Below are 101,076 nucleotides of genomic sequence, written 5' to 3'. Positions count from 1 at the left end.
GTGGAATGTAATACAATATTCAGGATACCCACTTTTACATAAATTGTCCTGGTTTAAGGATTAGAAACAATTCCTATATGTATATATTGCTGTGTATTTGTATGAAACCCTGCGCTCCCAGTGCCGGTTAGCATAGGCCAGAGGTGCCCACACTTTTTCGGCTTGTGAGCTACTTTTAAAAATTAGCAAGTCAAAGTGATCTACCTATGTACAATTTTAGGAGCACATTTGTATATACATAATAGAAAATGTAGTGGGGTCGGGATCTACCATGAAGGCCTTCGCGATCTACCGGTAGATCGCGATCTACCTAATGGTCACCCCTGGCATAGGCGATTCCATTATGCAGCCTTCTACACCAGAGAATCCTGGGAGATCAGATGTTATTTCTGCTCACCTCAGGGCACACAACAAACATTCCACACTGATGAAAGGGCGTCGGGAAAAAAGGGCGCAGGGTGTAAACGATAAGCAGTAATACCGTTTATAAAAATATTGTGTTGTATTTCGTTTACAAATAATGTTTTACAAATGTATAAATCATTAAATAATGTGTATGAAATTAGCAATTGTGAAAACGTTAATCTTCCTTGTTTCAAAAGTGAAACTTATAATTATGTTTGTTAAAAAAAGATAATATATGTTTAATCGTTATAATTGTATATTATTGTGAAGAAACTTCATTTATCGATTCTTCTTATAATAAAATTTGAAAATATTGTTTATAACGATGATATAATATAACTACGTTCGTAATAAGTGTTGTAAAACATTAGTAAGTATTACTAAAATTTTACTAAAACTATACTTAAACCTACTCTCACACAGAACCCCCCCTGTACTTATTCCTAACCCCTAGACCCCCTTGGTGGTGCCTAACCCTAAGACCCCCCCTGCTGGTGCCTAATAACCCTAACCACCCCCCTGGTGGTGCCTACCCTAACCACCCCCCTGGTGGTGTATATTGTACTGTAACTATACCTAACCCTACTCTCACACAGAACCCTCCCTGTACCTATTCCTAACCCCTAGACCCCCTGGTGGTGCCTAACCCTAAGACCTCCTTGGTGGAGCCTAACTCTAAGACCCACCTGGTGGTGCCTAACCCTAACCACCCTCCTGATGGTGCCTAACCCTAACCACCCCCCGGGTAGTGCCTAACCCTAACCACCCCCTTGGTGGTGTATATTGTACTGTAACTATACCTAACCCTACTCTCACACAGAACCATCCCTGTATCTATCCCTAACCCCTAGACCCCCTTGGTGGTGCCTAACCCTAACCACCCCCCTGGTGGTGTCTAACCCTAACCACCCCCCTGGTGGTGTATATTGTACTGTAACTATACCTAACCCTACTCTCACATAGAACCTTCCCTGTATCTATCCCTAACCCCTAGACCCCCTAATGGTGCCTAACCCTAAGCACCCCCCTGGTGGTGCCTAACCCTAACCACCCCCCTTACTGATCGCTTTATTATGTGGATGATAATGTTTTACAAATAGTGACTGTAAAAAATATATTGCAATTTACATTACGTACTAATCACTTTATTTTGTGAATAATAATGTTTTACAAACATTAAGGAATACAAATTTTAATTAATTTTATTGTGTGGATAATAATGTTTTACAAATAGTGACTGTAAAAAATATATTGCAATTTATGTAACGTACTGATCGCTTTATTTTGTGAATAATAATGTTTTACAAACATTAAGGAATAAAAATTTTAATTATTTTATTGTGTGGATAATAATGTTTTACAAATAGTGACTGTAAAAAATATATTGCAATTTATGTTATGTACTGATCGCTTTATTTTGTGAATAATAATGTTTTACAAACAGTAAGGGATAACATTTTAAATAATGTTTTAGTTAAATACGATAAATATGTTTAGTATTTTTATAAACGTTATTCGTCACAGGCGCATTTTCTAAACTTAAATCATCACAAGCACAGTTATAAAACATTAAAAATCTCTGGGCGCCGCTTGTAAAACATTAATAATCTCCTGCGCCCTTTTTTCCTGTTCGGCGCCCATTAAACGATATTTATTATGGGAGTGAATGGCGGCGCCCTTTTTGTCCACTAGCTGCCGGCGCCCTTTTTTCCTGTTACCCCTCCAGAGGATTCCAGTTATTCATAAACCTTCTATTTGGCCACCCCTAAACAATGCTCACAAGCAAAAATGGCTGCAGTGGTCTCAGAACTACAGGATAACACATCTTCAAACAGTCCTATTTACTGTTAAGTGCCATGCAACTCTGGATGGTCCAAAAGGATGGAGTGGTGGATAGTCTTCCTATACCAACAAGGCTGCAACATCAGCAAGGAGGTGGCGGAGTAATGTTTTAGGCTGGAATCATGGGAAGAGAGCTGTGTGGCCTCTTTAGGGTCTCTGAAGTTGTGAAAATGACCTCTGAAAAGTACGGTATGTGGAGTTTCTGACTGACCACTTTCTTCTATGGCACAAAAAGAAGAAGTATGCTTTCCTGCTGCAAGCAATACCTCTGCATTAATGGCTGCTTTTTGGCATAAAAGGAGAGAAACTCATGGTGTGGCCCCCATCCTCCCCTAACCTCAGTCCTACTGAGAACCTTTGGAGCATCCTCAAGCAAAAAATCTATTAGGGTGGGAGGCAGTTTACATCCAAACAGCAGCTCTAGGGGGCTATTCAGACATCTTTCAAAGAAATTCAAGCAGAAACTATCCAAAAATCTCACAAGTTCAATGTATGCAAGAATTATGAAGCTTCTATCAAAAAAGGGGTCCTATGTTAATATATAACTTGACCTCCTAATGCAGAAAATTCAACAAATGATCATTTTCATTTTTTTACAACCTATAAAATGTTTTGAAACTCTGTTGAACGTAATAACTTGGAACAGTGCATTTTACATTTTTTATTTTTGAAAGCTATCCTGTTATCATGAGGAGATTTGTTAAGTAAAATTTGCATTATGCTCTAATGGTTAAGGATTCAAACATTATGCTGACTGCCACTTGCATCCACTATTTAGGAAAATCAGAGAAAAATATAATATGCATAATAATTTGGAATGTGGTGTAAAATGTTAAATCTTAATAAACAATTTGTCCAGTGACTTACACTTGGTTTTAGATTTTGGCTACTTATGTGATTGAGTTTGATACTGACCTAGTGGTTCTTAGTCACCATGAGCAGGGCCATTTCTTGGGCAGTGCGGGCAGGGTGACCACCTTGGGCACAGACCGGCAAGTAGAAGAAGGATTGCAGGCAGAAGAACATAACCGCTAGGGAGCTGGTGACGCGTGGTGCAGCCTAATGGAAGAAGAAAGAAGATTACCAACAAGATCACCTTCCTTGACTCCTCCTGGGCTGACTGCGTCCGACGTCAGGTCATCATCACGTCACCACTGCATGATGACACCTGATGTCCTCTAGCGGCGCTGCAGGCTGTCAGTGCGCAGCGCCCATGGAGGAGTCAACTTTCTGGGCTCTCTTCGCCTGTGTATTTTCCTGGTCCCTGCTTCCTCCTGGATAAGCGGCTGGTAGTAAGTAGGCAGATCTACTTGTGAACTGTGGCTGTGTGACTGTCTGTCCCTAAAGAGTAAGGGTTCACGAGTCCATGGGGGTGGGGGGAAGGGGGCGCAATTTTTACACCCTCGCCCTGGGTGCAATTTAACCTAGAAACTGCCTTGACCATGAGCTTACTGGGTAGATACTCTATAATACTTGTTGATCAAGTTCCACATTGCACTGCTGAACACTTACCAGTCTGAAACAATGGCATGCATGTTTAATATGTGTGGCTCTGTAAAATTCAATAAGCTATAGGCACACTACACTCCAGCAGTTCTGGATATATGTCTGACTTTTAAAGGGATATTTTGCATATTTAGCAGTGATGCATCACGGGATCTTGCCAGGTTGGCTGCTGCTACGGAAGGGACCCCAGGAGACCGGCTTGGAGTAAAGCGGGGGCGAGGGACACATAAGCTTCCAGTGGCTGGAGGAAGCCACAGGAAAGTAAATGTGATTTTTTTAACATTTCCAAGACTTATCCTTTAAGGATTATTCTCTGTTGATCATTTTTGGGACTGCTCCATTGACTAAATTGTATGTAGAGATGGCCCGAACCTGCAATTTTTGTTTCGCGAACCGGGTTTGCGAACTTCCGCAAGAGTTTTGTTCGTGCAAACTTTCGCGAACCGCAATAGACTTCAATGGGGAGGCGAACTTTGAAAAATAGAAAAAATTATGCTGGCCACAAAAGTGATGGAAAAGATGTTTCAAGGGGTCTAACACCTGAAGGGGGGCATGGCGGAGTGGGATACATGCCAAAAGTCCCGGGGAAAAATCTGGATGTGACGCAAAGCAGCGTTTTAAGGGCAGAAATCACATTGAATGCTAAATTGCAGGCCTAACGTGCTTTCAAACATCTTGCATGTGTATACATAAATCAGGGAGTGTAATTAGAGTACTGCTTCACACTGACACACCAAACTCACTGTGTAACGCACCGCAAACAGCTGTTTGTGTAGTGACGGCCGTGTTGGACTGGTGCGCACCATGGCCAGAGTGCAGGCCGTGGCGGTTTTCAAGCCCATATGCTCAATGATAGAAAAACAGTGACTGTCCAGCTGATCAAATTTGGTCTGTCCATAATGAAGCAATGACTTTATTATCTTGGGTGTGCTCGCCCCCCCCCCCCCCCCCCATGAGACACTCATATTGCCGTCGGTCAATGCTTCATTGTGATACGCAAGCCCCTTCACCACGGCAAGGTAATGATCACGAATGGGAATTGGCACATGTACATGCCTTTTGTTTTGTTGTTGCAGCTGCAGTGCAGCCAGAAAAATTAGGCAGGCATGTACATACACCAGAAAAATTATCATAGCGGCCGCTGCTAGCAGCGGCCTTAACAATTCAGGAATCCACCTGGAGTCCTAGACCCTGTTGGTGGTGGCTGAGAAGGCAATCAAGTGGCTTGTGGGCAGAGGTGCTGTGTGGGGAGCGACTTAGTCTTGGGGCAGGCAGCCACACGCCGTGCAGGCAGAGATGCTGTGTGTGGGGACTGACTTAGTCTTGGGGCGGGCAGTAGCCCTCCGGGATCCATGCCTCAATTATTTTGATAAAGGTGAGGTACTGAACACTTGGATGGCAAATTGGGACAGCTCTGGCCACAGGTCAAGCCTGCACACCCAGTAGTCCAAGGGTTCATCGCTGCTCACAGTGTCTACATCCACACTTAAAGCCAGGTAGTCGGCTACCTGCCGGTCCAGGCGTTGGTGGAGGGTGGTTCTAAAGAATGTCCGCATTGGACTAAAGAATGTCCGCATGTCCGACATCACCATGAGATCGCTGGAGCGTCCTGTCCTTGCCTGCATGGACATGGGAGAAGGATTACTGGCAGTGGTACCTTTATTGCGTGGTGCTGTGACACCATCCTTAAACGCATTGTAAAGCATAGTTGCCAGCTTACTCTGGCCACCCTGTACAGCTCATTCCCCTTGAGCTTTTTAATACGGAGGTCCCTCAACAGGCTGGACAGCATGAAAGACGCCATCTGCACAAAGTTGGATCCAGACGTACTATCCATCTCCTCTTGCTCTTCCTCAGTGATGTCAGGTAAGTCCTCCTCCTCACCACAGCCACGAACAATACCACGCGAACGTTGAGCAGCACAAGCCCCCTGCGATGCTTGCTGCGGTTGTTCTCGTGCCGCCACCTCCTTCTCCAAAGAAACAACTTCCTCATCATCTGAGTCTGACTTCTCTTCCCCACACGACTCTTCCTCCTCCTCCACCCTCTGTGCTGCCACAGGTGTTGAGGAAACATCTGGTTCTGATGAGAATTGTTCCCACAACGCTTCCTCCCGTAACTGTTCCTCTTCACGCTCCTCCACAGCTTGATCCACCACTCTATGCACGGCACGCTCCCGGAAGTAAGCATACGGGATCAAGACGCTGATGGTGCCTTCACTGTGACTCACCAGGTTGGTCACCTCCTCAAATGGCCACATGAGCCTGCATGCATTTCGCATGAGTGTCCAGTTGTTGGGCCAGAACATCCCCATCTCCCCAGATTGTGTCTGTAACAATACTGCCGGCCTCTCATGCCTGCTATGAGTCGGGCGCTTCCGGCTTGCGTGCCACGCCGCCTCAGCCTGCAGCAACAGGCAGAGGTATGCGTTCCAGAGGACGCGCGGGACATACGCGTCCGACCTATGGGAACAGGCGGCGGGTGTTCCGGAAGTGACGCGACGGAATGTCGCGTCTGACGCGGCGGAAATTACGCATGCGGAGGCCTTATAAGGGTTTCCGGGACGCGGCTGCACGCCTGTTATAGCGTGTATTTTGCCGCTTGTAGGTAGTGTTAGCCATACTTCTGTGTTTGTACTGTACCTGTCTTGTAGTGGTAGCCTTGCTCCATTGTTCGTACTGTACCTATCTAGTCACTGGGGTCTAGGGTCAGTGAGGCGTGTGGCTTGTCTAGCCTTGGCTCTGGTTGCTGACCTAGTCCCAGGCCTGGTCCGTATATCTGCCTATCTGATACCAGTGTATGACCCGGATTGCATTAAGACCACTCTCTGTCTAGCCCCTTGTACCGCAGCCATCTGATACCAGTGTATGACCCGGATTGCATTAAGACCACTCTCTGTCTAGCCCCTTGTACCGCAGCCATCTGATACCAGTGTATGACCCGGATTGTATTAAGACCACTCTCTGTCTAGTCCCTTGTACCGCAGCCATCTGATACCAGTGTATGACCCGGATTGTATTAAGACCACTCTCTGTCTAGTCCCTTGTACCGCAGCCATCTGATACCCGTGTATGACCCAGATTGTTTAGACCATTCTCTGCCTCGCCCTTTTGTACCTTGGCTACTGACTCACATTACCCCAGCCGGTATCAGGCTGCCACCTGTCCTCCCGCAGCTAGTAGGGCAGGAGGTGGTGCCATAAGTGACACGCGGTAGGCCGACCGTCACATTATAACAGGCCAACATTTTATCCTTAGGGGATATATATTTACACTCCACCATGGAGGATTTGCAGAGGCAGATAGACCAGCTGTCTGCTATGGTCAAGGGTCTCGCCGACATGGTGACCCCATTAGCACAGGCCGCGGCCGCGGCCATTCCTCTGGGAGATGAGCCAGAGGATGCTGCTGACCCCCCTCCGGTTCCGCCGGTTCCACCGCCTGTCTTACCGGTCGTACCGGTTGTCCCAGTTGCATCCGTGGCTGAACCTAAACTTCCACTCCCGGAGAAGTTCTCCGGAGACCGGAGCACATTTAGCAATTTTATGAATTCTTGTATGATGTATTTCTTTGTAAGGCCGCAGGCCACGGGGACGGAGACTCAGAGGGTGGCCCTGGTGATCTCGCTGCTACAAGGGGATCCACAGGCATGGGCCTATAGCCTTCCTCAGGGGCATCCCGCTCTCGCCTCGGTGGAAGAATTCTTCCAGGCAATGGGCGTGCTGTACTCAGACCCTGACATCACCACCACCGCTTCCCATAAGATCAGGGCCTTAAAACAAGGGAAAAACACGGCGGAGGTGTACGCGTCAGAATTTAGGAGGTGGTCAGTGGCCTCCAGATGGAACGATCCAGCATTGGTGGATCAGTTCAACTTTGGGTTGTCTGAAACAGTTAAAGACCACCTGATCAACTACCCTCCGGCCGAGACACTGGACGAGGCTATCACCCTTGCCATCAGGGTGGATCGCCGGATTCGGCAGAGACGCTCAGAGCGGTCAGGCGCGGGAAGTGTTGCACCCGTGGTGGCGGGCTTGCTCAGCCCATCAATGCCCCCCGAGGAACCCATGCAGATCGGAGCTTCCAAGCTGTCCGCCGCGGAGAAGACACGCAGGCGAACCCAAGGGCTGTGCCTTTACTGTGGGGGTGCCGGTCACATGGTCCGTACCTGCCCCGAGAAGAAGTCGGGAAACGCCAGCGCCTAGATGAGTTGGAGGAAGTTCATCCAGGCGGGCAGGTAATTCCTCTGAAAGAACAACGTTTTCTTGTACCCTTTAGTCTTGACTGGAAGGGAAAAGGGGTGACCGGGCAGGCTTTCATTGACAGCGGGGCTGCTGGGAACTTTCTTGATCTATAAGTGGCCGCACGGCTAAATATTCCCTCGTTGCCTCTCCAAAGCCCCTTACGAGTCACGGCCATCGACGACTCGCCGTTGGAGTTAGTCACTCCTGTGGCAAGGACCCCAGAGTTGCACCTAAAAGTCGGGGCTCTGCATGCAGAGAAGATAACGTTCTTCCTGTTGAACATGCCATCCACACCCCTGGTACTCGGGTTGCCGTGGCTGAGGCAACACAACCCGGTGTTGGATTGGCGCACGGGGCAACTCGTTAGTTGGTCAGGGTTCTGTCACCAGAATTGCCTTTCGACACTCCCTATCCTTAGCACCCAGGTGATTTCGTCGCAGGTGCCCGGGCACTACAAGGAATTCGCCGACGTATTCTCACCCCAGGCTGCGGAGAAGCTGCCGCCGCATCGCCCCTACGACTGCCCGGTAGATCTGTTACCGGGAACCATGCCTCCTCGGGGTCATCTGTACAGCTTGTCAGGCCCTGAGCGCACAGCGATGCGGGAGTATATTCGAGAGAACCTGGAAAAGGGGTTCATCCAGCCCTCTAGCTCTCCGGCAGGGGCGGGATTTTTCTTCGTAGAGAAGAAGGATGGCGGGCTCAGACCCTGTATCGATTATAGGGGTCTGAACGCTATCACCATAAAAAAACGCTATCCTCTTCCACTAATAGAGGATCTGTTTGGCCAGGTGGCCGGGGCCCGGGTGTTCACGAAACTGGATCTGAGAGGGGCGTACAACCTCATTCGCATTCGGCAGGGGGACGAATGGAAGACTGCGTTCAATACTCACGATGGGCATTATGAGTATTTGGTGATGCCATTTGGGCTCTGTAACGCCCCCGCAGTCTTCCAAGAATTCGTGAACGACATTTTTCGGGACTTCCTCGGGAAATTCGTCATCGTCTATTTAGATGACATCCTCATCTATTCCCCGACTGTCGCGGAACATCGACACCATGTTCGCAGGGTGCTACAGAAGTTGAGGGAAAATCGCTTGTACGCCAAGCTTGAGAAATGTATTTTCGAGGTCAACCAGGTACCGTTTCTGGGGTACGTGGTATCGGATTCTGGGCTGACCATGGACGCGGCTAAGGTGTCCGCAGTCCTCAACTGGCCACAACCCGGCAATCTCAAGGCTCTCCAGAGGTTCTTGGGATTCGCCAACTACTATAGGAGGTTTATCCAGGGATACTCATTGAAGGTGGCCCCATTGACCGATCTGACTAAAAAGGGAGCTGATCCCAGTCAGTGGTCACCTCAAGCTCAGTTGGCCTTCAAGAGCCTAAAAGAAGCCTTTTGCTCTGCTCCCATTCTCACGCATCCAGATGTCACCCGTCCCTTCATAGTGGAGGTGGATGCCTCTGAGGTTGGAGTGGGAGCGGTCCTCTCTCAGTACTCGGGGAGCCCCGAAAAACTACACCCTTGTGCCTATCTGTCTAAGAAATTTTCCCCGGCGGAGCGGAACTACGACATCGGGAACAGGGAGTTATTGGGAATTAAGTGGGCATTTGAGGAGTGGAGGCAATGGCTAGAGGGGGCTACTCACCCTATCACCGTGTATACAGATCATAAGAATCTGGAATACATCGAGTCCGCTAAGAGGTTGACCCCCAGACAGGCCAGGTGGGCACTATTTTTCTCCCGGTTTCGTTTCACTATCACTTACAAACCAGGCCCAAAGAATGTGAAAGCCGACGCCTTGTCACGCGCATTTAGGCCTAGTACAGTTGAGACCCGGGTTCCTGAACCGATAGTGTCCCCCCAATGTTTTGTTGCTACTCTGACTACTTCCGTACCAGAGACAGACTTAATGAACCTTCTTTCTTCCTGTCAAGGTGAAGCTCCGTTGGGAAAACCTGCCGGTCGGATGTACGTTCCACCCCAGTGGAGGCTCAAGGTCTTACAGCAGTTCCATGAAGACAAGGCGGCCGGTCACCCAGGGGAAAGCAAGACCAGGGAACTACTGTCACGTTGGGTATGGTGGCCATCGTTGACTCGGGATTCTAAGGCGTTTGTGAGGGAATGTGCCACTTGTGCCCGCAGTAAAGCCTCTCGGACTGCGCCCAGTGGGCTTTTGCGGCCCTTACCCATTCCATCTCGACCTTGGTCTGAAATTTCCATGGACTTTATTGTGGATCTTCCTGCCTCCAATGGGTACACCGTTGTTTGGGTCACTGTAGACCGTTTTAGCAAGATGGCCCATCTTGTTCCGTTGATTAAATTACCTTCAGCAAAAGAGTTGGCTGAGCTTTTTATTTTCCATGTGTTCAGGCTTCATGGAGCACCAGATCGAATTGTCTCCGACAGGGGAGTTCAATTCGTCTCTCGGTTCTGGCATGCCTTTTGTTCTCGACTGGGGGTTACCTTATCCTTTTCATCGGGATTTCACCCCGAAACTAATGGCCAGACCGAGAGACTAAACCAGTCGGTAGAACAGTACCTGCGTTGCTATGTAGCTGGCAATCAGGAAGAATGGGCGGCATACCTCCCGTTCGCGGAATTTGCCCTGAAAAACCAGGTGGGTTCTTCTGCGGGCATGTCCCCATTTCAGGTGGTTACGGGACTGAGTCCCAGGTTTTCTCCACTTTCAGGAGTTCCTTCGAATCTTCCCGCGGTTGAGAATTGGGTCACTCACATGGCGGAGGTATGGGAACAGGTTCGGGGAAACTTGAGCAAGGCGGTAGACAAACAGAAACGCGCCTTTGACAAGCGTCGGTCACGGGAACCGGACTTGTCTCCTGGGGATCTGGTTTGGGTGTCCACCAAGAACATCCCATTGCGGCAACCCACGCCCAAGTTAGGTCCACGATTTATCGGACCGTTCCCTGTCATTAGGAAGTTGAATGAAGTGGCCTATAAGGTCAAGTTACCTGACTCTCTCAAAGTCGGGAATTCGTTTCACGTATCCTTACTGAAACCAGTAAAAGGGTCTCAGACCACCGCGTCCCCGCCACCTCCCGTGTCAGTGTTAGGGGAGACAGAATACGAAGTGGAGAGAATCTTGGATTCAAGAAGGGTTAGAAACTCGCTGCAGTACCTGATCGACTGGAAAGGGTACGGACCGGAGGAGAGGTGCTGGATTCCGGCAAGGCAGGTACATGCCCAAGATTTGGTTCGGGAATTTCATGCTAATTTCCCCAGCAAACCAGGGGTAGAGTGCCCGGAGGGCACTCCTCAGGGGGGGGGTAGTGTAACAATACTGCCGGCCTCTCATGCCTGCTATGAGTAGGGCGCTTCCGGCTTGCGTGCCACGCCGCCTCAGCCTGCAGCAACAGGCAGAGGTATGCGTTCCAGAGGACGCGCGGGACATACGCGTCCGACCTATGGGAACAGGCGGCGGGTGTTCCGGAAGTGACGCGACGGAATGTCGCGTCTGACGCGGCGGAAATTACGCATGCGGAGGCCTTATAAGGGTTTCCGGGACGCGGCTGCACGCCTGTTATAGCGTGTATTTTGCCGCTTGTAGGTAGTGTTAGCCATACTTCTGTGTTTGTACTGTACCTGTCTTGTAGTGGTAGCCTTGCTCCATTGTTCGTACTGTACCTATCTAGTCACTGGGGTCTAGGGTCAGTGAGGCGTGTGGCTTGTCTAGCCTTGGCTCTGGTTGCTGACCCAGTCCCAGGCCTGGTCCGTATATCTGCCTATCTGATACCAGTGTATGACCCGGATTGCATTAAGACCACTCTCTGTCTAGCCCCTTGTACCGCAGCCATCTGATACCAGTGTATGACCTGGATTGCATTAAGACCACTCTCTGTCTAGCCCCTTGTACCGCAGCCATCTGATACCAGTGTATGACCCGGATTGTATTAAGACCACTCTCTGTCTAGTCCCTTGTACCGCAGCCATCTGATACCAGTGTATGACCCGGATTGTATTAAGACCACTCTCTGTCTAGTCCCTTGTACCGCAGCCATCTGATACCCGTGTATGACCCAGATTGTTTAGACCATTCTCTGCCTCGCCCTTTTGTACCTTGGCTACTGACTCACATTACCCCAGCCGGTATCAGGCTGCCACCTGTCCTCCCGCAGCTAGTAGGGCAGGAGGTGGTGCCATAAGTGACACGCGGTAGGCCGACCGTCACAGTGTCCTTCTACTGAAATTGTAGAGGTACTGGGTGACGGCTTTCTCCTGTTCTAGCAGGCGAGAGAACATACGGAGGGTCGAATTCCAGCAAGTCGGGCTATCGCAAATGAGGTGCCTTTCTCCGCTGAATCTCGGCAAAGTGTGCCATGGCCGTGTAAGACCGCCTGAAATGCCCACACAACTTCCTGGCCTGCTTCAGGACATCCTCTAAGCCTGGGTACTTTGACACAAATCTTTGAATGACTAGATTCAGCACATGTGCCATGCAGGGTACATGTGTCAGCTTTCCCAAATTCAAAGCGGAAAGGAGATTGCTGCCGTTGTCACACACCACGTTGCCAATCTCCAGCTGGTGCGGGGTCAGCCACTGATCCACCTGTTTGTTAAGAGCAGCCAGGAGAGCTGCTCCAGTGTGACTCTCCGTTTTGAGGCAAGACATGTCTAAGATGACGTGACACCGTTGTACCTGGCATGCAGCATAGGCCCTAGGGAGCTGGGGCTGTGTAGCTGGAGAGGAGATTGCAGCATCAGTAGAGTTGAACTGCCACTCAGCCAAGGAGGAGGAGGATGATGACAGCGAAGAGGATGTAGCAGGAGGAAAGGAGGTGGCAGGAGGCCTGCCTGCAAGCCGTGGAGGTGTCACAAGTTGGTCTGCTGCACAGCCACGTACTCCCTGCTTTTCAGCGGTCACCAGGTTGACCCAATGGGCTGTGTAAGTAATGTACCTGCCCTGACCGTGCTTGGCAGACCAGGCATCTGTGGTCAGGTGGACCCTAGACCCAATGCTGTGTGCCAGAGATGACACCACTTGCCTCTCAACTTAACGGTACAGTTTGGATATCACCTTTTTAGAGAACAGATGGCATTGCTTCGATCTGAGAAAGACACATTAAAACATTTCCAAACTGCTGAGCCCCCCTGGGGTGATGGCACTATGGTGGCATCAGCAGCTGACGTTGAAGGGCATGTTGGGTGGCTGTACATAGGTGGCGATCCATGGCGCCGGACACTGCCACCAGCTTTTTCTGACGATGAGCTACCCCTGCTTCTTTCAGGAACTCGTCTCCTCCTACTCCTCTCTGTGTAAGAAAGTTACACCACCTCATATGTCTGAGTTAGACGACAGTATGGACATAACGTGTGCGGAGGAGGAGGATGAAGTACCTGCTGTTGGTGCAGTTTTGGAGGTGTCTGAGGCAAGAGAAGCTGGGCAGGATGATTATGATGATGACGATGATACGGATCCCACGTATGTTCCCAATAGAGGAAATGAACAGGGGGACAGTTCAGAGGGGGAGCTTGGGAGTTGATGGGCCGCACGAAATCACAGCAGCACGACCTCGCACAGACCTGCCGGGTGGCCTTCCTCTGGGTCTGCCTCTACCCCTGCCTGTTTTTTCCGTTTTGTCCATATCAGGGGTGATGAAGTGAAAGGTATGCACTTATGCCACAATCTGCATATGCTGGTAAATTCATGCATGAACTACCTTTGCTTCACCAGCAGATGTCACCAGCCTCCTCTATGAATTTTCAACCTGAACTTTCCTCTGCCCACCAGCAGAGGGCGGACTTTCTACATATCTCTTCACAAACAGGGAGGAGGCCTGGACTGTCACATGGTCTCGCAGCATGTCATTTAAGCCACACCTGAACACTCACTAGTTGCTAGCTCTTTGTTCCTGGTTGTAGCCATCCTGCCCTGAGTTCCCTGTATATTTCCTAGTTCCTTGATTCCCTGCTCTATTGATCTCCTGTGTTGACCTTGTGCTTTGTATTACTGACTATTCTTTGCCTAGCGATTACTGTACTGTTTGATCTACTGTTGATAACCTATGCTTGCTGACTATCCTTGTGTCTCCTCCTCGATTGTGCATCTTGTATTTATATATATTTCTAGGTTTATATTGTGGATAATATTCTGGTTCCAGGGTCAGTGTGCACACAGTTATACACACTGGATCTACTCTGCATAAATTGCCTTATGCAGAGAGGTCCTTGTGTATATACCCTGATTCTCATACATTTGTATGCTTATTGTATACAACCGCCGGTATCATCGTTGCTGTGTATTTATGTTATATGAATATATCTGCCTGTGTTATTGCTGCAGTGTATGTATGCCTGTTCAATACTTTGCCTGCAATGCTTATTGTTTCTGTGCATGAGGTTAATGCACAGCATTACTTTATTTTCATTTAATAATAAATCCTTATTATTCATTTACTCCTGGTTTGTCAGTCCTTTCCTAACAGTGACATGTCTGCCTGGTTGCGAGTTTGTGCGTTTGTTTCTGTTTCGCTCCAGGTGCAGCGCACAAACTCCATGCAAAATGTAACAACTTACTTGAGTAATACAATGTGCAGTCACACAGGTGCAGTTAACAGGTATGCACGGAGTGGTATATCACACTGTGTGCGCTGACATAGGTAGATGGGTGCACTGAACACAACAGGGGAGGTATATGCAGTGATGGGTATTACAAATGTGCACCTGTCACACACACACAGGTACCGAGCAGGCACAGTGACACTGCGTGCGTTCACGTAGGTGGGTGGGTGCACAGTGAACAACAGGTAGGTATATGCAGTGATGGGTAATGTGCACCTGTCACACACACAGGTAGTCACTGAATGTGCTGAGCCTGGCAGTGGCACACATAATAGGAAATACCAAGGCTGTCTATGCAACACAAGTGTCAGTGGGGCGCACACACACACAAAAAAAATAGATCACAAGAACAAGAGTAGCTCTCAAAAGAGGTGTTGTGGGGTGCTTTTTTAGCAATAAGAATCAGCAAAGAGTAAACTAACAAGCCTACAAGAGCCTAACTAAGCTTTCCCTATAAGAATCTGCAGCAGCTTTCCCTTCGCTAATTAATGCAGGCACACTAGTGAGTCCAAAGCCTGATGCTGCCTGCCTTTTATAAGGGGGGAGTGACTCCAGGAGGGAGTGTAGCCTGATCGGCTACAATGTGCCTGCTGACTGTGATGTAGAGGGTCAAAGTTGACTCTCATGATGCACTATGGGGGCGGACCAAACTTCCGTGAAAAGTTGGCCGTTCTCCGCGATCGCGAACTCCGGATGTTCACCGGGAACTGTTCGCCGGCGAACCGTTTAGGCCATCTCTAATTGTATGTTGGCAGTGCATATTTTACACTGCCTACTTGTTGTTTTAAACTAGACTTTGTACCCCACCAAAAAACATTATCAAGGACATAAAATTCAAAATAAAAAAGGTTTTTCTCTTGTCGGATGAGTCTCAGTCAGTGTAATTTAACAAATGGTACTAGACATACATTGTTCTGTGCACAGAAAAAACAACAACTTTACTTTAACATGCATAATCTGACAGTGTTGTTTTTAGAATTTTTTTTTTTAAATCCTTTATATTGGTCTTCTTCCTGACAATAATTACCTTTAGTGCAGAGGGAGAAGATGATTGTTGGCCACACTGAAGATCCTGATGGCCACACTTGTTTTACAAGCCTTGTGAGGTGGGCTTCCAGGCTGTGAGGGTCACCAAGAAGAGGCAAAGGAAGGGTCGTGAACATTAAGGGGCAACATCAGAGTTTTGCTGGGGGAAGGGGGGAGGGGGCATGACCTGTAGTTACACCCATGGCTATGGCTGTCACTGGGTGCTTTCTCTCTTGACACTCCCGAATTAACACGCACACATTTTCCTCAGTGCTTCTAAAGTCTTCCAGTGTCTGTCTTTCACCTCCCACTGTGAAGCTACTATGAGCACTTCAGCATAAAGTGAGTATTGGGTATAGAGGAGTGATGAATCAGAACAGTGTGAGTCGCATGTCAGTATTTTACAGCAGAGCTAAAATCATGAATGCAGTTATGTAGATTACATAATTGTTCAAGACAATACTTTAAAACATTTTAAATAGCAACTGAAGTGAAAATAACATCATGAATAAAATTGCTTGTTTACAATATTAATTTATGTACAATTTAGTCAGTGTTTGCCCATTGTAAAATCTTTCCTCTCCCTGATTTACATTCTGAAATGTATCACTGGTGGTGAGATCTTTAGTTCTGCCAGGTGATCTGTACCGGAATGTTAGTTTGCTGAGAGTTGTATGCACACAGAAAAAATTCTACTTGCTCGGCAGTTGGAAAAAGCCATTATTTCCCACAAGGCAACAAGGTCACAGACAGCAAAGTGTCAGGACCTTGGTTATGACATCAAACTGTGGGAGGGATTTCACCACAATATCAGCCATACAGACCCCACTGATGATCTATTTAAGAAAAGGTAAAAACATTTTTTGTGGGAAAGGGGTTATCAACTACTGATTGGAATGAAGTTAAATACTTGGTTAAAGTTCCTCTTTAACCCTTTTGGGACCGACGTAGGTAAATCCTACGCTGCACTTGTGGCTGTCTAAGCCTGATGCGGCGTACGATTTACGCCGCCCACCGTTTCCGCTCCCGAAGCGATCGTGTGCACCCAAGAGGGTAGATGAAGCTGTCATATGACAGCTGACATATCTCCTCAGTGTTCAGGAGCTGCTTGTCTTCACTAGAGCCTGGGAGGTAAGTAAAGGCTGCTGGCTACAGGGGGGACACCTGCCTAAAAGAGGGACACCATGCCCAGCTAGACCTACCAGGGATCCGGCTGCCTGACTCCCCAAAACACGCCCCCCCCCATGCAAAATCGCCTGGTCCTTAGACAGCCAGTCCCGAAAGGGATAAACACATTTAAAGTGAAACTGAAGTGAAAATAAACTTGTGACATAATTAATTGTATGTAAAGTACTGATGATAAATATAAAAATACAGTAGAATCCCCTTATCGCAGAGTCCCCAAGGGGCCAGAAAAATTCGTTTACTATATCAGAAGTTTACTATCACTACCGGTATATATATTTACGCATTTGCTCTATATATAGAGGTTTACTCTATCAGAGTTTACGATAACGAGATTCTACTGTAGTAACTTAGAAATGACTCTCATAGCTTAATTTTCGGTTTAACATGTTAACTTCAAATATTGCATCAGACTGTCACATTTTCTGTTTAGAATCCAACTCTGCTTTGTTTAGCTGAAAAAATAAAACTGTACTGGAAAATAGAAAGGGGCCTCAGACAATTTCTTAGTGGGGCCAGTACACTCTCTCTCTCTCTCTCTCTCTCTCTATATATATATATATATACTGTATATGCATATGTTTATCTCAACATGTCATATGTCACGTCACCAACACTTTGGGACTGATTGAAGTTTACATTGTTCTTTATTCCAGTAAAACATGGATGGAGAGATGACACTTGTGATGATGCAAACTTATAAAATGTATATTAGGAAAACATTAAAAAAATGTATTTATGATATGACATTTTATTTGGGGGCTAAGAGCCCGGAACTGCCTTATGCTAGTCTGGACCTCTCATGGGTCAGTTCCGTATCACCCAGTGCTGGAAATGCGAAACAGAACAAATGGCGCCGGGAAATTTGGGTGTACCATGCGCTGCCATAGACTGTAATGTGAATAACGACTATAGCAGAGCTCGGACAGTAATTGGGGCAACGACAAAAGACAGAGCCCAAATTGCTATAAAAACTGAGTAATTTGGCTGCCAGAAATAGCTGGCAGACAAATTACATCTTTCACATGTGTCCATTGCAGTCTGGGGGGGAATAGTAATTAACGCCACCAGGACTTTTGCTGGAGCAGGGTGAGACTTTTTTGTCTTCACGCTGCGCCCTGCGCACTGTTTTTACATGTATGCCTGGAAATGTTCTTTGCCTTTAGAATGCATTGACAGAGTCACTTAGATTTTTTTTTATTAATTTTCAGTATTTATAGAGCATCACAGAGTACACAGAATCACCAATACCTGTCCCTCAGCAGGGCTCACAATTTAATGTTCCCACTACTATTTAGAGACAAATTTGGAAGGAAGCCAGCTAATACCAGCATGCTTTCATGATGAGATACAAAAACGGAGCATGCAAAGGAAACTAAAACTGTACAGAGTTTCCTTTCTCATGGGAACTTGAATATTTACACAAATCACTGTTTAGTAAAAGTGGGTTCCTTTTTTTTTTAAAGATAACCATACATTTTCAACTTTAGTCAACAGTAGGCCAGCAATTACCTACAGCCCACCTTCCATCTGTAAACTAGTTGATTATGAAGGTATCATTTTTGATAACACAGAGCCTGTTACTTCAGCCATTAAAGCACCCCTGAACCGGTGTAAAATCCATTAAATGAAGCCTATGGTTGGCTAGATTAACTTTTTAGAAGTGCCCTGACACCACTCGTGGGTCCTCAGGGTTCCCCCATTCCCCGTCCCCCGTAGCTCCCGGGCCTCCAAGAAGTTCCTCTGAGCGCCGTAGAGCTATTCTGAAGTGCCAACTGCTGTTGAATATGCGAATCATCCTTTTGTTGTCCCTGAAAGCTAAATACGCCTCCAGAACCACTGGAAGCAATGATGTGTCAGCTTGTTATATGTACAGAGCTACAATAATCCAACATGCATCCAGATTTCTTCAGACTGGTTGATCCTCATCAGTGCATGCCACGGATTAATGTTGCTCTATGTAGTAGGACTTGAAACACTAAGGCCTCGATTCATCATTGTCTTTGAGATAACTTTTTCCATTTCGTTAAATTTCCGAATTCGAAGTTTATTGATTTCTAGTTGTATTCATCAAGGTTTTTCCGCATTCGGTGTGGTTTCGATAAAATATCGATAACAATGCGGAAACCATTCGGTAACGTGTCGATATTTCCATTTTACAGCAGTAATTTAACACAAGGCCATAAGATTCCTGTGGAATTGTGGGTAAAAAGGCAGTCCATTGAACACCACGTAGCAACATTCCGAATAGGGCTTAACACCCGGACCAGGATTCTGGAAATGGCTTGGGACAATCCCACAATTTCTCCACCTACGGCTTGATAGGAGCCTTTTCTGAAAAAATGTAGTGCAGCTAGCAATTTAGTTAACCCTGGCACTGCCTGTGTTCTCTTACAAGATGATTCAAGAGAAATGCAGATGTTCGGGTATAGCAAATAAATCCATTCTCTTGCAAATTGATATGGTTCTAGACCTTATTCTTGCCCTTCTGCGCCTTTGAATCACTCTCAGCTGATACATAACCACTTCAAATGGCTCCATCTTCTCTGTCAGCAATGATCTAACAGGAATAACGAAGAAGATAACTAATCCTAAATGTAACGCTAAACTACGCCCACTTTCATTTTATTGGATTGCAGTTTCAGTTTTATTGCATCATTCACGAATGATTACCGAATGCTCGCTAACAGCTGTAGATAACTTTGATGAATCCTGAAATCAACTTATCGAGTTCGGTATTTTAACGAGCTGTCGGTAATTGATTCAATAAGTCTTGATGAATCGAGGCCTAAGTGATACAGAATGCCCAGGAAGTTAAAGGATACCAGAGCCAAAAAATATAGGAGAAACGGGGGGAGCTGGCATGTATGGTAAGCTGTCCTGAGGCCCATTGCTCCAATCCCCCCTCCTTTCTCCTTTCTGCCCCTCCAATAGTGCTAATTGCCCTCTGGCACCCTCTTCCAAGTTGCCAAAGTCTGGCATCACTGCACCTGCGCTGACCCCGCTGCGAGCGGCCCACCACGTGAACCATGGCTGGGTGCACTCTGCGTCACACGCATGCACACAACATGTGCAGAGCACTCCCGGACGCGGTCACGCGCTGTGGGATACACGCAACCAGGCCAGCATTGGCACAGTGATGCCTGACTTCAGCGAACCAGAAGAGGGTGCTGGAGGGTAATTAGCACTATCTGAGAGGCAGAAAGGAGAACAGGGGGGGTGGGTCTCAGGATGGCTCAGCATACATGCCAGCTCCCCCATTTCTCCTATATTTTTTTCGGCTCTGGTATCCTTTAATGGTGAACCAGAACTCATAAGAGTGTGCAAGGGGCTAAAAAGGACAAAAAGCCCTCTTACTTAAATGCAATGCAAAACAATAATTGGTAATTTAATTAAAGGGCTTTTCGGTCCTTTTTAGCCCCTTACGCACTTCTAGGAGTTCTGGTTCACCATGAGCTTGCTGGGTAATCTGTAACCAAGCTAAATGAAAGACTAGAGCCCCATGCAGCCTGGCGTTCCCAAAGCCAAGCAAGATCCTACTGTGATCCGGTTCTGGGGATGAAGGAAATCTCATATAACATGGGGGAATTAGCGAAGCCTGTCCTTCCTGGTTTGATGTCTTCATCTGTGAATTTAGTCTTCGAGGTTAGTGTGAAATTCTGCAAGATGGTTGTTAGGAAGATAAAGAGCTCCACGCGGGCCAGACTTTCTCCAACACACACCCGCCTACCTAAGAAGAAAACAAAAACCCTTCAAAGGATGCATTTATTTACAGCATTAAATTCATATTTGCAGATGCTCAGGACAGTCAAGAAAACATGTAATTGGCATAATCTCTAACATTCCCCCAACACTGTGTGGCCCCTATTGTCACCGACCTTCTTGTCCATGGTGAAGCTTCACAGCTCCTACTGGTTCCTTGGATTCAGAACCACGCTTGCCAAGGATGCTCTAAACACAGCTACACTGGATTTAGTACAAAGAGGGTGCATGGAGTGGACAGAGCATGTGCCCTTGACCTCCCACTGAAGGCAAGAACAGGGGCTACAGAAGCAGCACAGAAGGGGAGGCCGGGCACAATAAGGGGCCACGCAGTGTCTGGGGACCTTATTATTATTATTTAGTATTTATAAAACGCTCTCATCTTCCGCAGCGCTGTACAGAGTATATTGTCTTTTTACTTAACTGTCCCTCAGAGGGGCTAGCAATCTAGTCCCTTCTATAGTCATACGTCAATGTGTGTATCCTATAGTGTATGTATCATAGTCTAGGAAGCCAGTTAACTTATCTGTATGTTTTTGGGATGTAGGAGGAAACCTGAGTGCCCGGAGGAAACACACACAGACACTGGAAGAACATACAAACTCCGTGCAGATAGCGCTCTGGCTGGGATCCGATCGGGGACCCAGCTTTATAAGGTGAGATCGCTGACCACTATGCCACCGCGCTGCCCCTTATAGATTATACACCTATGCACAACTTTTCACATTTGTCTTAAAGCGGACCTGAACTCAGAACTTCATCTCTGCTCTAAAAGATACACAACAGCATAATAACCTTTAAACCAAACACATTTCTTTGTTACAGCTGATACAAATAATAAAAGAAAATCTGCACTGTTCCTACTTCCTGATTCGTGGAAGCAGACATATTGTAAACAATGAGTTTATCTGCCATTTCTGCCATAGGCAGTCATATGACACAGGGGAGAGATCAGATTACAGCTTGTGATTAGACACAAATGAGGGGGAATTACACAGGCTAAACTCTTTAAATACAGGGTGCATTCTCTATGTTTTCCTTCTGTCCTATGCAAGGGTTTAGGTCCACTTTAACTCAATTTAATAGCTAGTAGTTTTTTTCCTGGGTACCAGTGCCCACTAAGAAATGCACTGCAGTGTAATCGTGTTCCTTTTTATTTTCCACTACCTCTATCCATCGGGTATGCAGTGTGATTGTGGGGCATTTGTGATTTGTGCTAGGAGAAACAAAAATGGGTGGGAAAATACTTTGAATTGCTTAATCATGGAAAAATTGCATAGTGGTGTAATTGCTATGTGATTGTCATGTGCTTCTTTACAAAGTATAGGAGCCACAGTGTGGACAAATGCACCAGGCATAACGATTGCGATCAGGAAAAATCATATCGCAATTGCATCACACCAGTGGAAATGTCCGCCGTGGATTCCCTTAGTTTTCAGATTTCTAGCATGAAACATGACGGCGCTGAAGTTGCTCACTGCTGCACCCAAGTCTCCTGCGCTGGAATGGCAGTGTTCGCTCTGAGGGACAGTTAAGTGACAAGTCAATATAATCTGTACAGCGTTGCGGAAGATGTCGGCGCTATATAAATACTAAATAATAATAACAATTACCCCTTATGATCTGCATCACATGACTCATCACTAGTTCTACCTCCCAAATTGTTTATATAAAGGTAAAAAGGTACACCTTTAAGACACACACCTGTCGCGCCTCTAATCACTCCTTCTCTACTAGTCATACCTACCATCAAAGATTCATAAACAAAGGTTTTATAAAACCTCAGTGGTCCTTTCTATCATCAATAGCTTTCTTGGACTGTTCCCAGGTAGGTGCTGCCATTTACTTTTTAGTCTGGCAAGGCCTAGCATTCAGGCAGTAGTAATATGTGTTTGAAGTTCAAAGTTCAGTTATTCTTTAGCACAACTTCTTAGGTACCTGCAGAGAATGGCATGGAGGCATTGTTCTTCTTAAAGCAGCCATTGCTGTCCAGGAAATGGTTGGGGTTGAACTTGTGTGGAGTAGCAAATTGCTTGGGGTCTGATAGAACAGTACACAATAATGGATAGACATCTGTACCCTAAAGAAATACAAAAGGATGGAGAAGATTTTAAGAAATAGTTCACACACACACTTCACTTGTCAATTATTTTACCTTAGAGTATAACAACTTGCTCACGGTCCAAGTAAAACTGCTGTATTTATTTCTTAAATAATCACTGTGCACTTGGATTATTGTGGGTGGGAACATCAGGGCTTTTCAAAAGAACTGATTGTCTCACTTGCAAAAGTATGGAAATGGCACCGCTACATGGTCATACACTACTGGGGTCCCTCCTTCCTACCAATGTGTTAACTCAAGGGCCACAATGGCAGTGCAGCCATCATAAACTCCATTTTCCTCCTATAACAAGTGTGGCCACCTGAACCCCCTGTTCCACCAACTCACATGACCATTAAAGTCCCCTGAGCCCCCCTCCCAAAGAAAAACTTCAGTCGCAATTCCACTCCATGCATAACTAGTGTATCTACTATTGCTCTGCCTCCCGTCATAACTGTTGTGGACATCATTCCCCTCCCCCTTAAAAAAATCCAGTTGCAGTCACCATTAGAATTTAGAGATGGCCTGAACGGTTCGCCGGCGAATTTCCGGGGGTTCGCAATCGCGGAGAACTGCAAACTTTTTCGGAAGTTCGGTTCGCCCCCATAGTGCACCATTAAGGTCCACTTTGACCCTCTACATCACAGTCAGCAGGCACATTGTAGCCAATCAGGCTACACTCCAGGGTTGCTCGTAAACTACACCAGCGCGAATCTACGCGTCGTAGTACACAACTACGCATCATAGTTCGTAGACGAAGTTTAAGAACTACACGTACGCATTTCCGCGTAGTCATAGTCCCGCTATGCGAAGCTTCGCCCACTACGCGTAGTTGACGTATGTATTGCGAAGTCAACTACGCGTGCGGTAACTGCATCTATATGGATCATTGCGCATGCGCAGAAATATTATTGCCCTTTTAGACGCATACAATTCCGCATTGGAAGGTGGAATGTACGCTTATATTAGTTTATATTTGCAAATAGGTTGAAGATTATTGCGGAAATTTTTCCGCATAAGATCATAAGCGATCGCATCAACTACGCTTCGCACTACGCGAAGCTTGCGTAATTTAACACGTAGTCTACGAAATGCAAACGTAGTGAAGTTTATGATTACATAGCCGTAGATTGTGAAGCGTATTTGCGTAAAAATACGCGTAGTTCAAGCGTAGCGAAGTTGGCTGACTACGACCATCCCTGCTACACTCCCTCCTGGAGCCACTCCCCTCCCCCTTATAAAAGGCAGGCATCGCCGGCCATTTTACTCACTCATGTGACTGCAGTAAATAGAGAAGGGACAGCTGCTGCAGACTCTCTCATAGGGAAAGATTAGTTAGGCTCTTGGCTTGTTAGCTTGCTCCTGGCAGATTCTTATTGCTAAAATAGCACCTCACAACAGCTCTTTTGAGAGCTAATCTTGTTCTTGTGATCTATTTTTTTTTCTGTCTGTCCCACTGACACTTATGTTGCATAGACAGCCTTGATAATTCATACTATGTGTGCCACTGCCAGGCCCAGCACATTCAGTGACTACCTGTGTGTGTGACAGGTGCACATTACCCATCACTGCATATACCTACCTGTTGTTCACTGTGCGCCCACCCACCTACGTGAACGCACGCAGTGTCACTGTGCTTGTCCGCTACCTGTCTGTGTGCGACAGGTGCACATTGTAATACCCATCACTGCATATACCTACCTGTTGTTCACTGTGCACCCACCTACCTACATGAACGCACGCAGTGTCACTGTGCCTGTCCGCCTCCTGTCTGTGTGCGACAGGTGCACATTGTAATACCCATCACTGCATATACCTACCTGTTGTTCACTGTGCACCCACCTACCTACATGAACGCACGCAGTGTCACTGTGCCTGTCCGCCTCCTGTCTGTGTGCGACAGGTGCACATTGTAATACCCATCACTGCATATACCTACCTGTTGTTCACTGTGCACCCACCTACCTACATGAACGCACGCAGTGTCACTGTGCCTGTCCGCCTCCTGTCTGTGTGCGACAGGTGCACATTGTAATACCCATCACTGCATATACCTACCTGTTGTTCACTGTGCACCCACCTACCTACGTGAGTTGAGCGCACGCAGTGTCACTGTGCCTGTCCGCTACCTGTCTGTGTATGACAGGTGCACATTTTAACCTCCCTGGCGGTTAATTTTTTTTTTTCAAATCGGGAAAAATCTTTTTTTTATTTTTTTTTTTGTTTCATGTAAAGCTACCAGAGTGGTAGCTACATTAAACACCACTAGAGGGCGCATGTGTCCCTCTAGTACAATCGTCGCCGGCACTAATAGCAAACAGGGGAGCGCGTATATAACGCGTTCCCCTGTTTGGCTTCTCCTGTCGCCATGGCGACGATCGGAATGACGTCATGGACGTCAGCCGAAGTCCTGACGTCAGGCGCACCCGATCCAGCCCATAGCGCTGCCCGGAACTCATTGGTCCGGGCAGCGCAGGGCTCCGGCGGGGGGGCCCTCTTTCGCCGCTGCGTGCGGGCGATCGACGCAGAGCGGCGGCGATCAAGCTGTGCGCGCGGCTAGCAAAGTGCTGGCTGCGCGCACAGCACTTTGAATGGGCCAAATCGCCCCACCAGGGCCGGAGAAATCCTCCTGCGCGGCATAGCCCGAGCTCAGCTCGGGCTTACCGCCAGGGAATTAATACCCAATACTGCATATACCTACCTACCTGTTGTTCACAGTGCACCCACCTACCTACGTGAGCTGAGCGCATGCAGTGTCACTGTGCCTGTCCGCTACCTCTCTGTGTGCGACAGGTGCACATTCTAATACCCAGTACTGCATATACCTCCCTACCTGTTGTTCACAGTGCACCCACCTACCTATGTGTGTTGAACGCACGCAGTTTTACTGTGCCTGTCTGCTACCTGTCTGTTTGCAGGCACTGCATACCTTTCACTGCATCTTTGACTGCACATTGTATTATACCTGGCAGTCAGTGCATACCTTTCACTTGAATGGATGGCAGACTTGCCCTCCATAACAGATTCTCGTTACAGGTACTACAGTCTATCAGCGTCATCTACAGCAGGGCCTCAAAAGTCTTCCTTTTGGTCACTACCTTGGGACGTGCCTGCCATGCCTGCTGCCTTCCTTGGATGTGTGGTAGCCGTTCCTGCTCCTTTGCCCACAGCGTGCCTGCTGCCTTCCTTGGATGTGTGGTGGTGGTAGCCTTTTCTTAGGCTCCCACTCCGGACCGGAATCGAAGCAGGCAGGGCCGGCCTTAGGTTTCACAGCGCCCTGAGCGAAACCTGATTTTTGTGTCCCCCCCCCCCCACCTTCATCCTCTTCCCACATGCACACATACGCACACACACACAGGCCCATATGCAATTCCCCATTTCTCCTGAGATATCTCCTAGAACAGTGGTTCTCAACCTTTTTGACGTTGTGACACATCACCCCAACTTGCTCAGATCTCTGTGACACGTCACGTATGTATAATAGAAAAAATACTATTACTAACCACGAATGGATGGAAAGAGTGCATTATCCTGAGTACACTTAAAAATGAAGGCTAGAACCTTTCAGGAATATTAATAAAAACAAACAATGGGACAGTTAGCTACCTCCCCCCCCCCCCATTTAGAATGATAGCACAGTACTGACAATTTGCACAACGCGTTATAGCCGCAGTGCGCACCCCCAAAACGCCCTCAGACTCAGTATAGGTAGGTAGCCAGGTATAGGTGTCCCCAGTATAGGATCTCATGTGTAGGTGCCCTCAATATAGGTTACCAAGCATAGGTGCCCCCAGTATAGGAAGTCAGTTGAAGGTCTCCAGGTAGCCAGGCATAGGTGCCTCCAGTATAGGTAGCCAGGTGTTGGAGCCCTCAGGAAAGGTAGCCAGCTATAGGTGCCCCAGTATAGGAAATCAGGTGTAGGTGCCCTCAGTATAGGCAACCAGCTATAGGCGCCCCCTTGGAAGCTTGGCGCCCTGAGCGACCGCTCCGGTCGCTCATATCAATGGCCGGCTATGGAAGCAGGATTCCCCAACCATTACCAGTGGTCACTCACAATGGCACACTTGCCCTCCATAAAAGATTCTCGTTGCAGGTACTGAACAGCAAGCAGAACAAGTATTTAAAAAAATAGATGTAAGCTTTTACAATGGTAGAGAAAGAACCATTGAAAGTTGATAAGGCAGTCAGACATTACCTGACATCACTGAGTGAGGAAGAGCAATCTCGCCACGGTGCTCACCACTCCAGCACGGCCGTCACTACGCAAACAGCTGTTTGCGGTGCGTTACACAATGAGTTTGGTGTGTCAGTGTGAAGCAGTACTCTAATTACACTCCCTGATTGATGTATACACATGCAAGATGATTTAAAGCACTTTAGGCCTGCAATTTAGCATTCAGTGTGATTTCTGCCCTTAAAACGCTGCTTTGCGTCAAATCCAGATTTTTCCCCGGGACTTTTGGTGTCTATCCCACTCCGCCATGCCCCCCTCCAGGTGTTTGACCCCTTAAAACTTTTTTTCCATCACTTTTGTGGGCAGCATAAGTGTGTATATTTTTTAAAGTTCGCCTCCTCATTGAAGTCTGTTGCGGTTCGCGGAAGTTCACGCGAACCGAACTTTTGGCGGAAGTTCGCGAACCGAAAATCGGAGGTTCGGGCCATCTCTAGTCACCATTCCCCAGTCCTTACAACAAGTGCCATCACTTCCCACCCCAATAAAAAGAGAGGCCGGCATAGCTTCCACTCAATCCCCCTTGCATTATAAGTGTGTCTAACACAACTTACCCTTCACCCCCTATAGGATGTGTGTCACACACACACACACACGCACGCACGCACGCACACACGCACGCACACACACACGCACGCACACACACACACACGCACACACACACACACACACGCACGCACGCACACACGCACGCACACACACACGCACGCACACACACACGCACACACACACACACACACGCACGCACACACGCACGCACACACACACGCACACACACACGCACACACACACACACGCACGCACGCACGCACACACGCACGCACACACACACGCACGCACGCACACACACACGCACACACACACACACACACGCACGCACGCACACACGCACGCACACACACACGCACGCACGCACACACGCACGCACACACACACGCACGCACACACGCACGCACACACGCACGCACGCACACACGCACGCACACACACACGCACGCACGCACACACACACGCACACACGCACGCACACACGCACGCACGCACGCACACACACACACACACACACGCGCGCACGCACACGCACACACACACACACTAATATGCAGTCATCTTTCCTCCTTTCCCCCTTTTTAAAACTATGTTTTTTTCTGGCAGGGAGGTGCCTTTATTTGTTCCTCCTCTCCCCAGAATCCCCCCTTCTGTGCTTTCTTGGTAGCTGCCTCTCAGCTTCCTTTCTCCATTACAGAGAAGCACAGCAGTGGCTCTGAAATCTTACTCTCCTCAGAACCAGGCAACGTCCATCTTCTGTTACAGATGCCTGCTCTGCCTTCTGGTTTTACTGCAATTCACACAACCTCACGTGAAACCTCTCAACCTCAGAGGCAGAGTGGGTGGAGCCATCTTTGCCTTGGCTATTTTTGAGGCACAGAGTGAGAGAGGCATAGCCCTGTGACCAGAATGCAGGGTACCATAAAAAATAATTCTTATTAGAAAGTGATATACTGAAGTGCTTTACTGTTTACAAGTCAGTTTATTGCTCACAGATCTACCTTAAATCAAATCTGGGAGATGCTAGGCCTAAAAATGTACTACTTACCTCCGGGGCTTCCCCCCCATCGCTCTCCATCCCTCTGTTCCAGCGATGGGACCCCAAAGTTCTACAGAGTTTGCCCGCACTGCACAGGTGCAAAAAGGTGCAAAATGCTTACGCCGGTGCAGTAGCACCACTGTTAGGGCTCTGCAGAAATAGCCGAGCCTATTCAGCTGCATGCTAGTGCGCAGGCGCAAGCTGCCTGCGCCTGCGCAGTGCAGGCAAACTCTGCTGAAAAGGCAGTGTGGACGGACTTGTGGGGGTTTCAGCGATGGAACAGTGAGGAGGAGTAGGATGCAGGAAGTCTAAGGAGGATCCAGAGACTTCCCCCTCCTGAGGTAAGAACCCAAATTGTGGTCTTTTTTTCCCTTCAAGTGTGTTTTGAATTCGACAAATCTACAAAATTAGTTTAGGTGGGATAAAAATGTTCCCGATAAAATATAAAGCATCACTTTGATGTCAAATCACCCTTCCTTGCAAAAACATATTTCCTCTAGACTACTGTGGATAGACTCTTGTTGATTCCGACAAAGATGGTATGCACTAGTCAATTATAAGTATAGTAAATAGAGCTCACCCCTCCTCCCGAGTATACAATTATTTATATTATTTGATCATACACTCTTCAGGAAAGCATTCAGCTCTTGAATCAGAATTACGGATTGGTGCGGTAACATACAGTGGGATACGAAAGTTTGGGCAACCTTGTTAATCGTCATGATTTTCCTGTATAAATCATTGGTTGTTACGATAAAAAATGTCAGTTAAATATATCATATAGGAGACACACACAGTGATATTTGAGAAGTGAAATGAAGTTTATTGCATTTACAGAAAGTATGCAATAATTGCTTAAAGGGATACTGTAGGGGGGTCGGGGGAAATTAAGTTGAAGTTACCTGTGACTTCTAATGGTCCCCCAAAGACATCCTGTGCCCGCGTAGCCACTCCCCAATGTTCCGGCCCCGCCTCTTTTTCACTTCTGGAATTTCAGAGTTTAAAGTCTGAAAACCACTGCGCCTGCATTGCCGTGTCCTCGCTCCCGCTGATGGCACCAGGAGCGTACTGCACGGGCCAAGTATGGTCTGTGCCTGCGCCGTGCGCTCCTGGTGACATCAGGGGAAGTAAGGACATGGCAATGCGGGCGCAGTGGTTTTCAGACTTTAAAGTCTGAAATTCCAGAAGTGAACCAGAGGCGGGGCCGGAGCATCGGGGAGTGGCTGCGCGGGCACAGGATGTCTGCGGGGGACCATTAGAAGCCCTGGGCAACTTCAACTCATTTTCCCTCGACCCCCCTACAGTATCCCTTTAAAGGGAAGGTTCAAGCAAAATAAAAAAATGAGTTTCACTTACCTGGGGCTTCTACCAGCCCCATGCAGCCATCCTGTGCCCTCGTAGTCACTCACTGCTGCTCCAGTCCCCCGCTGGCAGCTTGCCGACCTCGGAGGTCGGCGGGCTGCATTGCGTACATTTTTACGCATTCCCGCCAGCGCAGGAACATTAACACATACATTTTTACGCATTACTGGTTGAATGCGTAAAAATGTATGCATTGAACCAGTAATGTGTAAAAATGTAGGTGTTAATGTTCATGCACTAGCGGGAATGCGTAAAAATGTACGCAATGCAGCCCGCCGACCTCCGAGGTCGGCAAGCTGCCAGCGGGGGACTGGAGCAGCAGTGAGTGACTACGAGGGCACAGGATGGCTGCATGGGGCTGGTAGAAGCCCCAGGTAAGTGAAACTCATTTTTTTATTTTGCTTGGACCTTCCCTTTAAATAAAATTAGGCAGGTGCATAAATTTGGGCACTGTTGTCATTTTTTTGATTCTATGACAACAGTGCCCAAATTTATGCACCTGCCTAATTTTATTTAAACAATTATTGCACACTTTCTGTAAATCCAATAAATAAATAATTTTCACTTCTCAAATATCACTGTGTGTGTCTCCTATAGGCTATATGATATATTTAACTGACATTTTTTATCGTAACAACCAACGATTTATACAGCAAAATCATGACGATTAGCAAGGTTGCCCAAACTTTCGCATCTCACTGTATGTTTCCTCGTATGTTGTAGGTTTGTCTATGCATGTATTTACATAATTCTGATTCAAGAGCCGAATGCTTTTTCTGGAGAAATGAAGCATTGTTCACAAAATGCGTTGAGTTTCTGCTCGACCTTGATATTTTTATCGATATTTTCCAAAAAGGGCCAGTAAATTGATGGAGTGTATATCTCTGGTTATCTGGCCTAAGCAGTATTCCACCATTGATGGTGGTCTTGGATATATATATAATGTGTGTTATGATGCTTGTTATGAAAAACCAACAATCTGAGTTTAACTGGATTTAATATTGTAACCATCTGCTAGTGTAAGTGAGAGCACTAGCAGACAGACAGGTAACAGAGGGAATAACCTGCAGACCGTAGAAGGCAGTACTGTCTCGGTGATAATAGACTGATCAACAAATCGGGTCCATAACAGATCTGACAGATAAGGTACAATATCGTAAGGCAAAAACAGAGTGAGTATTCAGGCAGAGGTCGGAAACAGATCAGATAGGCAAAGGTACAGAATCGTTAGGCAAAAGAGTAGTGAGTAATCAGGCAGAGGTCGGCAACAGATCAGATAGGAAAAGGTACAGAATCGTTAGGCAAAAGAGTAGTAAGAGGCAAGGCAGAGGTCAAATAATACAATCACAATAATATATTTATTCCTGAGCTAAGTGCGAATCCCCGGGGTCCTGCCGGTGCAAACACACACAGATCTGACTAAGGTCTGAAGCCTCCACTGTGAAGTGTTAGCTACGACAGACAATGTGAGACTGGCAACACAGAAGCCCGAGATGGCAGGAAAGCCACGCTCCCAAACGCCCAGCAATCAGGACCAGGAGATGGAGCCCTGCGTGTCAACTGACCGGCTGTCAGCTGACACGCTTCCTAAGGGTAATAAGAGGTGCGACACAAACAGAGTGTGCGTCCACCCTTTATCTGTCCCTGTGAGAGGAGGTCAACAGACGAGCCGCTGAGGTCATCGCTGACAGCGCGGCCATGCGACCCGGAAGTCACAGACAGATGCGCTGTTGCTCGCCATGCAGGAGGTAAGCTCCGCAAGCCTGACAAATATACAGTACTGTATATCCAATGCCTTTTTATGTTTTGTGATGTGTGTATAAATAAAAGTTAAAGATTTTTACTGTGCTGACTTTCCTTTTACAAATTAATTCATAATCCTGCTATACTCCCCCTAGACTCCCACCGTTCTTTAAATAAATAATTGCTGTAGATACAGGTAGAACAATAACCAAATACAATAAAGAATTTCAGCAAATGTTCAGTTCTGCATGAACAAGAAGCTCCACCTTGGGAATGGTGTATCCCTTGAAGTTGGTGTCTCTCGTAGTTGCATGTGCCACATTAGCTGGCAGTATATCTGTGAACCTCTGGACCTCATGGAGTACAGCATCCATGTATGGCATTCTCATGCGATCTTCATTATTCGGGATGCGATTTTCTCCAATTTCACGATCTATTTCATTGTGCAGTTTGGCTAGAAAAAAAATGAGGGGTAATTGCATTATTTCTTACTAAGAAAAATACTGTTGAAATACTACCCTTTAGATCGAGGTAGGAAACCTATGGCTCGGGAGCCAGATGTGGCTCTTTTGATGGAAGCAGTAGATTTGGGCGCATGAGACAAGTGGACAAAAAGGGCGCCCCATTCACTTCCATTATAAATATCGTTTAATGGGCGCTGAACGGGGAAAATAAGGCGCCGGAGATTTTTAAGGATTTATAACGGCGCCCGGAGATTTTTAAGGATTTATAACTATGTTTGTGATGATTTAAGTTTACAAAATGAGCCCGTGACGAATAACGTTTATGAAGATAATAAATCACTATTTCTAAAACATTTCTAACACATTATTATCCACCCAAAAAAATAATTTACATTTTTTTTCTTTACATTTTTTATTTATTAATGTCTGTAAAACATTATTATCTATAGGGGGTTTTAGGTTTAGGCACCAACAGGGGGGTCTTAGGTTTAGGCACCAACAGGGGGGTCTTAGGTTTAGGCACCAACAGGGGGGTCTTAGGTTTAGGCACCAACAGGGGGGTCTTAGGTTTAGGCACCAACAGGGGGGGTCTTAGGTTTAGGCACCAACAGGGGGGTCTTAGGTTTAGGCACCAACAGGGGGGTCTTAGGTTTAGGCACCAACAGGGGGGTCTTAGGTTTAGGCACCAACAGGGGGTCTAGGGGTTAGGGATAGGTACAGGGAGGGTTTTTAATAAACGAAAATATAAGTTTCACTTTACAAACAGGGAAGATTAACGTTTTAAGAATTGCCGATCTCATACACATTATTTAGTGATTTATAAATTCTTAAAACACTATTTATAAACGAAATTCTACACAATAATTTCTATAAACGATATTTCCATTTATCGTTTATACCACGCGCCCTTTTTTCCCGACGCCCTTTTCGTACGTACGCCTTTTGATGGCTACATCTGGCTCACATACAAATCAGTAGGGGTTGATTCACTAAGCTACACTGATCAAGCAGCGCAACTTAGTGTGGCAGCGCAAATTACATTTTCAAAGTAGGCACGGCACGCTGCTGCTGTAGCATGCACTACAGACTTACTCACGCTCCTCCCAAAACTAATGGCTGCTCCAATTATCCCACTCTGGGCGCTGTCAGGTCCAGTGACTTTGTAGGACGAGATCCCCACACTTTGATTGGCCCAATAGGCCGTCTGTCACTTGACAGGCAGCCTATTGGGCCAAAGTGCGGGGATCTCGTCCTACAAAGTGAATGAACCCCCAAGTCAGCGAGCTAATCGTACAAGCTGTTAGTCGGTATTTCTCCTGTCTGGCTCTCAGGGAAATTGCTGATGTTGATGAAACCTAAGAGAAGCTGAAGACGTGTCTGGCACTTCCGCTGCCCGGCGGATAAACTGTATACTCATCACCATGGCAACAGGGCAACATGGCCCTCAGCTGCGTAAGCGCACTGTTTGAAACATAATGTATGGCTCTCACGGAATTACATTTTAAAATATGCGGCGTTTATGGCTCTCTCAGCCAAAAAGGTTCCTGACCCCTGCTTTAGATTGCAAGCTTGCAAGGGCAGGGCTCCCTCACCCTTTTGTGTCTTGGAATTTGTTCTTCATTTCATAGCTTGCACTCTGTTATATGTTTTATCCATCATGCTGCATGTCTCATTGTAATCACCAGATTTGTATTTTGTAGAAGTGCCCATATTTGATATATATCATTGTATTATTATGTATCCCATGTTTGTTTTCTTACTTTGTACAGCGCCACAGAACATGATGGTGCTTTATGAATCAATAGTAATAATAATAAATACCTTGCGGTATCTACCTATGTACGATCATTAAAGCGGACCTGAACTCAGAACTTCCTCTCTGCTCTAAAAGATAAACAACAGCATAATAACCTTTAAAGAAAAACATTTCTTTGTTACAGCTGATACAAATCCTGCAATAAATCTGCAATGTGTCTACTTCCTGCTTTCATGGAAGCAGACATAGTGTTAACATCCTGTGTTTACATATTAGCTGCTCTGCCATGACAGAGGAGATTGCTGATCTGACACAGCTGAGGGATCAAATTACAACTTGTGATTAGACACAGATGAGGGGGAATTAGACAGTCTAAACTCTCTAAATACATACAGGGTGCATTTCTCTAGGTTTTCCTTCTGTCCTGTGCAAGAGTTCAGGTCCACTTCAACTCAGTAAAAAGTACAACTTCTACAACGTTGTGATAAAAAATATTGCGTAAAGTGGAGTTCCTTCCCTCTACAACAATAAAAGTGAAAGGTAGGAGAGTAGAGAAATCGGCACTAGTTGCTACTGGCAGACTTGGTGGGGGTCGGTGGATAGTTTAATGTGCCTCTGGATGATTCGAAACCATCACATCAATAGAAGAGAAAAGTAGAATCCGGGCACCGATATACTGCAGTTACCACGCTTTATTGCATCCCCACATATAGACAGATACAGGTGTACATGGCTGGTCTGACAACCGTTTCACAAGCAGACACGATTGCTTCCTCAGAGACAGGTCACTGAGGAAGCAAGCGTGTCTGCTTGTGAAATGGCTGTCAGACCAGCCCTGTGCACCTGTATCTGTCTATATGTGGGGATGCAATAAAGCGTGGTAACTGCAGTATATGGTGCCCGGATTCTACTTTTCTCTTCTATTGGAACAACAATTAAAATTATAGATAATGGTTTCTCTTGAAATAATCTCAAAGCACTCATTTTGGATTTTTATATATATTTTTTTTCAAAAAAACAATTTATTTACAGCAGAAAAACGTGAATCTTCAAGGTTCTGCCGAGCTGATCGCTCAGAAACAGCCGTATCAGTCCGCCGACAGTGCGTACACACGCCGGACTGTCGCTGGAACGCCCACCCAGCGGGAGGTGACGACGGACCCGTCGTTGCCTGCAGCCCGGCGTGTGTACGGACCTTAAAAATGATTAACGTTGAATTATTTCTGAGTATCTCTAGTAGTTGCTGAGAATACAATTTTCAAAAATAATGCCAATAAAAAAAGCTAACACTCAATGTTAAATAGGCAAAGCTAAATATTCAATGCAAAGAATGCTTCCAATACAGAAGATTCTTATGTGCTCCTGCATTTATCACACAGGGGCCCATATGCAATTCCACTTTTCTCCTACGTTTTCTCCTAGGAGATAATTTTTCATCTTCTATTTTAAATAATTTTCCAGTACTTTTTAACTGAAAAAGTACTGAGAAGTAAGTGCAGAAGTACTATCAAAATAATTTGGAGTATTTTCTTTATTGCTGGTTGCCTAAAAGGCATTTTATTGACAAATGTAAAAATTTCACCTAGGAGAAAACTCAGGTGAAAAGGTGAATTGCGTATGGCCCAGGATGTTATTAAAACTCTTCTATGAACCATGGCGTTTTAAAGTGTACCTGAGACAAAAAGATATAAAAGTTTAATACACAGTGCGCCCCGACTGGCCAAATTAACAGGGCTACCGGGAGAACGTGGAGGTGGAGGAAAACTTGGTGGAAGCGATCGGTGCCGAGGGGGCTGGAGGAAGCCACAGAAAGGGATAAAACTTTTATATCTTTTTGTCTCAGGTTTCCTTTATGGCCATTTTAAGTTCCTAAAAGGATGTATCCACTGTCTACCCCCCTTCCCTTACACACCCCTCCCCAATGCTTCTAGTAAAGAGTATTCGATGTAGTCCATCATTTACCCATCAGCTACAATGCTATGCATAGGTTTTAGGCACCCACGGAGACCACTACTATATAAAACGCGTTTTATTGACCTGAGGAAGTAGGTAGAGACCCGTGAAACTCGTTGTCTACATGTATACCTATCCATTTTTAATAAAGAACCTTTAGGTAAGGTAAGGAGGTAAGAGATATATATATATATATATATATATATATATATATATATCTTTATTATATTCCAAAGGGCACCTCCTCAAAAAAGTTTTTCCAGTATGCACAGGTTTTAAGCATTTCTGACAAATGCTATAATGGGAGGAGTTTAGCTGCCCAACCCATGTTCTTTTAGACCAGGGGTCTCAAACTCGCGGCCCGCGGGCCATTTGTGGCCCTCGATACAATATTTTGTGGCCCTCGCCAGCAAAAGCTTCCTTATAGTTCGCTTCAGTGCTCCCAAGTAATCCGCCGCATCCCCGCCACTAAACGAGGGCTGCAGAGCCCCCAAATCGCCCGGGGGGCAATCTGCCGGCATTTCCTGGAAGGGGCAGAGCTTTTAGCTTCAGCTCTGCCCCTCCTGACATCAGTCGCCACCTCTCCCTGCCCCTCTCTGTGAAGGAAGAGTGAGAGGGGTGGACAGAGGCGGCAATGTGCCGTGATTGCGAAATTCCTTATGCGGCCCAGCCTCATCCTGACTTTGCTTCCTGCGGCCCCCAGGTAAATTGAGTTTGAGACCCCTGTTTTAGACGGATACAATACAGATCCACTTAAAGTTGTTAAGTATTTACCTTGTATTTCAGGGTATCTCACCAGTATGAGAAAGGCACTCCGCAGGGTTGTGCTGACAGTCTCTGTTCCACCAAAGAACAGGTTCATTATTGCAAACACCATGTTTTGCATATTAAAGTTTGGATTATCCTTTTCCTGTGAATGGGAAATATTAATATTAACACCAAAAAACCCTCTATGGTTCTGAACAGGACAGATTCTACGCTATAGTGTTCCAAAGGCGACAGCCTATAAATTGCGACACTCTCCGGGCCAGATTTGTACTTTTTACCACCCAAGGCCCACTACCTACCGCCGCCCCATGACAACTCCGGGGTTAGGATAGGGTTATTGGACATAATAATATGGTAGGACATTGGACTATGACTATGGTAGGGATTAGATTGTGAGCTCCTCTTAAGACAGTCAGTGACATAATGTATATTCCTGCGTATAAGACGCGGGTGTCATTGGTGCTGGGGGGTACATCCTGTCCTGCTACCGACTCTCAAATCTCACTGCTGGGGACTGTAGTGAAGCAGCGCAGGCGCACATGTGCGAGATCTGAGAGGCAGAGAAGGAGGATACAAGGGCGGGCCAGAAGGGTGAAAGAGGCATGTTTTATGGGCACAGCAGGATCTATTCTTCCATAACAGGTTGACAAGGAAAGCTAACTAATCCAAATATGGGTACCACATACAGTACAGCACCAGTATATGTTCATACATAGCACCAGTATATGATGGTTTTTTTTTTTTTTTTAATTTGGTGTGCGTTGGAAGAAGGGTAGTCTTATACGGTAAGTATATCCCAAACTCTATATTTTAACTGGAAAAGTTGGGGGGGGTCATCTTATACACCCAATCACCTTATACGCTGGAATATACCGGTATGTACTCTGTAATGTGCTGTGACTATGGTAGGGATTGGATTGTGAGCTCCCCTGAGGAAAGTAAGTGACATGAATATGTACTCTGTAAAGTGCTGCAGAGGTTATCAGTGCTATATAAATACATAATAATAATATGGTAGGCAATTAGACTATGACTATGGTAGGGATTGGATTGTGAGCTCCAAGTAAGTGACATGAATATGTACTCTGTAAAGATATCAGTGCTATATAAATACATAGTGTAGTGCACCCGTAGGTGTAGCTGTGTTAGATGCGTCCTACTCTTGTCTAACCTCCAGTGATACACGTAAACCAGCAATATAATGCTAAGCAATTTTATTGGATCCGGAGACCCAGTAATAAAGATATAATTAACAATTTACCTTCTAGCAATACAGTGGAATGCGAAAGTTTAGGTAACGTTGTTAATCGTCATGATTTTCCTGTATAAATCGTTGGTTGTTACGATAAAATATGTCAGTTAAATATATCATATAGGAGACACACACAGTGATATTTGAGAAGTGAAATGAGGTTTATTGCATTTATAGAAAGTGTGCAATAATTGTTTAAATAAAATTAGGCAGGTGCATACATTTGGGCATTTATCATTAACCACTTAAGGACCGCCCCCAGCCGATGGGCGGCGGCAAAGACCGGGTCCAAACGACCGCAATACGCCCATCGGCAGGGGCGGCTGCGGGCGTGGTTATACGGCGATCGCGTCATTCGTGACGCGATCAGCCGCTGGTGACTGGCTCCGCCCCCCTTGCGCTGTAACCCGCCGGCCGTTCGGAAGCGCGGCGGGTTACTAGCACCCGGATCGCCGCATGTACATTGTATAATAGGCTTTGTAATGTATACAAAGCCTATTATACAGGCTGCCTCCTGCCCTGGTGGTCCCAGTGTCCGAGGGACCACCAGGGCTGGCTGCAGCCACCCTAGTCTGCACCCAAGCACACTGATCTCCCCCTCCCTGCCCCCTGATTGCCCATAGCAGCCCTCAGACCCCCCCCCCTCTGCCCACCCCCCAGACCACTGTTTGCACCCAGTCACCCCCCTAATCACCCATCAATCACTCCCTGTCACTATCTGTCAACGCTATTTTTTTTAACCCTAAACTGCCCCCTGCTCCCTCCTGATCACCCCCCACCCCTCAGATTCTCCCCAGCCCCCCCCCCCGGTGTACCGTATGCCTATCCCCCCTGTGTCAATCACTCCCTGTCACTGCCACCCATCAATCACCCCCTGTCACTGCCACCCATCAATCAGCCCCTAACCTGCCCCTTGCGGGCAATCTGATCACCCACCCACACCAATAGATCGCCCACAGATCCGACATCAGATCACCTCCCAAGTGCAGTGTTTACATTTTGACTTGTGACAAAAAAAAAATCTTCTATGAACTCACCATACTCCTAACGGAATACCTTGGGGTGTCTTCTTTCTAAAATGGGGTCATTTGTGGGGTTCCTATACTGCCCTGGCATTTTAGGGGCCCTAAACCGTGAGGAGTAGTCTTGAAACCAAATGTCGCAAAATGACCTGTGAAATCCTAAAGGTACTCATTGGACTTTGGGCCCCTTAGCGCAGTTAGGGTGCAAAAAAGTGCCACACATGTGGTATCGCCGTACTCAGGAGAAGTAGTATAATGTGTTTTGGGGTGTATTTTTACACATACCCATGCTGAGTGGGAGAAATATCTCTGTAAATAGACAATTGTGTGTAAAAAAAATTAAAAAATTGTCATTTACGGAGATATTTCTCCCACTCAGCATCGTTATGTGTAAAAATACACCCCAAAACACATTATACTACTTCTCCTGAGTACGGCAATGCCACACGTGTGGCAATTTTTTGCAGCCTAACTGCGCTAAGGGGCCCAAAGTCCATTGAGCATCTTTAGGCTTTACAGTGGTGCTTACAATTTAGCACCCCCAAAATGCCAGGACAGTGAACACACCCCACAAATGACACCATTTTGGAAAGTAGACACTTCAAGGTATTCAGAGAGGAGCATAGTGAGTCCGTGGCAGATTTCATTTTTTTTTGTCGCAAGTTAGAAGAAATGGAAACTTTTTTTTTTTTTGTCTCAAAGTGTCATTTTCCGCTAACTTGTGACAAAAAATAAAATCTTCTATGAAATCACCATGCCTCTCAGTGAATACTTTGGGATGTCTTATTTCCAAAATGGGGTCATTTGGGGGGCATTTATACTATCCTGGAATTTTAGCACCTCATGAAACATGACAGGTGGGCAGAAAAGTCGGAAATGCTTCAAAATGGGAAAATTCACTTTTGGCACCATAGTTTGTAAACGCTATAACTTTTACCCAATCCAATAAATATACACAGAATGTTTTTTTTTTTTATCAAAGACATGTAGCAGAATAACTTTCGCGCTCAAATGTATAGGAAATTTTACTTTATTTGAAAAATGTCAGCACAGAAAGTTAAAAAAGTCATTTTTTTGACAAAATTCATGTCTTTTTTGATGAATATAATAAAAACTAAAACTCGCAGCAGCAATCAAATAGCCTCTCAATAATCGCCGCCTCCCCACGCCACAAGCTCCCCCAGATGGACCTTCCCACCCAACTCAATCCAGCTTAGCAAAAAACGGGATAGGTCCATCCTCCTATTACAGGAGGAACAAGAGGTATCCGAGGAAGGGGAGAAAAGGAGGAGGACGAGAAGAGCGGGAGTAAAGCATAGGCACACAGGTATTTCAGCCCCCAGTAGCACAGCTGGGCACAATGTGGTCAATTTGTCTGATGTCATCTTTTCAGAGGCTGATGTTAAGCTGTTGTCCAAAGGTTTGTCATACGCCCCCACACACCATTTTGAGGTATTTGACACCCTGTTAGATGTGAATAGGTTCATTAGGTCCATTCTCCTGAAAAAGTATTTCAACCAAGATGAGAGCTCCATTGAGATGGGAGAGGTTCTTTCCCCTGTGGTGGCCTTTCCCGACATTGGGACCTTCCAGGATACCAAAGCCAGGTGGACATTAGATTCCCTGATGGCAGATGGTTCGGGATTGGTCTCCATGTCGGATGTACGGCCCCCCGGGATTAAAAACCCTGACTTTTATCCCCTCACAGCTAGGAGCTCTCCAGTTGAGATCTTTCAGGACCTAGTCGAAAAAGAACTTGTCAATATAGCCAGTGCACATCTAAGACGGCAGCGGAACAATCTGACCAAAACTGAACAGATGGCCCTTAAGAGTCTGCAGGCCAATGATAAAATTGTTATACGCAACGCAGACAAGGGGGGGGCAGTTGTCATTTTAAATAAGGTAGATTATCAAGCGGAGGCTTTGAGACAGCTCCATGATGAGACAACATACACGTGCCTCTCAGCTGACCCCACCCCTGTTTTTCAGGCCCAGCTTTTTGGTCTTTTGAGTTATGGTGAAAGTTTGGGAGTATTGAACCATAAACTTGTTGAATATTTGGGTATTAAGCATCCCATTGTTCCCATCTTTCACCATCTCCCCAAGATCCATAAGCCGGGCGCTCCCCCGGAGGGGAGGCCGATAGTTGCGGGGATCGGCTCTCTGGGGGAGCGTCTAAGCGATTGGGTCGATTCTGTATTGCAACCCCTTGTTAAGAGGTTGCCAGGATACATTAAGGATACAAAACACCTTTTGTCGAGTCTGGATGGGGTAGAGTGGGAAGCGAACTATAGCTGGATTGCTATTGATGTGAAGTCTCTATATTCCTGCATCCCCCATCATTTGGCTCTTATGGCTCTCCAATTCCATCTGGAAAAGTATTCAACCTATACCTCTGACTTAAAGATTTTCATATGTGCTGCAGTCGAATACCTCCTGACCCGCAACTATTTTATGTTTGACGGCAGCTTTTACCTCCAGAGGTGTGGAGCCTCCATGGGTGCAAAATTCTCCCCATCCCTGGCGAATTTATTCATGGGATGGTGGGAGGAGTTCCACATCTTTGGGGGTGACGGCCGTCTTTTTGGGTGCGTTGCGTGGTACGGGAGGTATATCGATGACTTGTTGGTTATTTGGAAAGGGGAGCAAGAGGAAGCCCAGGAGTTTGTTGCCTCTCTCAATGACAATGCCTGCAATCTCAAGTTTACGTACACATGGCAGGATAAAAGTGTTGACTATTTGGATGTCACCCTGGTGGGAGACATAATTTCCAAATCCATCAGGACACGTACGTATAGAAAAGCTTGTGCAGGTAACTCGACTCTGAGGGCAGGAAGTTGTCACCCCGAGCATACGATCCGTGCCATTCCGGTGGGCGAATTTATTCGGGCCCGCCGGAATTGGTCGGATCCAGAGACTCTGGAGGAGGAATTTGTGGAGGTTGGGAGGCGTCTATTGGAGAGAGGTTATCCACATTGGATGATAGAGAGAGGCAAGAGGCGAGCCCTCTCTATTCCTCGGTCCAAATTGGTACGGGACAACACGTCTGTACGTACCTCTGGGGGAGGCCCCTTTTTTGTCACTACCTATAGTTCGGAATACACCAAGGTTGTTCAGACTATTAAGAAATATCTCCCGGTTTTGGAGGGAGATGATGCTTTGCGGCCTCTCCTTCTGAATGGCGTTAAATTTGCCAGTCGCCGGGCCCCGACTCTGGGTAGTCTCCTGTCACCCAGTCTTTTTGCCTCTGTCCCACAGACCTCCACCTGGCTTTCTCTGAAGGGCTCATACAAATGTGCCGTTTCAACCTGTCGTTATTGCTCTGTGCATGACCAGACCCGCACCATTCGATCACGCACCACTGGGACTTGTTTTCCCATGAAACATTTTATTAACTGTGGGACAAAAAACGTTATATATTTGGTGACGTGTACGGCATGCTCATTGCAGTACGTGGGTTGTACCACCAGACCCCTTAGAGCTAGAATTTCAGAGCACTTTCTGGGGGCAGGATGGTCTACCACGCATATATCTAATGTGGCCAAACACTTTAGAAGTGTTCATGGAGGTGACATGTCCTCTTTCTCTTTCCAGGGTATAGAGAGGGTATTTTTGCCCAAGAGAGGAGGGGATCTACAAGCCCTAATAAAGAAGCGAGAGGCATTCTGGATCTTTCGCATGAAGACAAGAGCCCCATGGGGCCTAAATGCGAGATGGGATTTGGCACTTATCACCAGTTAGCTGCTTACCTTTTTGGGTTAATACAATCTTCCCTCCCCCCAATTGTCTGGGGTTCCTGTCCTGTTCTTGTCCTTTTTATTTTATGTCCATGTTATACTTTTTCTTTGGTACGCTAGCATTTATACATACTATCTATGGTTCAATTGCAGTATCGAGGTATTTCCAACGAAATAGTTTCCTATTTGGTGTTCTCCTCTCAGGTTACCTAAACCTTTTCACATTTTTTATACTTCGTTGTTTCTTATATTACATTTTATATTTTATGCATCTGTAACATGACGGAGGGAACAAGGTTGTACTTCGGCCGGCTCCACCCCCTTTATGGGTGGCTCTGGACCAACCACTCCCCCTGTCATGCCCTTTTTAACCTGTGATGTTTTTGCCATAACCATGCTATGATTAAGGACCACTGCAGGTCCGAAACATGTTAGCTGAGTTTGCTGTGGCTGCCCTGGGATAAGTCCTAAATAAATCATTGGAGTGACTTGAAGCGGACCAAATCTCTTCTTTTCTATCTTGATCTGTGGGCTGGTTGCCCAGGTCCAGCTCGGTTCCCACTACGAGTGTAGCGGTATATCCACCTTGTTCATTCACCAAAAGAAAGCTGTATTAGTGACAAGAAAAGGAGGTAAAATTCATTTAGGTGGTAGGTTGTATGGCCGAGCAATAAACCGTGAAAGCTGCAGTGGTCTGAATGGAAAAAAAAGGCTCTGGTACTTAAGGGGCGAAAAGACTGTGGTCCTCAAGTGGTTAAATTAATATTTGTCATAAATTTGTCATTTTATTGATTCCAAAGCCTTTAGAACTAATTAATGGAAATCAAATTGGCTTGGTAAGCTCAGTGACCCCTGACCTACATACACAGGTGAATCCAATTATAAAAAAAGAGTATTTAAGGGGGTCAATTGTAAGTTTCCCTCCTCTTTTAATTTTCTCTGAAGAGTAGCAACATGGAGGTCTCAAAACAACTCTCAAATGACCTAAAGACAAAGATTGTTCACTATCATGGTTTAGGGGAAGGATACAGAAAGCTGTCTCAGAGATTTCAGCTGTCTGTTTCCACAGTTAGGAACATATTGAGGAAATGGAAGACCACAGGCTCAGTTCAAGTTAAGGCTTGAAGTGGCAGACCACGAAAAATCTTGGATAAACAGAAGTGACGTATAGTGAGAACAGTCAGAGTCAACCCACAGACCAGCACCAAAGACCTACAACATCATCTTGCTACAGATGGAGTCACTGTTCAACCATTCGGCACACTTTACACAAGGAGATGCTATATGCAGAGGAAGCCTTTTCTCTGCCCACAGCACAAACAAAGCCACTTGAAGTATGCTAAAGCACATTTGGACGAGCCAGCTTCATTTTGGAATAAGGTGCTGTGGATTGCTGAAACTAAAATTGAGTTATTTGGGCATAACAAGGGGCGTTATGCATGGAGGAATAACAACACAGCATTTCAAGAAAAACACCTGCTACCTACAATAAAATATGGTGGTGGTTCCATCATGCTGTTGGGCTGTGTAGCCAGTGCAGGGACTGGGCATCTTGTCAAAGTTGAGGGACGCATGGATTCCACTCAGTATCAGCAGATTTTGGAGACCAATGTCCAGGAATCAGTGAAAAAACTGAAGTTGCGCCAGGGCTGGATCTTTCAACAAGATAATGACATTAAACACTGCTCAAAATCTACTAAGGCATTCATGCAGAGGAACAAGTACAACATTCTGGAATGGCCATCTCAGTCCCAAGACCAGAATATAATTGAAAATCTGTGGTGTGAGTTAAAGCTGAGCTGTCCATGCTCGAAAGCTATCAAACGTTAATGAACTAAAGATGTTTTGTAAAGAGGAATCGTCCAAAGTACCTTCAACCAGAATCCAGACTCTCATTGGAACCTTGTAACGATATGTGTCAGCAAGTAACAGAGTTCTGATTATAAGGGGATCTGCAGTATCACCCATAATACAGATAAATACCTGATTATATGGTGATCTGCAGAATCACCAATAATACAAGTATACCAGCAGCTAATGAGATAGCAAGTATAGTGATTGGTGCAACAGTAGTACTGATAGGTTTAGCTATACCTCACCAGAGGAGCTGGTGGGCACTAACAGTACAGAGCCCCTCACCAGAGGCAAGGGCCCTCTGGTGAGAGTAGAGTGGTCAGACTAATCGAGTTGGCAACAGACAGACAGATATGGTACAAACTCAGAAGGCAAAGGCAAGAAGGTTTTAACAGGCAGAGTCGGCAGCAGGATCAGATGGGCAGAAGTACAGAATCACTGAGAGTAAGAGTAGTCAGAACGAGCGAGAGTCATCATACACAGATAATAACAGTATTCAGATTATAATTATAGCTATCAAACAATCCTATCACTGTGTGAAATCCCCGGTTTCCTCCCGGATCAAAGCACACCGGATCTATCTAAGGTCTGAGCGCTAACACGAAGTAATCGCAACAGCAGACAAGTTGCGAGTGAATCAGCAAAGCTTAAGAAGCAGAGGAGACCCCTTCGGCACGCCCACTCCCATCAACCAATGAGGAGTGGCGAGCGTCTCCTCTGACGTCAGCCGACCGGCCTGTCAGCTGACGCGAATCCTCCCCGCATAAAGGTCCCGTCTGTGCGCGCGCACACGCTACATTGCAACCCTATGTGCTGCTGACAAACCCGTCCTCGGCGTGCTAGACGCCCGAGGCTCGGATAGATCGCTAGGCAGGGAGATGGAGGCAGCTGCGGTGGTATTGCTGTTCACCGCAGCTGTCTCTTCTATGTTTGATACAAACCTACAGGAAGCGTTTAAAGGCTGTAATTTCAGCAAAAGGAGGATCTACTAAATATTGATTTCATTTCTTTTTTGCCTAATTTTGTTTAAACAATAATTGCACACTTTCTGTAAATCCAATAAACTTTATTTCACTTCTCAAATATCACTGTATGTGTCTCCTATATGATATATTTAACTGACATTTTTTATCGTAACAAGTTTTATACAGGAAAATCATGACGATTAACAAGGTTGCCCAAACTTTCGAATCCCACTGTATGTTCTAACAGGTAGGTCATAGCATCTGAACTTATGGTTATGGCAATAATGGAATACCAACAGTTGCTTGCAAAGGAATGCAATAGAGAATGACACCTTCAAAGTCTCTAGAAAGGGTTTAGCCCAAAGAAGCACCAGAAAATCCAGAGATTTCAAATCTCAAAAATCACAGTAAATCATTAAAGTGGTCTAACACCCAGCATTTCAACTTTGCTTTAAAAGATTGCTTACAGCTTAGAAACTATTATGCCAGATTTTTTTTTTAGCAGAAATTTACTGAATGGATTAAACATGACATTTTAGTGTTGCATTTAGCTAGAAATCCTCCTCCCTGCTGAGGTTATTAGATACAAATGTATTTATTTACAATGTAAATAAACAAACACCTCTCTGAGAGAGCACAGAGGGCTTCCCAGACAGGCTTTTCAGAGGTCTATTTGCAATCCAAACAAAGATACATTTGTAACTAAACCTCAGCACGGATGCGGATTTCTAGCTAAATGCAAAACTAAAATGTCATATTTAACCCATTGAGTGAATTTCTGCTTTAAAAAAAATCTGGCATTATAGTTTCTCAGCTGTAAGCAATCTTTTAAAGCAAAGTTGTAATGCTGGGTGTTAGACCGCTTTAAGTGCACTTTAAACGACACATGTATAAACAGTCTGTTATAATCAAACTCAGATAAACATTTAGACTAATTTCCCTAAACATTGGCCAATGTTAATCTATGTTGTAGGCCGGCAGTTGGAGCTCATATATAAAACAGTATTTGTAATGCACAAGGAGCTTAACTAAGGAAAGCAGCAGCAGGAAGATGACACCAGCTGGATTAATAGATATACAGTATATGACTGATCTTCTTCTAATAGGCCTAGAACACCCCACAGCAGATTGTTAGGCCAATATGACAGTTTATGTATCTAGTACTAACTGAAACTGCATTGCATAAGACCCTTGGAGGCCTGACCATGTGAAAGTCACATTGAAACATTCACTCAAAGCTGGCTCTTTGAACCTGCAGGGCTGCAATGCAGGCAGATGATAAGATATACCAATGATTTGGATTCACTAACAGCCGATCACTGTAGTAATAAAGCAACTTGCTTACAGTTCCTTCAGATAAGGCAGAATGAAGCAGCCATGGGAAATAGTCTGTCACACTCCTTCAGAAAGTATGCAGCCACAGGACACTGTGGAGAAATGATTTCCCCCTCACAGACCTCTCAGCTCTGCAGATCTCCATCAGGCTACTTCACTCTCCACTGCTACTCCACTGCTCCTCCCTTGATCTTGATAACCGTGCCTTCTCGCATGGCTTACCTAACTGCCGTTTTCCTCTTCAGCACACATCTCCCTCTCTGCACAGTTCATCCCCTCAGTGTGACGGTGGAGAGGAGGGGAGGTGTGCACCATGCAGGAGAGAGTGGAGAAGCACAGCGCAGTCGGTGCAAACAGCTGATTACTGAACAACAGCTGAGCTACTGCTTCTGTGCGACACCCACCCAAGCCATCCTGCCGCTCTTCTCACACCCAATGCACCATCCTATGTGGCCTGTGTGGAAATCTGGTCACACCCCCTGTAAATAGCCAGGGTCCCTCCCCCCATGTGGAGTTAGAGATCCCCCATTTAGGTAGCCAGAGTCCCCTCCCTTCCCGTACAGAAACAGTGAGACCTCCTTACTTAGCCATAGACATCCCCCCCCCGTAGAGAGCTAGTGACATCCCCCTCTTTAGGTTGCCGGAGAGCCACTTCACCCCCATAGGGAACCAGACACACTTCCCCTTTAGGCAGCCAGCGAGACCCCCTTTAGACAGCCAGGAAGGGGGAGTAGTACAATACCTCACTTTCTTGCTTCCACATGTGCCGCATATTAACTTCCTGGTCCTGGGTCCCGTCTGATGGTAGGAGTGCCCCCTTACATCACAGGGGTGATGTTATCATTAAACGTGAGACAGATATACTTACCTGGTGCTTCCTCTAGCACCATGTACTCGGTGGGCTCCCTTGCCGTCCTCCTGGGTGGCTTCATTCTTTAGCAATCCTTTGGGTTAGGAAGGCTTCAGTCGCGCCCGGCAATTGGAGCGTGATGGGGTGAGCACACGGCTGGGGCCACGCATGCGCAGAGCAGCCCGAATGCCAGGACTAGGGGCTTCCTAATGGAGAAAATTCCTGAAGTGTGGAGATGTCCAGGAGGACGACAAGGGATCCCACTGAGTACAAGGGGCTAGAGGAACCCCCAGGTAAGTATAAAATATTGCATTCATTTCGGCTCAGGTACACTTTAAAAGGCATTTTATTAACATGTTCAAAAATATCACCTAGTAGAAAACTCAGGAGGAGAAGTTAGTTGCCTATGGGCCGACAATGTCTGATTCACTTACTTGATGCTGTTTGATGATAAAACAGTCAATATAGTCCCGAGGTGAGTCGGGATCAAATGTTTTCTGGTGCATTTCCACACTCTGTGAAATAAATGTCTCCAGTTTCTTAAAATTTGGGATAATATTCTGATGAGGTCCAGGAATGTACTGCATGACCCCTGGAAGCATGTCCATCATCTGCACAATAAACAGAGACAAAGACAGTGTCATTTACAATGTTTCCAGCTCACATTAACATATGATGTCCTAAGGTATGGAGGTATGTAAGGTACGTATATTACTGTCTTTCAGAAATAAAAACATGGATATCAGATAACTTCTTGCCTCCCACAGCTGTTTCAGTTGACTAGTTTGCTGCCTGCTTTGCTGGTGCTACTGCTGCTGTACTGTTTCCGAGTTCCTAAGGATGTATATGAATTCTATTTTGCTTTCAGCTGCTGGCCACAAGCACCGTTTTTATACTATATCAGAAAAACACATATGGGCTTCAATTCACTAAGAAACAAGACACAGAACATTTATATTGTGTTTTTTTCCTGGCGGACTCAAAGCACTAGGGCTGCATTCACTAGGGCGTGCTCTATAGGCAGTAGCAGTGTTAATGACTCTTGCCCACGGTCTCCTCACTGAATAGGTGCTGGCTTACTGAACAGGGAGAGCTGAAATGTGAACCCTGGTCTCTTGTGTCAGAGCCCTTAAAGCGACATGAAACCTAGCATTTCTTCTTTGCTCTAAAAGATTATTTACAGCATATAATATACTACCACAATTTTTTTTTTTTACCAGAACAGCATTCAAGCAGTTAAACACAGGACTTTTTCAATAGAAAGCTCCCTGCAGTGAGAGCTACATCCAAACTGGTGATAACATTATCTTGTGTTTACTTAATTGTAGCAAGAGAAGACTGTAAACATTCCCTGGCAGTGCCGAAACTCCTTCTATTGCTGGGTACACACGATGCGTTTTTTCTGTCGATTTTCCGTCCGATTTTCGATTGAATTCCGATTCGATTGTCTCATCTTTTCTTATCTATTTTCGTTCACTTCTATGAGAAATCGGAAAAATGATCGAAAATAAGATCGGACATGTCGGAAATTATCTATCGAACCATCTAACACAAAATTGTATGGTGTGTACCTAGCATTACATGTATAAATCAGGAGACAGCTCAGGAAAATTCACTGGGTACATTACAATATATAAATACTGTAGCGATGAATGAAATGCAATGGCAGCTTTCAGAGCAAAAAAAACCCCTGTACTTTGGGAACTTGTAATTTCTAAATGAATAACAATACTTGTGCACAAAAGCAAATATGATAACTGTATGGGTAATAAAAAGTAGGAAAACACATTTTTATTGAATATTATGTCAAAGTTTAATACCAGAACACTATCCAGCCACTGCTTAACAATGCTAATTACTTTTTTTTTTTTTTGGGAAAAATCTATGCATCAGTTTCTTTAATTGAGAAGTTCTCTGTGACTCAAGAAGCCTACAGGACTAAAATCACTCACCTGTCCCCAGAAGCTGCTCACATCTCTGAAGATTACAGAAAATAACAGCGGAAGCTGCAGAAAGCTTTTATTATCGTATTCATAGCGATTTCCAAACACTATGGAGCAGATTATGTTGGTGACAGCCTGGAGCAGGAAATTTGATGGTTCGATGGCTTTTTCTGCACATAAATGATAAACAGGTCATTCTCAAGCCTCCTCAAACATAGTCACCTTATAGGGGTCAGGAGGTATGCATGCATATTATCTTATCGGGTGCATATAAGGGCCCTAGCTAAAAAGGGCGCCAGATATAAACATTAAAAAATTAAAGTTATCATGTAGTAAAATAGGCGACTTAATATAATGTAAAATATTGTTTACTAGCCAACCTGCGTCGTAGCATACGCCGCATCTATGTATCTAATAGAGTACGTGCCTCAACCTTGAAGCAAGAAGAAGTAGGCTTTCCATGAGAAAATGTATGCGTGCTCAAACACCAAGATTAACCCTAGCAAGTCTGGCTTTGCAAATCCGGCCTAACTGGCTATTCATGAGGCAATGCTCATGCAAATATGCATTTGCTTTCGCATGCCAAACTATGCAGGGTCAAAAAACCAATACTGCAAAGTGCTCTCTCGCTGCCTGGGAACCACAGCGGCACCCCGGAGTGGGAGGCTGGGTGGCGCAGCCGCCCCCCCCCAAGCGTGGCCAGCGCTGGGGAGAGCCGTCCGCACCCACCTCCTAATATTAAAAACAGCCACTTACCTTAACGTCCATTGGGTTCTGCTACATGCGCATTAATTTTCTCATGGAAAGCATTTTGTGCAGTTTGTATCCTTTGGAGGCAGGTGGTGGATGGCTTGCTCCGGTGGTGTGAACCCTGGAGTGAGTGCGCCTGTCCTCCCCCCCACCCCCCTCTGGAGTGCTGCATGTGAGCCAGCCCTGAGCTCTAAAGCTCGGGGTGACCCATGCTTCTCTCCTTTCTCATGTGGTGCCCCCAAATTAATGCGCATGTAGCAGAACGCAATGGACGTTAAGGTAAGTGCCTGTTTTTAATATTGGGAGGTGGGTGCAGACGGCTCTCCCCGGCGCTGGCCACACTTGGGGGGGGTCGTCCACGCCACCCAGCCTCCCCCTCCGGGGTGCCGCTGTGGTTTCCAGGCAGTGAGAGAGCCTGGGACCCTGCGGCCCCCCCAGTTGTATAAAAAGGGGGCATTGGGAATCCTCCCCGTGGCGCTCCTGGAGGCCTGGAGCACACCAAAAACTGCTAGCAGATCCGCAAAATGCTAGCAGATTTTGAAACGCTTTTTGGGCCGGTGCACACCAAAAACCGCTAGCAGATCCGCAAAATGCTAGCAGATTTTGAAACGCTTTTTCTTATTTTTGTATGGCGTTTTGCTAGCGTTTTGCGGATTGCTGCAGCGGATTTCAGTATAGTACATTTCATATATTGTTACAGTAAAGCTGTTACTGAACAGCTTCTGTAACAAAAACGCCGGCAAAACCGCTCTGAACAGGCGTTTTTTCAGAGCGGTTTGCGTTTTTCCTATACTTAACATTGATGCAGAAACGCATCCGAAATCCAAAAAATGCCTCACCTCAGCATTTTTCGTTTCTGCAAAACGCCTCCCGCTCTGGTGTGCACCACCCCATTGAGATACATTGACCAAGCGGATCCGCAGCCGCAAGCGGCTGCAGAAACGCTGAATAAAGCCGCTCGGTGTGCACCAGCCCTCTCTTATTTTTCTGTAGCATTTCACCTAGCATTTTGCAGTTTTGTAAAGCGTTTTTGGTGTAGTAGATTTCATATATTGTTACAGTAAAGCTGTTACTGAACAGCTTCTGTAACAAAAACGCCTGCAAAACCGCTCTGAACTGCCGTTTTTCAGAGCGGTTTGCGTTTTTCCTATACTTTACATTGGAGGCAGAAACGCCTCCGCAATCCAAAAAATGCCTCACCTCGGGAGTATGCGTTTCAGCAAAACGCCTCCCGCTCTGGTGTGCACCAGCCCATTGAAATACATTACCCAAGCGTATCCGCAGCCGCAAGTGGATCGCAAAACGCTGCCGAACCGCTCTGGTGTGCACTAAGCCGGATAGTACTAATGTAGCATGTAGCAGGGTGACTGCTTTGTGGTATTGGTTTGTGCATGCATTTGCATGAGCATTGCCTCATGAATAGCCAATTAGGCCTGATTTGCAATGTCAGACTTGCTAGGGTAAGGCCTCTTTTCCATGGACTGTGAATAGGCATTGAAATGGCTCTAACACTCTCACAACTGCTCACTGCTGCCTGGTAACTGCTCACTGCTGCCTGGTAACTGCTTGCTGCTGCCTGGTAACTGCTTGCTGCTGCCTGGTAACTGCTCGCTGCTGCCTGGTATCTGCTCGCTGCTGCCTGGTAACTGCTTGTTGCTGCCTGGTAACTGCTTGTTGCTGCCTGGTAACTGCTTGTTGCTGCCTGGTATCTGCTCACTGCTGCCTGGTAACTGCTTGCTGCTGCCTGGTAACTGCTTGCTGCTGCCTGGTATCTGCTCACTGCTGCCTGGTAACTGCTTGCTGCTGCCTAGTAACTGCTTGTTGCTGCCTGGTATCTGCTCACTGCTGTCTGATAACTGCTTGCTGCTGCCTGGTAACTGCTTGTTGCTGCCTGGTATCTGCTCACTGCTGCCTGGTAACTGCTTGCTGAGCACACAGCTCAACAGTCCGTGGAAAAGAGGCCTTAAACTTGGTGTTTGAGCACGCATAAATTTTCTCATGCAAAGTACTTCTTCTTCTTGTTTGAAGGTTGAGGCACTTAGTCTATTATATATATAAATAATACTGATATTCTACTATTCCCCACTGTAACCTTTAATTTTACGTTTACTAAAATGAAGACCAGTAAAAGTGATAAAATATTGTTTAATATAACGATTTGTACTATATTCATATAATAAAATATCTTTAATCCCTACCGATATTTTACTATAACCTAACCTCTCCCTACTCTCACACAGAACCCACACAGAACCCTCCCCTGGTGGTCCCTAACCCTAACATAGGGTTAGGCACCAACCAGGGGGGTCTTAGGGTTAGGCACCACCAGGGGGGTCTTAGGGTTAGGCACCACCAGGGGGGGTTTAGGGGTTAGGAATAGGTACAGAGAGGGTTCTGTGTGTTAACGCTAAATAACAATAAGGCTTTAACGTTAAATAACAATAAGGCTTTAACGTTAAATAGCGATAAGCGGCAAACGGATTAGCAGCAAAACACCGTGCGCCATTATTTGCAGGCGCCATTTTCAGATGGATCCATTTATTGTAGTCTATGGCCAATTTAGGGGGAAGCCAATTAACTTATCTGTATGTTTTTGGGATGTGGGAGGAACCGGAGTGCCCAGAGGAAACCCGCGTAGGTACTGGGAGAACATACAAACTCCTTGCAGATGTTGACCTGGCTTGGATTCGAACCGGGACCCAGCACTGCAAAGCGAAAGCGCTGACCACTACAGTTTAAGTAAATTTGTTGAAAAATGATAATTTGTAACATAAGCACGGTGGCGTAGTGGTTAGCTCTCTCGCCTTGCAGCGCTGGGTCCCTGGTTCGAATCCCAGCCAGGGCACTATCTGCAAAGAGTTTGTATGTTCTCTCCGTGTCTGTGTGGGTTTCCTCCGGGCACTCTGGTTTCCTCCCCCATTCCAAAAACGTTAATTGGCTCCCTCTAAAATTGGCCCTAGACTACAGTACTTAAACTTCATAATATAGACATATGGCAATGGTAGGGATTAGATTGTGAGCTCCTTTGAGGGACAGTTAGTGACAAGATATATATATATATATACACTGTACAGCGCTGCGTAATATGTCGGCGCTATATAAATACTAAATCATAATAAATAATAATAAGTGAAAATAGCGGAAGCTGCTCATTGTCGTGCAAAAAGTTGAAATGTAAACGATTTTTTCTGAGAAACCAAAGTTTTAGAAACAATTATATAGTTTATATGTATTTTCAATCCACTGCGCGCTTCCACACCTAGAGATAATCTAATATAGTGTAAACCTGCTTAACAGACACTGTTAAACTTCACATCAATCGTGTTGGTGACAAACAAGTGTCCACTCGTGATTCCCACCACCTCTAGTACAAGAGCGGCTCACCAGATTGCAGCCACCAATAAACAGGTGGAGTTCTCGCTCAATATGTGGCTCTCCTGGTACATTAATAATCCACATCCATAGTACGATAAAACAGGCCTTTATTCCTCAGAAAAACATAGTAAAAATTCATAGCACAACACATCTGTTACACCTAAAACCCCACTGCGCTCCTCGCGCCCTCCATACACTTACAAACTTCAGATGAATGAATTGGCGTATCACAGCGGCAATGCTGTAGGGTCCAATTTGTTTTGGCGTTAGGTCCGTCCATGGCGTCCCGCTCGACCGATACCCAACCTCCAATACTTCCCAAGACTTCCGCGTTGTGCGTCAGGCGTACTGGCTCCGCCCTACGTGTTTTGTCATTACGACTCATCAGGGGCTTAATTATATAGTTTAGAAACGATTATTTGTTACATTTTGGGTCACTGTAAGCGATACATTTGGTATGGACATAAAACTTAAAGGTGACAAGTGATATATTTGTTTTATGTTTTTTTTGCAAACTATTTTACTAATGAAATAATAGTTTTAAATGAATGTGGTGCCCTTTTTATACAGTTATCTCCAAATGAAAACAGTTTAACATTGATGTCTTAGGGCCCCTTTTTTTATTGGCGCCCTTATTACACAATACGCTTTTATCAACTATGCTATGTTAGTGGACTAATATGCCTTGAGAATGGCTACTGAAGTCAGCGAGACAAAAAAATTGACTAGTGTAGGACAGAAAGCATTTTGTTTTCTCAGCAGATGGGTTTATCCATTCAGATTTACTAAGCTGAAGGGTTGCTCTGCTTCAGCTTAGTATGTGCTTGGGAGGGCCGTGTTTCTGGAAAGGCCGCAAAGGCCTAGGCCTTAGGTAGCTGCAGCCCATGAGGGCGGCTGGAAATGGAATGTGGCAGCTAGACACAGAAGAGGAGAATGCAAACTGAAAAAAGAGGCTGCAAATGGGGAGCTCGATATGGAAGAGGCACACTGCTGTCAAAGAAAGTTGTACATGAAAGAGAGATGCTGCTGTACATGGATAGTACACATGGGATGGGAAGGGGGGAGGGGCACACTGTTGCACATGGAACGTGAGAAAGAGAAAAGTTGGCCTAGGTGCGCTAAAAGTATAGATCTGGCTTTGGTGCTAAGTTTAGCTGCAACTATTCAGGCAGTGATGCAGAATGATGTAATACAGCATCCTACTCACCAGGATCTATAGCCAGCTCCACTGAAATGAATGGGGATCCTGCAATGCATGCTACCCTATTCATTGCCTTGGTGGCAGCCCGCCCAGGTTATTTGTGCACTGCGGCTCTGCTCATATATGCAAGTAAAGTGGAACATTGAAAAAAAATATATACATTTTCATTAAAATCTGGAGTATTTAACCTATTTTGGTTCCTGGACGTAGAAACTACGTCCAGGAACCATGCGCGCTCCCGCAGGCCGATCGCGCACGTGCACGCGCACTCCCGGCCGAGGATTCGGTAGCCACGGAATCAATGTATCGGGCTATGGTGCCCGATCATTGATTCCTCTCTCCCGCTGAAAAAGCGACAGCTTCTCTCGGAAGCTTCGCTTTTTCTGGCCGTTCCCTCCCCGATGCGTCACTCTAAGCTTAGAGTGACGTCATGTAAACAAACTCATGGCCGCCATCTTGTGGCCAAAAAGTAAAACTACAACAAAAAGTAAAAAAAATTAAAATCAACACACATTTACATTAAAAAACTTTGGTTTACATCCCACCCTCCCAAAAATACCCAAATAAAATGTTTAATATATAAAAACAACAACCCATTACAATAAAAAAAAAACATGTAAATATTTACCTAAGGGTCTAAACTTTTTAAATATCAATGTAAAGATGAAATATTTTTATATTTTTTTTTTATTTTAAACTTGTAAATAGTGATAGATGCAAAATGGAAAAAATGCACCTTTATTTCCAAATAAAATATTGTCGCCATACATTGTGATAGGGACATAATTTTAACGGTGTAATAACTGGGACATATGGGCAAATACAATACGTGAGTTTTAATTATGGAGGCATGCATTATTTTAAAACTATAATGGCTGAAAACTGAGAAATAATGAATTTTTTCAGTTTTTTCTTATTCTTCCTGTTAAAATGCATTTATAGTAAAGTGGCTCTTAGCAAAATGTACCCCCCAAAGAAAGCCTAATTGGTGGCGGAAAAAACAAGATATAGATCACTTCATTGTGATAAGTAGTGATAAAGTTATAGGCTAATCAATGGGAGGTGAACATTGCTCAAGTGAAAACGACGGAACGCGAATGGGTTAACTAACTGCCCCTTCACTCCTTACTCCACTATGCAGGTTGAGTGACCAGAAAGGCAGTGCAAGCAAACATTGTGCTCCACCTCCTGACCAGTTCCAACCTATATCGCTTTTAACATTGGAGATGTATCTTATAAAGGGAGGGCCGGCGTACAAAACCTTCCCCTTTTACAAAGCACATCTGTCCCTTTGTAAAGGACAAGGGGCTCTTCTTTACCTCTTGTACCCAGTAGTGAAGAGGGATTATATTCCCAAAATTAAATTTTCAGCAGCTACTCTTAGATATTAAAAGAACATTTGAAAGCATTCCCAAACATTCCCTGTGTGTAAAAATGTTTACTTTTACTGCTAAGAGCAGAACAGGTTTGCTTATCTCTGGCCAATCGGCAAATGTAATCATTGTCGGCCAGGGGATACTCTCTGCCTGTGCCATGATTCTGCTTCCTCATTTAGCAGATAAGGAGGGGGCAGAGGGAAGACACAGGCAGAAAGATTCTTGCTGGCAATTATTACATTTACTGATTAGGTAGATAAAAGCAAGCCTATACTGATCTCTGCACTGAAAAGAAATGTTCTTACACACAGGGAATGCTTGTGAATGCTTTTAAATGTTCTTTATGTACCTAAGAGTAGTTACTGAACTTTTTTGTTTTGGGAGTATAATCCCACTTTAAAGAAAAAATCAGGGTAAATTAAAAAAAAAAACATACTTACTTACATGGGGTTTCCTCTGGAAGGCTCTGTGTCCCTTGACGCAGCTCTGTTCCAAGGCGATCTCCCGGGGAATCAGTAGCAGCTGCCGGCCCAGCCAGGTTGGCGGCCTCTGTGCATGCGCGAGCGCCTGGCCACGCCACTAACAAACACGCTTACGTGGAAGTACTGCGCCTGCACAGAACACTACCTTTCCCTGATGTTTCCTTTAAAGTGATCCTGAAGTGACAAAATAAGGTGTAAAACCCTAAGGGGTACTTACGTCTGGATGGGGAAGCCTCTGGATCCTAAAGAGGCTTCCCTGGTGCTCCCCTTCAATCCTGTTCCAGCGGCGGGACCCCCGAAAGTCCGGGAACAAGGGCTTGTTGGCACTGCACGCAGGCGCACTAGCGGCTTTTAGCTCAAGCTAAATATCTTGAGCCTGATCGGAAATATGTGAGTCTGATCGGGTCCATCTATTCTACTGCGCAGGCACAACCCACTTTTTCTGCTGCACCTCAAGCGGAAAGCAGCTAATGCGCCTACACAGGCAGGCCACTGTTATTATTATTGCTGTGGTTTGTTCAGGGGTTCCAGGGCAGGATCAGGCTGGCTGATGAGGATGGGGGAAGCTTCATTAGGATCCAGAGCAGGGTCGGATTTAGCCAAGGCCACCTAGGCCATGGCCTAGGGCACCACAGGAGCGTTTGCATTGTGGCCGGCGGCTATGGACTGGGGCAGCATTGGAGATGGAAAGGAAGAGGAAGTTTCTGCACTGGGGACAAGTGGAGAAATGAGTGACACTGATGGCTGCTGCGGTATGAAGGCAATCTGGCTACCTATACTCAAGGGGGGGGAGGAGGGATTAAGGGAGTCATCTTCTGGCTACCTATACTAGAGGGAGGGGGGGAGGAGTCATCTGGCTACCTATAATGGGGGAGACATCAGGCTACCTATACTAGAGGGAGGGGGGGAGTCATCTGGCTTCCTATACTGGAGGGAAGGGTCATCTTGCTACCTATACTGAAGGGGGATGGCTGGTGACAGACAGTGGTCTTGGGCAGTAAAGAGTACAAATCCGGCCCTGATCCAGAGGCTTCCCCCTCCTGAGGTAAGTATCGGTTTTCCTAATTTAATAAACTCACCAATTCTCTTCAAGTTCTACCATACTGTATAGCCTACGGTGGTAACATATGTGCCCTGGACTCCACTCGAACCATGGCGGACCATCAGAGCGGACACTAAACTGTCTGATCCAGCTGCAGATGGGAACCGAGCCTTAGTTGTACGTGGTAGACAACATACCTTTGCATGATCTGATCCTTTCCACCAAGAAGCCAGCTTCTTCCTGGATCCTCTCTTCAATAGATGTCTTCCCCATCCCAAAATTTCTCAGAACGGTAAGTGAAAATCTCCGCAACTCCTTCCATCTTTCCCCGTTGACAAAAACAATTCCTAAAACACAATGAAATGTAATAAGGCAACACAAAATGCACCAGTGCAATTGCAAGGAGAGTGGGTGTTCTTTAGCTAGAAAGAGGCTGTTACTGCTGAGCACAGAGTCCCCTCACTCACCTTCACTCCTCCTGCTTCTTATAGATGAATGCTTTGTGGCCAGCACTGCAGCTACAGCAAATAGTCAATACTATGAGATTCTGCTGTAGCTGCAATGCTGTCCACAAGCAGATGATCTCTAACAAGCAGAGGGAGGTGGTGAGAGCAGGGCCAGATTTGTACTCTTTACCACCCAAGGCCACTGTCACCAGCCCGCCCCCCCCCCCCCCCTTTGGTTATCGGTAGCGAGATAACCCCTCCCCCCTTCCCTTCAGTATAGGTAGCCAGATGACTCTCTTAATCCCTCCTTTTTCCACCCCCCTTCAGTATAGGTAGTCAGCTCGCCTTTGCACCACAGCAGCCATCAGTGTCACAGTGTCATTTCTCCGCTCGCCTCCTGTGCAGAAGCTTCCTCTTCCTTTCCATCTACAATGCTGCCCAAGTCCATAGCTGCTGGCAACAATGCAAACTTGCACAGAGAGCAAGGTGGGAGCAGAGTACAACGGTCAGGTGCTCGCCTGATCTCCCTGCATTGCAGCATTTGCAAGCTTACACCAGCTTAGCCTGCTGCTTTGGTGCCCTTGTTCCTGTGGTGCCCTAGGTCATGGCCTAGGTTGCCTTGCCCTAAATCCAGCCCTGGGTAAGAGAAGCCAAGCAGTATGTGCTGACAGGAAACAATTGCATTGTCATCTCAGCAGGAAATGGAATTATAAAAACCAGCCAGGTAATTTCAATATATTAATTGTAAAAATTACACCCATGCAACACACAAATGCATTGCTTGTACATGCACCCATGCTTTGTACATTTATCCCACTCAGTATACATGTATTCTGTACATATATCCACATATATCCTCACTTTGTACATTCTTACACTGTACATCTTGTCATGCTCTATTCATGTACCAATTCTCAGTACAAATGTATGTCTCACATGTATTCTTGTACACTCTTATGTTGTACCTGGACACACACATGCAAATGATCACTCCACAAGTAGACATGCTCTCTGCACACCTGTGCTATACACTGACTAAACCGGGGTCCGTTAAAAATGGCGCCAGTTATCATAGTTAAAAAACGGCGCCCCATAGAGAACGACTATCGCTAGTTATTTTTCGTTTTTGACAGCTAAAAAACGGCGCCGGCTTTAAAAACGAAATTTATCGTTTATATTTATATTTGTATTGCTCCCAAACGATATTTTTAGTTTTATATTTGTATTGCTCCCAAACGATATTTTTCGTTTTAACCCTTGCTTTGCTGCCGTTTGGAAAATATCTGCCCGCCGGCTTTAATGTTTAATAGCAAAGCCCCCTTAAAAGTTAAAAACACCAAATTTGCAGGGAATGTTAAGAAGAAAATTGTGAACAAGAAAACATTTTTTTTTTTCAAAAAGACCTTATAGTTTTTGAGAAAATCGATTTTGAATATTCTTCTTCTGACCGTGGGAAAATTAAACGCCCGCCGACTTTAGCGGTTAATAGCAAAGCCCCTTTAAATGCCAGAAACACCAAATGTGTAGGGAATGTTAAGAATAAAATTGTGAACAAGAGGAAAAAAAAAATTTCAAAAAGACCTTATAGTTTTTTAGAAAATCGATTTTAAATCTTCAAAGAGGAAAATGTATCTATAAATCGCGTAATGACATTTCCGTGGCGGAAACAATTCCCGCCGACTTTAGCAGTTAATAGCAAAGTCCCCTTAAATCCTAGCAACACCAAATTTGCAGGATATGTTAAAAAGATACTGGGAAACATTATTTAAAAAAAAAATTGAAACATTTTTTTTTTTTTAATTTAAATTTTTGGAATATGTTTAGAGTGTGGGAAATTTTTTGAAAAAAATGACGTGGGGTCCCCCCTCCCGAGCCTCTGTAACCCCTTGTCCCCCATGCAGGCTGGGATAGCCAGAATGCGGAGCCCCGGCCGACTGGGGCTTCGCACCCTGAGCTATACCAGCCTGCATGGTCCATGGTATGGGGGGGATTCGGGGGGGAGGGGCGGCCAAGCCTCGCCCTCCCCCCCGGAGCCCTTGTCCAATCCATGGACAAGGGGCTTTTCTCCACCTCCGGTGCCCCAGGAGAAGGTGGGGGCGACGACTCCCTGGGGGGAGGTTCATGGTGGCATCTGGGAGTCCCCTTTAAGAAGGGGACCCCCAGATGCTCACCCCCCTCCCAGGAGAAATGAGTATAGGGGTACAAAGTACCCCTTCCCCATTTCAACAAAGAGTTAAATGAAATAAAAGCACAACCACGAGAAAAGTATTTTAATAATCTTAATTAACCACAAATACTTACCTGTACCTTTAAAAAAATGTTCCCACGGCAATATATCCTCGGAAATGATCCAACGAATAACAATATCCTCTTATCTTGCGATCTTCAATTAACTTGATTGAAGATCTCCCACGCCAATTAGAATACTATACCTTACAATGCGTCCTGCGTAGGGACGCATAGCACGGCTCCCGCTGTCCTCCCCGCCTCCTCACCTGTCACTCTCACCTAGCCTGGCACCTGGTGCACCCATGGGTGCCACCCTAGGTGAGGGTGACAGGTGCAGGCAGACGGGGAGAGACAGCGGAGCTGGCAGCTATACGTCCGCACAGGACACATCCTAAGGTATAGTAACCGGCTCTTTAGTAGCCGGTTCTTTTTGTATTGAATCAAATGAATCGATTCATTTGATTCAATACAAAAGGAACCGGCTACTAAAGAGCCGGTTACTATCCTAAGGTATAGGTAAATGAATCGATTCATTTGATTCAATACAAAAAGAACCGGCTCATTTATGAGCCGGTTACTATACCTTAGGATGCGTCCTGTGCGGACGTATAGCTGCCAGCTCCACTGTCTCTCCCCGTCTGCCTGCACCTGTCACCCTCACCTAGGGTGGCACCCATGGGTGCACCAGGTGCCAGGCTAGGTGAGGGTGACAGGTGAGGAGGTGGGGAGGACAGCGGGAGCCGTGCTATGAGTCCCTACGCAGGACGCATTGTAAGGTATAGTATTCTAATTGGCGTGGGAGATCTTCAATCAAGTTAATTGAAGATCGCAAGATAAGAGGATATTGTTATTCGTTGGATCATTTCCGAGGATATATTGGCGTGGGAACATTTTTTTTTAAAGGTACAGGTAAGTATTTGTGTTTAATTAAGATTATTAAAATTCTTTTCTCGTGGTTGTGTTTTTATTTCGTTTAACCCTTTGTTGAAATGGGGAAGGCGTACTTTGTACCCCTATACTCATTTCTCCTGGGAGGGGAGTGGGCATCTGGGTTCCCCTTCTTAAAGGGGACTCCCAGATGCCACCATGAACCCCCCCCCCCCCAGGGAGTCGTCGCCCCCACCTCCTCCTGGGGCACCGGAGGTGGGGAAGAGCCCCTTGTCCATGGATTGGACAAGGGCTCCGGGGGGGAGGGGAAGGCTTTTCCGCCCCTCCCCCCCGAAGCCCCCCCATACCATGGACCATGCGGGCTGGTATAGCTCAGGGTGCGAAGCCCCAGTCGGCCGGGGCTCCGCATTCTGGCTATCCCAGCCTGCATGGGGGACAAGGGGTTACAGAGGCTCGGGAGGGGGGACCCCACGTTATTTTTTTCAAAAAATTTCCCACACTCTGAACATATCCTAAAAATTTTAATTAAAAAAAAAAAACAATTAAAATGTTTCAATTTTTTTTTTTTTTTTTAATGTTTCCCAGTATCTTTTTAACATATCCTGCAAATTTGGTGTTGCTAGGATTTAAGGGGTCTTTGCTATTAACTGCTAAAGTCGGCGGGAATTGTTTCCATGACGGAAATGTCATTACGCGATTTAAATAGATACATTTTCCTCTTTGAAGATTTAAAATCGATTTTCTCAAAAACTATAAGGTCTTTTTGAAAAAAACAAATTCCTCTTGTTCACAGTTTTCTTCTTAACATTCCCTACACATTTGGTGTTTCTGGCATTTAAAGGGGCTTTGCTATTAACCGCTAAAGTCGGCGGGCGTTTAATTTTCCCACGGTCAGAAGAAGAATATTCAAAATCGATTTTCTCAAAAACTATAAGGTCTTTTTGAAAAAAAAAATTTCCTCTTGTTCACAATTTTCTTCTTAACATCCCCTGTAAATTTGGTGTTTTTAACGTTTAAGGGGGCTTTGCTATTAAACATTAAAGCCGGCGGGCAGATATTTTCCAAACGGCAGCAAAGCAGGGGTTAAAACGATAAATATCGTTCAGGCAGGACAAAAAAAAAAGTTTTAAAACGATAATTTTCGTTTTTAAAGGTCTGCACTATTTTGACCTTTAAAACGATAAATATCGTTTTAAACATATATCGGGCAGAAGGGGGCGCCATTATTTTGCCGGCGCCATTTTTCACTGGACGCGACTAAACCAGATGCTGAACATGCTAAACACCCACATGCTGCACGTTACACTTACCCACTCATTACCCACACACTGTTCTATCCTCCGACCTGCATTGTTGATTTTACTGTTTAATAAGCAAAACGTAAAACGTTATAAAACACCCATTTACTAAGAATTCAAATTCGCTAAACACGCTTCAGTCACTTTGAAAACACATAAAAAACAAATTAGATTTTAGAAAACGTTTATCCAAATATCCAGTTACTGTATATGTTGGTAACCAGGGGCGTAGCAATAGGGGGTGCAAAGGTAGCGACCGCATCGCGGCCCTTGGGCCAGAGGGGCCCAGAAGGGTCCACCCTCTATCACAGTATTAGCTCTCTATTGGTCCTGTGCTGGTAATAATCACTTCTATAGATGCTTTGAGTAGTAGTGGTCATTAACAAACAGTTCCCCACCCCCTTCTGACACTATGGTTGTCTTTGGCAGGTTTTGGCGCGCCATATCAACTGTTATGTATAGAGTGCTTGGGGGGGCCCCATTGTAAAACTTACACCGGGGCCCACAGCTCCTTAGCTACGCCACTGTTGGTAACTGACAGTAAACTCAAATTTCACTTCTTTGCAACACGGCAACAGTTGGAGTACAAATTCCAAATAAACTCCCATCTTGCTGCATAATTAATCGGCTGTATAGAACAGGAGCCCCTCTGTAACCTATTACCAACACCTACATCATTCCGTTGACTGGCAGAACAATCAGGAGAAAAGGGCGCCACGCGCCAGAGATTTGAGTACCCAATCGGTGCTGCCATAGGCCGTAATGTGAATTACAGCTATAGCGGGGCTCAGCCAGTAATTCAGGCGTCGTCAAAAAATGGAGCCCAAATTATGATAAAAAATGGTGTATTCTGGCCACCAACCATAGTAAGAAGCCAAATCATGTCTTACCCCCAACTCAATGGTGGCCTGTAGGGGTAATATTATTTAACACCGCCTGGACTTTTGCAAGAGAGGAGTGAGCCATTTTTCTGCTTTACCCTGTGCCCAAATTTCCCAGCGCCTTAATTACATACAGTGGGATGCGAAAGTTTGGGCAACCTTGTTAATCATCAGGATTTTCCTGTATAAATCGTTGGTTGTTACGATAAAAAATGTCTGTTAAATATATCATATAGAAGACACACAGTGATATTTGAGAAGTGAAATGAACTGTATTGGATTTGCAGAAACTGCGCAATAATTGTTTAAACAAAATTAGGCAGGTGCGTAATGTTTAGAAGATCCTCCTTTTGCAGAAATTACAGCCACTAAATGCTTCCTGTAGGTTCCAATGAGAATCTGGATTCTAGTTGAAGGCATTTTGAACTATTCCTCTTTACAAAACATTTCTAGTTCATTCAGGTTTGATGGCTTCCGAGCATGGAGAAATCTCTTTAACTCACACCCCAGAATTCCAATTACCGGTATATTCAGGTCTGGGGACTGAGATGGCCATTCCAGAACGTTGTTCCTCTGCATGAATGCCTTAGTGAATTTTGAGCAGTGCTTAGGGTCATTGGCCTCAATTCACTAAGATCATGCTGGAGATAATAAGGCAAGAGAAAACTTACCTCCACACAGTGAGAGAGTTATCTTATCTCTTCATTCCTTACTCTACCTGCTCTGTAGTTAATTTACCTCCTCTGTAGTTAATTTACCTCCGCTGTAGTTATTTTCACACGTAGTTAACCTTCCTGGCGGTAAGCCCGAGCTCAGCTCGGGCTATGCCGCGCAGGAGGATTTCCCCGTGCGCTGCCTGGCCAATCAGCGGCAGGCAGCGCTGAGGGGTGAATCGGGACTCCCTTTGACGCCACGACGTCGATGACGTCGGTGACGTCATCCCGCCCTGTCGCCATGGCGACGGGGAAGCCCTTCAGGAAATCCCGTTCTTTGAACGGGATTTCCTGATCAAAGATCGCCGGAGGCGATCGAAGCGGGCGGAGGGATGCCGCTGCACAGCGGCTATCATGTAGCAAGCTTTAGGCTCGCTACATGATTTAAATAAAAATAAATAAATAAAAAACGTAATTAAATTAACAGCCTGTCTTTAACTCTGTAGTTATTTTAAGGATTGGAGAGTTAACTTAAAGACAGAAGAGTTAACTTTACGTTTGCCTGAGGTAAAATGTTTCCTGAATACTACATGCCTTATCACCATGGTAACAACTCTAGAAACGTTATTAAAGACAGGAGATAAGCTTAGTGAATTGAGGCCATTGTCTTGTTGAAAGATCCAGCCCCGGCACAGTTTCAGCTTTGTCACTGATTTCTGGACATTGGTCTCCAGAATCTGATAAAATCCATGCGTCCTTCAACTTTGACAAGATTCCTAGTCCCTGCACTGGCCACACAGCCCCACAGCATGATGGAACCACCACCATATTCTACTGTAGGTAGCAGGTGTTTTTCTTGGAATGTTGTGTTCTTTTTCCTTCACGCATAACGCCCCTTGTTATGCCCAAATAACTCAATTTTAGTTTCTTCAGTCCACAGCACCTTATTTCAAAATGAAGCTGGCTCGTCCAAATATGTTTTAGAATACCTCAAGTGGCTCTGTTTGTGCTGTGGGCAGAGAAAAGGCTTCCTCTACATCACTCTCACATACAGCATCTCTTTGTGTAAAGTGCGCCGAATGGTTCAACTATGCAGAGTGACTCCATCTGCAGCAAGATGTTGTAGGTCTTTGGTGCTGGTCTGTGGGTTGACGCAGACTGTTCTCACCATTCGTCGCTTCTGTTTATCCAAGATTTTTCTTGGTCTGCCAATTCGAGTCTTAACTTGAACTGAGCCTGTGGTCTTCCATTTCCTCAGTATGTTCCTAACTATGGAAACAGACAGCTGAAATCTCTGAGACAGCTTTCTGTATCCTTCGTCTAAACTATGATGGTGAACAATCTCTGTCTTCAGGTCATTTGAGAGTTGTTTTGAGACCCCCATGTTGCTACTCTTCGGAGAAAATTAAAAGATGAGGGACACTTACAATTGACCCCCCTTAAATACTCTTTCTCATAATTGGATTCACTAGTGTATGTAGGTCAGGAGTCACTGAGCTTACCAAGCCAATTTGATTTCCAATAATTAGTTCTAAAGGTTTTGGAATCAATAAAATGACAACAGTGCCCAAATGTATGCACCTGCCTAATTTTATTTAAGCAATTAATGGGCACTTTCTGTAAATCCAATAAACTTCATTTCACTTCTCAAATATCACTGTGTGTGTCTCCTATCTATCTATATCTATATATATATATAATAGAGTAAGTGCCTCACCCTTCAAGCAAGAAGAAGAAGTAGCGCCCTGCCCCCAGGGCCAGTCCAAGCAAGAAGAAGAAGTAGCGCCATATCAAACCAGGGGCGAAAAGGGATAATTTGCATATTTAGTAGCAGTGCATTGTGGGTAACCACAAATGTTCACTTATAGCTGAATTATTGCAGATTTCCTTCTGTTTAAAGAAGGCAAATTACACCAAGCTTTGCTTTTTTTAGTAGGAGGGCTTTTTGGTCCCTTTTATCCCCCTATACCTTCCTAGTAGTTGTGGTCACCCTGAGCTGCTTGGTTACTCTGTTGTACTGGTCCAAGCCCTATCTCATACGGCCTTATCAATCCCGTCCATGCACTGATGAGGACCAAAAGTCTGAAACAGGCTGTCTACATGTGGGTTTGATATGGCTGTGTAAAATTTAAAGCTATAGGCTTGCTATACACCAGCGGGTCTGGATGCTTGCTTGGCTTACCAAGGGTGAAAAGGGACAATTTGAAAATTTAGTAGCTGAATTATTGCAGATTTCCTTCTGTTTTAAGAAGGCAAATTACATCAATACAGTGGGCGGCATTGCAGGAAGTGACGACAGTGGAACGCACGATGGAACGCGGAAGAGGTGAGTCATCCCCGCCCGCTGCCTCTAACTAATAGCGGCGGCTGCTGCTGAGCTTAAGCTGGTGGGGGAGCGCACATGGGGGACCCAGGTGACCCAGGTGACCCCCTCCCCGCCGCTGTGTCCAATACCCCTTTCTGCCCGCTACCCCCTTATGTGGCGTATGCTACGCCGCGGGTCAGCTAGTATGATATATTTAACTGACATTTTTTATCGTAACAACCAATGATTTATACAGGAATATCATGACGATTAACAAGGTTGCCCAAACTTTTGCATCCCACTTTATATACCTTGACACTACTATCGGCCAGATCTTGTTAGGGAAACTGTAGAATTACTGTGTTTTAACAGCATCAAATAATACGATAGGCAAGCAGTTTCGTGGAAACTTACCGTGTCCTTTAAAATATTGATCAAAAGTTGGTATCGATCCTCGCCCACCAAATTCCTCTGCTCGGTCCACTAAGGCCTCTTTCACTGTCTCATAACCGCTAAGGACAATGACAGGATTATGCCCAAAATAGATAGTATATATTGGTCCATATTTCTCTGCAAACTGATACAAAGTTTGAGAATGATCAAATCACGGATTAGGCAAAGCAGGTAATTGCAGCACTTGGTGATTTGAGATTTGATCATTAGGACATAGCAAAGTATTGTGTTTTGGCACTACAGTAGGTAGGTCAGGGCAGGTTAGAATGAAGTAGAAGAAGGGTAGCGTTAAAGAGGAACTCCAGTGAAAATAATGTAGTAAAAAAAGTGCTTCATTTTTTACCATAATTATGTATAAATGATTTAGTCAGTGTTTGCTCATTGTAAAATCTTTCCTCTCCCCGATTTACATTCTGACATTTATTACATGGTGACATTGTTACTGTGGGCAGGTTATGTAGCTGCTCCTAGCTGTTTTGGCTGTTAGGGACAGCTGTAAACAGCTAATTCCTGTCTGTGAACATTGTTACATTGTGGCAGTTTGCCCAGAGTACCGCGGTACTCAGAGCTTCTTGTGGGAGGGGTTTCAGCACAAAATCAGTCATACAGCGCCCCCTGATGGTCTGTTTGTGAAAAGCATTATATTTCTCATGTAAAAGGGGGTATCAGCTACTGATTGGGATAAAGTTCAATTCTAGGTTGGAGTTTCTCTTTAAGCCTTGTACACGTGTATGAGGTATGAGGGCGTGCTGTCACCCGCTGGGATCAGGACACAATCCCTGGAATGACAGTTTGGGGCCCAATGCTCTCAAAAAGTTGGGAGGTATGTAACTGGAGTGGTATTTTTGCACTGAAACTAACAGATGTCTGAGATCTTTATTAAAGAGAAACTCTGAACCAAAAATTGAACTTTATCCCAATCAGTAGCTGATACCCCCTTTTACATGAGAAATCTATTCCTTTTCACAAACAGACCATCAGGGGGCGCTGTATGGCTGATATTGTGGTGAAACCCCTCCCACTAGTAACCCCTCCCACAAGAAAAGGTTGAACTTTTGTCAGTTTCCTGTCTGTGAACCTTGTTGCAATGTGGGAAATAACTGTTTACAGCTGTTTCCAACTGCCAAAAACCATGCAGCAGCAGCTATATCACCTGCCAACAGTAAAATGTTCCCTGGAGTTGTTACATCTTTCTGGATTTTTCATGAGAGTAACCTTAAAGGGAACCCAAAGTGAGAGGGACATGGAGGCTGCCATATTTATTATTTCCTTCTAAACAATACCAGTTGCCTGCCAGTCCCCCTGATCCTGTATATCTAATACTTTCAGCCTTAGACCCTGAACAAGCATGCAGCAGATCAGGTACTCTGACTCAGGTTTTACTACATTAGCCATATGCTTGTTCCAGGGTTTTCACTCAGATACTACTTGTGGCAGGAGATCAACAGGGCTGCCAGGCGACTGGCATTGTCTAGAAGTAAATAAATAGGGCAGTCTTCTCTGTATCGCTCACCTTTAAGCCTTGTACACACACTAGATCCTGGCCTGCACATAATTCAGGTACTTCCTGTAGAGTGGCAACTCTAAAACAATCATTACATAGCCGATTAGTCTCTGTGGCCTCGGGCCCAGCGTATCCTCTCCAGAGCCTCATACGAAATCAAATCAATCACTTATAAAGCTAACTTGGCAATGTTGTCACGCATCCCCAAGAAAAACATAAAAAGTTGTCGATTATGAAGAATACTGTGTAAAGGCTGGTGCACACCGAGCGGGTTTTGTTGCGTTTTTCCAGCCGCTTGCGGCTGTGGATACGCTAGGGTAATGTATTTCAATGAGCTGGTGCACACCAGAGCGGGAGGCGTTTTGCAGAAACGCATACTCCCGGAGTGAGGCATTTTTTGGATTGCGGATGTGTTTCTGCCTCCAATGTAAAGTATAGGAAAAACGCAAACCGCTCTGAAAAACGCCAGTTCAGAGGGGTTTTGTAGGCGTTTTTGTTACAGAAGCTGTTCAGTAACAGCTTTACTGTAACAATATATGAAATCTTCTGCACAAAAAAACGCTACCCAAAACCACAATACGCTAGCTAAAACGCTTCAGAATAATAGGAAAAAGCGTTTCAAAAAACACTAGCGTTTTGCGGATCTGCTAGCGGGTTTTGGTGTGTACCAGGCAGGGCCGGGCCGACACATAGGCTCACAAGGCTACAGCCTCGGGGCGGAGCTCAGTGAGCTCACTAATGGGCGCAGCCTTGCAGGATCAGACTTTTCATTAGCTGTGACTGTGTGTCTTTCCCAGCGCCCGCTAATTGTTTTGCCATGGTGTCCACAATGCCGGTCCGGCTCCGCCCCCCGCTCTCTCCATCTGCCGCCGGGCATGTTACATACCCCTGTGCACACACAGGCACCAGGATCGTGCCACAGCCGTGTAGTCCTGCACAATGCACTGCACACATTGTTGAGTGAGGAGAGTTTCTCCCCGACCAGCAGTTCCAGCATGACAAATGTTGCTGGCAGGCACGGGGAATGTGAGCAGGGCCACCAGCAGAGTTCGGGAAAACAGCATGTGAAGGGTCACCTGACTGGCAGGCACACTTCACAGACCACGTGGCTCTCACCTGCAGTGCTTAGAGCAGCGCGAATTTTCAATTGAGAAGCTGGAGAGGAGAGCTAGCTCAAAGGAGATGCAGGGCGTGGGGCTGAAAAGAGCAGCTCCTTAGGGAAATAACTGCCAGAAAACAGGAGGGGGATGTCTCTGAAAGTTCAGAGGATGAAAAGATAAGAAACGCTAGTGGAGGAGGAAAAAGTGTATGGCGTCATTACAGAAAGGACAGCTTTCAGTTACAGACCTGAGGGCAGATGGAGAGAAGGACAGAGAATGTATACAGTGAAAGCTGGGAAAAGAATGTAATTACCATACGAGAAGTGATGGCAGGAAGACAATGCAGATGGAGGAAAGATAGCAAAGTTGTAAAAATCCGATAGCTGCAAGCCTGCATCACAACTGGGCCAGAGTATGCAGACAAGAGAAGGCTGGTGAGACCTGTGATTTATTGCCAGAGCTGGTTTGATCCACATGTACTGTATGCTTCACTTTAGTGAAGAGAGCCTATTGATATTGCACTGTTTTTGTGTGACATCATATTTTTCAGAACTTGACATCTTCTGCAGCACTTTACAGAGCACATATTTATGTCAGTGACTGTCCTCAGATGAGCTCACAATCTAATCCTTACCATAGTTATAGTCTAATGTCCTACCATATTATTATTATGTATTTATATAGCACTGACATCTACTGCAGCACATTACAGAGTACATAGTCATGTCACTGACTGTCCTCAGATAAGCTCACAATCTAATCCTACCATAGTTATTGTCGAATGTCCTACCATATTATTATTATTATTATGTATTTATAGAGCATTGACATCATCTGCAGCTCTTCACAGTACAGTGGACTGTATAGGGGAGATCACTATTCCACTATGTAATTATGTTATGGGGACCATTAGGGTATTGTATGTTTACCAAATCATAGGGTGCATGGGCCCCAGGCTTACATTTCTCTGGTGGGCCCCCAGTGTCCCAGTCCGACCCTGATTGTAAGCGTGCAGCTCACGTACTGTGGCTGATGCTTCCTGTTGGCTCTCGTGCGAGTAGCGCCTGCCCCTTCTCAATACTGTAGCTGGTTGGCTGTAGCTGGTGTCTGTTGTGAGCCCGCCCCTTTCTTCTCATAACATCCCTCGCAGTCGCCTTCTGGCTGGGCTGGCTGCGTATTAGTCGAGACTCGGGACTGGACTGGCTGGGCTAGCACCCGCAGCCATTTTAGTAGTGACAGTGTGACACGCATACAGACAGTGAGTAGTTGATCCTTCCTGAATGATTATTGACAGTGTCAGTGACTGCCTAGTTGGATGGTTATGGCAGGCAAGCAGCATAGTGTCTGTCACATGTGTGTGTGTGTATAGGTGCAGAATGACTGTTTGTGGATATAGTATATCATTCATTCTGCACCTATAAACACATGTGGCAGATTATTATGCTGCCTGCCTTTAATTTTAAATAAATGTAAAGTTTGATTAAAAAAAACTTTTTTTAAACTTAACTTACCTGGGGCTTCTTTCTGCCCCCCGGAGTCCTCCAATGCTGTGCCCACGATGCCATTCCATGTCCCTCTGGCCAGCAGCGGTGATCTCTGCTAAGCTGGCCGGCCACGTGCCTCCTCATCGTGCGCCCGTGGGTCTGGAGCGTTCTGTGCATCTGCGGTACATGAAAATTGCACAGAGTGCACACGGCTTGCAGTCGTACATGCGCAGTAGCCACCGACTGGTGGCAACCGGCCAGCTTTGTTGTGGACACTGCTGCTGGCCAGAGGGACTTGTAGTGATGTGTCGTGGGCACAGGCGGGCTGCTAGAAGCCACATGTAATTTCAACTCATTATTTGTACCCCTGACCTCGTTTTAAATAAAATGTTTTAATGCTTTTTTTTTATTTGTTGTGTTGTGACATATGAGTCACAGCATCATCTTCCCCTTTAGCATCCCCCGTCCCCTGCACTACTCAGCCGTAATGCAGAGCTCGCTGATGGGCAATCCGTTTTTTTTTGTGTGTGGAAAAATACTGTTTTTTGTGCATAATTTATTGTTACATTAGGGGGCACACATGGGGGGAGGGGGGGGCGCATTTGGGCAGCTCAGCCTCTGTTGGTGTTTTACCTTGTCCCGGCCCTGGTACCAGGCCTTAAAGTTCTGTATGATTCTATAAGAAGATGCAACTCATAGTGCAGCTTTTTTGCAGTTTATTTATATATTTGGTTTTTTCCCCCTCTCTCTTTCCAACTTCTCCATTTCTCTGGTATCCCTGTTGTATAATCTGTTGTATTACTTAACCTATTTTAGTTCCTGGACGTAGAAACTACGTCCAAGAACCATGCGCGCTCCCGCAGCCGATCGCGCGCGTGCATGCGCGCTCCCGGCCCGCGGTTCATTAGCCAGGCAATCAGTGAATCGGGCTATGGTGCCCGATCACTGATTCCTCTTCCCCGTTGAAAAAGCGACAGCTTCTCTCGGAAGCTTAGCTTTTTCTGGCTGTTGCCTCCCCCATGCATCTCTCTAAGCGTATGTTACGCTTAGAGTGACGTCATGTAAACAAACTCATGGCCGGCATCTTGTGGCTAAAAAGTAAAACTACAACTAAAAGTAAAAAAAATAAAACTCAAGACACATTTACATTATTACATTATTGTTTACATCCCACCCTCCCAAAAATACCCAAATAAAATGTTTAATATTAAAAAAAAACAAAAAACATTACAATAAAAAAAAAAACATGTAAATATTTACCTAAGGGTCTAAACTTTTTAAATATCAATGTAAAGATGAAATATTTCTATATTTTTTTTTTATTTTAAACTTGTAAATAGTGATGGATGCAAAACGGAAAAAATGCACCTTTATTTCCAAATAAAATATTGTCGCCATACATTGTGATAGGGACATAATTTAAACGGTGTAATAACCGGGACATATGGGCAAATACAATATGTGCGTTTTAATTATGGAGGCATGTATTTTAAAACTATAATGGCTGAAAACTGAGAAATAATGATTTTTTTCCGTTTTTTTTCTTATTCTTCCTGCTAAAATGCATTTACAGTAAAGTGGCTCTTAGCAAAATGTAGCCCCCAAAGAAAGCCTAATTGGTGGCGGAAAAAAACAAGATATAGATCAGTTCATTGTGATAAGTAGTGATAAAGTTATAGGCTAATCAATGGGAGGTGAAGTTGGTGAACATTGCTCAAGTGAGAACGACGGAACGCTAATGGGTTAAAGTGACATATAGTAGAATGTAGTAAATTATTTAGGATACCCACTTTTACAGTAATTTTGGTTTTAGCATCGCAAACACTTCCTATTGATGAGCAGAGTGGTCACGCAGATCGGCACCTGGTATAACAAGTTAGAACTCTTTACTGGAGAAAACGTGCAGAGATAAATCATACACAGCCAGAGCCGGGACAAGGTCCTCCAGCACCCAAGGCTGAGACACCAAAGTAACCCCCCCCCCCCAACACCTTAATCTGTAGTTATCTGGTTTTCAGTCACTGCCATGTCTGCCCTTTTCTTATTTCTCTCTGCTTCAAACACAATAGGGGAATGATAGCTGAGTGAGTTGTGCACCCCCTCCTACACTGCGCCCTGAGGCTGCAGCCTCTCATACCTCTGCCTAGGCCCGGCACTGTGCACAACCATCAGGTAATGCAGCTTTCTTAGAACAGAGAGGCACACAGAATGAATACAGGAATCACAATACCATAGAGATCATTGCAGCACCTTACAGACAGTGACATCTTATGGTTGCTTTACTATACTGCAGTTTAACCACTTCACCCCAAAGCGGTTTTTACCCTAACGGACAAGAGCGATTTTCACCTTTCAGTGCTCATCCCTTTCATTTGCCAATAGCTTAATCACTACTAATCACAATGAAATGATCTATATCTTGTTTTTTTCACCACCAATTGGACTTTTGGGGGTTGATATTTGTTTTTAGTAATTACTTTATTTTCTATGCATTTTAAAGGGAAAAACAAGGAAAAAATGAAAAAATACACTATTTCTTCAATTTTGTCCCCTATAGTTTTAATATAAACACTGCTACTGTGCATAAAACCCACACATTTTATCTGCCTATTTGTCCTGGTTATCACAACATTTTAGTTATGTCCCTAGTACAAAGTTTGGTGACAATTTAGTATATGGAAATAAAGGTGTAGTTTTTCTTTGGTGGTTTTTTTCCCCCACCATTTTCACATGCACGGGTGTGCACACACGCGGGGGAGGGAGGGGGGGGAGGGGCATGCACGTGCATGTGCGCACATGTACGCGCACAGCTGCAGAAGCACTGCCTGATTTATAAAAATGTCCTGGAGCCATTAAGAGGCTCTAGCAGGACGTTTTTATAATTCAGCTTGTCATTAAAGAGACTCTGAAGTCTCTTTTTTTTCCCCTGTTTTTCTCATATAATCCTGTTCAGCATGAATGCCCCAGTGAAATCTTCGCATCCTCGATGGGTGATTTATTGCTGTGTTTTAGACCAGCAAAGTTCTACGACTTTGCTGGTCGCAGATTGTGCTGCACTGACACGCAGGGCTTCTCTTCCTGGAGAGGTTGAGCTTTGTGCTGTATCTCAGGCTCACCGTAATCAATCTCCGTGAATCTCCGCCTCCTCCCCGCCCCTCTCAGTGAAAGAAGAGGGAGAGGCGGCGATCCGCAGAGAACGACTGTGGAGGAGGCAGAGCTACAGCCTGAAGCTCTGCCTCAGTGAAGAAGTGAAGCCCTGCGAGCCCCGGAGTTCTGCAGGGCTAATCCTCAGTCATTAATCACCCATCTGCTGCAGGGATGCGGCGATTTCACTGGGACATTCATGCTGAACAGCATTATATATCAAAAGCAGGGACTTCAGAGTCTCTTTAAGTGGTTAAGTAATCTTGTTATTAAATCTAATACCTACAGTGTATCTGTATATTGGCGTAAATTGGTATGTAGCCCTGGCCTCTCAGTGATGCTTAGCCTAGGCTGTTTAGCTATGTGGAATTCTTCTCCGAAAGCATTCTGGGAGAATACGAGACTAGGTATATTTTCTACTGACCGTAGAATTCTCAGAAACAAACATTCTACAGAGATGCACCTGGCAGGACTAAAGATGTCGCCCCCAGTGATAAATTGCAGACTATAAATCTGGGTAAGGAAATATTTTACAATGGGCAAACACTGTCCAGACAGAGGCGCTCAGTGTGGTTTTGATGCTGATAAGCTGTATGCTCCTTTTTGATTGGCCTGATGAAGCGGGATTGAGCCCGTGAAACGCGTTGCCTATTTTTACTGTGGAGTATAAATAAATTGTTGTTTGACTGTTGATGCCTTCCTTTGTTTGCTTTGTCCACATGGATGGGATAGGTCCACCACTGCCCCATCGGTTTTAAGCTTGTTTAACCACTTAAGCTCTCAGTCGTTTTCACTGTATGCATCCGAGCAATGTTCACCTCCCATTCATTCGCCTATAACTTTATCACTACTTATCACAATGAACTGATCTATATCTTGTTTTTTCTGCCACCAATTAGGCTTTCTTTGGGTGGTACATTTTGCTAAGAGCTACCTTACTGTAAATGCATTTTGACAGTAAGAATAAGAAAAAAACGGAAAAAATGTATTATTTCTCAGTTTTCAGCCATTATAGTTTTAAAATAATACATGCCTCCATAATTAAAACCCACGTATTTTAATTGCCCATTTGTCACGGTTATTTCACCGTTTAAATTATGTCCCTATCACAATGTATGGCGACAATATTTTATTTGGAAATAAAAGAGCATTTTTCCCGTTTTGCATCCATCACTATTTACAAGCTTATAAAAAAAAATATAGAAATATTTCATCTTTACATAGATATTTAAATAGTTTAGAACAGTGTTTTTCAACCAGTGTTCCGCGGCACACTAGTGTGCCGCGGAACGTTGCCTGGTGTGCCGTCCTCTTCTCCCCCTCCCGCCCGTGCCGCCGCTGTTATTAGCATAGCAGCGGCCGCTCTCCCCTCTCCGGCGCCTGTATATTCTAGCAGCGTATCTCCGGCTGCTCTGTCTGTGTGATGCGGAAGGAGGGAGGGCTCGGTTCCCATAGTAACGGCGATACATATCGCCGTTACAGGAAGCCGCTGCCCGGATGCTTCCTTCCGCATCACACAGACAGAGCAGCCGGAGATACGCTGCTAGAATATACAGGCGCCGGAGAGGGGAGAGCGGCAGCTGTTAAGGTAATAACAGCGTTGGCCGTGGGGACGGGCGGGAGGCACTATACTGGCTATCCTGGGGCACTATTCTGGGGCACTATACTAGCTATACTGGGGCACTATTCTGGCTATACTGGGGCACTATACTAGCTATACTGGGGCACTATACTGGGGTACTATTCTGGCTATACTGGGGCACTATACTAGCTATACTGGGGCACTATACTGGGGTACTATTCTGGCTATACTGGGGCACTATACTAGCTATACTTGGGCACTATACTGGGGCACTATACTGGCTATACTGGGGGGCTATACTGGGGCACTATACTAGCTATACTGGGGGGCTATACTGGGGCACTATGCTGGCTATACTGGGGCACTATTCTGGCTATACTGGGGCACTATACTGGCTATACTGGGGCACTATACTGGGGGGCTATACTGGGGCACTATACTAGCTATACTGGGGGGCTATACTGGGGCACTATGCTAGCTATACTGGGGCACTATGCTGGCTATACTGGGGCACTATACTAGCTATACTGGGGCACTATACTGGGGTACTATTCTGGCTATACTGGGGCACTATACTAGCTATACTGGGGCACTATACTGGCAATACTGGGGCACTATGCTGGCTATACTGGGGCACTATTCTGGCTATACTGGGGCACTATACTAGCTATACTGGGGCACTATGCTGGCTATACTGGGGCACTATGCTGGCTATACTGGGGCACTATGCTGGCTATACTGGGGCACTATGCTGGCTATACTGGGGCACTATTCTGGCTATACTGGGGCACTATACTGGCTATACTGAGGCAACTAAACTCCCTACACTGGGGCAACTATGCTAGCTATGCAGCCGCAACTCCGCCCGTCGTTTTTATACGTCAAGGAGGACAAAGTGGTTAAGTGACTTTTATTCTATTGGCGCCTCTGGAAAGCTTCTACATATTGCTAAGTCCACCCTTGGTGGAGGGTTGTACCCATCTTTTTCCCATCTACAGAGAGCGATTTTTAATCCTGAGTAGGGTCAGGTAAATCTCCCCACCTGCCTTCACAGTTGTTTCCTAATGGTAACCCTGGTTTGTGAGTATTACATAGTTAAATTACTCCTTATTAAGTTTCATCTATACAATATCACACTATTGGGCTCTTAGTGTCCCCCTTCCCTTTGTTCTGGATGGGCAGCTGTGGGAGGGTCGTACATTGCAAATTTACTGGGCAGGGACATGCAACTGCTGGGGCACAACAGTTCAGGGGGCCTGCTGCGGGACTTCATGAGGCCAGCGACCGGCCTCCTTTTGCCAGACTTTCCCTCAGGGCCCCAGGTAATTGCCTCGCTTGCCTTGTGGGTAATCCAGCCCTCGGTAGATGCCACAATATCTATCACTATCAACGAGAGATCTGCCATGTAAATTATATTCAGATTGAAGTGGCCGTACACAATTCAACCATATGAATCGATTTTCCTGTTTTTACAATAAAAAATAATTGATTGCATAGAAAAATATATATGTTTTGATCCAGAAAAATGCTACAAATTGTTCAATAAATATCTGATCAGATGTGTTAAAAAACCCAGATAGGAAAATACAAAGAATACAAAAACTGTATGTTTTGTTCAATAATTTTTTTAAGTATGGAAAAATTGATCGATCACAAGTGTATGGTACATGTATATGCATTGGTTGATCTTTAAAATTATTCAATCAAGCAAAAAAAAATGATCAGACTTCTCAGGTAAAAAACAAAAACAAAAAAAAAACACCGAAACATGATACCACCAAAAGATTTGATTTTTCAGCAATTCTATAAAAATGATCGTTTGTACAGAAATTTACTGAATTTACAGTGTTTTTTATCAATATACGTAGATTGGGAGTTGCTGATTTCCAGATCTGAATTTCATGAAAATTTAATGGTATAGGATAAATTGTCAGTTTATTGATTTATACATCCAAAAAACACATTGGGCTTGATTCACTAAACCGTGATAACTCATAACACGGCCGTTTCCACACGCATTTTCGTGTTTGCACGCGCAATCGCGTATTTGCAGTGCAATCTCGAATTTTCACGTGCAAACGATATTATTTTTGCACGAAAATTCGCATTAACACGCAAAAATTCGTGATTGCACGTGAAAGTTCGCAAACGTGCGCAACAATGGCCGTGATATGAGTTATCACGGTTTAGTGAATCAAGCCCATTGAATGTGATGTATCAGTCAGGTGTTTCACATATTACAATTAATCACAAAAAAGTTTGTAATTCTAGAATCGAAAAGAAATGTAATAAATTGCATTGTGTGTGGCCACCTTTAGTAAGATTATATTCCTCTTAAAACTGACCTCCACCATGGACTGGACCAGTTGCCCTCTCTTTATCTGCAGGACATTGCTAACAATAGGGAGCGGTGTGCAGGGTCGTACTGGGACACCAAGGGCCCACCAAGGAAGTTTCAGCCTGGGGCCTGCCCCCCTCTCCACCCCCCCTCCTCCACTCCCCCCCCCCCCCCCCCTTTATTTTGGGCTCACATACACGTGTACTCTAGAAATTTTGCATGATTTTATGGTAAGGAATAAATTGTGAGCAGTTATGAGGACAGTTTCCAATAGGGATATGTCTAGATGCGGCACGCGCAGCAAAAATAAATGAGTGTCACCACGCACTGGAACATGGGCGTGTTCATGATGAGTCATGGGCTTTAAAAAAAAACAACACAAAATAAGTAGTGTTGTTATTCACAGACATTAGGTCCGACCAGATACATTTTAGATAAAATAATCAAGTAGTTACATGCCTCATGATAATACATCAAGTAGTCAAATGGCAGCAGATTTACCGACAAAATGCAATCAGATTAACGGCAGATTTCCCCACAAAATGCAAACAGATTGGCGGCAGATTTCCACAAAAAATACAATCAGATTGGCGGCAGATATCCCCACAACATGCACTTAGATGGGCGGCAGATATCCCCACAAAATGAAATTTCATTGGTGGCAGATTTCCCCACAAAATACAATTAGATTGGTGACAGATATCCCCACAAATTGCAATTAGATTGGCCGGAGATATCCCCACAAAATGCAAATAGATTGGCGGCAGATATCCCCACAAAATGCTATCAGATTGGCGGCAGATTTCCCAACAAAATACAATCAGATTGGCGGCAGATATCCCTACAAAATGCAATATGATTGATGGCAGATTTCCCCACAAAATACAATCAGATTGGCGGCAGATATCCCCACAAAATGCAATCAGATTGGCGGCAGATTTCCCAACAAAATACAATCAGATTGGCGGCAGATATCTCCACAAAATGCAATTAGATTGGCGGCAGATATCCCCACAAAATGCAACTAGATTGGCGGCAGATTTCCCAACAAAATACAATCAGATTGGCGGCAGATATCCCCACAAAATGCAATTAGATTGGCTGCAGATTTCCCCACAAAATGCAATCAGATTGGCGGCAGATATCCCCACAAATTACAATTAGATTGGCAGCAGATATCCCCACAAAATGCAATCAGATTGGCGGCAGATATCCCCACAAAATGCAATATGATTGGTGGCAGATTTCCCTACAAAATACAATTAGATTGGTGGCAGATATCCCCACAAATTGCAATCAGATTGGCAGCAGATATCCCCACAAAATTCAAATAAATTGGCGGCAGATATCCCACAAAATGCTATAAGATTGGCGTCAGATTTCCCAACAAAATACAATGAGATTGGCGGCAGATATCCCCACAAATTGCAATTAGATTGGCAGCAGATATCCCCACAAAATGCTAATAGATTGGCGGCAGATATCCCCACAAAATGCTAATAGATTGGTGGCAGATATCCCCACAAAATGCAATCAGATTTGCGGCAGATTTTCCAACAAAATACAATCAAATTGGCAGCAGATATCCCCACAAAATGCAGTTAGATTGGCAGCAGATATCCCCACAAAATACAATCAGATTGGCTGCAGATATCCCCACAAAGGCAGGTCCCCAGTTAGTGGGGGCCCCAGAGCTGAGGAGGGGGCACAGCGCAGGAAGGGGGGAAATTGTGCACAGAGCAGCGGGGAGGAGGGGAAGCCTCCCCCCTCCCTCACCTAGGGGTCCCCCCTTCCGCGCTCCCTCCCCCTCCAAAATTGCAGCTAGCCAGCCAGCAGCAACAGCGGGGAATCACTTACCGGGATGATCAGATCCATAGCTCTGCGTGCTGCTGGCTGGTCTGGTCTCCTGCACTGCACTGACCAATCACGCTCTCACAGGAAGTACTGCGAGAGCGTGATTGGATAGCATCAGTGCAGGAGACCAGACCAGCCAGCGACACGTAGAGCTATGGATCTCATGCCGGTAAGCTATTCCCCGCTGCTGCTGCGGCTGGCTGGCTGCAATTTTGGAGGGGGGGAGCGCGGAAGGGGGGGCCCCTAGGTGAGGGAGGGAGGAGCCCCCCCCCCCCCCCCCGCTGCTCTGTGCATAATTTCCCCCCTTCCTGCGCTGTGCCCCTCTCCTTCTCAGCTCTTGGTCCCCCAGGAGGCGGAGCGGCCGGGGACCACCGTTTGAAAAATCGGAGGTTCAGTGGGTCAGTCCGAGCCTGACGGTGTGGGTCCTGGTGGCAGGTTTCGGTGCTGACGAATCATATTCCATGATGAATATATCAAACAAGAGATAGCCACAGCCAGGAGCAGGGAGCAGATCCATGTGATGTCCATCATGCAAGTGAGAGGAACGTCTCAATGTCCAGAAGGCAGGCTATCAGAGCCGTACCTACCATAAGACTGCAGGTGCACACAGCTCTGGGTGTAGCCATGGATAGGGGTGCGGCTGTGGTGCTCAGCCACTGTGTTCTTCTACCTGGGACCTTTTTTCATAGTTTAGGCAACATTCGAGAAATAGCAGCAGGCAGTGCATGGGACTGTACTCCTTCCTGCACTAAATGTAGCATCCCTCCCCCTTCCTGTCTGGTGGGCAATGTGTTTTCTTGCTCTCTACGCATAGCCTGCAGTGAGTGAATGTGCAGAGCAGCAGGGTGAGTGGAGAGAGTGATTGCTGTGCTGCAGCTGGGACATTAGCAGGGAGAGATGGCAAGATGTGTTTGGTGCTTCAGAAGTTGCCTGTCATTAGTAGCCATGTGCACTGGCTGCTGTAATTGCAGAGTGCCCTGGACTATTGATTATTTATCCTGATCCGAGTGATTAATTATTAATAATGCAGGGCAGTCTGCTGTTGCAGAAGCCAGTGATACAGGTGCTGACATCCAACTTCTGTAGTGAACAGAGAAGCAAGATCCAGGCAAATTAGATTAGCTCCCCCTCCCACCCTGTTGTCTTCCCCCATGACCCTTTCTTCTTTTCAGATTTCAGTGGTTTCTTTTAACAGCATGTCCCTGCCAAACTGCATTGATGAGGTCTGCAGCCCTGAGGAAAGTCCTTCCTGCCATTTCTCCTCTCCCACCAGGCATTCTGTCTTGTGCCTCTACCTCTTTACCCCCCACCCAGCCTTCTCCGATGCATCCCCCTCTTTCATATGTCCCTCTTTTCTGACTGTCCTCAGAGAAGCTCACAATCTAATCGAACCATAGTCATAGTCTACTATATTATTATTGTGTATTTATATAGCACTGACATCTTCTGCAGCACTGTAAAGAGTACAGAGTTTCATAATGGTTGGCTCCGTCCACATCCTGATGATTCCTTCTCCCGAAAAATCCCCCAAAATTTGCCGCAACACACTTGGCGCCCCAACCTGTCAACGCTAAAAAAAATGGTTGTTGAGGGGGGGGGGGTGTCTGTAAATAATCATCAAAGGTTGTCAAATTCCCGATTACGCCACTGCAGGCTGTTAAATACTTACATAACTGATCCATGAACTCATTTCAAGATCATTTCAGTTCAACTTGTTTGAAAGCCAAAGGAAATATTTACTGTTCTAATCAAAAACTCCAGTCCTTTTCTGGCTTCATAGTAAATTAGTAATAGGACATTCAACTCAAACAATAACTTGTTAAGACCAGTTTTTAGCTGGCACTATAGAAGCAGTTGTGTGTAGTTTTTAACAAAAGTAGAATGGAGTACACAACACTTCCATGGCTACAAAACACTTTCAATAGCTAAAATGTGTTGCTGTTAAACTCGTGACTGAGCTCTCAGTGCAGAGCTTGGCAGTAGCAAGATGTACAGCTGCTTTACCAGCAGGACTACTACTGAGAGCTTACGGTAATTAAAATGGACCTGTGAAAAATGCATCCTGTATGTATTTAGAGAGTTTAACCTGTCTAATTTCCCCTCATCTGTGACTAATTACCGCCGTAATTTGATCTCTCAGCTGTGTCAGTTTAAGAATCTCATCTGCCATGGCAGAGCAGCTAATTTGTAAACACAGGATGTTAACAATATGTCTGCTTCCATGACAGCAGGAAGTAGACACACTGCAGATTTATTGCAGGATTTGTATCAGTTGTAACAAAGAAATGTTTTTCTTTGAAGGTTATTATGCTGTTGTGTATCATTTAGAGCAGAGAGGAAGTTCTGAGTTCAGGTCCTCTTTAATGTTTTACTAGCAACTATGAGGGCTATTTCGCACTAGCAGCTGTTCTGTCCATTGTTACGGAATGCACCTAGGATGCGGTTAGAAAGGTAACCTTTCATGTTACCTTTCACATTAGACAAAGTGTTCCAGAGCGTCACTGTAACGATTGTGGAACTTTCTCCGTGTTCAGCGCACAACGCATGCGCTGACACGGCGGAAATCCTCCACAAGCGTGTAATTGCAGGCACCCAGCAAAAGGTGCTACGCACCTGTAGAGGGAAATTCCTGTCGGCAGATGGCGCTGGGGAGTGCAGAGGAACCAATCCTCTGTACCTCCACAAATGCCACACAGGAATTGTACGAAGCGCAGAACGCAATCGCAAGAGAGGCGATTGCGAATGAGAACGAGCAAAGGGACAGGTTGTATGTGTGTGCGCCAATCCAGTCACCACCCCGCGACCGCGCACACACAACAGCAGATATGAAATAGGAACGCGATCGCGAGAGGTGCGATCGCCAGACGTGACACAAGGCAGATCAGAATAGAATACGAGGGTAGCAAAGGCACAGCAAATAATACAATGAGAAGATGCGGAAAATAACAAACGCTAGCTAACCGCGAACACCGCACTCATTCGCAACAGTGCACGTGGTTATGCGTGGTCTCCACGTGATAAGCACAATAGAGACAAGCACGCCCAACTAACCATCGACAGACAAACATGAAACAGAGGACGCGAATGCTTGCTTAACGGTTACCTCACCGAGCCTCCAGCAAGCGGTCGTAGCAGACAAGACAGACAGTGTCTGTCAGACACACGAAAACAGGGACAAGCGAGAGATAGGATCCACAGCACTAGCGAAAAGTGGCTAGCGCGATCGAGGTACAGAGTAGCAGAACAGAAGGATCCACAGCACTAGCGAAAAGTGGCTAGCGCGATCCCAGGAGACAGAACAGAAGGATCCACAGCGCTAGCGAAAAGTGGCTAGCGCGATCCCAGGAGACAGAACAGAAGGATCCACAGCGCTAGCGAAAATTGGCTAGCGCGATCCAGAGAGGCAGAACAGAAGAGATAGCTGGTAGCAACCGCTGCACCAGCTATGCTCCAAGAACAGAGATCAGAACGACTTCCTATCGACCACCGCTGGGACAGGACAATCGCAACAGACAAACAAAACAGATAAACAATCCTAACTGCACTAGGGAAATCTGCCTAGCACAGTTTCCAGGAATTACTCTAAGCTGATCTTCAAACAGAGAGTAAGGCTGACACCCCACCAGGAGTGTTACATAGGACGAAATCCTTATGACCAGCGAAGCATTGTGGGAAAGACATAGTACTTATAGTACACGCCTCCAATGAATGTGGCCAGGCAATTTGCATGACAGCGTATGCAAATTCCTCTGCAAGCACAAGCTGCAAAACTGACAGAAGCTCTTATTTCCAGAGTCCTGCAGCATGCAAACCTACACAATGGTCAAAAGCCTGCCTGCCTGCACAGGCAGCTGAGCAAATCATCACAGTACCCCCCCCCCCCCCCTCCAGGGTCGAATTCCAGAGGCCCCTTAAAACTGCTATTAGCAACAGACTCAAACTGAAGACTCATGAAGGTCTGGGCAGCCCGACAAGGTCCAATTCCAGAGTCAGTCCACCCGAAACCGACCTCATCGGAAACAGAAGCCACCGAAACATGCCCATCAGTACTACCAGTCTCAGTATAACACCCATCAGGACTGTGAACGCCAGAGAAGAAGCCATCGACACCCTCCAGACAATACCCACCACCTTCCAAGGAGCGTCCGAAAATACCAAACCTGCCACAATACCTGTTCGAAGTTTACGAGGACACCCATCAAGATCAAGACTTTCAGGGACCACTTCTGGGCATGCAAGCAGGCAGGCCAGAGCAGGGACAAGGTCCTCCAGCACCCAAGGCTGAGACACCAAAATGCGCCCCTCCATCCCCCCCACCCTAGCTGTCACACACTGATTGCTATTAGACTAAGAGGGCCACAGGGCCCACAACCTCCTCAACACCTTAATATCTAGTTATTTGGCTTGCAGTCACTGCTATGTATCCCCTTTTCTTATTTCTTACTGCTTCATACACAATTAGGAATGACAGCTGAATGAATTGTGCGCCCCCTCCTACACTGCGCCCTGAGGCTGGAGCCTCTCCAGCCTATGCCTCGGCCCGGCCCTGAGGCAGGCCATATCAGAGCATGTCTCCACCGAGGAAGCATCTGAGTACGCTGGTAACCGAGGCACACTTGGGCTTTCTGGGTCACAGAGCACACTGGGGTACACCAGCACAGGAGAAACCTCAGGACATGTCGGGGAACTGCCAACCTCAGAGTCCGGCACGACAAGACCAAAACCAGTACCGGACAGAGAATCATCATGAGTGGAGGTCACAGGCACTGGACTTTCAAAAGAAGACTCGGATACAAATTCAGAAATTTCTGTGACAATAATATCATCATTGACTACATATGAGTGAAGCTCCATCAGAGCTGAAAAGGTAGCCAGCAAGGCAGCAATGCCTACGGAAGAGGGTAACACCTCAGAAGGACTTGGGGGCAGGAGACATCTCCTACAAGTCCTGCACCCTTTGGGAGGAACTTGGAGACCTCCAGAACATCAAACAATACCTCAGAAACATCATTTTTCAAGTTTTCTAAGAAGGATTCTGTACTATCCATGTTACAGGGCAAAACTGGAACTTTATTTTGAGAACAGGGCAGATGTCCCAGGGAAGGTTCCACCATAAACTGAGACTGAATTTCATCATCATGAGTGGAACGTACAGGAATATTCACTGGACCACACACTGACTCCCTAACTTTAATCTCGCTGCACCCAGAATTCTACGTAGCAGTCAAACTAGCTTGCAACTCCAAAACTGCAGAAAGACAGGTAAAAATAGCAGCAATACCTAGACGAGCCTCTAGGGGCAGGGCAGGAGATATTGTACAAGGCTATATTGACTCATCCAGAGTACAGGGTGGAAAGTCAGAACTTTCTTCAAAGCAAGAAAGGGACTCCCAAATGTCAGTGTGATTGGACATCATTTTGTTATTCATGGTACAGGGCAGGCTCAGAGAAAGCGTCTCTGAATAAGGCAAAGAAGGTTCAGCATCAGATTCGCAAAACCAAAGCGCTGTCTCACTCTTAGATTTGGCTAACAATGTCGAATCCGAGGAATCAGAACGCAAAACCTGCGAATCAAAATTCACTTTAGGTTGTGAAACTGATGCTTCCATAGCGCAAACCTCCGCGATCTGCGGAGCAGACTGCAAGGCATCTAGGACCGAAACACTGTAGCAACTGTCTCCAGGCAACGGGCCCTTACAGGTGAGAACAGGGTGAGACAGGGAATCATTTGCAGAAGAAATAGCGACATCAACAGGATAAACTTTATTAGGCATATTAATTTTACTTTTGACGCTGCACAGTCGAGAAACTTTCCCCATAGCAGGGTCACAGATGGAAGATCTCAAAGATCTGTTTCTAAATGACAAAGGATCCCACACATCCTTGAGGAAACCGGCAGAGTCATGCCAATCACAATCTGCAGGAACATCAGAGAAACAGGCATCAGATCGCACAGATTCAAACTGCACACTGTCAGGAGAGAATCCGTCAGGATTCGCACAGGAATCAACCACAGCGGCATACTCATTCATTTAAGATTGCACAAAGTCAAGACTCTCATGCTTTACCCCAGAAAGGCAGGAACAATCATCCAACAACGATGTCTCTTTATTGGAATCAATTGGTTGGTGTGTGTGCAACTCATCCAAAATCGTTTGCCATACATAGATCACCAGATCCACATCATCCTTGTCACATTCATCGGAATCAATCAGAAGGTACATAGAATCAAGACAAGCATTCAAGACATCTTCGCTTTTTCCGATGTAAAAATCACAAAAGGCTTTCCAATCAAAATCGAATTCCTCCAGCAAGGCCCCAACATCCCAGGAAGCAAATGGGCTTTCAAACAGGCCAGTATTCAGATAATCTCCATAGGGGTGGAGTTCAGGAACAAGAACAGATTTTTTAACTGCTTTAATGTAGTGTGCGATCCTACCTATAGCAGGATCCACATAAGCTTTGGATTGGGGCAAAAAAACCTGGAAACTGATCAGCAGATGCATTATAAACATCATTATCATACTGCATGGTTTTGCCCATTTCAGACTTGACAGAAATAACCTCTTTATTTGTGGTTGCTATGGGCAACGGATCTTTCCGCTGGGAAGCCTTCCTAGATCTTTTACGTTTAGACTTAGAGGCTTTGGATGGCTGCTTTATGGATGAAAGAGTAGATGGAACAGCTGATTGAGCTGCTGACAACAACTCATTAAGGGGGTATGGTAATTGAGGTAATCTCAGCCAATTGTGAATTAAAAAGTCCAAGAATTCCAGGGGTCTTTGACTCAGGGTGGTATGATCTAACACATCATAAGCCCACATTGACATTTCGCCCCTCTAACAGAATGTAGACCATTTGGGGGGCCCAGGTAGACACTGGGGTGCCTTGGAATTCAGGGTTCGCTAACAGTTTCGTACACTCAGACAAAATTTCGTCTGCTGATTCAGGTTCAAGTTTTTTAAATCTCTTAAAGGTACAAGAGCCATATTCGACAAAATCGTACAAATCGGAAATTCCGTCTACACTGGGGTTTTGGGTTGGGCTGGTCATACTGTAACGATTGTGGAACTTTCTCCGTGATCAGCGCACAACGCGTGCGCTGACACGGCGGAAATCCTCCACAAGCGTGTAATTGCAGGCACCCAGCAAAAGGTGCTACGCACCTGTAGAGGGAAATTCCTGTCGGCAGATGGCGCTGGGGAGTGCAGAGGAACCAATCCTCTGTACCTCCACAAATGCCAGACAGGAATTGTACGAAGCGCAGAACGCAATCGCAAGAGAGGCGATTGCGAATGAGAACGAGCAAAGGGACAGGTTGTATGTGTGTGCGCCAATCCAGTCGCCACCCCGCGACCGCGCACACACAACAGCAGATATGAAATAGGAACGTGATCGCGAGAGGTGCGATCGCCAGACGTGACACAAGGCAGATCAGAATAGAATACGAGGGTAGCAAAGGCACAGCAAATAATACAATGAGAAGATGCGGAAAATAACAAACGCTAGCTAACCGCGAACACCGCACTCATTCGCAACAGTGCACGCGGTTATGCGCGGTCTCCACGTGATAAGCACAATAGAGACAAGCACGCCTAACTAACCATCGACAGACAAACATGAAACAGAGGATGCGAACGCTTGCTTAACGGTTACCTCACCGAGCCTCCAGCAAGCGGTCGTAGCAGACAAGACAGACACACGAAAACAGGGACAAGCGAGAGATATGATCCACAGCACTAGCGAAAAGTGGCTAGCGCGATCCCAGGAGACAGAACAGAAGGATCCACAGCGCTAGCGAAAAGTGGCTAGCGCGATCCCAGGAGACAGAACAGAAGGATCCACAGCGCTAGCGAAAAGTGGCTAGCACGATCCAGAGAGGCAGAACAGAAGAGATAGCTGGTAGCAACCGCTGCACCAGCTATGCTCCAAGAACAGAGATCAGAACGACTTCCTATCGACCACCGCTGGGACAGGACAATTGCAACAGACAAACAAAACAGATAAACAATCCTAACTGCACTAGGGAAATCTGCCTAGCACAGTTTCCAGGAATTACTCTAAGCTGATCTTCAAACAGAGAGTAAGGCTGACACCCCACAAGGAGTGTTACATAGGACGAAATCCTTATGACCAGCGAAGCATTGTGGGAAAGACATAGTACTTATAGTACACGCCTCCAATGAATGTGGCCAGGCAATTTGCATGACAACGTATGCAAATTCCTCCGCGAAGGCTATAGGACCCAGAGACTGTCCTCACTTAGGTAAGTATCTGTTTTTTTTTTATAAAATTGCTTCAGACTCCCTTTAAAGATGGCCACACATGATGCTATAAAAAGATTTTATAATAATTCTATAAAAATGATCATTTGTAAAGAAATGAACTGAATTTACAGTTTTTATCAATATAAGTGGATTGGGAGGGGCTGATTTCTCTGATCTGAATCTTATGAATATTGAATGGTGTAGGATGAATTAAGCAGTATGGTGGCGTAGTGGTTAGTGCTTTTGCATTGCAATGCTGGGTCCCTGGTTCGAATCCCAGCCAGGTCACTATCTGCACAGAGTTTGTATGTTCTCCCCGTGTCTGCGTAGGTTTCCTCTGGGCACTCCGGTTTCCTCCCACATTCCAAAAACATACAGATAAGTTAAAGGGAACCAGAGAGGAATGGTTTGTTAAAAGAGAGAAAGGGTTTTATACACACCTGGGGCTTCTTCCAGCCCCATAAGCCTGGATCGCTCCCACGCCGCCATCCTCCGCTTCCTGGAACCGCCGGTACCGGGCCCGTCACTTCCGGCGGACGCGGCCAATTGTCCGCATCACAGGGGCGTCCTCCATACCCGTACGCATGCGGCTGCGCAGTAGGCCGCCTCATGCGTACGTACATGGAGGGAGCTCCGTGTGATGCGGAGAATCGGCCGCGTCCGCCGGCCGACTCGCGGCAATGACGGGACCCGGTACCGGCGGATCCAGGCAGCAGAGGACGGCAGCGTGGGAGCGATCCGTGCGTATGGGGCTGGAGGAAGCCCCAGGTATGTATAAAACCTTATCTTGATCCTCTCTGGTTCCCTTTAATTGACTTACTCCCAAATTGGCCCTAGACTACGATACATACACTACACGATACATACTCTACACAATACACACATACATAGACATATGACTATGGGAGAGATTAGATTGTGAGCCCCTCTGAGGGACAGTTAGTGACAAGACTATATACTCTGTACAGCACTGCAGAAGATAATACTAAATACTAAATAATATTAATAATTGTAAGTTTCTTGATTTATACATGCAAAGAATTTTGTTCAGAATTTTCAACTTTTTTTCTTTTTTATTATTGACCTCGTGTATGTGATACATCAATCCAATTTTTCAAATATTACAATTAATCACAAAAAATTATTGAAATTCTAGAATCGAAATGAAATGTAATAAATTGCATTGTGTGGCCACCTTTAGTAAGATTATTTTCCTTTTAAAACTGACCTCTATCATGGACTGGACCAGTTGCCCTCTCTTTATCTGCAGGACATTGCCAACAATAGGGAGCGGTGTGGGTCCTGGCGGCAGGTTACGGCGCTGATACATCATATTCCATGATGAGTAGATGAGACAAGAGATGGCTACAGCCAGGAGCAGGGAGCAGATCCATGTGATGTCCATCATGCAAGTGAGAGGAACAAATCGATGTCCTGAAGGCAGGCTGCTAAATACTTACATAACTGATCAATGAACTGCATTTCAAGATCATTTCAGTTCAGCTTGTTTGAGAGCCAAATTAAATATTTACTACAATTCCAGCTCTTTTCTGGCATCACTGTAATTGTAACTGCCAAAATCGTTATACACTCAGCGGACAAGTAAGGGGGGGCAGTCCTTGTTCTGGATGCCTCTGATTATTGTGCAGAAGCCCTTAAAGAGAACCAGAGACCAGAGATGAAGCACCCTCTTGTAGTTCACCTTATAAATCAGTGAGAACATGACAGTAAACACCTAATCTGCTCTTTGTTTCATTGTTCTCTGTTTAATCTGATTGTTATCCCCTCTGATAAGAATCCCCCACTGAGCACTCAGTCTAGTTTTGCTAAGGAAAGATTATAGCTGAGTCTGTCTTCTCTGGTGTCTTTTCAAGCCCAAGCCTGCCCCCTTGTGGCTCTGCTATAATGACTCAGCTATAATTATTTCCTGCAAAGCCAGACTGAATGCTCAGTCCCGGATTCTTATCACAGCTGATAACAGACACTTTTAGCAGTGAGGATGAAACAGAGAGCATGTAAGTGTTTTAATGTTCTTACTGATATATATGGTAAAATACTCAAGTGTGCTTCGTCTCTGGTTCCCTTTAAGGTGCATACACACGCACTACTATAGAGAACAACGGGACCGTCAAACCCTCCACTGAGCGGATCGTTCAGAAACAGCTTTATCAGTCTGCAGACAGACTGTACACACACACTACTGTCGGGAGAACGACCGCCCAGCGGGAGGGTCGGACGGACCCATCGTTCTCTATAGTAGTGCATGTGTATGCACCTTTAGACAGCTGGGGGAGGGAGATATTGGCCCTTATCTCGCAATCCTGCCTTGGATTGCTGGAAGGATCTTTGGGAGCTGCTGGAACTCGGACAGACAATGGACGTTCTAACGCAATGTGTTTCTCAATTTTTATGCCAATCTCATTCTATTGTCCCAGATTCACATCACTTCCCAAAAACTAGGGCCAATCCCCCCCCCCCACACACACACACACACACACACACACACCACCACCACCCTTCCCCATGGCTGCCCGATTGTTGCTGGCATTGGTTCAGTGGGGAAGTGCCTGGGTGAATGGGTCAATGCACATCTCCAGCCCCTAGTGTCCAGACTCCCAGCTTATCTTCAGGACACCCACCATGCTCTCTCCAGCCTTAGCCAGTTTGAGTGGAAGGGGGAGTTCAAGTAGGTGACCTTAGATGTTGCCTCTCTCTATTCCTCTATCTGACACAGACTGGCTTCACAAGCACTGGAATTCCATTTGACCAAATACTTCTCCTTTGACATCTCCTTACGTTCTTTTTTGTTGATGGCTGTGGAGTACCTCCTAACACATAATTATGTTATGTTTGAATCTGGGTTCTATCTCCAGAGATGCGGGGCTTCTATGGGGGCCAAATTCTCCCTGTCCTTTGTCAACCTCTAGTTAGGGTGGCGGGAGGAGCTCCACATCTTTGAGAGCCCCTTTTGCCTCCCATATCAGATGGTATAGCAGCTACATAGATGATTTGCTTTTGGTGAGAGGGGGTCCTCCCAGCCATCTTAATATGTTTTTGAAATATGTAAATGATTGACAGTCAACTTAATTTACATTTTACAGCGGAGTGTGATTTGGTAGATTGGAGGCTTAGAGAGAGGGGCTTTACCGGAAAACAATTAAATCTGGGCCATTTGAGAGGCACTAGGAGACCACAGATTGAGCTTTTGAGGTGTTTCAAATGGGGGCAGAACAGGATTGGAGAAGAATATGGCCTGGAGCAGGGGTGTAGCAATAGGGGGTGCAGAGATTGCAACTGCATCAGGGCCCTTGGCCCAGAGGGGCCCAATGGGGCCTCCCTCAACTGCAGTATTAGCTCTCTATTGGTCCTGTGCTCATAATAATCACTTGTATAGATACTTTGGATAATGGTAATCATTAACAAACTGTTCCCCATCCCCATCTTGCACCTCTGACACTATAGTTGCCATTGGCAGGTTTAGGTGTGCTGTATCAATTGTTATGTATAGAGTGCTGGGGGGGGGCCCAAAGTAAAACTTGCATAGGGGCCCACAGCACCTTAGCTATGCCACTGGCCTGGAGTATAAAAAAAATCATTGATATAGTGAGGAGACCTCTTCTAGTACTACAATTAGACTCTGAAATTAAACCGGTCCTGGATAACGGGAGCCGCTTCTCTGCATGAAGGGCACGTAACCTAATTTTATCTCCCAGCCTCTTTCAGTCCCCCACTTTGGCACGTACCCCCACTTGGCTGACAACTGTGGGCTCCAATCCTATAAGCCTGACACGCATTAGTTTGATCCTGTGGGATGTCCATGTCTTTTGTATGGATTTGCTTCCAATATACAATACCAGCTTTTAGAACTTTACTGATTGTACTGTAATTGGATGTTCAACATCAAACAACAACTTGTTAAGACCAGTTTTTAGCTGGCACTATAGAAGCAGTTGTGTGTAATTTTTAACAAAAGTAAAATGTCGTACACAACACTTGTATGGCTACAAAACACTTTCAATAGCTAAAACGTGTTGCTGTTATACTAGTGACTGAGCTCTCAGTGCAGAGCTTAGCAATAGCAAGATGTACAGCTGCTCTACTAGCACATCTACTACTGAAAGTGTGTTTAATGTTTTACTAGCAACTACTAGGGATGAGCCAGTGGCGTAGCAATAGGGGTTGCAGAGGTTGCAACCGCATCAGGACCCTTGGGCCAGAGGGGCCCCAAAAGACCCTCCCTCAGCTGCAGTTTTAGCTCTTTATTTGTCCTGTGCTTATAATAATCACTTCTATAGATGCTTTCAATGGTAGTAATCATGAACAAACTGTTCCCCATCCCCTTCTTGCATCTCTGACACTGTAGTTGCCATTGGCAGGTTTTAGTTGGCCGTATTAATTGTTATGTATAGATTGCTTGGGGGGCCCCATTTAAAACTTGCACCGGGGCCCAGAGCTCCTTAGCTACGCCACTGGGATGAGCACACACATTTTGATGAATTCTAAATTCAGACTTTTGCATTGGAATTTTACAGTTTCAACTTGAAAGTTGGAAAGTGATGCAAAATTTTGTTTGTGTTATGCACAAATGTTTTGTTTTTTTCTTTTTTCACATAACTGACTACTGAGCAAGTTCAAGGAGCATGAAATTAAAATTTCTAAACAAAAAAAAAGTGAATTTGCAATTTAACTGTGAACACATTTATGCTAATTTGCACTAACCATAATTAACGTTTTATGGTTACTGTGTAAACATATTTTTAATAAAATACATGCAACTTTTTTTTTTCTGTCTCTATGCATACATGTGTGCCAATGTGTGTAACTGATGTGTGTGTGTGTGTGTGTGTGTGTGTGTGTGTGTGTGTGTGTGTGTGTGTGTGTGTATATATATATATATATATATAGTGGGTTGCCAAAGTATTCGGACCCCTTGAAGTGGTGTACACGTGAGAAGTGGAACGAAAATCATACATGATTCCAAACATTTTTTACAAATCAATAACTGCAAAGTGGGGTGTGCGTAATTATTCAGCCTCCTTTGGTCTGAGTGCAGTCAGTTGCCCATAGACATTGCCTGATAAGTGCTAATGCCTAAATAGAGTGCACCTGTGTGTAATCTAATGTCAGTACAAATACAGCTGCTCTGTGACGGCCTCAGAGGTTGTCTAAGAGAATATTGGGAGCAACAACACCATGAAGTCCAAAGAACACAACAGACAGGTCAGGGATAAAGTTATTGAGAAATTTAAAGCAGGCTTAGGCTACAAAAATATTTCCAAAGCCTTGAACATCCCACGGAGCACTGTTCAAGCGATCATTCAGAAATGGAAGGAGTATGGCACAACTGTAAACCTACCAAGTCAAGGCCATCCACCTAAACTCACAGGCCGGACAAGGAGAGCGCTGATCAGAAATGCAGTCAAGAGGCCCATGGTGACTCTGGATGAGCTGCAGAGATCTACAGTTCAGGTGGGGGAATCTGTTCACCTTCCAGCAGGACAATGACCCTAAACATAAATCCAGGGCAACAATGGAATGGTTTAAAACAAAACATATCTATGTGTTAGAATGGCCCAGTCAAAGCCCAGATCTAAATCCAATCGAGAATCTGTGGCAAGATCTGAAAACTGCTGTTCACAAACGCCGTCCATCTAATCTGACTGAGCTGGAGCTTTTTTGCAAAGAAGAATGGGCAAGGATTTCAGTCTCTAGATGTGCAAAGCTGGTAGAGACATACCCTACAAGACTGGCAGCTGTAATTGCAGCAAAAGGTGGTTCTACAAAGTATTGGCTCAGGGGGCTGAATAACTACGCACACCCCACTTTGTAGTTATTTGTAAAAAATGTTTGAAATCATGTATGATGTTCATTCCACTTCTCACATGTACACTACTTTGTATTGGTCTTTCACGTGGAATTCCAATAAAATAGATTCATGTTTGTGGCAGTACTGTGACAAAATGTGGAAAACTTCAAGGGGGCCGAATACTTTTGCAAGCCACTGTATATATTCCAAAGGAAAGCCAAACAGAGAGTGGTTCACTCTGTAATGATTTGCTTTAATAAAATATTGAAACACATAAATGGTCACAATTAAAACAGTAGTAGCCTGAGCCTCACTTACATTGTGGGTTCCTGTGACAAGGACCTAGCAAGTTGTATTCCCCATAAAGAGAGTCTGAAGCCTTCTAAAATTCCTCTTTATATTTAACATTTATCTTCAGCAATATCAGCATTGCTAAACCGCTGCATCCCCGCAGCAGAATGATATAATTAAACCCCCCAAATTCCGGGGGCAAAATGCGGGGAACGCTTCCTGTAAGAGGCAGAGCTTTGTGCTGTAGCGCTGCCTCTTCTCTCACCAATCCCCACTGATCGCGCCGCTCCCCGCCCCTCTCAGTCTTCTTTCACTGAGAGGGGTGGGGAGAGGCAGAGATCCGCGCAGATTTTGGTGCTAATGGAGGCAGAGCTACAGCACTAAGCTCTGCCTCCCCGGGCAGCAAAATCCATGACCTGGAAAGTTGTGGATTTTTGCCCCAGGATTTGGGGGGTTTAAATACAGCGTTCTGCCACGGGGATGCAGCATTTTAGCTATGCAGATATTGCTGAAGATAAATGTTTGATAAAAAGAGGAATTTTAGAAGGCTTCAGACTATCTTTAAAGTGTACCAGAGATGTAAAATAAAAAAAAAGATTTATACATACCTGGGGCTTCCCCCAGCTCCATCTGCTCGGATCGCTCCCACACTGCTGTCCTCCGCTGTATGCAACTTCGGGAACCGGGTCCCGTCACTGCCATCAGTCGGCTCCAGTCTATGCAGTCTCCAGTCGCAGCTCCAGGATCGGGTCCCTTTAGTTCTGTCAGTTGTGGCCAGTCTGCTCAAGAGGAAGTGTGCGCTCTACGTATTTCGCCGGCAACGGAGGATGGTGGCATGGAAGAGATCTGTGCGCATGGTGCTGGAGGAAGCCTGAGGTATGTATAAAACGTTTTTGTTTTTTTATCTCTGGTTTCCTTTAAGTGCTGGGACAGTGATCGGTGGGGGTTGCAGTAGCCACAGGGGGAGGAAAGGGGTGGGGAAAGAAGGCGTGCATCTGTGTAAACACCACGGTACTTGTATCTATGTCCCTGGTGCTAAAGTGAACTCCACAGGGACATAGATACACGATACAGTGAGCAAGTCAAAGGAAGCATTTAAAAAAAAATGAAAGTGACCTGCAAAACTCTCTACGGTGTGCTAGGGCCCTGACTGTGGTATAGATTTGACTGGATGCTCCTCTCAAGGACTTTTAGTGACATGACTATGTATACATTATGTAAAGCACTGTATATATATATATATATATATATATATATATATATATATATATATATATATATATATTCTGCAAAGCACTGCAAAATATGTCTGCTCTATATAAATACATAATAATAATTTATCAATTATAGTGATAGGCAAAGTTGTCAATGTTCTGGGCACTGAATGTTCATCATGGGCTCACGGGTAGATAAGTAGCCGAATTTCGTGATTCAAATGAGGCTTAATTGCTTCAGGTGTGTGCATGGGAGACAGGGGGTTAATTACCCAGATGTCTGGCCGAAAGATGAAGTGCGCGGTAGTGAGTCGTGGAACGCGTCCCATTGGACGCGTGCGAGCGTGTGATACGCATAGAAGCGCCGGACATCTGAGTAATTAACCCCCTGTCTCCCATACACACACCTGAGGCAATTAGGCCTCATTAGAATCACAAATTAGTTTAGTTATTTACCCGTGAGCCCATCACTATTTGCTAAATTAGTGTTCCCAGCAAATTGCAGTGAAGTTGATGTAAGGCAAACTTTGCTTTTAAGCACTTTCCATTTTTAGAGCAAGCATTCAACAACTACGCTAAAAAAACAAACAGGCATATGAAGCCAGGCACCACCATGGCCATGGGGGATGTTTTTCAGTGATTTAAAAAAAAAATTCACTGGGGGTGGAGTGTTCTCCTGCTGCTTTGAGAGAAACAAATCCTGTAAATAACATGCTTGGATGGGAGACATTTCACTAACTGTTCACTAACATTTCCAGAATTGTTCCCAGAAAGATAGTGTTTCCAGAAAACAGCAGTGGAGTTTGTCTCAATCAGTGGCTTTAAAGAGGAACTGTCACAAAAATCTTAAAGCACATACAAATAAGAAGTACGTTTCTTCCTGAGTAAAATGAGGCAGAAATTACTTCTCTCCTATGTTGCTGTCACTTACAGTAAGTAGTAGAAATCTGACATTACTGATAGGTTTTGGGTTAGTCCATCTCTCCATAGGGGATTCTAAGCATAACCTTTATTCGTTATAAAGACACTACCTGAAAAAGATTTATACAAAAATGTTGGCCAGCCTCCTTGCTCACCGTACACTTTTTTGGCAGTTGCACGGAGCAACTGCCATTTACTAAGTGCATTTTGAAAATAAGGAAATCCCTGTGAAACCCCCATGAGGAGGTGAGCTATTCCAAAACCTGTCGGTTCTGTTCAATTTCTACTACCTACTGTAAGTGACAGCAAAATAGGAGAATAGTAATGTATGGCTCATTTTACTGTGGAAGAATCAAACATCTTAAAGGGACACTTAGGTCAAACAAAAAAAAAGAGTTTTACTCACCTAGGGCTTCCAATAGCTCCCTGCAGCTGTCTGGTGCCTTTGCCATCTCCCTCCGATCCTCCTGGCCCCGCCGGCAGCCACTTCCTGTTTCGGTGACAAGAGCTGACAGGCTGGGGACGCGAGTGATTCTTCGCATTCCTGGCCACAATAGTGCCATCAATGCTACTATAGCATATATCATATACCATATAGCAGCATAGATGGTGCTAATGTGTCTGGGAACGCGAAGAATCACTTGCGTCCCCAGCCTGTCAGTAGAGTTGGGCTGAACCTCCGATTTTAGGTTCGCGAACCGGGTTCGCGAACTTTCGCGGAACGTTCGGTTCGCGTTAAAGTTCGCAAACCGCAATAGACTTCAATGGGGATGCGAACTTTAAAAAAAAAAATTATGCTGGCCACAAAAGTGATGGAAAAGATGTTTCAAGGGGTCTAACACCTGGAGGGGGGCATGGCGGAGTGGCATACATGCCAAAAGTCCCCGGGAAAAATCTGGATTTGACGCAAAGCAGCGTTTTAAGGGCAGAAATCACATTGAATGCTAAATGACAGGCCTAAAGTGCTTTAAAACATCTTGCATGTGTATACATCAATCAGGTAGTGTAATTAAGGTACTGCTTCACACTGACACACCAAACTCACCGTGTAACGCACCGCAAACAGCTGTTTGTGTAGTGACGGCCGTGCTGGACTGGTGCGCACCATGGCGAGAGTGCAGGTTTTGGTGGCTTTATAGCCCATATGGTCGCCTGGCTGATGTAGCTGAATGACAGAACAGTGACTGTCCAGCTGATCAAATTTGGTCTGACCACAATGAAGCAACGACCTTATTATCTTTTGTGTGCCCCCCGAGACACTCATCTAGGCGCCGGTCATTGCTTCATTGTGATACGCAAGCCCCTTCACCACGGCAAGGTAATGATCACGAAGGGGAATGGGCGCATGTACATGCCTTTTCTTTTGTTGTTGCAGCTGCCCGCAGTGCAGCCAGAAAAATTAGGCAGTCATGTACACGCACCAGAAAAATAATTACAGCGGCCGCTGCTAGCAGCGGCCTAAAAAATTCAGCAATCCGCCTGGAGTCCCGGACCCTGTTGGTGGTGGCGGAGAAGGTAGTCAAGCGGCCTGCAGGCAGACATGCTGTGTGGAGGGACTGGGAGCGACTTAGTCTTCTTGGGGCAGGCCAGGCAGCCAGTCACACGGCGTGCAGGCAGAGATGCTGTGTGTGCGGGGACTGACTTAGTCTTGGGGCGAGCAGCAGCCCTCCGGGATCCATGCCTCATTAATTTTGATAAAGGTGAGGTACTTAACACTTTTGTGACTTAGGCGACTTCTCTTCTCAGTGACAATGCCTCCAGCTGCGCTGAAGGTCCTTTCTGACAGGACGCTTGCGGCAGGGCAGGAGAGAAGTTGGATGGCAAATTGGGACAGCTCTGGCCATAGGTCAAGCCTGCGCACCCAGGAGTTCAAGGGTTCCTCATCGCTGTTCACAGCAGTGTCTACATCCACACTTAAGGCCAGGTAGTCGGCTACCTGCCGTTCCAGGCGTTGGTGGAGGGTGGATCCGGAAGGGCTACGGCGAGGCGTTGGACTAAAGAATGTCCGCATGTCCGACATCACCATGAGATCGCTGGAGCGTCCTATCTTTGACTGCGTGGACACGGGAGGAGGATTAGTGGCAGTGGTACCTTGCTGGCGTTGTGCTGTCACATCACCCTTAAAGGCATTGTAAAGCATAGTTGACAGCTGGTTCTGCATGTGCTGCATCCTTTCCACCTTCAGGTGAGTTGGTAACAGGTCCGCCACTTTGTGCCTGTACCGAGGGTCTAGTAGTGTGGCCACCCAGTACAGCTCATTCCCCTTGAGGTTTTTTATACGGGGGTCCCTCAACAGGCAGGACAGCATAAAAGACGACATCTGCACAAAGTCGGATCCAGTACCCTCCATCTCCTCTTGCTCTTCCTCAGTGACGTCACGTAAGTCAACCTCCTCCCCCCAGCCGCGAACAATACCACGGGAAGGTTGAGCAGCACAAGCCCCCGGCGACGCCTGCTGCGGGTGTTCTCCTGCCGCCGTCCCCTCCTCCTCCTCCTCCCCCAAAGAAACACCTTGCTCATCATCCTCTGAGTCTGACTCATCTTCTGCACAGGACTTCTCTTCTTCCTCCTCCTCCCCCCTCTGTGCTGCCGCAGGTGTTGAGGAAACAGCTGGGTCTGATGAAAATTGGTCCCATGCCTGTTCCTGCCGTAACGGTTCCTGGTCACGCTCATTTGCAGCTTCATCCGCCACTCTACGCACAGCACGCTCCAAGAAGTAAGCGTAGGGAATTAAGTCGCTGATGGTGCCCTCACCAGGTTGGTCACCTCCTCAAATGGCCGCATGAGCCTGCATGCATTTTTCATCAGTGTCCAGTTGTCGGTAGTGGGTGACGGCTTTCTTCTGTTCTAGCAGGCGGGAGAACATGAGCAGGGTCGAATTCCAGCGAGTCGGGCTATCGCAAATGAGGCGTCTCACCGGCATGTTGTTTTTCCGCTGAATTTCCGCAAAGCAGAGCCGGGACAAGGTCCTCCAGCACCCAAGGCTGAGACACCAAAGTGCGCCCCTCCATCCCTCCACCCCAGCCGTCACACACTGATTGCTATTAGACTAAGAGGCGCAACAGGGCCCACAACCTCCCCAATACCTTAATATCTAGTTATATGGCCTGCAGTCACTGCTATGTATCCCCTTTTCTTATTTCTTTCTGCTTCAAACACAATTAGGAATGACAGCTGAATGAATTCTGCGCCCCCTCTTACACTGCGCCCTGAGGCTGGAGCCTCTCCAGCCTATGCCTCGGCCCGGCCCTGCCGCAAAGTGTGCCATGGCTGTGTAAGACCGCCTCAAATGCCCACAGACCTTCCTGGCCTGCTTCAGGACATCCGCTAAGCCAGGGTACTTTGCCACAAATCTTTGAACAACTAGATTCATGACATGTGCCATGCAGGGTATGTGTGTCAGCTTCCCCATATGCAAAGCGGCAAGCAGATTGCTGCCGTTGTCGCACACCACGTTGCCTATCTCCAGGTGGTGCGGGGTCAGCCACTCATCCACCTGTTTCTTAAGAGCAGCCAGGAGAGTTGCTCCAGTGTGACTCTCCGCTTTGAGACAAGACATGTCTAAGATGGCGTGACACCGTCGTACCTGGCATGCAGCATAGGCCCTGCGGAGCTGGGGCTGTGTAGCTGGAGAGGAGAACTCAGCCAAGGAGGAGGAGGACAGCGAAGAGCATGTAGCAGGAGGAGAGGAGGTGGCAGGAGGCCTGCCTGCAAGCCGTGGAGGTGTCACAATTTGGTCCGCTGCGCGCTGCTTGCCATCGTTCACCACCAGGTTGACCCAATGGGCTGTGCACGTAATGTAGCGGCCCTGCCCGTGCTTGGCAGACCAGGCATCCGTGGTCAGGTGTACCCTTGACCCAACGCTCTTCGCAAGAGATGACACCACTTGCCTCTCAACTTCACAGTGCAGTTGGGGTATGGCCTTTCTCGAAAAATAAGTGCGGCCTGGCATCTTCCACTGCAGTGTTCCAATGGCCACAAATTTACGGAAGGCCTCAGAGTCCACCAGCCGGTATGGTAACAGCTGGCGAGCTAACAGTTCCGCCACGCCAGCTGTCAGATGCCGGGCAAGGGGGTGGCTGGCCGAAATTGGCTTCTTCCGCTCAAACATTTCCTTCACGGACACCTGACTGCTGCTGTGGGCAGAGGAGCAGGAACCGCTCAAGGGCAGAGGCGGAGTGGAGGAGGGTGCCTGTGAAGGTGGAAGGGAGAAAGCGGCAGAAGCAGATGATGCACCTGAAGGAGGAAGAGGAGGAGGGTGACTTTTCTTTTGTGTGCTGCTGCTGCTTTTGCTCAGGTGGCCATCCCATTGCTGTTTGTGCCTTTTCTCCAGGTGCCTTCGTAAGGCACTTGTCCCTACGTGAGTGTTGGCCTTTCCACGGCTCAATTTTTGTTGGCAGAGCGAACAGATGGCTTTGCTCCGATCTGAGGCACACACATTAAAAAATTTCCACACCGCTGAGCCACCCTGGGATGTGGGCACTATGGGGACCTCAGCAGCTGATGCTGAAGGGCAAGTTGGCTGGCTGTACATAGGTGGCGATACATGGTGCCGGACACTGCCACCAGCTGTTTTTGACGAAGAGCTGCCCCAGCTTCTTTCAGCAACTTCTCTCCTCCTACTACTCTCTGACTCCCCCTCTGAACTGTCCCCCTCTTTATCTCCTCTATTGGGAACATACAGAGGATCCCTATCATCGTCATCATCGTAATCATCC

At 45.8% G+C, this 101,076-nt stretch overlaps 1 protein-coding gene across 1 annotated transcript; it reads right to left on the bottom strand.

Moving 5' to 3' along the window:
• Nucleotides 1-19,984: 19,984 nt before the first annotated feature.
• Nucleotides 19,985-89,556, bottom strand: LOC137528942 (cytochrome P450 2G1-like). The gene is made up of 9 exons (XM_068250740.1): nucleotides 89,355-89,556; nucleotides 66,814-66,976; nucleotides 57,897-58,046; nucleotides 49,483-49,643; nucleotides 47,965-48,141; nucleotides 36,522-36,657; nucleotides 31,841-32,028; nucleotides 22,488-22,629; nucleotides 19,985-20,517 (listed from the first exon to the last, which is right to left on the bottom strand). Exons 1-9 carry the CDS (start codon nucleotides 89,532-89,534, stop codon nucleotides 20,324-20,326), a joined length of 1,491 nt encoding a protein of 496 aa, XP_068106841.1. The 5' UTR covers nucleotides 89,535-89,556; the 3' UTR covers nucleotides 19,985-20,323.
• Between the last annotated feature and the right edge of the window lie 11,520 nt (nucleotides 89,557-101,076).

This window comes from Hyperolius riggenbachi, chromosome 8, assembly GCF_040937935.1.
Source record: "Hyperolius riggenbachi isolate aHypRig1 chromosome 8, aHypRig1.pri, whole genome shotgun sequence".
In the NCBI taxonomy this organism is placed as follows: domain Eukaryota; kingdom Metazoa; phylum Chordata; class Amphibia; order Anura; family Hyperoliidae; genus Hyperolius; species Hyperolius riggenbachi.
Note: the sequence above shows the minus strand (reverse complement) of the source record. Positions and strands in the feature narration are given on the sequence as shown.

What these genes read in the sequence shown, in the direction of transcription:
- LOC137528942 (XM_068250740.1), bottom strand. Translation starts at nt 89,534, where the DNA reads ATGATGGACATCACATGGATCTGCTCCCTGCTCCTGGCTGTAGCCATC. An exon ending in AAGGATCAGATCATGCAAAG is followed by an intron (nt 49,644 to 57,896) that starts GTATGTTGTCTA and finishes ATTTATGTGCAG; the next exon opens with AAAAAGCCATCGAACCATCA. An exon ending in GAGATACCCTGAAATACAAG is followed by an intron (nt 32,029 to 36,521) that starts GTAAATACTTAA and finishes TTTTTTTTCTAG; the next exon opens with CCAAACTGCACAATGAAATA.